This window comes from Homarus americanus, unplaced genomic scaffold (genome assembly GCF_018991925.1).
Source record: "Homarus americanus isolate GMGI-L3 unplaced genomic scaffold, GMGI_Hamer_2.0 scaffold32929, whole genome shotgun sequence".
NCBI classification, from domain to species: Eukaryota; Metazoa; Arthropoda; class Malacostraca; order Decapoda; family Nephropidae; genus Homarus; species Homarus americanus.
Window position 1 is genome coordinate 8607662 of NW_024737097.1, and position 144179 is coordinate 8751840.

The following is a 144179-nucleotide window of genomic DNA, read 5'->3' on the forward strand; positions in this document are numbered from 1 at the left end:
CTCTAACCTTGGTTTCTGAGGGTTAATATTCGTTGCTCACCGTTGCCGGTGATTGTTCTAAGTCACCGTGTGCGCGCTGCTTTCTGTCTGAGGCTCGAAAGTAAGTGTTTGGTGCTCATCCCTTCCTTCTGTTGTGCTAATTTTGTTGCTCTCCCTCGTACTAGGGGAGTCAAATAGTCTTGGTTGGGGTGCACTGTGGATTTCTGCCATAGCATTTAGTTGTTGATTCACCTTGTGCGGTTCTATTCCCTGAGGTGATTTAACTGGTCTGGGTGCGAAACAAGGTTTCCTCCAGCCGGATCGAATCCTTTAATGGTTTGATCGAGCCACTAAGTAGTTACTTTTGGCTAGTTTGCAGGGTTAAATTGTAAATTTGTCACTTTGTCTCTTGGTCTTTTGTGTCATTATGTCTAGTTTTGAGGAGTTGAAAGATCAAGCGGTGGCCCTGGGTCTGACAGGTGCGGAGGTTGGTCGGTACGTGATATCTCAAGAGAGAGAGAGAGAGAGAGAGAGAGAGAGAGAGAGAGAGTTGCAGGCAGAAAAGGACAAAAAACTTACTAGGATTAATGCTCAAAGTATACCAGAATCCTCTGGCCCAATGCAAGATGACGTTGTAAAACCTAGTCTGTCTGTTTATCATGAAGGAGAAGACATCGCCTCCTACCTTGTTAGGTTTGAACAGGTAGCTGAGCTGCTAAGTGTGAACAAGGATAGCTATGCTGTAAGATTAGGTAGCTTACTGAGTGGGAAATCAGTGCAGATTTATACTTCCCTGTGTGCCGACATCACTAGAGATTACTCTTTGTTGAAGCAAGCTCTCTTGCGAGGTTTTAACAAGTTTTCTGATGGTTATCGTGTTGATTTCCGCAGAGCAAAGATTAGGGCAGGGGAAACTTACCAGCAATTTTCAATTCACCTGGGTCGTTTGTTTCAACAATGGCTAGAGGCGTCAGAGGTTGATGAAACCTTTGTGTCCCTCACGAACTTATGATATTGGATCAGTTTCTGTCTTCTCTATAGCCGGACCTGAGAATATTCATCAAGGAATGCAGGCCAGAGACGCTAGGAGAAGCTGTACAACTTTTTGACAACTGGGCATCCGCTTGCATTGCTTACCCCAAGTCTCCCACTCCTCCAGTGAAGAACACGAAGTCTCCGGCCTCCAAGGAACCATTCCCAGCAGTAGAGAGGAGGTGTTCACTGGCCGTGCTGTGCCACAACTGCGGAAAAGAAGGGCACATTCGTTCTCGCTCTCTCAGGAATCCCCGCGCCTTCAAATCTACCGACATTCATCAGCCCCGTTACAAGGCCGGATTCTGTTTGGAAGACAGAAGCTGTCCCCGTTATTGTGTCAGCGGAGCAATAAATGGGTCTTGGGCATCTACTATCATCAGGGCACCAGTTGCTCGTGCATTATTGTCTCTGAGGAAGCCCTGCCTGACGCTGACGTCTCCAGGCTGCTCGAAGGTTAGTGTCGACGATTACTCAGGCCGTGTTGACCAGTTCCCTGTTGTTAGGTGCTACCTGTGTTGCCCCTATCTTATTGGTTGGTTCGCTAGTGTTATCATTAGTAATATTCTCGGAATTCGTGACCCAAACGACCCCGTACCCTTAAAACTCTCTTCGCCACCAGCGCAAGTCTCCTCCCCACCTAACATCGCCGCCTCGCCACCTGCCGACGTTGCCTCGCCACCTGCACACGCCATCTCACCTCCAGCAAAGGCCCAAGCTGTGGAGACACGGTCGGCGAGGGTGAAACGACTGCATCCCCTGTTTCTGCCGAAATTGCAGCCACTGACTGTGACACCCCAGGAGTTTGCCAAGCTTCAAGCCTCGTGTACCACTCTGACGAGGGTGACGGAGAAGGTGACTTCCGGGGAGAATGACGAGGCTAGAGATAGGTCTGTCTACAGGTTTGTTTGTATTGATGGTCTGTTAAATAGGTCTTGAGTGTCATCCAAGCAACCAGCCAAAGTAGGTCAGTTTTTACTGGTTGTCCCTGCTGATTGTCGTAGCATCATTCTCTCTGTAGCTCAAGAGATCCCACGAGCAGGACACTATTCTCATAAGAAGACTTATATGAAGGTTGCTCATCAATTTTGCTGGCCAGGTATGGGAGGGGATATTAGAGCCTTTTGTAGGAGGTGTGATCGGTGCCAGCATATGTCCACCAAGGGTAGAGTCCGTCCTGTTCCTCTTAAACCTTTACCCATCATTACAGAGCCATTTTCTCGGGTAGCCATAGATTTTGTTGGACCGCTCTCACCCCCTTCCTCTAAGAAGCCTAAATTATTTCAAGCTAATTTGTTAAATAAATATCATTGCAGGGCCCACATTAACTTTGCTCGTGTCCTTGACGACGCTCCCAAGCTGGAATCAGTCGATTTGATTTTTTGATTTTGCCGTTTACAGCGGCTACTTTATTGTGCACCCCACACTCATCGTGTGAGCGGTAGCGCAAAAGGATTACTGAGTAGAGTTTACAACGGGTCATAATAATTAACCCCCGTTGTCAGGATATTATGGCACTGAATGTTACACAGTATTTCAATTATATGATTTCTTTAGTTCTATACATAAAGGGTAACTTATTCACAAATGCGCGAGTACAGGCGTGTGAGGCAGTATGTCTGGCCGCACACTTTGTTATTCACATTTACGTGAGAAGTATTCAAGCACATTGCGTATCTGGTTCTGTACATGAGAACTGATATAGTTACTAAGTGCAAAAAAGTGGATACAATCTTAATATGTCGGCTATCTTGCCATTAGAGATGAAGTGTTGTGCCATTTCACACAGTATGCTTGGACCTGTCCCTAAGAGGTTCTATCTTCACACAGTCGAGGACGTAGTGTTCAAGTGTGTGGCCATATGTCTGGCCACACACTTTACATTTAGTTTTGTTTACATCTGCTTGAGGAACATACTGCCAAAGGTACTTATATCCTAACCTTAATCTAGCGGTTACAACATCTTGTAATCTAGTGATCTTGTTACTTGCTCCATATACATATTTCACTTGATACATCTCATCATGGTAAACTATAGATCGACTAGTGCCTGTTTGCACGAGTCTACTTGCGTCAAACTCATCAATAAGTTCTTTCCTAATTACAGTTTTAAGGGTTCTTTTTGACAGACCCAAATTGTATTCAACGGTGTCTTTGTTAGACGCGAGTTTGGCGAGGGCATCAACTCTGTCATGTTTTATGAGGCCTATGTGAGAGGGGATCCACAACAGTTTGACCTTAACACCCCGGTCAACAAGGCACGCATATTTGTGTCTGGCTTCAGAGACAAGAGCGTGACAACCTGATTCGAGGGTGTCAAGGGCAAGTAGTGAGGATAGAGGGTCAGTGATGATGAGGCTGTCAGTAATAGTGGTTTCAATGAATTTAATAGCTGTGAGAATGGCAACTAATTCAGTTTATAGAGTGGATGCCCAGTTGTTAATTCTAACTCCTTTCTCAATTATATTACCGTCAGGTTGAGTCACAACAATAGCACTTCCAGCCCTCCCACAGGCGGTGTTAAGAGATCCATCAGTGTAGATGGTCTGTGTGATATTATCATCAGTCTGTAGAGTGTGTATGTGTTCAAGAGCTCTCAATTTGGCAGTGTGTTGGAGATAAATACTTTGTAAAATTAATTTTTTAGGCGGATATGTCGGTATTGTGATATCGAAGGGAACAGTCCGCCAGGGTAGCAGGAAGCGCTGTTGTGTCTCAACTTTGTACAGGTGGTCTAGTCCAAACATCTTCATATGTGTAGCTGTAGTTAGGATCCATTTAGACTCAACAATCCCATGGTTCATACATTCTATCAATTTTAAGGAAACAATGTTATCAGGATCACCACGCAGAAGCCTCAGGGCTATCATGAGGTTGACTTCAATTATTCTATCTTTAACACTGGGTATACCTAGTTCTTTCCTCATATTAAGTACTTTAGTGCTTATGGGACATCCTAGGATAATTCTGAGGGCTTTATTTTGCATTTTCTCGAGCTTGTCAATGCCTTTCCCGTCACGAAGGACCAGGGCTGGTGCGTGGTAATCTATCAGAGATCTTATATAGCCTAGGTATATTGTTTTAATCTTTCTAATATTAGCACCATAGTGCGGGCTGTACCCCGCTACACTTCTAAGAGGTTTCAGTCTGTCAATACATTGGCGGGTTAGCTGTTGTATGGCAGGTAGTGTACAAGGGACGGAAACACCAAGATATTTAAACGAAGAAACATAGTCGAGAAACGCGCATGCGTGCGTAGTGTCAACAAAGGCTGTAAGAGACTGCTCCTTAAAATTCGTATTTCTGACGAATTCAGAGCGTCTACCAATCCCAGCCTGTGCAGACAACTATAGTAAGACCCAGATATCAGCACAGTGGCATATATTTTTTTGTTACTTTTGGACTTTGTCATTTTTTGGGGATAAAACATCTGGTCCTACCACCCGATCCCTCTGAGCAAAGTTTTTCAAGTTTGCGCATGCGCAGTGTGATAGTGTGACGTCATTACCACTCCACCTGACTGCAGTGTTGCCAACGTGCCCTATGCCCGCCGTTAAACGCTCCCGTTCGTTGGAAACGGCGGCAGTAGGTGACAGTGATGCTGACGACTTTCTTCTTGAAGACACGTCAAAGAAGAAGCAGAAACCTCAGAAGTCAGGGTCTCCAGCAGGGGCCACGGCTCCCCCTTGCACCCCTTCTGGGGCTGTAGAGGGTGGACTCCTGTCATCGGGGTCCCCAAGTGAGCCTACATGTGGCTCAATGACCGACCCTCCGCCGACGATGGACATAGGGGATTCCCTTTGTCTCCCTGCCCCGTCGCGCCTTCGTCGTCTCGCCTTCCCTCGGGACTTGCCTCTGAGCACACGGACGACCTGGTTCTTCCGTCACTGCTCTCCACTTCAGGACTCAACACTTCGCCTCCGCCGAGGTCCCACAGCCGTGATAGTCACCACACAAATGGACGAGACGGTACGCCTGCTCACTCAGGTGGGCTTTCCTGCTCCCCAGGGGGAGGTGATGCTGAAGTTCACCATCATCACCCCAGAAACTCGTCGTACCAAGGTAATGGTTCGCCACGTACCCTGGGAGATCCCTATCGACGATCTTCGCCCTCTTCTCCCACAACTACTGGACATGGAACGCCGCATCAACCCGGTCTCCAAACGTCCATCCAACGAACTCATCGGCTGGTGGGTGGGCCCCCTCCCCCCGAAGGTGAATGTAGGACCAATTCACAACTGTCCTCTCGACCGATTTATCGGAACCCCGAAAATCTGTGGTCGTTGCCAATCGTGGAAACACCGCACCTGGGAGTGCACGAGGATGGTCGCCTGAGGTTTCTGTGCAGGTCCTCACGACACAGTGGAATGCAAATCGAAAATTCAGAACAAAATCCCAGTTATTCCATGGTGTGTTAATTGCCATGGCAGTCACCACGCCTGGAATGCCAATTGCCCACAGCGTCCTGGCACTCGCCTGGGGAAAACTTACCTTGTACCACCGCCCTCGTCTCTGACGAAGCCCCTGTCAACCAAACCTCAATCCTATCCACCACCGCCTCTTCCATCCACCAAGGATTTCCCATTGATCTCCTCTCCTCTACCACCCCCTCCATCACCCCTACCACCCATCCTTTCTCCCCTCCCTCCCTCTCCCTACCGTTCTTGGAACAAGGTCGTTGCCGGCCCTGCCACACAGTCACCACCATCTCCTGCCCACCCGGACCCCCGCTGTCTCTCACCAGCACCACCACCTCTTACTCAACTGAACCCTCACCGTCCCTCTCCGTCGCTACCACCACCACATGCCCAGTCGGGCCCTCGGCAATCCTCGCCGCCACCTCCAGCTCATGCACAGGTACACCAAGTTGGTTCTATGGAAACAATCACTCTCCGTCTGGATCGCCACTCCAAGCAAATCAACCTTCTCTCAACCCAACTCGACTTGTTTGTGAAAACAATTGCGACATTGCAGAAGCAACAACAACTCATTCTGGACACCCTGACCCAACAGGGGCGCGCTTTGCAAGCCCTGATGACCCGCCTCCTTCCATCTCCCGAGATGGAGGATCCATCCCTCGCTCTCCCACTCCTCCCTCTCCATTTCTCTCAACAGAATTTGGTACCTCCTCTGGAGCCCTGTCTAGCCCCTCCGACTCATCTCACACCGGAGGCCGTTCCCTCCTCTTCTTACAATGGAACATCCAGGGACTTAGACCTCGCCGGACAGACCTCGCCCAGTTTGTGCTCTCCCATCAAGTAGATGTTGCTCTACTTCAGGAAACCATCACAGACGATGTTACTCCACTCCGCCTCTCTGGCTATTCTGTTTACACCCTGCCTCGGTACCGTGGGCAGGCTCGTGGCCTCCTCACCCTTGTGCGTAACACCATTCCATCTGTTCGTCTCCCTTCACCTGACTCACATGGACCCCCGTCTGAATTACTTTCTGTCTCCCTTACTCTTGGTGACCGGACCCTTCGTGTAGTCCATGTTCATTTCAAGAGTGATTCTCTGGACCCCCAGGTTCTTCACGACCTCCATGAGGGGGTTCCCACTATTGTTCTTGGCGACTTTAATGCCCGCCATCCCACTCTTACTCCGGATCATCCCACTCCATGTACCCTTAATGGATCACATCTCTCACAGTTTCTTAATGGGGATGATGATGTTCGCTTTCTTTGTCCTGACGATCCTACTCGCCTCCCCCATAGTTTCCTTGATGTTGGCTTACTATTGAACGGTCATACTTCCTTTCATCCTACCGTCTGCACCGAGCCTGCTCTGTATAGTGACCATCTTGCCGTTACTACCCATCTCAGGCTCTCTTTCTCTGCCCCGACATCAACTCCTTATCGATCCCCTCGCCTTCGTCTCACACAAGATGCTGTTCCTCCCTTTACCCAATACCTTTCTACCTGGGCGGATTCCTATGTTGTCCCTCAGTCCCTTGACTCTTACAGCGCTGATTTTGTTGATGCCGTGTATGACTCTGTCAATCGCGCTACCCCTCCACGCCCTCCCCGTCACCCCAGAAGTGCCACCAACTACTGGTATCGTATCCCTGCCATGAGACATCTCCGGCAGGTAACCCGTGATCTCCACTCTGCCATACGGAGGTCTCGGTCTCCAGAGGACTGGGAAGACTTCAAAAATTGGTGCTCCTTTGCAACTCAGGAGCGCCGTCGGATACGTGAGGCGGACTGGCTATCCTTCACGGGGTCTCTATCGTTCCAGTCGTCACCCTCTTATGTATGGAATCGGATTAATGCTATACGGGGTACTCGACGGAGGCCTCCTCCCCACCCTGACCCCGCCTCCCTTGCCTGCTCTTTAATGGAGGACTGGGCACGAGCTTCCTCCCCTGAGGCACTTCCAGATCCAATGCAGGAGGCAGTGCAGGCCCGCATCGATGCGTCTGAGCCTGTTGTTCGTGCTGCTCTTACCTCCCCTGCCCCCACTGATCATCCCATCACACAGTTCGAGCTTGACAGTGCTCGTCGCTCTAGAAAAGACACCTCTCCTGGGGATGATCAGATAACCTACTCCGTCCTCAACGCCTGTACTAATATTCCTAACGGCCCCTTGCTTGCTCTCTACAATATGTCTTATGAACATGGGGTTCTCCCGTCCAACTGGAAAAATGCCACTATTATCCCCATCCCTAAGCCGGGAGATCCTGGGAAATATCGACCCATTAGTCTTACCTCCTGTGTTTGCAAGATGATGGAGAGGATACTCCATCGTCGCCTTCTTCACACCATAGGCGGCTTCCACAACTCCCTCAATGGTTTCATTCAACATCGCAGCACAGCACACTCCATTGCTTCCTTTTATTGCAATCAGACTGCCCGCGTCTCCGTCTTCCTTGATATCAAGGGAGCCTTTGATACGGCTCAGCCTGCCCTCATTTTAGCTGAACTTGCACGGTTAGGGGTTAAAGGGAGACTTCTACAATGGATCGCCTCTTACCTCACTGGACGTCAGGCCCGGGTTCGCGTTGAAGGCTCTATGTCTCCTGTTCAAGAAATGAACCTCGGCACCCCTCAAGGTGGAGTCCTGAGTCCCACCTTGTTTAACACTCTCATGCACTCCATTGCATCACTCCCGTGGCCGACAGAAGTTGTCCACTCAGGATATGCCGACGATGTCCTCCTCCAAGCCCCTGACTACCTCAGCATGCAGGAAGCCCTTGATCTGGTCTCCAGAGAGTGTGATTCACTTGGTTTCCTTCTTTCAACTGCGAAAACAAAAGCCATGTGGCACGGTCGTGTTGTACCTCCACCCCTTTTCTTATCAGGAACGCCCTTGGACTGGGTTAATGAGACAAAATACCTGGGTGTGTATGTAACTCGCACACGTTGTCAGATCCCTGAAGTCCGCTATCTTCGAGACATATGTTTTCGGCGTCTCGCTCCCCTCTCTACCATGTGCAGGGGTTCCCTTGGTGCCAGCATCCCTGTACTTCTCACCATGTACAAGTCTTTTGTCCGTTCCTGTGTCGACTACGCCGCCCCTGCCCTCGTCAACATTAGTCGGACTGCTGTCAACCGTCTCGAAGTTATCCAGAGGAAAGCTGCTCGTATCATCCTTGGGGCTCCTCAGTGGACACGCTCTACTTCTCTATATACCGAACTTGGTCTTTCCCCCTTACAGGATCGTGTCCAGGAGTTTTACCTTAAAACTGCCGTTTCCATTCTACGGGATCCTAGGGGCAACTATGTCCAAACCAACTTGACTACTGCTGTCCGAGACCGACCTCCATCTAGAAGACAGTGGCGAGGGTCACTCATCCGAGCCCTTCAGGAACACGACCTCCTGCCTGATATTGTTGTCACCCCTGCTGTTGGTTCGTCTCCTTCTCCCTGGCTGGATTTTCAACCTGAAGTGATTGCCCTCGGTGGACCGCTCCCGAAATCCCAGGTGAACCCTGTTATTCTCTGCAAATACCACCTCTCCAGGATCGCTCACTGGTCCCCAGGTAGGGTCGTCCTCTACACTGATGGTTCTGTTGACCCCGCTACAGGTAGGGCCGGGGCTGGTGTCTACATCTCCCGTCCTCATGCCCCTGAGCCTATCAAACTGTCTCTCAGAGTTTCTGACGGGGCATCCTCCACTCAGGCTGAACTAATAGCCCTCCTTGCTGCCCTTCTCGCTGAGGAAGAAGCAGATGGTTTCTGCCCCTTGCTTGTCTGCTGCGATTCCAGGTCTGCTCTCGACGGGATCGCATTTGGATCTGGGGAAAATAAGGACCTCATCCTCCGAATACGAGGGTTAACATCCACACTTCAGGATGAAGGCCGTCCTGTGACATTCCTATGGATACCTAGTCATGTCGGTATCTTGGGGAATGAGGCAGCAGATGACCTTGCCAAGACTGGCTGCAACAAGGCCACACCTGACTACGTTGTTCCTCGAACACTCTTACAGATTAGGACCCAAATCCGCCGCAAACAGAGAGAAGCTCGGGAAGCAGCCATCCCCCTGGACTCCCCGCCCACATGGTACGATGTCCTCCGTAAACTTCCTGACTTCTCGTACGTCTACGGGAAAGGGTCGCGGAAGGGGGACGTGATTGCTGCCCGTATCATCATTGGGTATGACTTTGCTTGGGAGATTGGTATCCCCACATCCCCTGAGCAACGCTCTTGTGCGTTATGCAGAAGACCCGACAGCCGCACCCTTATTCACTACCTCCTAAGATGTCCCCACACACAACGCTTCCGTGACGCCTGCTGGACCACCACTCCACGACCCCCTGACGGAGACACGATGATCCTCCCAATACTGGCCAGATATTTTGTAAATAATATTAATTATGTGTTAAAGGAACATCCTTCCTTCCTTAGGCTTTAGTAAGCCCCTTTATAATATTTATACTGTATATACTTTTCACACTTGCCAGATGATTCTGGTGTCATTGTACAGGGGTACCTAGTGACAGCACTAGGATCCCGCTTCCTCTATCAAGGAATAAACAATTGAAATTGAAATTGAATTGAAACATAGTCAATAGTGTTGTTACCTATCTTGAACTGGCGGGGTCGCGTTTGCGGTTACCAGCTTGTTTGTTGAACACCTTAGTTTTCTCAGTGGAGATAATAAGACCGAGGTTCTCACAGGCTGCGTATACATGGTTCAGGGTGGTTTGCATTTCATGATGAGTTTTAGTATGTATAAGAATATCATCAGCATAGCTGATTGAGATATTGCTGGGGTTGTCTGGTATTAAATTTAATAATGCATTCATAAGAACATTGAACAAAGTGGGGCTAAGTATTCCACCTTGAGGGGTACCAAGTTGCATATCTTTAACTTAACTTTTGTAACCCTGAAACAGTGCAGCAGCCCTTCTGTTGGTTAGGTAACCACTTATCCAGTGTAACAGCCTACCTCCTATATCCATTTTGGCTAGTTCGTACAATATCAGTTACCTATTGGCAATATCAAATGCAGCTTTTAGGTCAAGAAATGTGGTGTATCTGTGCCTTTCATCACCATGCACAGTTAGGAATATGGTGATGCAATTATGTACAGCTTTACCATGGGTGAAGCCATTTATGTTAGGAGACATGTGTTCTGTGATTCTATACAAGAGTCTGCCAAGAACCATCCTCTCAAAGGTTTAATACAGGCAGCTGGTTAGTGATATGGGACGAAAAGCATCAGGCTGTCCTGGTTTCGGTATTGGTCCAACAATACTGCTGGTCCATGATGTGGGTAGTTGGCCCTCTTCATGACTCATATTGTACAATACCAACAATGGATTTCCTGGCACGCGCCTTAGTAGTCTAACGATGTTGTAGGTGACTCCGTCCTCTCCAGGGGAAGTAGGCCTACCAGTCGAGGCACTACCCTGCGAGAGTTCGCGTGAAGTTCAGGCGCCAGACTCGGATAATCTCGGTTGACAGTTACCAATAACACCAGATGGTATAGTAGAATCCTCTACGACTGGCAATAGGCCCAAACTTAAACCTGGACTGAAGTGGATCCCACGTGCAGTTCTTGGTACGGCCTTACGATATTTAGATATCATATTAACGCTTTTTTAATGTGACCTTTCTCCTTTTTTATTTTGCTCTGTATTTAACCATTTACTGCAGGATTATGTTTTGTTTTACTAATCTTAAGCTTTAATCCACCTTACAGTATATTTTTGTTGAGGGAGCTGTGTAAGGGCTGTAACGAGCGTGTAGGTTGTCCGCCACTCGTTTGCTTCTTCGCGGCCCACTAGGGTGGAGACGGAGGTGAGAAGATTGCTGCTGCCTCGTCGATCGCCAGACACAATCCAGCCTTCACCACAGCTGTTACTTCTCCCTGCTGTTCGATCCCAACTCTGGTTCTGTACACATCTGAGGTTCCCCGGGCTCGTGGGCTGATTCCCCAGTTCTTCATTTTTCGGCTGTCAACTCCGGTCACCTACTCCAGCTACTGCCACGGCTGCCACGTGATCGCCACTTCCTCCACGCCCTATCCACCGTCCCTGCCTGGCGTCTCTCTTGTGTGGCAAGACATCACCCACTAACGCCAGCTCCAAGTGAGGAGGATGCCCTGGACCTGCCCCCTGAGAGCGGATTACCGCGTTACCAGGACATTCTACAGGGTTGGTTAAAAGGAAGATTCTTCTGCAGCAGTAGGAAATGCTTGTTCTTTGTATTATTGTTTGTTTTGTTTTAGGTAAATGTTTGACTCCAGTGCTGTTTATTTAATATTTGTGTGAGTGGTGTCAGAGTTAACTTTTTGTGATTATTTTCTTAGTAAAGATATGTCAATCTCTAACGGTTGTTTATTGCCCCTAAACCCATGGTTCTTGACTTTCCTTTTTATAAGATCCTGATTAGGCTGGCAAGGGATTTATATCCTACAGGCCAGGCCTATACACAGAGGTCCCCCTGTATTATCCACCTCGGCTGGGATTCCATCAGGTCCTGAGGCTTTGTTATTTTTCATCTGTTTGATGGCAGTAGCTGAAGTGGGTTAGCTCTGGATGCTGAGGGACCTGCTGTGTAGTCAGGACATCCACATCTGTGTTTCAATTGAGTAGCAAATGGTAGTGCTCTTTGCAGCACTGGAGGATGCCTTTTTCGTCTTTAATTAGGGAGTTATTGGCGGGTGAGCGGAGAGGGGGGCGGATGGAGTCTGTGCCATAAATGATTGGCCCTTACAATTTTAGTGGAATTGAAAAATACGTGTATCTTGTGTTGATCTGCAAGTTTTTGTGCTTCACATGCTTTATTTTTAAACCAGTCGTTCTTTAGATAGCAAAGTTTGTGCTGGACTGCCTCTTTCTTCTTGTTGAGGGTATCAACTTTGGTTCTAGACTGAGGGTTGTCCTGCCAATCACTTAAAGCAACACGTTTATCATTGACGAGTACATTGATTTCGGGTAATTTCATCAAACAGTCCTGGTGTATTCTTTTGATTTGGCCGAGGGTCTCTGCAGGTTTTTGTCATGACAGTGTCGAGAATACCCCATTCGGCACTGCGATTTGGGTTGTTTATTGTCGGGTTGTTTATCAACGCATGTTCGAGCTGCTCTCTGAAGGCATGTGCTACCACTGGATCCTCCAGTCACTTAGAGTTAAAATCTCTTTTGGAGGCATGTTGAAGTGAGAGTTTGGTCTGAGCCACGCATGGCTCGGGTGATGAGGACATCTCTGCGATCTCTTTCTCTGACAGTGATGTAGTGAATGGGATGCCAGTGTTTGGATCGTGGGTGTTACCACGAACCCTTGAACTTGTTGGCCTACCTAAACAAGGTATTGGTGATAGTGAGGTTGTGTGCAGCACACTTGCTGAGGAGAAGTACTGTAGGTCGTTGGGATTACACTTGCCTAGTAAATTTCTCCCTATGATTTCCTGCCAAATGTCAGCATCTCTGTCAACTCTGGCATTGAAGTAACCTAGGAGCACAACCTTATCTTCACTGGGGATAGAGGTCGGCATAAGAAGCCTCCTTGATGTCATCCTCTGCATCCAGTGTTGGGGCGCTTGCACTGATGAAGAAGGCATGACATGAGTGATTCAGTGGGACTCGAAGCGTCATTTGGCGCTCGTTGATCCCAACAGGCATTTCAGTTAGCCTTTGTAGGATGCATTGGCGCATGGCAAATCTAACTCCATGAATGTGATTTGTCTTCGCAGCAGGCTAACCCTTCCAAAAGAAGGTATAGCCAGACCCCCTTTCTGTGAGTCGACCCTCGTCTGGGAACCGGGACTCACTGATGGCTGCTACAGTATATCGATGTTATACCTAGCCAGCTCTTTTGCCACAAGAGCAGTTCTTCTTTCAGGACACTCATTTGTGCCAGTATCCAGAACGGTCCTGACATTCCATGCAGCGACCATAAGAAGTCGTATAGTTTGTTTTTGTTTTGATCTGTGATTATGATTGTGTTTTCGACCGCATAAGGATGACCTTACTGGGTGCAGTTGCCCAGTCAGGCTGGTTATTTAGGTAGGCTATGTTTAGGGCACCTTTTCTTGCCCCCTCCCCATATGGAGTGAGCAGAGTGGGTCCTCGAGAGCGCTGCTCAGTCACATAGACAGGACCGGATTGCACTGCTGCCTAGATCCCAGTGCATAAACAACCAACTTTTCTATGACGCCCATGTGCAGAATTGTGATTTGAGACTCTTGGCAGGCATCTCTGCCTGTCCTCGTTGCCACTCGTCCGTCGCCATAGGACTTCTGGGGTGGTATATGGATTTCGATAATGATGAGAAGTATGATGAGCTGAATGATAGCTGCACATGAGTTGTTTTATGTGGTGAGGCAGGAGCGCAGGCTGCAACCACACATCTTGGCTCTCCCTTTTCCTGTAAATGTTGCAAAAACTGGGGAGAGAGAGAGTTGCAATGGACTGCCAATAGCCCAGTTTCTTAGGTTTCGCCTTAGTAGCCTGTTCATCATGCATTGCCTTCATCCGCCAGTGTAGTCGTTGGGTTCCCATGTTGGTCACCTCTTCCGCCTATACCGCTATTGGGGTCTTTTGGAGCTCTGGAAGCATGTCTGCCTGATACTGGGTTCCATAGCAGATTTTTCATTCGGGGTTTACTCCCGTAGTCTTTTACCTACCAAGGTCAATCCGCAAGGGAGCGGGGCAGTGGTTGGTAGGCGTCAGGACGTGTCCACATTCCAGTAGGCCAATGCGCTGTCCCTCTGGGGCCCACTGCTGCTCCGAGATCCCCTGCTGGTCTTGTCTGGACCCATGAAGCACTCAGTTACCGTGTGTTGCCACAAGGAGGTACAGCAGGAGCCTTGATGACGAAGAGGCTGTGTACTGGCAAGCAAGCTGCTTCCCTGTTCACCACGAGGGATAGCCAGCGGCGGTACCTAAAAGCAAAAGCGAACAAACAGTGCTTGCACCTTAACACTATCAAATACTGGCACAGTAGACACATTACACCACCCTGTGCACACACACACACACACACACACACACACACGCACACACACACACACACACACACGCACACACACACACACACGCACACACGCACACACACACATCTTAGACATGGTACCTTAAATAAATTCACACCAAGACACGATGATGGTTGTCACGGCTAATCATGATTAAGTATGATGGTTATAGCTTAGTTTGACTTATGACTGAGTGTGATATACTTGAATATGACATACTGAGTGTGTACTGTGCTGGAGTGTGAACTATAACTGAGTGTGACAGGCTAAGTATGAACATTTCTGAGTATGAGTACGTTTGCTGTAGGGAGTATGAACATGTTTAACATAACTGAGCGTGGATACTGTCCGAATTATGACTGGTGATGGGTGGCTGACAGATGATGGGTGGCTGACAAGTGATGAGTGGCTGGATGTAATGGCCCCTGTCTCATCAACAGAAGTATTATATAAATGGGTTATTTACATCTGATTTATATTCAGATTCATCCACTGTAATATTCCACTATCTGTGAGGACATGAACTGAACACGTGAACGGTAGCTTTCCCAAGAGGGAGAAGCCCATATGTCAGCATCTATGTAAGCGTGCACCAAGGCGACGCCTTCAGGCAGTCACTCACACCAACTAATATCGAACGGACGTTGATTCACGTTTATATACATAAACGCCGTCCCTTTCTCATCACACTCATAAATAGTGGAACTTACGGTTGATCTACACTCAGGAATTATATAAACATAATACTTTTCTAATAAAAACAAGAAACTTCAATTGGGTTTTGTTACTAAAGCCCAATATAGTATATGTGAACCAACCTGGTTAATTGGGAATTAATCAACCGGTTCATTGGTGGCATATGGAAGATGAGCAACGACGCGACCCATAATGGTCAGCAGTCATTTTTGCTCTCGAATCGGGAGAGGATGTTAAACTCCCCAAATTAATGCTTCCCTTAAGTCAGTTTGAATTACGACATAACATACTCCATAGGTCGAAAAAGACGCCAGAGGGTATAGTTTCTCAAATAGTCGCACCTGACACGTTGTGTGAAACTGTTATAACATTGTTCCATGATGGCCCACAGGCAGGTCACCAGGGTCGTGACAAATGCTTGGCGGAATTAAGAAAGAAGTATTTCTGGAACACAATGAAGAAAGACATAGAATTACATATTGCTAAATGTTTGGTATGTGCTCAACATAAAGGTTCTACAGGATCACCTGCCCCGATTCTACAATATCCTACACCAGACCGTCCGTTTGACACAGTCGCTATTGACTTGTTACAACTCCCGAGGAGTCATCAGGGATCAGCATACATCTTAGTGTGTGTGGATCATTTTTCTAGATTCGTGGTCTTGGTCCCACTAAAAGATAAAACAGCCGAGTCTGTGGCCTATGCATTAGTGATGAATCTTATATGTCCATATACTACGCCTAAAGTTCTTCTCTCTGACAATGGTACAGAGTTCAAGAATCAGCTAGTAGCACAAATATGTGGGCAATATGGAATACAGCAAAGTTTTGTGACAGCTCATCATCCACAGGCTAATGGCCTTGTTGAGAGAACCAATCGCAAGATCCTGGAGATACTTCGCCCGATTGTGAGTGATTTGCAATACACATGGGAAGATTGGTTACCGCAGGTTGTAGCGTCCATTAATGGGTCGATTAATAGCTCTACGGGCAAATCACCCTACTACATTGTATATGGTACAGATAAACGTCTACCTTATGATGTACTTACGGATACGCCCAACCCTGTTTATAATATGGATGATTTCGCGGCAAAACAAATTCGTGTTTTTACGGGTATTCATACCGAAGTACGATCACATTTAACAGCGTCCCGCGCTGAAATAAGAAAATAAGAACATAAGAAAATAAGGAGTCTGCAATAGGCCGATTGGCCTGTGCATGGTAGTTCCTGTCGAGAGTTACTACCACTCTCTATCATCCATGAATCTATCTAGCCTCCTTTTGAAACTTTCCAGAGTTCCTGCACTTACTACAAAGTTGCTAAGCTTGTTCCACTCGTCCACCATCCTATTTGTGAACCAGTTTCTTCCTATCTCCCTCCTAAACCTAAACTTATCCAACTTGAATCCGTTGCTCCGAGTCCTATCCTGCTCGGATATTATAAGAACTTTATCTATATCACCTTTATTGATGGTCAAGCAACATAAACATGCTAAACCTGACGTGTTAAACGTAGGTGACGCTGTTATGGTACGAGAACCTGAAAGGAACTCCAAGCTTTCGGCTAAATTTTCGGGTCCATTCCGCATTATTGGCAATAAAACAGGCAACAAATTTAAAATTTGGAAGTCTAACGCACAGATTGCAGATGTCGTGCATGCGGACCGTCTTAAGAAGACCCATGAGAATTTATTGCCCGTAGTTGATGATGATGTGATAGATACCTCTTTACAGACTGTACAGAAGCAGAGTGTGCCAAATGATTATTGTATGAAACTTCGTTCTGCAAGTAGATATTAACACGTATGTCATCTCTTACAGGATGGCTTGGATCATCAGTGTGTTGCTTCTACTGTGTTGTGACACCGTTGTGTTGACAGACATGTCCACATCAGTCCTCAAACCAGGTGCGCTTGTTGCACCCCATGGACGCGTTCTCATAGTTAAGGACGTGGTGAACATCAAATATGAGTTACATGGACTGCTCCAACTTCCCCGTCAGATGGAAAACGTCGACGCGCAACTACAATCAGCATTGGACATCCTACAGAGTCTCAGTTCAGCTACTAACGTATCGACGATGGCTTCACAAACTATTGAACTTCTACACTTTCGTCTCTTGAACCTTCGTAAGCTTCTCGTTGCTGTTGGAAAAAGCATACCAGCGTCTGAGGTTGATCCTGCAAAAGAAGTGCGTTCTCAGACACGACGAAAAAGGGGTTTATTTAATTTTGTGGGTCTTATCCAAAGCACTCTATTTGGCACGGCAACGGCCGAAGATGTAGTTAAATTGGGGGACCGAATGAACATTGGCGATCAAGCTGTATCTCAGCAGAATCGCGTAATCTCTCAAACATTTCATGCGATTACTGCTTTAGAGTCAAAAGTTAATGCGATAATATCGGAGTCTAATCATGTATTGAGGGTTGTTAATAAGTTACAGAAATCAATCCCGACGTTAGAGTGGCTCCTTTATTTCACAGAATATTTGCATGCTGTGGAAATTTCAGTTCAGAAGGTTGTTACCTGTAATACCGAACTAATTGACAGCATAGTAGATGCAGGGATAGGGCGTGTGGACGCAAAGCTTGTGCCTGTGCAGACGTTTCTTGATGCTTTACAGATTGCCAAGTTGCAGTATCACTTAACTCCTATTTTTAATGACAATGAGGTAGAATATTATTACTCTCTGTTGTCATGATCGTGATGACGGCTCACCTAAAAACCTTAAGGATTCATATTGCGCTCTAACGTCCACAAAACCTTCTGAGTCGCCCCAGTGGAAACGTCCTCAGTTTTCTCTGTTTCCTTGATGACGTCATCGAGAGGACGGTCTTTGTCTGAAGGGAACTTTGAATATAATCCGAGGATTTCGTAGCAAGACGCTGTATGTTGGGACCTGTTGCCATCCAACCCTTTGTAATCAATTAAATTTTGCTTTTGATAGCTTAGTCAGAGCATTGTTAGTGAAGATAATAGTAGGGAATGAAACTGAGTTCATAGTCTCAGTTTCAACGTCAGAGTGTACAGTAAAGTAATTCATCGAAATAGAAGTAGGTGGACTCCCTGACCTATTTTGAGTGAGGGTGCCGCGGGCATTTCAACCCTTAGTAAATGCTCGCCCCTTCACCCATACAGTTAGGTCATTCCACTCTGTGTTGTAATTCGCCCTTCTTTAAGTGATTTGACCCAATTAATAGTTGATTGTGCAAGTGTTACAGTAACGTAGTTGATATGCTTTGAGTGAAGTAATTTTTACGTCTTTAACGTCCCCTAAAACGTGATGTCGTTGTCACCGTTAGTAAGTGCTCGCCCCTTCACCCATACAGGTCCCTAACGCAGCCTAGGCCGTGTCTGTAGCGTGGATGTTGTCTCCACTATGTCTGGAGAGATGTCCGAGGTCCAGTAGGATCAGTTATCTTCGTGAGACCCGACCGTCAGACACTTCAGTACTACCTATGGCCCCCATAGCTGGCCCGTCTAACCCTAACGCTCGGCCCGCGAGGTGACCCCGGATCACCAAGCCACACACAACTACCAGCCCCATCATTGGTGGATGAGTGTCTAACTCAGTAGGGCTATTTGTGTGGTGGTGTTATTCCACTGGGATCTTCAGAGTTCATTGGAAAGTACCCCATGGTGGCAGAACACCATGGCGGAAGCTTGAGTATCACTCCTGACGACTGAGTGTTGTAGTGGCAGTTGCCCCTGGTCTTAATGGTGCTAAGTTACTATAAGAGTTTATGTGTTATTGAGTATGTCCACCCAGTAGTGGTGTGAGTGTTATTGAGTATGTCCACCCAGTAGTGGTGTGAGTATGTTGAGCCTGAGAGCATAGTATCAGGAGTTCGTCTGTTGGTGCATATAACTTTCCCCTTCCTCCATTTTAATGTTTAAATAAATATTGTATTTGTATATTGTGTCTGTTATTTACCTACAGTATCTACCGTTATTTCTTCCCTATTACTTGATACTATCATTATATATACCCACGAGCCTCCTCTCGTCACGCTACCAATGGTTGTAAGTATTAAGGTAAAGAAGAATGTTATAAGAGGCACAGGCCCTTATACTGTTGGAGTCGACTCTCACGCACAGTGCTATTCTCATCCACATCCCTATGCGAGGGCAACATCAGTTTAAAGCATGGCATTTAGAACCCTTCCCCTAGTTTGTTAACGACACACTGTATACTCTAGATAGGCCTCAAGAACTTTTCCCTTATAGATGAAGGTTATTCTTTATTGGCATTAGAGGTTCCTGAGGTACTGTCACGGTGTAAGTCGTCATATCTACACCTACACGTATGTCCAGCCTATATGTTCGCGTTTATTCCTGTTGCAGAGGGACTATGCGAATTGGCAGTCATACAAACAGATGTGTGCACAGCACTTGCGCAATGCAGCTATATGCCAGTTAGTGTCAAAACTGTGTTTCACTCTCATCTCCACAATGTGTTATTTTAAAATACCATGATGGTGTTAAGCAACTAGTTGTAAAAGGTCATTACAAGGCTCCGGATTATTGTGATATCACTTGTGGTTCATTACGGACCTTGCCTACTCATCAGCACTTTGCCTTAAATTTACAACTCAAGTCTGCTTTAATTCCACTTCCTGTCATGAATTTCACTGTAAAGGATATTCAGATTGTTTCAGAGAAATTAAAGGTCATTGCATTCTTGAAGGAGACAAAATTTGCTGATTTGAATAATAATTTGCCATTTTATTTATCACGGGAATTTGCTATACCTGGTCTCACAATTCCCACTAGTATGTTAATTTTGGCAATCATGTTTCTGTTTTGTTATTATAAGTCAGTGTCATCCAAAATGAAAGTTGTACATAACATTTTAACCAGTAAGACACTAAAGTATAGGGCCCCTGTAGTAGATAAGACCCCTACAGTCGTTGAATCCCCAGCTTAGTGTCTACACCTTTGTTTATAACATGGTTAGGGTTGTATAGGATGTACTGTACTCTGTGAGCATATTTAGGCCTCACTGAGTTTGGCCTGTGGCGACCGAGTAATGTAATGGCCCCTGTCTCATCAATAGAAGTATTATATAAATGGGTTATTTACATCTGATTTATATTCAGATTCATCCCCTGTAATTTTCCACTATTTGTGAGGACATGAACTGAACACGCGAACGGTAGCTTTCCCAAGAGGGAGAAGCCCATATGTCAGCATCTATGTAAGCGTGCACCAAGGCGACGCCTTCAGGCAGTCACTCACACCAACTAATATCGAACGGACGTTGATTCACGTTTATATACATAAACGCCATCCCTTTCTCATCACACTCATAAATAGTGGAACTTACAGTTGATCTACACTCAGGAATTATATAAACATAATACTTTTCTAATAAAAACAAGAAACTTCAATTGGGTTTCGTTACTAAAGCCCAATATAATATATGTGAACCAACCTGGTTAATTGGGAATTAACCAACCGGTTCGTGACAGATGATGGTTGGCTGACAGGTGATGGGTGGCTGATATGTGATGCGTGGGTGACAGGTGATTAGTGGCTGATAGGTGATGGGTGACTGACAGGTGGAAAGGTGGCTGACAGATGATGGGTGGCTGACAGGTGGAAAGGTGGCTGACAGATGATGGGTGGCTGATAGGTGATGGGTGGCTGATATGTGAATGGGTGTCTGACAGATGATAGGTGGCTGACAGGTGATTAGTGGCTGATAGGTGATGGGTGGCTGACAGGTGATTGGTGGCTGACAGGCGGTGGGTGGCTGACAGGTGACGAGTGGCTGATAGGTGATGGGTGGCTGACAGGTGATTGATGGCTGACAAGGTGATGGCTGGCTGACAAGTAATTAGTGGCTGACAGGTTGATGGGTGGCTGACAGGTTGATTGGTGGCTGACAGGTTGATGGGTGGTTGTCAGGTTGATGGGTGGCTGACGGGTGATTGGTGGCTGAAAGGTGATGGGTGGCTGACAGGTGATGAGTGACTGACAGGTGATGAGTGGCTGACAGGTGATGGTTGGCTGACATATTGATGGGTGGCTGACAGGTGATGGGTGGCTGACAGGTGATGGGTGGCTGACATGTTAATGGGTGGCTGACAAGTGATGGGTGGCTGACAGGTGATGGGTGGCTGACAGGTGATGGGTGGCTTACAGGTGATGGGTGGCTGACAAGTGATAGGTGGCTGACAGGTGTTGGGTGACAAAGGGAGGAAAACAACAGATGGACGAGGCGCTCTGAAAATTAAAAACCAAACGATAGCTTATGTATTGAAAAATAACAATATTTACATTCTTACTACACAATGAAAATAAAATAATTATTCTTTCTCTGTTGCCGTAGTGTACTGCAAGTTTGAAAACCCAAAGTGTATGTCACTTGGCGCTGTAAAGGGAACATCAGTAATTATTTAACCGGGGTACCAAACACACACACACACACACACACACACACGCACTTCTCTGACGACAAATAAACATCAACAATCAAATGAGGAAAACTCTTTTCGCATGATTAAAAACTTTCGTTACCCTTGATGTTAGATAACTATTCATTCATTAAAATCGTCATACAGGTTCTCACTGGATCAGATTTTACATGTATACAAACAAGGGTAAACTATAAGTTCATTAAACCAAGACAGCCGTTAAAAGGATTTTTTTTATTAGGGGGTCCCTAATTTGTCAATCCGTAATGTAATACCATGCAGATACCGACACCCGTTAACACAACGCCAAATATGAGCTTCAGGAGGGTTGGCTGGTGATATGGAGAGAAGAGAGCATTAGCTCTGAGGGTGCAAGAAGGGTACAGTACAAGGTCAAGTTCAGAAGTGGGATATTGGAGGAGGTTGACAGCAGGTGAGCTATCCACCTTGCTTCAGAAGACGAATTTAGCTACAGTATTTAATATGGCACCGGGGTGTTGTTGAGTTGCCATGTAGTGAGTTGGCCGTGAGTGTAGACTATTTTCTTTTTTCATCACCGTTACAAACTTTTCATCGAATATTTGTAAATACAGTTAACATCGCTAAAAAAATATTTCTTAAACAATCTTCATTTAGAAGTAGATGAATTGTTTATTATAAACAACTAATGAGAAAACAGTATATTGACGAAGTGGCATCTCACCAGGACGTGGATGCTACTCACACACACACTAACACAAAACAGTTGGCGTTTACTAACGCCAGTGTACCCTGTTAGGCGTGTAACCTACCTCGTATTTTCCACAACTTGCCTTTTATCTCTGTCTCTGTTTTTTATCTCTCTCTCGTGTGTTACGGTAGCAAGTACATGAACATTTTGTCATTATCGTGGAGTTTCAATAAGACAATACTCTGGAGGTAAGTGACCTTTTACAGTTACCAAGTAACAAGTGAACATTTTTGATATTGTAGATCCCTGCAATAGTGTTATTCTAGAGTGAGATAAATAGTTTATTCTTTGTTGAAAGTGTGTTTCTGGCAAGTAATTACTATAATATTTTGTTTGAAAATGGTCTATCATAGTGTGTTTGTAATTGAATTTGTATATACAGTAAATTGAGTGTTTCTTTACATGTTTGACAAGCGTCACGTAAGCAATTTGATAAGACCATATTAATATTATTGCATAAGACTTCCTGGCCTGTTATTCCTGGTTTCTGTATCATCGTATTTATTATTAGACTTCAGCCTCGGCATCAAGTAATATTTCAGTGTTATGTCATTGACCTAAAACCCTCGTCCACCAAAGAGCGATGCACTCTCCCTCCCACACGAACTTTCTAATATATTTTTTTTTCTATTGCTACAGAGTAATGGTTAATCTAAGAATTTTGCTGTGAAGGTTGCATCGTTATAACCTAGTGTTTGGGATCATAAAATGTCTCGAGTATCAAGTAACTATAGCTACAGATTGACTACAGCGGCATCATGATATTTCGTCGTATTCGGAATGTAGTTAAACTGTTCCTGTAAGAGAGAGAAAAGTAAAAGAAGCTGAACTTGGTAAACGAGAAAAGTTATCACCGTCATTTGAACCGAGCACATCCGGTAGCCTTGTCTTCCTACCAAACTCACCAACCACGATTCTTGTCATAGTATTTTACCGAAAGGGGCTGAGTCGTTTTTATATCATGACAAATAATGATAAAGTGCAGTATCATGGTGTTTGGACTGAACCATCGAGCTTACAGTAGTTGCCAACGCTTATTCATGTTGCCTTACCCTGTAGTGCTTGATCCCATATGCGGTATTCGGGTCAAGCTCGTGGTATAATTGCACTGGTTTTTTTTTGTAAAATATATTTTCGTTTGTGTGTGAAGTTACTTGTTTAAGTATGTGTATATGTATGCATTGCTCAAAATACAGCTGCATCTTTATTCAAGCAAGATTCGTACAACACTCGCTGGTGTCGAAATTCTATAAACTAGACATCAACACTTGTTCGAAAGATTTCATATGTTAATTCGCAAATAAAGATGTATTACAAGGAACAAATTAATTGAGGATCAAGTTACTAGCAACAAAATGTTTTCAGTAGTTGGGAGACTTTACAAGCCTGAGCTTGTGTCCCACGAGTCTGTGACGAGAATAATATTTAAATGTTGGTTACGTAAGACGATGTGCTTAGTGATGGTACAGTACATTAAATAGCAGGGTTAATGCTGAATAGCCAATCCTATCAAATTAACTGTTGGAAACCTGTCACTAAAACTATCTTTCTTTGCTTTGTGTATGGAAAGGTGGTACTGAAGATTGTTTAAATTCTTTAATAATAGAAAATGAAAATGTCCCCGTGTATGACTGTGTACCCGTCCTCTCCTAAGTGAAAGGTGAGCGGGAAGGTTCGTCAGGTTCAACACTTTCTCCTCTGGCCATTACTAACAAATTACAAATTACATAGGTTTTACCCCCCTCCCTCTCCCTCTCTTTCTATATATATATATATATATATATATATATATATATATATATATATATATATATATATATATATATATATCATGTAAATCCACAATGAAAACGTGGATAAGATAAATCTTGATAAAATCACACGGAAAATGGAAACAACGGAGTACCTTAGCTTGTCTTTATATATATATATATATATATATATATATATATATATATATATATATATATATATATATCTTGATAAATCACACTGGAAAAGAAACAACAGAGCACATTAACTTTCGTCTTGAATAAAGAAAGCTAAGGTGCTCCGTTTTTCCCGTGTGATTTTATCAAGATTTATCTTCCATATTCATTGTGAATCTACATGATATATATATATATATATATATATATATATATATATATATATATATATATATATATATATATATATATATATATAACAGAACCAACTATTAATAGAGAAAGAGATTTAACGCGTTTAATATAATAAAAAATTCCTATAAGCCTGACAACATGGTACCGTAACCAATCAAGTTTTACCCCGAGCTTCCCTAAGTTACATGGATGTTCATATTTAGTTTTATTTATGAAAACTCGAAGTTGTTAGGGAACTTGTTCGCTTTCATTATATTGGGAAAAAAATGTTGCTCTAAAAATATTGAGTTGACCGTCTGGGGAATAATCTCATTCAGTCTTCATCGATAGGAACAGTATTAGATATCGAAAAACTTGTTTAGGTTGAGAAAAAAAGTAGGACGTGTTGGTGGAGACACCGTCTGTAAGATGTCATACCACTTGGACGATGGTCTATTTTATGCGATTGTTACCATTTTAGTTAAATGATCAGGTTAGGTTTGATTAGGTTACGTTACGTTACGTTTCGTTAAATCACATAAGACAGACGATCGTCCAAGTGGGATGTAATCTTCTGTGCAGAATATTCTTGCCTCGTTAATAACAAAACTTACAAAATCATACCAACTCAGTTTCCCCATTCCTTGTCATGTTTTCCCTTATAAAATCAATAACGGTATTTATTTATCCGAAAAACTGAATTGGATGTACCAACATATTTTATGTATAAAAACCAGTCCTAAGTTCAACCATTGTTGCTAGGGTTCAGAGACGTCTTCCTTCACTAGTGGCCACGTGTCTGCTGTAGCTACTGTATAACCTATAATCATAATGAGTTATCACATATACTTTAAGTGTAATGTCGCCTATGTATCTCTTCATTAAAGGCGGCGTCACACGGGCACTTTTACCGGTAACTTTCGCTTTCGGCTAGCACTAGCGGCAGTGGTTATATCCGCAATTTATAAGTGTGTTCACATGGTGGGAGCACATTTCGACATGCGCACCGTGAAACGTCAACAAAGGCTGTGAGTGAGCTCTCCCTACAATTCCCAATTCTGATGAATTCAGTGAGACGACTACCTTCAGTCTGTTTAGAGAACTAAAGTGGAGACCAGTTGTAAGCACAGTGTCGCTTGTGAAATTAATAGTTGTTGGACTTAGACAATATTTTAGATAAAATATCTGGACTTCCTGCCTGGACCATCTGGTCGGTTATTTTCGTATCTGCGCATGCGCAGTGCGAAGAGCGTGACGTTGAATGACGTGGTAGTGACGTCGTTGCCTCTCCATCTCGCCTGTGACCGAACACAAGCATTGCACAATGCCTGGGGAGAGTGGTGGGCAGAAACCTATGAAGGCTTTGGCTAAAGTAGAAAAGATTGCCCTACTGAACAACTTAGAAGACGACCTGAGGCTTTCAAGTAGTGAATCAGAAGCAGACAATCCGCGGCCAACAACAATAGCAGTGATAGACAATTTTCAAGAAGTGATTAGTAAGAAAGAAAAGAAGAGGAGGCGAGAGGAGGCGAAGAAAAGTGAAAGAAGTGACAGTGATGAGATCATGAATGATAGGAAGAAAAGGACGACACACACAGAGGGAAGAAGAAAGAATTCAACTGGGAATAAAACACAGCAGGTCTTGACTGAATCCAACACCCTTCAAGAGTCAGACCCCAGTGATTATGACAGTGACGGTAATGTTTCTATGGGAAACACTAGCCACAGTGGAAACAGCAATGCCATGGACCCTATCACCCTGCCCTCTGCCAAACAAACAAGTAAGCTGAATCTCCACTTTCCCAAGGACTCATTAAAATCTGTCGAGGATCGGTTTAATTGGATGATGAAGTACTGCAGACAGCATGGTCCCAACATTCAATTCCGACAGGGTAAGAACCGGAACTTTATCAAGTGTCAGACTCCTGAAGTCTATAAAACCCTTAGTACTGTTGGCTTTGACGGGGTTGTCCTAGTGGCCCCTCCAGCAGACGCTGATGAATGTTGCCACATCCTAGTGAAACGATTCCCCCTATACGCTGACATCGAAGATGCACGTGACTTTAATTCTAATATACTCAGTATACGTCGACATTACCGGGAACACACTCCACAAGCTGCTGTTATTGTCAAGTGGAAGGGAAGGGTATGTCCAACCACTGTGGAAGCCCATCCATTCCTCCACCACTTTATGCAGAGCCCTATCATCCTGGGCCTGCATTTTGTGTTATCTGCTCTCATTGGGGTCACACCTTCACTGCCTGCTGCCGACGTGATCGTCCTAGATGTCGCTTCTGCTCACGTAACCACAACTCCGCCGCCTGTGCCCAGAAAATCAAAGACCACCTTAATAGGGGTGGTGTGGGCTATGTAGTTGAGCCCAGGTGCTGTAATTGTGGCGGCCGGCACAATGCTGACTCACGGCAGTGCCCCAGTCGCCCTTCTGTCCCAGGGGAGAGGCCTCCCCAAGGACTGCGTCTACCACAACGCCCCCCTCAGTCTACTGGGTCACCTGCCCCTGCCTGGCTTCACCAGGCTGCACCACAACAGCACCTACCATTCCCTAACTCAACCACTACTGACCCTCCTCCCCGTCTCTACTCTGACGCTATCAAGCCTCGTGTTCCCACCAGTTCCCCCCCACAACCCCGTCACTACTCTGACGCAGTCAAGCCTTGTGCCGCCACCAGTGCCCCCCCACAACCCCGTCTCTTCCCTGACGCTGTCAAGCCTTGTGCCGCCACCAGTGCCCCCCCACAACCCCGTCTCTACCCTGACGCTGTCAAGCCTTGTGCCGCCACCAGTGCACCCCCACAACCCCGTCTCTACCCTGACGCTGTCAAGCCTTGTGCCGCCACCAGTGCCCCCCCACAACCCGTCTCCAGTGACATGACACAGATCATGTCCCTCTTCCAAGAATTTACCAGTCATGTTGAGAAACTCTTGGTTACACTCTGTACCGCCATCTCCGACCTACACCGCCAACTCCTGCCCTTTGCTGCCACCCAGTCACTCCCCTCTTTTGGTTTGACACAAGCTGGTAGTCCCCCTGTGAGCCCCCCCTGCTCACAGGTTGTGTGTACTGGGGCCCCCGAGCCAAGCCCTGCCTCATCTTTACGTCACGTGGTGCCTCAACCTGTCTACCCACCTCAAGCCTCGCCTGCTCCTGTGTCTGTGCTGTCTCCACCAGGGCTACCTGTTGGACCTGAGGACCCCACCCCCGGCTACCCATACTCCACCGACATGCCGGCACCTAAGGCCCATCCGTCTACGTCAGGGGTAATCAGTCTAATACACCACAATGGATAGCAACGCTACAGGACTGCAGGTACTCACCTGGAACATAAACGGCTTGCAAAGCAAGTTTGGTGCCCTCAAAACCTACGTCTACACTGAAGATATCGACGTGCTGTGCCTCCAAGAAACGCAGTGTGCTGCTGGTACCTATGTGCTCAGTGGCTACACATGTGTTGAGAGCCCATCCACTCCTGTTCTCCGCATCGACGGACTACCACGAAGCCATGCACGTGGACTACGGATCTACGTCAAGAAGGATGTCCCCTACCAACCTCTCGACGTCCCCCTTGATGACGACACCACCGACGCACATGCCATCACAATCACACTAAAAGGTATGTCCCTCAATATTGTCAATGTCTATGTGCCTCCCTCCACCCCTACTGTACCTGTCCTACCACACCATATCACCTCCACCCCCACCCTCCTTGTGGGGGACCTCAATGCCCGTCACCCTAGTCTCGGCTCCCAGGGGCCCCTCTCAAACTCCCGGGGTAACTCCTGGCTCTCCTACCTACAAACCACCGATGACCCTGTACGTCTTCTCTGCCCTCCATCACCCACCCACATCGGGGGAGGGAAACTTGACTACATAGCTCTCTACTCTGACCCTCACCGCCCACACTCCACCCGCATCCTCCACTCCCCCCACAGTGACCATTTCCCTATCCACACTACCCTCCAGTATGTGAGAATACCCGTTCCACCCAAGGGCCCTAGGCTCAGGCTACCCCCTGCCAACATACCTGCCTTCATCACTTCCATTGCTGAATGGTCTCAGGGTTACACTGTCACCACCGCAGACCAGCTCTACCTTGATCTGTCCAAACAATGCACTGACCTCCTCCGCCCTGTCCCAAAACACCGCCGCCCTAACCGCCAGCCCAGGAGTCAGTGGAACGTTAACCGTGACCCTCATGTTAAGTCTATACGAGTATGGCACCGAATAGCAGTCGACCAGTGGAAGAAATCTCCCAGCTCCCCTGACTCTCTACGCTTCCTGATGCGCACAGATAAAGAGCTCCAATCTGCCATCACTCTCGCACGAGAGAAGCAGTGGTTTGATTTTGCTTCTTCTATTGACCAGTCTACATCTATAGGTGATATATGGCGCACCATTAACCGTGCCCGGGGCACCAACGCCAGACCCGCGCTCCACCCCAGACCAGCTGCCCGAGCTGAGGCGCTCTCCCAGATGTGGCAGGAGGCCGCCTCCATTGATGCGCTACCACCCGCTGTACGAGACCTCACCCTCGCACTGCAACCACAACGCCGACAGCGCATCTTCGAGTACCAAGACCTATTTGCAGACACTGACGTGCCTTTCACACAGTGTGAACTACTAAATGCTGTTAAGCGTGGTCGGTCCACCGCCCCTGGCGATGACGGCGTCACATATGAAGTGTTAAATGCCCTTATTGCCACCCCTGGTAACCCCCTCCTCTGTCTATTTAACCTCTCTTTTGATACTGGTCAGCTGCCTCACTCATGGAAGACTGCCACCACCATCCCAGTCCCTAAACCAGGCAGACAAGATGAATATCGTCCAATATCCCTCATCTCCTGCTTCTCAAAGATGATGGAGCGCATGATACTCCACCGCCTCCACTGGAAAATTGAAGCCTACCTGCACCCTGACCTCTATGGTTTTCGCCCCGGAAAGAGTACTGCTCACTGCATCGCTCACTACATGGCAAACACCTCCGCCAAAACCTCCCTCTTCGTCGACTTCAAGGGTGCTTTTGATAAAGCCAACAGTGAAGTGATCCTTGAGGGCCTCACTCACATGGATGTGAAGGGCAAACTCCTCACGTGGATTGCTGACTACCTCTCCCATCGACAGGCCCGTGTCCGTTTTCAGGGCCACTACTCTAAGATCAGGGACCTTGATCTTGGCACGCCTCAGGGAGGTGTACTCAGCCCTACACTCTTCAATGTTCTCATGAACTCCATCTGCCGTCTCAACGTCATCTTTGCTGAGCGAGCCCTAGACGGTCACATCATAAGCTACGCTGATGATATCCTCCTCCAAATTACTACAGTGCAACATGAACAACCTATACTCTCCACGTTCGCCCGGACCTGTCAAACACTCGGGCTAGTCATCTCACACACTAAAACCAAGTTCATCTCACGCTTCCGGCGTCAGACACCACTGATTCTGCAAGGACAAGACATCGATCAAGTACTCACCTACAGGTACCTTGGTCTACCTGTGCGAGCCACTACCAGAGCCACGACCTCCGCTGTCGCCGCCCACGTCATCTCCCAGTGCCGCCAACGAACGAGGCCCCTCCAGTCCCTCACTCACGGCCTCAAAGGAGCCTCTGTCAGGGTCCTACGTCTCATGTACATTGCCATCGTCAGAGCTGTCATAGATTATGCCTCTCCTGTCCTTGTAGTTGCCTCCCAGCACGAGAAACAAAGCATAGAGAAAATCCAAAACAGAGCGATGAGACTCATCCTCGGCTGCCCTATGACCACCAGAATAGAAGTCATGCAGCGCGAACTAATCCTGCTTCCCGTCTGCAATCGAATTACTGCTCTCAATGCCATCCTTGGTGTTAAACTTCTTCGCAGTGAGCAACCGACTCCCCTGTCGCGCTCACTGAACTCACATCTTAACACCCTCCTGCGCCGGCCTGTCCCCATTACTTTCCCCCCCTCCCTCTCAACTCTGGCCCGTCCACACTGCTGCTGACATCCTGCGTTATCACCTCTACACCCCCTCGACCTCTCTCCCTCCCGAGTACACTCATCCGCCTCTACCGCCGTGGACCTCCCCGTGTGTTGATGTTGTCGTCCACACCTTCCCTGGTCGTAAATCCACCCAACTGAGGTATATGTTCAAACTTAACTGCCTTGAGCAGATTAATGATGTCGCCTCCTCTCTAAAGACCTCCCACCCTCCTATCCTCGTCTACTGTGATGGGTCTGTTACCACGCTGGGCAGCGCTGGGGCAGCTGTGTGGATTCCTGAGCGCCAGGCCTGCAAGAAAATCAGGGTCCACGACTGGGCCTCCTCCACTGATGCTGAAAGCATAGCCATCCTCGCGGGCATTCATGAGGGGGCGACCTATGCTCGCACTGAACGCCGGAACCTCCTTATAATCAGTGACAGCACTTCTGCGCTAGCTAGGCTCAAATTACCCTCCCCCTCCTCCCCTGCCGCCCAACACACCCTAGCCGCCGTTGCCGGGCTAGAACAAACTGATGACATCCGTGTCAAGTTTCTTTGGATCCCGTCACATATAGGAATAACTGCCTGTGACACTGTTGATCAGCTTGCCAAAGAAGCTACACAAGAAGAAGATACTGAAGCCACTCTCGCCCTCTCCCTGAATCAGCTCAAATCTCGCATACACGCCACACAACGAGAGGCATTCAACGAAAATTGGACACACCTGAAACAACGGGGTAGCGTCACACTATGCCACTATGACGCTGTAACCGATGACGACAACCGCCACTACAAAGAATATCAATCCCTTACTCGATCTCAACAGCTTATATACATGAGACTGCGCCTAGGGTACAGGTACCTATGGGAGTACATTGGCAACCCTGAGCCTCACCGCACTGTTTGTAAACTTTGTGGCCAACCCGACTCTCACACCCTCTCTCACTACATCCTCACTTGCCCTATGACCTCCTCCTATAGGTCCCCAGCCGTTTCCAACACTTCGTCCCTCCCAGACCAGATATCCCTCCTCCTAGTCACAGGCCTGGCACTTGACATTATTAGGGACCTGCCACTCTTTGCCATAAACAGATAAAATGTACCGGGAACTTTCTCCCCACACACTCATCATTCTCTCACTTTATGTAACTTGACAGAACCTATGACCCTTCAGGCTTTTACGCCCTTAATGTACGAGTCATAAAGGCAAGTATGAACTTTTCATACTTCCCTGTTGGGCGCTGTAAACGCTTCTGCGCTTCACCTTGCACAGGATGTAAGGGGGTGCCCAATAAACTAGCCCCCTCGGGGGCAAATCTGAAATCTGAAAGGTGGGAGCACTATTACAGCCACTGGAACCGGAAGAGGAGCGGCTGGAGCCAAACCAAAACAATAACAAGACTTAGATGACGAACTGTTAGTTCTTACAACTCTTGCTTTGTGTTGTTAAATAAAAACGTGAGAAGAAATGCTTGTGGACCCGTTTCTGGCTTTCGAGAAGGAGGAAAGCTTGGTCCTGAACTACAGAAACAAATTAAGCGAACAGGAATATCCCTAATTAACACTAATTATTGTATTTTGAGAATAATTTCCTCCATGTGTATATTACTTAAAGTTTCATACGATTGTTTTTGTATTTTCATTGTGGAAATATTAAGAAAAATGCTACTAGGCGGACAAGGAAAGGCATTGTTGTTAGGCCCCTCATTTCGCCGCTTACACAGCTTCCACCGCTGGTTATCAGCGACCAGGTCTTATATACAGAAACAGTAGCTATATCAGAAGTGTCATCGAATTACCACTGGCTGTCCCGCCATTCTCCGGTAATTTCCACCAAGTCACAGAAACACACTTGTGAACTATAGTCTTATTTAATACTCACTAAGTCGTCACAAAACTGTTCACAGGGTATGTCTTCACAGTTGGGCTTCTCACTTCGTATATATACAGTCAGCATACTATCAGTGTACAATTCCTTAGTCTTTTCATATTATTTCACTCACAATAATTCCACAATACTTGAGAACAATTATCTTTAGCTGTCACTAGGCCTGTACTTCACACCCTGAACAGAAACGGACGACTGACCTCCCTTGATCATGATGATGATAATGAAGTAAAGTGGCAAATGACTTTGCCATGAGAGAGAAGAAAGAGAGAAGGGAATAATAGAAATGGGAAGTAAAGTAGTAGGTGTGGTGTGGTGGATGTAATCCTAGACAAGGTTCTTGAAACTCCAGGGCACGAGCAGTAGGTATATTCAATAAGTGTACAAGACTGGGCGTGATAGCCAACCGATACAGGAGCGATTACTAGGGACCCCGGACCGTAGGTAGGCCGAGGCCGATCTGAGGGAAATTAGCTAGCTAGGCAAGGGGAGTTGCTAGACATTCCTAGGACAATAAATGAGGTCTTCTAATTACTCGACTAGCGCGGTACAGACATAGTACATCGGGACATAGTAAATGAACATAGGCATTAGACATAAGCATAGACATCAGACATGCTATAATAATATGTAGTAATACAGACATGTGAATAAATGGTACAATGAATGGTAACAAGAGTCCTGGCGTCAGGCGTGTTCACATATCTTGGTATGTACATATCTATACACCTCCCTCCCCCTTTACGCTCGTAGTGCAATCTCGAGCGGCTACGGACTCTTTTTCCATGAGTCGGGGGGAGCGGCGAGGGACAATGGGAGGATCAACTGACGACCTTCGTTCCTGGTCTGGGCAAGGGGACACAGGGGACGGGGAGGAAGGTTCGTCACTAGAGGATGGCACTGGGCGGAGGTGGCGTCTGTTTCGCCACCACACACGACCACTGGGGAGGCGGACTTGGTACGAACGAGGCTCGCCACGGCCCATGACGACCCCAACCTTGTCCCAGCGGTGTGACGTCGGGTCCTGGATTCGTACTTGCTGGCCGACGGCCAACCTGGGAAGGGGGCGGGCTTGGGCGTCATAGTGGCTTGTCACTTGGGCCATCCGGGCAGCCTCACGGCGGTCACACTCGTCCGCCTTGATCTGCCATTCATCTAAGAAGGACTGGGGGTGGGCAGGCACACAAGTACGAAGGGGGCGGCCATACAACACCTGGGCAGGAGAGCGTCCGGCAGGGGTAGGGGTGTTACGGAGTTCCAGTAGGCCCCTGTCGAACTCCTCGCAGTCCAGGTTCCCCGTCGGTGCTGTCTTGAGGATGAGGTATTTTACGGACTTTACCGCTGCCTCGGCGTGGCCATTCGCCTGCGGGTAATGAGGGGAGGTGACGATGTGGTGGACGCCCCAGCGTTCGGCGAAGCTCTTGAACTCGTGGCTATTGAACGGGGGCCCACCGTCGGTTCGGAGGCGGAGAGGCACTCCGACTTCCCGGAAGAAGCAACAAAACATCCGGATGACCCTGGAAGAGGTGGTGTCCCGACCACAGGGAACTACCACGGGCCATCCAGAGAGCCTGTCGGCGACCACCAGGAAAGACTTTCCGGCCACATTAAAGAAGTCGGCGGACACGGACTCAAAGGGCTGCTTTGGGAGGTCATTGCACAGGTACGGCTCTTGTTGCTGGCTGGGTTGGAGTTGCTGGCAAGGCTCACAGGCCTCAACCGTGCTCTTAATATCGGCGTCAATACCAGGCCAGAAGACGGTCTGACGGGCTCTGCGCCTGGTGGCTTCAACGCCGCGGTGGCTGTCATGGAGGCGGGATAAGGTGCGCCGGCGGAGGGCAGCGGGAACGACGATCCTGGGGCCGTACAACACCAGCTCTCCGTCCGCATAGAGGCTATCCCTTAGCTTCCAGAAGGGGAGGGCGGAGGCGTGAATGTCGTAGCGGTTGGTGGGGAATCCAGCGGAGACGTAGTCGAGGAGTTGGACGTATGCCGGGTCTTGAGCGGCGGCGATGCGAAGCTCCTGGAGAGTCCTATCGTCTTCGATGGAGGGCGTCGTCGTCGTCTTGTCAGCAAGAGAAGTGGCTGTGTGTGTCACTAAAGACCGAACGTGAGCAGCGGCCGTGGTACAGTCGACTTCATCTTCAGGTGTGGGGCGACTAACAGGGGCTCGGGAGAGGGCGTCTGGTATGCACAGAAGCTTCCCGGCGCGCCACACAGCTGTAAAGACGTAAGGGGCGGTCTTCTCTTTGAGACGTTGGAGGCGAGGATTTTCGATGGCGTCCAACGTGTAGTGATTAAGAATGGGTATGAGCGGGCGATGGTCCGTCATGAGGGTGAAATGCCCAAGGCCGAACAGGTAAAGGCGGCACTTGGCCATAGCCCAGGCGACTGCCAGCATCTCTAGTTCAATGGTGGCGTATCTGGTCTCCGTGTCCGTCAAAAACCTGGAGCCACACTGAACTAAGCACAGTCTACCCTGGCCGTGGTCTTGAAGGAGGGCATATCCGAGGCCGTATAGACGGGAGGCGTCGGTCTGGAGGACCACTGGTAAGGACGGGTCGAAGGGTGCCAGGACTGGTGGTGACAGCAACGCCTTCTTAACATTCCTGAACGCTAGGTCGTGGTCAGGAGTCCAGAGGAAAGAGCGCTTGGGGCTCATGAGGGGGCGTAGAGGTTGGGCTGATGTGGCGATTTTAGGGGAGAAGTCGGCCAGCTGATTTACCAGGCCCATAAATGAGCGAAGGTCGGTCAGGTTCGCTGGAGTAGGGAAGTCCCTGATGGCCTTGACCTTCTCCTCATCAGCTGAGATCCCCTCTGGCGAGATGTTGTAGCCGCAGTAGTTAACTTGGGAGGCGGCGACCACAAATTTATCTTTGTTCAGGGTGATACCATGGGCACGACATCTTGTGAGCATCAGATGAACTCGGTTCAAGTGGGCCGGGAGATCATCGTCGAAGAGCAGGATGTCATCTACGACCTTCACGCAGTTGGTGACACCCTGCAGAGCCATATCCCCACGGAGGCAGTACGCATCCCCCGTTGCTGCGAAGCCCATGGGTCCGCGGCAGTGTTGGAAGCGGCCGTGGGGCGTGATGAATGTAGTGAGGTGGCGATCTTCTTCCGCCAGGTCGACTTGCCAGTACCCATGTAGTGCATCCGCCGTGGTAAAGAACTTTGCAGACGGGGTGACGCTGCGGACTGCTTGGATGGGCGTAGGCGATGGATGGGCGGGGCGGGACGGGAGACCTGCGAGTTGAGATGGGTGAGGTCCACTGTGATGCGAACACCTACAGGCTTGGGTGCCAAGACCATAGGGTGGCACCACTCGGAGGGCTCCTCGCCAGCGTGTCTGATGATCCCCTGCTGCACCAGAGAATCGAGCTCTGCCTTCACCTTGTCCCGTATGGCAAAGGGGATAGGCCTGGGTGTGTGGATGGCGAAAGGCGTCGCGCCAGGCTTGAGGTGGATTCTCATCGGGGGGCCTGTCATCTTCTTGAGCGGCGTCTTCTGGAGGTCGGGCTTGGAGACAAGGACGTCGCTGAACTGACGAAAAAAGAACTCCCGGGCGGCAGCAGGTGTGGTCATGGCTGAAACAGGTATCTCTGCACACCTGTTGAGGTGTGTCACAGCGAGGATGGGCTTTGGGAACTCGGATGAGACGATGGCCAAGTCCTGACAATGGCCACATGACAAGAGAGGGGTTTGGATGCCCTCATGGACGTGGACTGTGGCAAGGCAAGACTTGGGACCGAGCTGTAGTGTTGCCTTGAAGCAACCCAAAGGTGGAGACATCGGGGACCCGTCCGCTGTGAGCACGTCGTTCATGGCTGTGGGTGACAGGCTACTCCTGGGGATGTTGAGGGCGTCCAGGTGTGTTGGTCCAATCACCGTGATGTCCGCGCCCGTGTCAGGTATCATCAGGAGGTTGGAAGAGTTGGTACCGTAGGACAGACGAACATTGACGGGCTTGGGGGACCTGTCACTCGAGGTATCATCCACGCGTCGGCATCCTTTGTTATTCTTGGGAGACGGTGGTGTGGACGTTCTGTCGGGCTGTGAAGAGACGTTTTGACCTGGAGATGGAGGCTTCTTGGTGGACCTGCAACACTTGGCGAAGTGTCCTTGCTTGTTGCAAGCGTTGCATGAGGCCTTGTTGGCAGGACATCGAGGTGTGCGGGGCCAATGGCCTTGAAACCCACAGTTTCGACATGTACTATCAGCCGCAGGGCACTTTCCTGGACCATGCTGGTGCTGACAGTTTCTGCAGGATTCGGGAGAAGAAACTGGTGACTGTGACGGGGGCTGTGGAGAGGACGTCGTCTGCATCTGGCGTTGATTCCTCTTGTAGGTGGAGACGGCGTGGACTTGAGATGGCGATGAGTGTATAGCTGAGGCAGCCTCTCTTGTGGCCTCATACGACCTGCAACAGGTGACGAAGTCGGTGAGGGAAGAGGCGGCGTCGAGGGTGAGGAGTTTCTGAAGCAGGTCCTCGTCACGTACACCCATCAGCAAGATCATCTTGAGCTGGATCTCAGCACAGGTTACAGGATCGCCTGTACATAGGTCCACCTCGGTTGCTAGGTCCTTAAGTCGTGCATAGAAGTCTGAGAATGATTCCCCAGAAGCTTGTTTGCAGGATAGCAGTTCCCTACGACGCAAAGCTTCATTGCGGAGGCCACGGAAATGACTCTGCAAGGCGTTTAAAACCTCTGTCACTGACCTGGGGGAGTCAGGGGGGATGGCTAGCGTGTGCTCTAGGAGGCGTTGAACATCGAGGGAAATGCACGATCTTAATTGGATGAGTTGTTTATGAGGGGGCATTCGGTAGAGGTCAGACATAACAGCAAAGTCTTCGAAACGACGTCGCCATTGACGGTATACTTGATATGTTGCATCAGATTGAAGAGGTGGGGGACTGGGAACTGAAGACTTGCTGTGCAGGGGTGTACTCGAGACGGCAGGCGGTGGAGGAGGCACGGAGAGGTCGACGAGAGTTGAGACTGGAACGGGTGGTTGAGAAGACACTGAGGCATACCTAGGGGAGATAGGTGACGTGTGAGGAGGCGTTGTCTGAAGGATAGATGAAGAGGCTGAAGCTGGCGAGTTGGTTGTGGCAGCTGGTGAAGTCGTCCTCGTTGCCAGCAATTCCAATAGGTCCAGGAATTTGCGGTTATCAGCTTGGTGTTGTTGTTGAAGTTGAAGGCGGTAAGCTGATTCCTCTGACTGTCTTGACAATTCCTCTTGACGTCGTTTTTCCTCCTCTAATTGACGTCTTTGGGCTTCCTTCTCTTGAGAAACTTGTAGGAAGTGGATTAACTGACGTATATCCTGGCTCCCATCCTTTGAATTTGGCGCGCCCGGCGTGTGAGGCGTGAGGGGGGGTGGGAGGGTCTGTGAGGCGTCGTCTTCCTCATAATCCTCATATAAATTTCCCAGCAAATCGTCGTGGTCAGACATCTCGTGCTTGGTATTGTTGCGATGGGAAGGACAAGGAGAATAAGGTGAAGTGCTATATTTTCGCCAATGGATTTGCTTAAGTGCAGGAACTGGCTGGCAAGTAAAAGAGTACTGACTGTAATATTTGTGAAGTGAGAGGAGGCGGCTAGCGGCGGTGTATTCCTCCGCGCGCCCGGGCGAGATGCTGGTGATGACTCAGTGGAGGGGACGCGGGCAGTGGCTTGCGAGCCTCCGTGGATGGGGGGTGTATGCCGGAAGTGCTGTCTTGGAAACTGGGCTGGAGGCGTGTCTGCTACCTGTAGGGCCGCAGAAACATAGCAAAGAGACATGAAAGGCACTGCACTTCACTTAGGGCACTTCACAAGGTCACAAAGCACTTTAAATCCAGGGGCACTGTGGAGTATATCTTCTGGGCGGGAAACACGAGGCCGGGAAACAGACGGGGCCGGCTCTTGAGGCTTGTAAACTGTCGTGTTGGAGCTACTCAAACTGCGCCATGTGGTGGATGTAATCCTAGACAAGGTTCTTGAAACTCCAGGGCACGAGCAGTAGGTATATTCAATAAGTGTACAAGACTGGGCGTGATAGCCAACCGGTACAGGAACAGGAGCCAGCACAAGGAACTCCTCGTCGTAGGCAGGCCGAAGCCGATCTGAGGGAAATTAGCTAGCTAGGCAAGGGAGTTGCTAGACATTCCTAGGACAATAAATGGGGTCTTCTAATTACTCGACTAGCGCGGTACAGACATAGTACATCGGGACATAGTAAATGAACATAGGCATTAGACATAAGCATAGACATCAGACATGCTATAATAATATGTAGTAATACAGACATGTGAATAAATGGTACAATGAATGGTAACAAGAGTCCTGGTGTCAGGCGTGTTCACATATCTTGGTATGTACATATCTATACAGTAGGGAGTAATAGCAGGTAGGCTATCCACTTAGCTGAGTCGAGGTGAATGGTTGGGGTAGTGGCTAGGTTGAAGGTTGTTTGGGGATTACTGGCCACTTCGCCGTTAGGCTATTTCGGCCGAAGCTGTTTGTTTACCGAGTCATTTTCTTTGGACTTCTTCCTTTTGTTCTTTTTACTTTTCATTTGTCATTCTTCTTCTTGGTCTTGTTCTGGTATGTTATCGTAAACGTCTAAAAACAGTGTTAATGTTAAATCGTTTTCTTCGGTCTTGTTTAATTCTGGCTTCTTTTCTGTGGTCTTGTTGGGGTCTTGATTCTTCTTTTCTTCGGTCTTCACTACAAGAAGAGCCTCCTTGTGGCTCAGTTTTTTCTTGCTTCGCAGCTTAGCCACCCTACACTCCCCCCTCCAATTGGGACACTCCGGGTCGGAGGAGGAGTGAGGGCCACCACAAGCTGCGCATTTTTTGGCGGCCGCCGAGCAGTTGGTGCACTGGTGCCCGGGTGTCCCGCAACTGCAACAGACCTCCCGAGCACGACACTTCCCCGCCAGATGGTCTTACCTCTGGCATTTGTAACATCTTGTTGGTCTTCTTTCATACTGTCTTACTGGGATGTTCTCTCATCCCAGCAATACGGTGCTTGGTAGATTCTTCCGTACTATTGAGAGCTGGTCTCCGATCAGCTCAGCTCGGCCAGTTCTTCTTTTTCAAGGTGTTCTATCTCGGTGTGGGAGTTGACTCCCAACACCAAGTTGTCCTCTGTGCGAGCTTCCACTTGTATCTGGATCCGTTAATTTCTGTTATGTTGGCTATTTGCTGGGCCTGTCCCCATTCCGCGAAGGTGACAATAAGGCCACCACTCACTGGTCTGCGGACGACCCTTGTCACCCTCCTTAGGACAAGGAGGTTTAGTTGCTTGCGCGAAGGGCATGTGACTGGGTACAGTCTTACGACCTTTGCCTGGTCACAGGTCAGCATCGTCAGGTTTACGTAGTACCTCGGGAGCAGAGAAGATCTTGCCTCTCCGAGGTGCAGTTCTTGGTTGTGGCTAGGTAGCTCGCTGCCGCTTATATACCTTATCAGACGCCCCTTCGAACATCCAGGCACTGGAAGTCGGAACGAGACCCGCCTGGGAAGTTTTGGAACGTTTTACTCTGATCGAGACTTAAAATACACAAGTTAAATCATAAAAAAAATGATGCAATGTAAGCCAGAAAATTCTTACATATGTAATACATCAATATATACAAGAAAATCTCCCTAAACGTGCCAAAATAACTGCTGCATAGAATAAAAAATAATCAAAACACCTAGTCCATAAAAACTATAATACCAAATTATGCCTTGGCATAACAGTAAGTAAACTGATTCAAATGAGTCATTGCAGAACATCTTATTTCCTTTTAATATTTGTTCTGTATACAGTATATTATAACTAGCAGGGCGATAACTTCACATCACCAATACATAATACACAATATCTTTTAACTTTGAATATAATAAAATAGTGGTTCTATTTTGATTCCTGAGAAATCTGCTGCTGCCAGATGAAATTCCAGACGCTAGCTCCCGAAAACTAGCCGCTAATACTAGCCGAAACCAAAAATAGCTGGTAGAGTTGTGAAAATGTGTTCCTCCACCCCTGTGGTAACTCGTGTCTCCAAACGGCCAACCTATATGACCTATAGCAACCCTATCCACCAATCAATATCCGCCGTTACACATTTCCGCAACTGTACAAGTGCCCGTGTGACGCAGCCTCATATACTATATAATATACTATAAGTCATAGCCAGTTACTGACAAACGCTCCAAGTAGTGAAATATTTAGAGGTTATCTGCAACTCGGAGTATTTGGAGTAGAGCAAATTTGTTGAATATCCTGATAGTTAAGTTGTGTTAAAACAAAATCCATTTCATTATCTAAGTGAGATAATGGGTGGTTTTATTAAGTCTGGAATGTCTCTAGTCATAAGTAAAAATAAATAATAATCTACCTATTACTAGACTGATCTTGACGACGGAATGGATGACTTTCGTCAATTATAGAAAGGTAGGAATTTTTTGGTCCTAGAGTAACATAGGCAGATACGGGACGAGGGACGAGTACCCTCCGCCTCTTAGTTGCGACAGAAGTAGGAGAACGTCGTAGCCACAAGTCGTCCGTCGTATCACCACAGCACCACTTCACTAGTGATACGGGTTAAAACTATTAACACTTGACCTTCCTCCTGCTGGTCTCCAGGCACAGTATACTGTAGTCCCACAAACTTTGACTCTTAAACAAGACAAGTTGCATATATATATATATATATATATATATATATATATATATATATATATATATATATATATATATATATATATATATATATATATATATATATATATATATAATGTAAACACCTTGGTTAAAGACGCTCAGGTGACGGGCAAGTCGAAGGGAATGATTGAAACCCGCCTTTTGACATTCAATATTTATTGATGTGGTCAAAACCTGCAGAGAACAAGGCGTTCATTAGTATTACATGGTGATCTATCTGATACATAATTAGTTAATCTCAGACGATTTCATCTTAATTACAATTGATTATTAAGCATAGTGACATGGTACAAAGTTCATAACTCTATTAATATTAGTTACACTTCATTCCGCATTGTCCTATTTCTCCAGATAAGGCAGAAACGAGTAGGCATAATTAGTCCACATTATTTCAGTACTGAGGGGTATGTCATCACATTGGCTGTACTTACAAGTGCTGGTCAATGCGAACCAGTACGGTATTCCAAGGGACAATAGTACTGTAAATTGTTCCAGCACAAAAACTCGGCCAGAATTGGGAGTCGGTGTTTACCACAGAGGGCTGGTCCTCACAGCATCACTCGAGAGGACGATCTTCATCATGGAGGCCAGGCGGCCACGCCACCCTCTAAACCACACACAAAGCAGAATCAGGGCATCTTGTTTGTGTAGGTCGTGGGGGAGGCAGCACGTGGTCGCAGGCTGATAGATTTAATGTTTGTTAGGGTAAGGCAACGCTTTCACTGTAGTTGATAGCAGATATATATATATATATATATATATATATATATATATATATATATATATATATATATATATATATATATATATATATATATATATATATATTCTAGCTGTAAAATGCTAGGTATAACATGGTACTTGACATGCATCTAATCTGCGAAACTTATCACAAAATGATTTAGTTTTATCACCATGCTGTTGTTGGCCACGTAACACATAAGCTTTAAAATAGTTTTAAAGGTTATAAATAACCTGAAAGATATACGGTAAAATAAATGCTTGTATATATATATATATATATATATATATATATATATATATATATATATATATATATATATATATATATATATATATATATATATATCCCCACAATCTTCGTCTTTCTAGGGAATGCAAGTTTAGTTTCTTTTATCTTTTACCGACTCCAGTGATTTGATATCCATTCTATAATAAGGGCACCAGAACTGAACCGCATAATCGAGGTGCAGCCTGACTAACGCAAGATATAATTGCAATATGACCTCCACACTCTTATTACCTACACTTCTAGATATAAAACCTAATACTCTGTTTGCCTTATTTCTAACATTAACGCACTGTTTTCTAGGCAGTAGGTCCGGGCTTACGAGTACCCCTAAGTCTCTTTCACAAGTCGGCTTCTTTAGTTTGATGTTGTTAAGGCTGTATACATTAACAGTATTTGTTCTTCCAATATTAAGTCCGCTGCACTTGCTGGTGTTGAATTTCATTTGCCATTTTTCAGACCACCCCTGCAGTTTATTTAGATCCTCCTGTAATGCATTTGCATCCTGCCCTTAATTAATCTGCCGCCCTATTTTGGTGTCATCCGCAAACTTGCTGATGTCACTGCTAATCCCAGTATCTAGATCGCTTATGTAGATTATGAACAAGAGTCGGCCCAGTACTGACCCCTAGGGAACCCCACTGGTTACACTGCCCCACACAGATTTAAAACCATCTACGCTGACCCTCTGTGTTCTATCGATGAGCCATGATTTTATCCAATTTAAGACTTTCCCTCGATACCATGAGCCTTAACTTTTCTCAGAAGCCTCTGATGCAGCACTCTGTCAAATGATTTGCTAAAGTTTAAGTAAATAACATCGTAATTTTCGTCATTATCTACTACCTCATAGACTTTCCTAAAAAACGTCAGCAGATTTGTTAGACAAGATTTTCTGATTGTAAATCCATGTTGAGAGTCATAGATTAATTTGTTTTTCTCTAAATGCGATCGGATGCTATTTGCTATAATTGATTCAAGAAATATCCCCACTACTGATGTCAAACTAATCGGTCGGTAATTTGACGATGATGATCTATCCCTTTTTGGATATGGGTGCTACATTTGCCCGTCTCCTCAAGTCTGGCACAGATCCCTTGTCTAATGATTTTGTAAATAAATTTACGAGGGGTCCGCTAATCTGTTCCTTACACTCTTTCAAAACTCGAGGGAAAATTTCATCCGGCCCTGGGGATTTGGTCTTCTTTAATTTATATATCTTCTTAAGAACATCCTCTTTTCTGATAGTGATATCTTCTAGTTTCTCTTCTTCCTTTCCCCTAAACATTAGTTCCACCTCTGGTGTTTCCTCTTGATTTTTTTCCTGTGAAAACTGATAAGAAGTAGCTGTTTAATGCTTTGCTTATTTCCTCACTATCATCGATCACTTCCCCTCTCTCTGACTTTAAAGGCCCCACTTTGTCCTTGACCTTTGTCCTATATACCTGGAAAACTCCTTTGTGATTCACCTTGGATTCTCTTGCTATCCTGATTTCGTAGTCTCTCTTTGCCTTCTTTACATTTTTCTTAACATTCCTAGATAGTTCCTTCTACCTATCTCTGAGATGCTCCTCCCCTCCCTTTAATTTCTTATCAATTCCTTTCTTTATTCCTATGTCATGTTTAAGTTTTTTGGTCATCCACCTTGGCTCATTCTTATTTGACCTAATTTTTCTGTATGGTATATTTTGTTCCTGTGCTTTACGCAGTATACTAGTGAATTTAGCATAGTCGTCATCAGCTGTTGTGTCGCTGGTGACCTCACTTATTCCTACTGGAGACTGGCCTGACTGTTCCTAGGTGACCTAACCTAGGTAACTTCCTAATCCTTCATAATCCATCGATCGAAAATCTGGGTCTGACCATATTGTCACTATTTTTCGTTTCCCAATTTAGGGTAAACTTGATTTATCTTTGATCACTGTTTCCCAGCTCTTCCCCTATGTGATATCTCTGATAATATTTTCTTTATTTGTTAAGACTAGGTCTAATATATTGTCACCTCTAGTAGGTTCTGTAATTAGTTGAATTAAAAAATTGTCCTGTACTGCGTCTAGGAAGTCTTCAGATTCATAGTCACCTACAATGTTGTCCCAGTCAATATTTCTGAAATTGAAATCCCCCATAATGTTGTATTTTGCTGCCCTACTGATATCCTGCCTTATGGGCTGAGCTGTTTCTTTTCCCAGAATCGGGGGCCTGTAAATCACTTCCATAAATAGTTTTTCTCTTCCTTCTGCAATTTCTACCCATACAGACTCAGTTCCTATTTCACCCTGTATTGTATTATTAATACAACATTTTAATGTATCCCTGACGAAGAGTGCAACCTTTTCGTCAGGGATACTACAAGAAGATCTACAAAAAAAAATTCGAAGTCTGAAAAAAATGTCAGATGAAATTCAATGTGGACAAATGTAAAGTACTTAGTCTAGGAGATGTAAGCAGAGAAACCAGATACCAGATGAACAACGATGTTATAGAGAAATCCGACTGTGAGAAAGATTTAGGAGTAATGATAAGTAGGAATCTTAAGCCAAGTAAACAATGTATATTTGCTCGAAACAAGGCCAATAAAGTACTTGGGTTCCTACAAAGGAGTGTTAGTTACAAAACTAGCGAGGTCATCCTAAAACTATATCTTGGGCTTGTGAGACCTCACTTGGTTGCGCAGTTCAATTCTGGTCACGGTATTACAGAATGGATATTGAATCCTTAGAAAGAATTCAGAGGAGAATGACAAGATTATTCCCGGGCATTAGGAACCTTGAGTACAGAGACAGGTTAAAACATCTTAATTTGCACTCCCTCGAGAGACGTAGAGTGAGAGGCGATATGATAGAGGTGTATAAATGGAAGTCAGGGCTAAACAAAGCAGATTTCAGATTTCAGATTTGCCCCCGAGGGGACTAGTTATTGGGCACCCCCTTACATCCTGTGCAAGGTGAAGCGCAGAAGCGTTTACAGCGCCCAACAGGGAAGTATGAAAAGTTCATACTTGCCTTTATGACTCGTACATTAGGTGCGTAAAAGCCTGAAGGGTCATAGGTTCTGTCAAGTTACATAAAGTGAGAGAATGATGAGTGTGTGGGGGGAAAGTTCCCGGTACATTTTATCTGTTTATGGCAAAGAGTGGCAGGTCCCTAATAATGTCAAATGCCAGGCCTGTGACTAGGAGGAGGGCTAAACAAAGCAGACATTACAAAGGTACTCAAACTATCCAACCAGGAGCGAACTCTTAACAATGGTTTTAAATTAGGCAAATCTAGATTTAGGCGCGAAATAGGTAAACATTGGTTTGGAAATAGAGTAGTGGACGAATGGAACAAGTTACCAAACATCATCATTAACTCGTATTCGCTGGATAGCTTCAAACATAGGTTGGATGTATATATGAGCAATAGGGGTTGGGTGTAAATGGGACTGCCCAGTATGGGCCAATAGGCCCGCTGCAGTTTCCTCCATTCTCATGTTCTTATGTTCTTATGTTAATGTTCTTATGTTAACACCACAGCAATGAGGCTTGAGTGACCTTACCCTGGTAAATTGTATGCAGCTATGTGTGTGTGAAGATCACATTTCCAAAGTTGGTCTTCATCAGTCAGGGGCTGTATTTGCAGATTAATGAGATCCATCTCTTATCATTATTATCTGTTGGTGACTTGTGAATATATTAAGGCTCCGCGTGTAAAACCTTAATTGTTAAAACACAGAAATATATAACATCAACAATTTACAATCTTTAGATTTTAACTAAACACAAAGTTTGTGTAATTACATACATATTGCGCTACTCAAGAGTGCTAAACAAGTTCCCGTTGGCCAAATATATAGTTCTACCAATATCCATAAGATAAAGTGTGGAAAATTCCAGGAGTTTAAATCTTAAAAAAAAATAATTTCTTTAAAGTGAGTGTGTGTGTGTGTGTGCAATAATAATGATAATAATAGATAATAATAAACGGTTTATTGAAAAAGTTTAGCAGCCCGAAGGTTGAAAATATACATTGGATATAAATGACTTATTACATACATTAGCGATAGGTAAAGGAACTTACAGTGAACATACAAATTGAAGTTTATACAGTAGTGGAGATCACGTAGGTCATGTGGGTTGAGGTGTTGAACACTGTAGTAACTCCCTCACAGATGGTGTTATGAGGGGCCTGACGTGGCGGAGTAATTCCCTTACACATGGCCTTATGAGGGACCTCACGTAGTTCAATAATTCTCTCACAGAATGTGTGTGTGTGTGAAAATTTTGTACATACAAATGAATACTGACACACTGAACATCAGAGATTTTCTAAGATGCAGTTATCAAGCCTAGTGGATAGGAGTGTGTTGTGATAGAAGGGTAAGTGTGACCCTGGCAATTAGCATTGAGTAATAAAAACTAAACGCTTAGACTGATGCCTTATCCGAGGCTGCAAGTACAAACGCTGACTAATCTAATGTTGGAAGTGAATGGTTTCTCACACACACAACCATCCTACCCCTCACGCACATATACTTACACTTCACTGTTAGCCCAATGACTCTTAAACTGCCGACTGGTTCGACATTTAGATGACGTCACGCCTTAAGGGTGAGAGAAACCCGCAACGTGGACTCACTCAACGTTTATTGATTGATGTGGTCAAAACCTGTAAAAGTGAGACACTCGTTAACTACTGATTACATTCCATTACATGTATACATTATACGTCAGTTTGTAAATACACTATTCTGTATGGTTATTATCCAAATTGCCTTACATTATGCACATATGTAGTTCACGACATTTCACCGTAATACAAACAATCAGTGTGTTCTTTCACTCGTGTGTGCGGGCTTATAGCTCCACTTAACTCCTAGTAGTGCTCCAAGTAATTCCTGGTAGCTAGTGTGTGTACACTCAAAGGGGTTGGACGATACTGTCAGCCAGAGGCGTCCCGAGCCCCTATCTATGGTCATAACAACGATTTTTTTGGGGATTGCCCCCAAGGGGGCTAGTTTATTGGGCACCCCCTTACATGATGTGCAAGGTGAAGCGCAGAAGCGTTTACAGCGCCAATCTTGGAAACATGCGGAGTTCATGCTTGCCCTTATGACTCATGCATTAAGGGTGTAAAAGCCTGAAGGGTCATGGGTTTTGTCAGCAAGTTACATACAGTGACAGACTGATGAGTGTGTGGGGGGGAAATTCCCGGTACAATTTATCTGTTTATGGCAAAGCGTGGCAGGTCCCTAATAATGTCAAGTGCCAGGCTTGTCTCTAGGAGGAGGGATAGTTGGTCAGGGAGGGAAGAGGTGTTGGTAATGGCTGGGGACCTGTAGGAGGAGGTTCATAGGGCAAGTAAGGATGTAGTGAGAGAGGGTGTGAGAGTCGGGTTGACCACAAAGTTTACAAACAGTGCGGCCAGGCTCATGGTTGCCAATGTACTAGGCGTGGTGAAGTACAGTGGGGGTGGAGGTGATATGGTGTGGTGGGACAGGTACAGTAGGGGTGGAGGGAGGCACATAGGCATTGACAATATTGAGGGACATAATTTTAGTGTGATTGTGATGGCGTGTGCGTCGACATGCCGGTAGGGTACGGGTAGCTAGGGGTGGTGTCCTCAGGTCCAATAGGTAGCCCTGGTGGAGACAGCACAGACACAGGAGCGGGCGTGGCTTTTGGTGGGTGGACAGGTTGAGGCACCATGTGTCCTGAAGATGAGGTAGGACTTTGCTCGGGGGCAGCAGGACACACCAGGGCAGGCCTGGTAGGCGCTACACCAGTAGTAAAGGACGCCGGCGGTGGAGTAGGCCGTGAGCAGGGGGGGTTCACAGGGGGACGAGCTACTTGTGTCAAACCAAAAGAGAGGAGTGACTGGGTGGCAACAGAGGGCAGCAGTAGGTCGGAGATGGTGGTACAGAGTGTAGCGAAGAGTTTTCAATACGGTTGGTAAATTCTTGGAACAGGGATATGATCTGTGTCATGTCATTGGATGGGGTTGTGGGGGGCACCGGTGGGAGCACAAGGCCTGACAGCATCAGAGTAGAGACGGGGAGGAGGCCCAGTAGTAGGTGAGTTAGGAGACGGCCGGAACTGCTGTGTTGCAGCCAGAAGAGACCAGGCAGGGACAGATGTTGTTGAAGAAGGCGTTGCTGGAGACGGGGGACGCAGAGGGAGGCAGCCCGGTAGACTGTGGGGGGCGTTGTGGTAGACGCGACCTTCAGGGAGGCTTTTCCCCTGGGACAGACAGGCGATTGGGGCATTGCCATGAGTCAGCATTGTGCTAGCCACCACAGTTACAACACCTGGGATCAACTACATAGCCCACACCACCCCTATTTAGGTGGTCTTTGATTTTCTGGCCACAGACGGCAGAGTTATGGTTACGTGAACAGAAGCGACATCTGGGACGATCACGTCGGCAGCAGGCAGTGAAGGTGTGACCCCATTGAGAACAGATAACACAAAATGCAGGTCCTGCGTTATAGGGTTCTGCATAAAGTGGAGGGAGGAGTGGGTGGGCCTCCACAGTGGTTGAGCATTCCCTTCCCTTCCACTTGACAATGACAGCAGCTTGTGGGGCCTTCGCCCAGTAATGTCGACGTATACTGAGTATACTAGAATTAAAGTCACGCGCATCTTCGATGTCACCGTATAGGGGGAAACGTTTCACTAGGATGTGTCATCATTCATCAACGACTATTGGGGAGGGGGGGGGGGCACCAGGACAACCCTGTCAAAGCCAACAGTACTAAGTGTTTCATAGACCTCAGGAGTCTGACACTTGATAAAGTTCCGGTTCTTATCTTGTCGGAATTAAATGTTGAGATCGTGTTGTCTGCAGTACTTCATCATCCAATTAAAGCGTTCCTCTACAGTTTTCAGTGAGTCCTTGGGGAAGTGTAGATTCAGCTTACTTGGCTGGTTGGCAGAGGGCAGGGTGATAGGGTCCGTGGAATTAGTGTTTCCACTCCGGCTTTCATAATCACTTTCATAATCACTGGGGTCTGACTCTTGAAGGGTGTTGGATTCAGTATGACCAGGCGAGTTGGCGATGGCATCCATATCAGAGATGTCTGCGTCCATGAGAGAGCCTCTTTTGGGACGTTTATGTCGACCCCTCATGCTGGCAAAAACTTGCCGGCTGAGGGGACCTTTGTGGGACGATCGAGAAGTCAAGAGCACCTATGGGCACGTCTGTCCCCTTATGTGGTCACGCCATGACTGGGAAAAAATAAAGAAATTGTTGTGCATCCACAAACATCAGGCTAGGTCAGAGGTCGCGGCATATGAGGGTGACGATAACAGACTCAAAATCATTAACTCCTGTTACTTTGATAATTGATATGAGAATGATTATTAAACAAATATCCCAACCAACTCGTAGTGAATGAAGATGTTTAACTTTTATTAATGTATTATAAATATTGTGACAATCAGTGAGAACATTACGAGTACAATATCATCACTGTTATTAAGGCCTAAGACAGTGCTTGTCCATATCGTTTCATAGAGTTCATATTGGAGGTTGTGACAGTCTCTGAAATAACTGTTAAAGAAAATTGAAGAAAAACTTTAAATTTTCTGGTAGTAAGAACATAAGAACATAAGAATGGAGGAAACTGCAGCGGGCCTATTGACCCATACTGGGCAGTCCCGTTTACACCCAACCCCTATTGCTCATATGAGCATCCAACCTATGTTTGAAGCAATTCAGCGTATTCGAGTTAATGATGATATTTGGTAACTTGTTCCATTCATCCACTACTCTGTTTCCAAACCAGTGTTTACCTATTTCACGCCTAAATCTAAATTTGTCTAATTTAAAACCATTGTTACGAGTTCGCTGCTGGGTTGGATAGTTTGAGTACCTTTGTAATGTCCCTTTGTTTAGCCCTGCCTTCCACTTATACACCTCTATCAGGTCGCCCCTCGCTCTACGTCTCTCAAGGGAGTGCAAATTAAGATGCTTTAACCTGTCTCTATACTCAAGGTTCCTAATGCCCGGGATTAGTCTTGTCATTCTCCTCTGAATTCTTTCCAAGGATTCTATATCCATTCTGTAATACGGTGACCAGAACTGGACTGCGTAATCCAGGTGTGGTCTCACAAGAGCAAGATACAGTTTTAGGATGACCTCGCTAGTCTTGTAACTAACACTCCTTTGTATGAACCCAAGTACTTTATTAGCCTTGTTACAGCAAAAACACATTGCTTACTTGGCTTAAGGTTCCTACTTATCATTACTCCTAAATCTCTCTCGCAGTCGGATTTCTCTATGGCATCGTTGTTCATCTGGTATCTGGTTTCCCTGTTTACATCTCCTATACTGAGTACTTTACATTTGTCGACGTTGAATTTCATCTGCCATTTTTCAGACCATTCGAAAAATTTGTTTAGATCTTCCTGTAGTTTTGCAGAGTCCTCGTCAGATTTGATAACACGTCCTATTTTAGTGTCATCAGCAAATTTACTTATGTTGCTGTTGTTACGAACCCCTCCACCCAACACTACGAAGCACGCCATCTATTGTCCTGATCTACCTACCCAGCACCACGAGCAACGCCATCTAGGGACGAGACACGAGTATGACTCGTCTTAGTTAACACTCCGGGGTTTCCCTTCTCCATATCCTGGTTGTTGCGTCACTTCCTCCTAGTCTTCTTTGTGAGCTCCAATTCGAGGAGAGAGCACTTGGCTCTGGGAAGTGACCACAGGATCATCTATCCTCTAAACCTACGGACAGTGACTACCTACCGTCTTCTACAATACTCAGCCTTACTCGTCAGCCATCTCAGCTCCTCACTTAAGTACTTGTATCTTGTATTGCCTTCCCCACGTCCACTTGCTTCAAGATTGTTTTATGTTTTATTAATATGTATATACTGTTAATGTTTAGGTTAAGTTTGGTTAAGGGTAATTTATAAGCTGAATATTTTGTTTAGGGATTTATGGTACTTTATTATACACAACGAAAACTCTCATCCTTTGTCTACCCTTTTATAGTCCGATTGACTCTGTTTTTTTTTTTTTTTGTTATCTGTTGGGATCTGGGTAGACGTATAACTATATTCTAAATCCCCAACTCGTAACACTGTCTATGCCGATATCTATGTCGTTTATGTATATAATAAACAATAATGGTCCAAGTACTGAGCCTTGGGGAACTCCACTTGTGACGTTGCTCCAATGGGACTTAGTGCCGTTAATGCTCACTCGCTGTTTCCTGTCCTGTAACCACGCCCTAATCCATTTAAGGATGTCACCTTTGATGCCATGAGCTTCTACCTTTCTAATTAGTCTTTCGTGGGGGACTCTGTCGAAGGCTTTACTAAAGTCGAGATATACCACATCATAATTGTGCCCCTCGTCCACCGATTCGAAAACTGATGAAAAGAATGTTAATAGATTAGCTAGGCAAGAACGTCCGCTTGTGAAGCCATGCTGGGAATCATTGATCAATCGATGCTTTTCCAGGTGATTTCGAATAGAGTTTGAAATGATTGCTTCCAGTAATTTGCCTACTATTGATGTTAGACTGATTGGGCGGTAGTTAGAGGATAGTGATCTATCCCCCTTCTTGAAAATCGGTATTACATTTGCTATCCTCCAGGATTCTGGTACTACACCTGTTTTTAAGGACATGTTAAACAACTTTGCTAAGGGCATACTAAGCTCTTCCTTACATTCCTTTAGTACTCTGGCAAATATTTCATCGGGACCAGGTGACTTATTAGGCTTTAATTTCCTTGGTTTCTCTTAGTATAGTTGTGTCCTCGTCACCCTCCAGAATGCTAGTTTCTGTTAGTGGAGTAATAATGTTTGAATATATGACGATAATGATAATAAAGGAAGGTAAATATTTAGTAGTTGCCAACACCTAATTTACTTTTGAAAATGGGTTCTTATCGAGTAAATCATTGTTTTAAATACAAATATGACCTTCGTTGCCGTCGGAAATGAGCTGTAGTTGAGATATTGTAAAATAGTGGATGGTCAAAAAACGTAAAACCTCAAAAAAAAATAAAATAAAATAAACTAACCTAACGTACCCTAACCTAACTTAACTATGATGGAGTCTACAGATGCATGATAATATATCTACAGAGACAAGTATTTTAAAAGCAAACATTTTCTTTAAAAAGAAAACAGTACTATTAGTTTAGTTATATTTCATATTTTGTGTCATTCTCAACAACAAACACTTGGTGAGGAGCCAAGTAGGACATGCCAGTTGAAGCACTTCGCTACCCATTTTCTGACTAACATCATTAAATACCTATACAGTACACTTGCTCTGTTTCTCCTCCACTGCCAGCTAACCTTTTTTGGGACGCACGAGTCTGTACTCTCTATGCAGCTGAATATTTTGGTTCACTCCTTAACGACGTACTATACATCAGGCCCCAATATCTAAATAATAAGGTGTGTGTGTGTGTGTGTGTGTGTGTGTGAATAATAATAATATTAAATAACGGTTTATTGAAAGAGCATGGCAGCCGGAAGGCTGAAAATATACAGTTACATAATTGGGGAATGGGTCTCTTGATTTACAAATAATATATACAAGTATCATAAGTGATACAAATATGATATATAATAACTAGGTGGGGAGAAGGTTATACTACAGGGCATTTCAACATAGTGACAGTGCAAAAAGTAAGATTGACTGGGAGTGAATACACTGGTTGATTGCAAGTTATTGATAATTTTTACAATGGTTGGGACTGGGCTGTTCTTATAGCGATCAGTTCGTGCTCGTATGGGCTGTATGTTGTTGTGGTGTTGAACAGCAATTCTCGGACGAGGGATCTCGGGTAGTAGTACGAGCCGGTGTCAAGGATGGTGCAGCAGCTTCTCACTTGGAGGCATAGGTGAGCTTGAGAAGTATGAATGTTGTGTAAACACTGAGGAGCTCGGGTGCAGGAACTCCGAGGGACTTGACTCGGCGGAGGAGGTGGAGACGGAAACTGGAGGACTTGACAACTTCACTGACGTGTGGTCTCCAATTTAGTTTGTTGTCTATGGTGACGCTGAGGAGCTTAGTGGAATTTCAACCTGGAGTGTGTTGGTACCTAAAGTAATGGAGGGGGGTGGGACAACGTCGGAGGAGAGGTTGATGTGCATAACCATGGTCTTGGTATGGTTGATGGTGACGTGGTTGTTGGTGGCCCAGTTTAGGAGACTGTTCAACAAGTCATGAAGGGCGGTATAGTCGGGAACGTGTGTATGTGTGTGTGTGGAGAAAATGGCATATAGTATTAGATAGAGTGGCAATGGGGGGGTAAACTGTTTTAGCAAATGCTTTCAGTACAAAAATAAGATATAGGGTGAACATACAAGTTATCTATGAATCATTGATAATTTATTGTTGTAAAGGATGTCACGTGGTTGTGGTACTTCCCTCTCTGGTGGTGTTGTGAAGGATAACACGTGGTTGAAGTGCTTCCCTCTCTGGTGGTGTTGTGAAGGATAACACGTGGTTGCAGTGCTTCCCTCTCTGGTGGTGTTGTGAAGGATAACACGTGGTTGCAGTGCTTCCCTCTCTGGTGGTGTTGTGAAGGATAACACGTGGTTGCAGTGCTTCCCTCTCTGGTGGTGTTGTGAAGGATAACACGTGGTTGCAGTGCTTCCCTCTCTGGTGGTGTCGCGAAGGATAACACGTGGATGTAGTACTTCCCTCTCTGGCGGTGTTGTGAAGGCTAACAGGAGGATGTATCGCTTTCCTCGCTTGTATTCTGTGTGTGTGTGTGTGTGTGGGGGGGGGCTATACCTTCTTCTGAAAGGGTAAGCCTGCTGCGGAGAGAAACCGAATTTATGGAGTTGGCTTTGCCATCCGCCAATACAGCCTACAAAGGCTAACTGAAATGCCTGTTGGGATCAACGAGCGCCTCGTGATGCTACTATTCCCACTGAATCACTCAAGTAAGGCCTTCTTCATCAGTGCATATGCCCCAACACTGGATGCAGAGGATTAAATCAAAGAGGCCTTTTACGCCCACCTTGACGGAGTGCTAACCTCTATCCCCAGAGAAGATAAGGTTGTGCTCCTTGGTGACTTCAATAACAGAGTTGGCAGAGATGCTGACATTTGGCCGGTAATCATGGGGAGAAATTTACTAGGCAAATGTAATCGCAACGGACCAGATGTGTATCTCAAGCCTTTGGCAGACTCTGTACCCGTGTCTTCAGCTATAGGGAGCTGAAATTATCTACAAAGTTGCACATATGTCGAGCAGTGGCCCTCCCCACCATGTTATATGGCAGCGAGACATGGGTCACATCCAGGAGGCACCTCAAGCCACTTAAAATTTTCACCAACGTAGCCTACGTTCAATCCTCCGAGTTCGCTGGGAAGACTAGAGAGCAAATGCCAGTATTCTCGTTAACACCAATTGTAGAAGCATGTTCCAAGACTTTGACTTAGGCCAGAACGTTTATATTATATTGGGTTTTAGTAGCGAAACCCGATTGTCTGTTTAACCATTTATTTAGGAACTGCTATTGATACGATTCCAAAGTGGAAATCAACCTTAACTTATCACTGTAGTTATGAGTGTTAAGAGAAGGACGGAGGCTATGTAAATAGACCTGCTTAAATACATCCAACTTGTGTGAGTAGTTGAGGAACAATGCCCCCAGGGCGCCAGCTTCTCAATGCTGCCCTAAGCAGTCACTGGCCGCACCTCAAGGAAGCTACCAATCACGTGACATGAACATGACACCTCATAGCCAGTGGAAAGTTACAGGGGTGATATGGCATATAAATCAAATGTAATTAACCCATTTATATAATCTTTCTGTTTATGAGACAGGGGCTATTACAAGCATCGAGGCTACCATTATCCATGAACAACTACGCTGGACTGGCCATGTTACCCGCATGGACGATAGTAGAATGCCAAAGCAGCTACTTTACAGTCACCTAACGAACAGTAAACGTAACGCTGACGGGCAACTGAAAAAGGTACAAGGATAATCTTAAGACAAACCTGAAAAAGTGTCAAATCGACTCCCTCACCTGGGAGACGATTACTCCATATCGTAATGCTTGGAGGAGCACTACACAAGGTGTCAATACTTTCGAGTTCGCCCGACTGCATACGAGGCAGACAAGCGCCAACGCCGGAAAGGCGCTGCATCCGCCCTTCCTACACTAAATGCAGCCCTCCACACGTCCACCATATATGGACGACCCTGCCGGTCCCGTATCGGCCTCTCTAGTCACCTTAGAGTTCACCAACGAAGGTGACATCCTTAATAACTAATATCATTGTCACATAGCTGGATGATCGACATAATCGATTCCGAGTGACAGCAAAGTAGTAGTAGTAGTGTGTGTGTGTGTGTGTGTGCGTTCAGTTTTATTTTACTGTTTACATTTCTCGCGTTTTTCCTGTTTTCATTGTTCATATTGCCATAAGTTACTTTTTTTAATCAAGTCACTTTGTACAATGATTATCATGAGCTTTAATTAGAATAATTATGGGAGTTAAAATTTTTACCGATCTTTAGTACAGATTTATTCACGTTACTGATTATTTATTTTTATTTTACATTTTTGTTATGAACTGCTGTTGTCCCTTCGTATCCAGTCAGCGTTACATTGTGCTTGGGTGTATTGTTCCCTCAGGTGTGTTACATTGTACATAGGTGCTGGTCCTTCATGCTGAGTTATATTGTATATATAGGTGCTGTTTCATTCCCACATGCTGTGTAACATAGTGCGATGTTGTAACAATGACGATATTTTAACACCAAAATGAAACAAAAACATTCTACATCAAAACAAAATGAAATAAACCCCACGCAGTTCATAAATATTAATAGTGTGGTGTGGGAGTGTGAGAGTGAGCAAGGTGTGTGTGGGGGGGGGGGGTGAGCTAGTTGTGAAGGAGAGGAGCGCGTAGGGGTATAATGTGGAGGGAAATAGCGCATACTCAGACAAATATTAGCTCACTAGCTACAGGTGTGACAGAGTCCACCAGACAGAGACAACACCAACCCCTAACCAGCAAGTGGGAAATCTAGCCCTCCTTAGAATCTGTTTTAGTCTAGTAGCTACAGTATATCGTGAACTCGGAAATTGTTGGTAATGTAAGGTTTTTTGAAGGATTCATGAACCATAGGGGTCCTAGATGTGGACTTTTCAGATGACAACTTGGAAACTTTGGGCAACTCAGAATTTACATAAATCCAAGATGGTTGCCGCCCGATAAGGGTGAAATAATAAAATGGACATAACTTGATTGGAGCACGCTAGAAGGATGATTTTGGTGTCAAGGTCGATCTTTAGGTACTGTATGGCTGATTCATTTTTCATGTTAAAACAAAGTATTGATAATACTTAACAGTCTTTAGTGTGAATATGTTATAGACCACACGTTATAGTCGCAGCGAATATTCTACCTAAAGAATTTTATACATCTAACAAATGGGATATATGAGCGCGAAAGTGTCCCACAATATAAAATTTATATCTGCTGTTTTCACTCAGCGTTACGTCACACTGGCTCGAACCTCTACCCCATGGTCCATGATCAACTTGAACTCAAACCCTGCCTGAGGTTCTCGTGACGGCACCGCGCTGCTGGGAACAGGCTCAGTTTGGGTTGGTCAACCGTTGTGGTAGTGTAGGTCATCTACCACACTACTGTCATTTAGTGCGTGATCACGACCAGTGCCGGATTTAGACCTGTGGAGGCCCATGGGCAGCCTCTTTTTGGAGGCCCCCCTCTTTATAACTACCCATGAGGGTGGGATGGCGAGTGAAGCGAGCCTAAACATCTGGGAGTTCCGGGGGTGCTGTAAGCCCCCCGGAAAAATTTTGAAATTTGAACACTTCTTTGGAGAATTTTGAAGCCATATGCAGTTATATTGAGGAAATTAGAACATAGAACGCCCTGATGGCATGCGTAATGGAAGTGATAATGAATTTTTTTTTTTTTTAATCTCAATTTCGTTATTCCATGTAGTTCATGTTTAATCAATATATGTTTGTGGAATTCTAAATATATTATTAGCAACACAAACAATAGCATTCATTAAAAATATACGGTTCATAGGAAAACCAGGTATTCATGAATTTCCAGGAGTAGCTAGCCTAATTTCTGTCACGCATCTTGCTGAACATAGTTTTACGTGATGGAATAGATAAACATGAATTTTAAAGAATGAAAATAAAAATAATCCAAATGAATAAACAAATAAATAAAATATTGTAATATGTGGAGGCCCCCAGATTGTGGAGGCCCCTGGGCAGCTGCCCACTTTGCCCACTTCTGAATCCGGCCCTGATCACGATCCATGTTAAGTTAACGTAAGTGTTTTGTGAGACCAGATAGTATGTTGATTAATATTATTTTTTTTTTTGCAGGTTTGGTATTAAGTTGAGGGCGATTTTTGTTTTGTTGTAGTGTGATAATCATCGGCCAGAGAAGCTGAATAATTATTTACTCCACACTTTACTTAACTTTAATGTTACCTTCAATAAAGTTTTTCCATCTACCATGTACGGGCCTTGTTAGTGAACTTTGTTTCGCTGTTAACTTGGAGCTTGTCACCATGGTAAGGATAGTTTAACTAATTACAGTATATCTCAGTATACCTTGAAATCGTTTTCTTACTGTTGGTCTTTTCGTCGTGTTTTTTAACGATCGAAAATTCAGAAGTTAAAATTTAAGTTTAATAAAGACTTAATTTTGACAGGGCTATTACGACGAAGACTCAGTGTATCATCTAAGTCTTATGTCTGGAATCTTTACTAGTACATTTATTAAATGAACAGAATATAAATTACAAGTTAAAATTAAATACAATAAAAGTGATTTCTCGTAAGTGCTACGCTATGTGCTAACAAAGCGCATAGTGAGGGAGAGAGCTTTATGTTATTACAGTACATAGACAAGGCATCAACACTTGGAGATTAAAGACATAAAGCTGCATATCACTCGAAACTACCCATCCACACCTCAGCAAACTTTATTAACTCATATCACTGAAGGTGGTGATGTTGGGTTTGGTTGGACGTATTCATAAATAGAATTTTCGTCATACTAATTTGATTCTAACTGAAAATTGAATTATCCGTTTTATATGTTTTGCGTTGATTTGAGATGAGAATTTAACTTTTTTTTTTGTCGATAGTTCAGTAAAGTGATTCGGTGATGGCGCTTTGTTATATCAGGAGGATTAAACGTCCAAGATGGGAGTACTGTAGTTCAGTTTGTGATCATGTCACAGTGTGCTCATCAGGTAAGTTCCTCGGATGTTGAATGAATCTTTTACGTTTTCATGGACGATTACCGCCAGTATACAAATGCGGTCAAGATTCGCTTAATACTTCTGGTTGTTGAATTTTCTTACAAACTAAAATATGTAAATCTATATACTTTATTTCAAAGGAGACCTTCCTAGTGATTTAAAAAAAAGAAAAAAAAGTATTATTACTTAAAAATCCAGGACCCTTAGAGTGCACCCAGTTTAAAATAATAAGCTTAATAAGCCATCCCTGCAGTCTTTTTAAATAGTTTTTAGTGCATTAAAGTTTAGAATATGAAGCTTGTTATCTGAAGAGCTAAATAGACTTAGAAAGGGGAAAGGGAACTAGAGAAGCTATATTTGGTTTGAGAATGAAGAGGTAATAATATTTGCAAGAACTTCAAAATAAATACTTGAAATGAACAGAAAAAGAAAAATGAGAACTTTGGTCACATAATTAGGGATGACGGGATAATAAAAATAATTAATGGGCAAAGTTGAGGATAGAAGGACCAGGGGAAGGCAGGGATTGGGATGATTGAATTAAATTAAAAACTGAATTCCCAAAGAGATACAAAATCTTGGAGGGTTGGTAAAAATAGTCCGAGAGCGTTTAGAGTGGAGGACTGTGGTCGGCAACCCTCAGATTAGCCCACCAGGGCACAGATCACTGACCCACATCGGGGCCTGGGGGGCGAAAATGTAATAATAATAACAATAATAATAGTAATTAGTTCAACGTAAATAACATATATTATAAAAAATACAGAATTAGAAATAAAATAATAATAATAACAATAATAACAACAACACTGATGATAATAATAATAATAATAATAATGATAATAATAATAATAATAATAATAATAATAATAATAGTAGTAATAATAATAGTAATAAAAATAATAATAATAATAATAATAATAATAATAGTAATAATAATAGTAATAATAATAATAATAATAATAATAATAATAATAGTGCTTGCAATCTGTCTCAGTATCCGAGGTGCATGTCACGTCTGGTTGTGTAAGGATGGTGAACTGTAAATAATAATATGACTTTTTTCCAAGCACAATTAATTCCATATCTTTAAGTTATACATATATTTTTTTTGTGAAGGAATCAGGGCCAAGCAAGGGATGTGAATTGACTGATCATTGATAACACACCGTAATCAGAAATTTTCAGTCAGTTGTTATTTCAGAAACTTTTTTAAAACCAGTATGAAGATAACAATATGTGTAGAGTATGTTTTTAAATAAATTATGTGCGGTGGAGGAAACTTCAGACTTCTGTCCACCGCTTTTATTAAAATGGAAACATAGTGGTAACACGTGAGGTGCCAGTGCAACCTTTCATATTCATTCGTCACAGGCGACAATGGGAGTTTTCTTCTGATCTAGCATTTTGATGTAATCATTGTATCGTGGTGACGAATGACGTATATAACGAATTTTCAATGTAATACACAATGAACTATATAAGACAATAATCAATGACTACTGTACGACAATTTATGTTCCATATCGACCACACACACTCACTCACACACACACTACTATTACTACTACTACTACTACTACTACTTTGCTGTCACTCGGAATCGAGTATGACGATCATCCAGCTATGAGACAATATTAGTTATTAGGGATGTCACCTTCGCTGCTGAGCTCTGGGGTGACTAGAGAGGCCGATACGGGACCAGTAGGGTCGTCAACAGATGCTGTACGTGTAAGGGGCTACATCTGGTGCGGGAGGGGCGGAGGCAGTGTCTTTCCGGCGTTGGCGCTTCTCTGCCTCGTTGTGCAGTCGGGCTAACTCGAAAGTATTGACACTTTCTCGTGTGGTGCTCCTCCAAGCGTTAATATTTGAAGTAATCGTCTCCCAGGTGAGGGGGTCGATTTGGCACATTTTTCAGGTTTGTCTTAAGACTATCCTTATACCTTTTCAGTTGCCCGTCATCGTTACGTTTACTATTCGTTAGGTGACTGTGGAGTAGCTGCTTTGGCAGTCTACTGTCGTTCATGTGGGTAACATGGCCAGCCCAACGTAGTTGTTCATGAATAATGGGAAACTCGATGCTCCTACAGATGGTGTCAGCGAGAATACTGGCATTTGTTCTCTTGTCTTATCATCGAACTCGGAGGATGGAACGTACACTACGTTGGTGAAAGTTTTCAAGTGCTTTGAGGTGCCTCCTGTATGTGACCCATGTCTCGCTGCCATATAGCAGGGTTGGGAGGACCACTGCTCGATATATGTGCAACTTTCTAGATAATTTCAACTCCCTACAGCTGAAGACACGGGTACGAAGTCTGCCAAAGGCTTGAGGTACACAACTGATCCGATGCTGAATCTCTTCATCAATGTCTGCTGTGGTGGACAGGTGAGAGCCGAGATAGTGAAAGTGGGTAACATTAGAGACGGTAGTACCGTTAAGTTGGATGGATGGTGGAAGTGTGGCTGAACCAGGGGCAGGCTGAAAGAGAATCTGTGTCTTACGTACCTTCACCTCAAGGCCGAAGTGTGCATACGCATCTGTGTAGGTGTTCAGGATCTCCTGTAGGTTGCGTTCAGTGTGAGCGACAAGGATGAGGTCGTCTGCATACTGAAGTTCAATAATGGAAGCTGCCGACACCTTCGTTTCTGTTGAAAAGGCCCTTCATCCGGTACTGGATGTCCACCCCGCCAACTAAATTGACACTGGCACGATTGAGGAAGGCAGTCAAGAAAATGGAAAAGAAAGTTGGTGCCACTACGCATCCTTGTTTTACCTCCGTTTGGATGTGGAAGAACTCAGATTGGTTGCCATTGTGCAGGACACTGCCGTTCATGCCATCGTGGAGTTGCCTCACAATGGCGATGAAGTTTGGTGGGCAGCCAAAACGGCTGAGGGTCCGTCAGAGGGCATCCCTGTTGACTGAGTCAAATGCCTTGGTTAGGTCGATGAAGACCATGTACAGGTTACAACGCTGTTCTCTGCAATTTACCTATATCTGGCGGGCAGCAAAGATTATGTCAGTGGTGCCATGTGATGGTCTAAACCCACATAATGATTCTGAGAGAAAATTTTCCGCCTGAGGAAGAAATCTGTTTTGGAGGACTTAGGTGATACTCTTGCCAGTTACGGACAGCAGCGAGATCTCGTAGTAATTTGCATAGTCTAATTGGTCTCCCTTGTTCGTATAGATATTAACGATGGAGGCGTCTTTAAGAGCTTGAGGGATTTCCTCCTTTTTCCATAGGTTCTCCAAGAGACAGTGGAGATTGCTGGTAAGCAGATGTCCTCCTACTTTATACACCTCGGCTGGAATTCCATCAAACCCTGAGGCTTTGTTATTTTTCATCTGTTTGAAGGCAGTAAATACCTCATTCAGGGATGGAGAATACCTCAGGTGGGTCAGCTCTGGATGCTTAGGGACCTGCTGGGTAAGGAGATCCACATCGGTGTTTCGATTGAGTAGCGAATGGTAGTACCCTTTCCAGCGCTGAAGGATGTCTTCTTCATCTTTAATTAGGAACTTTTCCGTCGGATGAGTGGAGGGGCTGCACCATGAGTGATTAGCCAATATAATGTTTTAGTGGACCCGAAAAAATCGCGCATCTTGTGTTGATCTGCAAGTTTTTTGCGTTTCACCTGCTTTATTTTGAAACCTGTCGTTCTGTAGATTGCGAAATTCGTGCTGGGCCGCCGCTTTCTTCTTGCGGAAGGTATCAGCTTTGATCTGGCCGAGGATCTCCCTGCATTTTTTTGTCACGACAGTGTCGATAATACCCCATTCAGCATTGGGATTTGGGTTTGTTGCTGGGTTGTTCATCAGCCCATATTCGAGCTGCTCTCTGAAAGCATGTGCTATCGCTAGATCCTCCAGACGCCTAGTGTTAAAACCTCTTCTGGCAACTTGTTGCCTTCGCTGTTTTGGGGCGGCATGAAGTGAGAGCTTGGCTCTGATGAGCTGATGATCAGTGTCTCAGTGGTTTGACCCACGCATGGCTTGGGTGATGAAGACATCTCGGCGATCTCTTTCTCTGACAATAATGTAGTCAATGACATGACAATGTTTGGATCGTGGGTGTTTCCACGAACCCTTGAACTTGTAGGTCTTGCTAATCAAGGTATTGGTGATAGTGAGGTTGTGTGCAGCACACATGCTGAGGAGGAGTGGGCCGTTGGGAGCACACTTGCCGAGCCCATCTCTCCCTATGGTTCCTTGCCAAATGTCAGCATCTCTGCCAACTCTGTCATTAAAGACACCTCTTGTCTCAATAACCACAGCCGCTACAGGTTCCTTCGCAGCCAAGTCATCCGTGAAATATGCACTGCAAAAAATTCCCACTACCCAACCAAGTTGAAACACCTGAAGCAAACCAACAACATTCACTGGTATGGTAAGCTTAAAGAACTCTGTGGACTAAACAATAAGACACACCCCCTCCCCTTCCTCAGCCTTTATTTTGTATTTGTTTTGAGCTTGTCAATGCCTTTCCCTTCACGAAGGACAAGGACTGGTGCTTGGTAATCTATCAGAGATCTTATAAAGCCTAGGTACATTGTTTTGACAATTCTGATATTGGCACCATAATGTGGGTTGTACCCTGTTACATATTTGAGGGGTTTTAACCCATCGGTACATTGGCGGGTTAAGTATTGTATGGCAGGTGAGGTGCAGGCATAGGGACATCGAGATATTTAAAAGAAGATACATAGTCAATAGAGTTGTTACCTATCTTAAGCTTTGACGGTCCACGCTTGCGGTTACCAGCTTGTTTGTTGAACACATTAGTTTTCTGTGGAGATGATGAGACCAAGGTTTTCACTGGCTGACTGTACATGGTTCAGGGTGGTTTGCATTTTACGATGAGTTTTAGTATGTATAAGTGATTGCGGGCACGTTCGTGCCCAGTGAAAGTTTGAACGCTCGTGCTTGGCTAGCGTACAGCGAATGAGGGTGCACCAAGTCCGTAGACTTGTATGGTTAATTAGGGTGTGCCAAGTCCGTAGACTTGCATCGTTTTCCATCGTAAATGAAATGGTTAATTAATGCCTTCCTAAAGAAACCATCGACATGGGTCCAGGTTTGTTCCACTCTCCGAATTTTTTGCGATTTTTCCACCAAGTTTGATGAAAAATTGATTGTGTCGTTTCAGCTGCCCATAAGAGACAGACAGACAGACAGACACACGCCTAGTCCTATAATATATTAGACAAGTGATCGTGGGCCCTTCGTGCCCTGTGGCGAGTCCGGTGGTACAGTTTACCGAGGCGTGAAAGTTCAAACGCTCGTGCTTGGCTAGAGCGCAACCTTTGTCCTGTTGACAGCGTACAGCGACATCGTTTTTCAGATGATCGTGGTTGTTATAATCATGGTCGTGGTTGTTATAATCATGGTCGTGGTTGTTATAATCATGGTCGTGGTTGTTATAATCATGGTCGTGGTTGTTATAATCATGGTCGTAGTTGTTATAATCATGGTCGTGGTTGTTATAATCATGGTCGTGGTTGTTATAATCATAATCATGGTCGTTGTTGTAATCATGGTCGTGGTTAATAATCATGGTCGTGGTTGTAATCATGGTCGTGGTTGTTATAATCATGGTCGTGGTTGTTATAATCATGGTTGTGGGTGATATAATCATAGTCGTGGTTGTTATAATCATAGTCGTAGTTGTTATAATCATAGTCGTGGTCATTATAATCATGGTCGTGGTTGTTATAATCATGGTCGTGGTTGTTATAATAGTGGTCGTGGTTGCTATAATCATGGTCGTGGTTGATATAATCATGGTCGTGGTTGTTATAATCATGGTCGTGTTTGTTATAATTATGGTCGTGGTTGTAATAATCATGGTCGTAGTTGTTATAATCATGGTCGTGGTTGTTATAATCATGGTCGTGGTTGTTATAATCATGGTCCTGGGTGTTATAATCATGGTCGTGATTGTTACAATAAGAGTCATACCTGAGACTAACACCGGTAGAATAAACCCCACACCTAATCTTTAATCTCAATAAACCCAGATTAACCTCACCTAATCAGCAGGATTAGAGACCATTAGGATTGTACCACCAATACCGATATATTTCACACTGGATAAATAACAAAACATTTAATCACATTTCCAATAGCTAATGTCTTATGGATACTGTAAGTATCTCCCATCTCCTTTCCTTGCTCGCCTATTAAGGATAATAATTCTTCAGTCTCTTCTTCTCCCTTTCTATCTTCTCCATGCATTCCTGTTATTATCTTTTTGTCTCTTCTCCTTTCCCATGTACAGTCAGCCACGCGAATAAGTATACACTGCAGCCTTGTAAGGTCCGAAAATGCTCTGGTAACGTTGAAACTGCGCATCCAGATGCATGATGAAACTCAGCTCCCCCCACCTGTTATCTCTAACTATTTTCTGTTTCCCGTTCTTTTTTCTTCTATTTACTCATCTTCCTTCCTTTACTAATCCAAACAACATTAAAAAAAAAGTAGGCTAAGAGAAAAGGTGGGGGGAGGAGGAGGGAGCCGTACGATAACTGCAATCGTCCGGCCGGCAGACAGCGTACAGCGACAACTTTTGCCAGCGTAAATAAAATGGTTAATTAATGCCTTCCTAAAGAAACCATCGAACTGGGACCAGGTTTGTTCTACTCTACGAATTTGTTTGCGATTTTTCCACCAAGTTTGATGAAAAACGATTGTGCCGTTTCGGCTGCCCAGAACAGACACACAAACAGACACACGCCTAGTCCTATAGTATATTAGATAAGAATATCATCAGCATAGCTAACAATAATATTGCTGGGGCTGTTTGGGATTGACTTTAATAATGTGTCCATAAGAATATTGAACAAAGTAGGACTAAGTACTCCACCTTGGAGTGGGGGTGGGGGGGGTTGCCAAGCTGCATATCTTTAACTTCGCTTTTGTAACCCTGAAACAGTGCAGCAGCTCTTCTGTATCCATTTTGGCTAGTTCGTATAATATAAGTGGTGTATATATGCCTTTCATTCCCATGCTCAGTTAGGAATGTGGTGATTCAATTATGTACACCTTTACCATGAGTGAAGCCATATATGTTCTTTGATTCTGTATAAGAGTCTGCCAAGAACCATCCATTCAAAGGTTTTGCAAAGGTAGCTGGTTAGCCGTGCCGGATTTAGACCTGTGGAGGCCCATGGGCAGCCTCTTTGTGGAGGCCCCCCTCATTATAACTACGCAAGAGGGAGGGGTGGAGAGTGAAGCGAACCTAAACATCTGGGAGTTCTGGGGGGCGTTGTAAGCCCCCCCGGAAAATGTTGAAATTTGAACACTTGTTTGGAGAATTTTGAAGCCATATGCAGTTGTATTGAGGAAATTAGAACATTGAGAAATTTTTAATTAACTTTATATTTATAGATAAACATGAATTTTAAAGAATGAAAATAAAAATAATCCAAATGAATAAACAAATAAATAAAATATTGTAATATGTGGAGGCCCCCAGATTGTGGAGGCCCCTGGGCAGCTGCCCACCTTGCCCACTCCTGAATCTGGCCCTGCTGGTTAGTGATATGGTGTATTAGCCCCTTAACCATTGATTCTTGAGGGGTTAATGGGCTAGGACATGTAAAAGTATTTAGGGTTTTTAGTAGCGAAAACCCAACTGTCTCTTCTGTATTTATTTAGAAAATATATAGTTCCAAGTGTATATCACCGTAACTTAATCACTGTAGCTATGAGTGTTAAATGAGGACGGAGACTATATTAAATAGCACTTCTAAAATACGTCCTGTTGGTGTGAGGGGTTGAGTGAGAGTGCCTGCAGTAGCCGGCTTCTATGACCTGACCTAGCATTTTAGGGCCTCCTCTCAAGGGACTTACCCTTCAAGTGATGTGACCATGTCACCTCATAGCCAGTGGAAAGTCACAGGGGGTGATATGATTATATAAACTCAATGCACTGCCCAAAATCTATATAAAAACTAAGGGGCTAATACATCGCTCGGTCACCACCTTCCGAGCTTCCACGTGGGATTAACTAGTCTCGTAGAATACATCCTATACATAAACCTAACCATGTTACAAACATATGTGTAGACACTAAACTGGGGACTCTGGAACCACTGGTTCACTAATTATTGGGGTCCTAGGCTTAAGTGTCTTACGGGATAGCATATTATGTGCAATGCTCAACTTGGAAGATACTGAATTATAATAACGAAAGAAAAATATCACTGACGTAATTAACACAATAGCGGGAATGGTTAAACTTGGTATTGCAAATTCCCGTTGGAAAAGAAAATGGCACATGATCTTCTAAATTAGCAAACTGTGACTCTTTCAGGTAAGAAACAACTTTCAACTTCTCCGAGACAATATTGAGTTTACTAATAATTAAATTAGGAACTTGATGCAATGGAATTAAATCTGAAGTGAGATTTAATTTCAATGCAAAATGCTGATGAGAATGCAAGGTCTTCAATGAACTACAGGTGATTTCACAGTAATCCGGAGCCTTATAATAACCTTTCAAAACGAACTGTTTACCACCAACTTGGCACTTTAAAATGACGTTAGTTTCATCAGGAAAGAAAAAATATTGCACATTATGCAGATGCTCATGAAACACAGTTTTTCTAGAAACCGGTGTATAACTACAGGTACATTGTGTTAGCGCTGTGTGTACATTAGTTTGTATGACCGCCAATTCACATATCCCTTCTGCAGCAGGTATAAATGTGAATACATAGGCTGGACATACGTGTCCAGCCATGATAATACCCTAGGATCATCCCATGCTAGCAAGGTATAATCTTCATCAATTAGCAAAAATTACCATAGCTACTGTGTATCCTTCCTAAGCTAGGCAGAAATAGACTACTGTATGTTTAATATGACTATATATTTTGATCAATATATCTAATTCAGTTTAGGTGCATTCATTCAGTAACAATAACTTCATTGTTGCAATGTTCATCACAAGCATATGGGCCTATGCACTTTAATTTTGCCTTTGAACATTTATAATTCCCTCAACATGCCTTCTGGCAACTACAGTGAGTAAGTTCAGATATCAGTTCATGTGGCTGATCTAAATCTGTCTAGTGTGGAACCCATCCTGCTTTATCAGTGGGTTTTTTCCAACCCTATCTTCTTGGCTCGAGTAATCGAGGATCACCAATGAGTTACTGTGCCCATACATAGCTTGATACACAGCTCTCAAAATGTGCAGTTTAAGGGCAGCTGCTGAAGGAGACATCCCTTCTGATGTGCCTGAGTGTTTGGCAAACATTATTTTCCTTGCTGTATTGACATCCATCAAAGCTGAAGTTTGATCATACAATATAACTACATATCGTGTAAGTGTAGACAAACTCAGTTGCAACAAAATGTCTGGTTGAAAGGACAGTGAGATTAAAACATCGGTAAGATCTGGAAAAACTGACCAAGTGTCCAAACATGTCTTCTTGACCTTCTTTGCAAAGAATGAAGTTGTGCCACAGCCGAATAAAGCATGATAAAGACGTAGAGGCTTTGCCTTTTCACTCTCAAGGTTGTTGTTGACAATGTCTTGGATTGGAATATATTTAAAATGATTCCCACTTCCAAATGTTATCCACAGTTCTGAGATTTTAAGCTCTTCAAATAATGAAATTGCTATAACCACCACATCGGTGTCAACAGCTGTGATGGCTACTTTTTGATATCCACATGGAGCCAAGTTTTGTACATACAGCAACATTCTGGAATCAGTTTCTTCTGGTGTACAAATGCTAAATGTCCTTTATGTATTCAATACTGCATGGTGATACAACTGATTCATTAAAAGTGTTGCAAATTATGATTCCAATTTCAGTGTTTTTATTAAGATAGTTTGCTCTCAGAAAGTCATTCCAGTGTGATGTGTTTGACTCAAGGAAGAACTTTCCGAGTTCCACATCCTTGCTTACTCCTGGCACCCGTACACCTTTAGACTGTTAATAATGTAAACATCTCAAATAATAGCCACTGTTATCGCCGCTGGCTTATAAATGCTGGTGTCAGTTGTTGACAATCGCTGCCTTGATCGAACAAACATTGGATCTCTCAGCGCCCCCCACCACGAGGCCTGTTGCCTCGTGAGATGTGGCGACTGGGGAGGGGGGGTTTAAATTTCCCGCTGAAGGTAAGGGTGACGTGGCTCTCATGACACAGATCGCCCTCTCGAGTGATGCCCCCACGCGACCTGTGACCTCGGCAGATGCGGCAGGGAGGCGTTTAGCGCCAGCGTCAGTGTTGGCACCCGGGGAGTGTTATCACCGCTTGCGTCAGTACTGGCAAGTGAGTATTGGCGTGTGAGTGCTGGCGTTTGCTGCCCTACCCGAATAAAGATTGGGGGGCTGGGCGGTGTTTACGGAGAATGGTTTAAAAAGGTGGCGTGGCCGCCTGGACTCCAGGAGATCGCTCACTCGGGTGATGCTGTGAGGACCAGCCCTCGAGTTATGCTGTAAGGAGCAGCCCTTTGCTCGCACTGCTAACACCACACAATCCTGTCCAAGAATTTGTGCTGAGACAATTTACACAGTACTGTTGTCTCTTGGAACACCATACTGATCTGCATTGACCCGCACATGTAATGCAGCATAAGTGAAGACATACCCCTCGGTACTGAAACATTGTTGACTAATTACGTCTACTGTTTCTGCCTAACTTGGAGTAATAAGACAATGCAGAATGAAGCAAAGCTAAGATTAATAGAGTTATGAACTTTGTGTTATGTCACTATACTCAATAATCAATTATAATAAATTGTGTGAGGCTAACTAATTATGTATCAGATAGATCACCATATAATACTAATGAACGCCTTGTTCTCTGCAGGTTTTGACCACATCAATAAATATTGAATGCGTCAACAGGCGGGTTTCAATCATTCCCTTTGACTTGCCCGTCACCTGAACGTCCTTATTCCCAAGGCGTTTATAGCCACTCTTTTATTTTATTGTTATTTGAAGGTCTCTCACAACATACTGTATTGCCCAAATGCATTCTTTGCATAGTCGGAAAATGTCATGCCAGTTGCAGGAGTTATCAATGCAGTACCATCCATAAAATTGCCTGCACCACTGATACAACATTCACCTAGCTCATACTCAAGACATGAAATCAAATTGTCTTTGGTCCCACTTCTCAATGTGCAAGGATGGAAGCCATGGATGATTTTCATATTTTAAATAAAAAATAAAAATCTTCCAAATTGCCTTCATGGGTCTGGCATGCAATATACAACTGACAAAACAGTACACGATTCTTCTTGGGTGCCATGACATGGCCGTCAAGCTTTGATTTACATGTACATTGTACAGTAGGTGCAGTTATGAAGAGAGACAGCTTGTTCTTGTTAATTGGATCTGTAATGAGTTTTCTTCAGTTGATGAATATTTCCTTCACAAATTCATCATACTGTACGGTACCACCTGCCTCCACGTCCTTCACACATTCAACTGTTTCTTTGGTCATTACAGCTTTGGATTCAAGATCATACAACTCACCACTGTCTTCGTCAAAGGGATTACCAAGTACGTCGAAAATATCAACCAGTTTCAACGCTTGCTTTCGGAAGGTAACCTGTACATGTTTAACTTGTTCATGGTGTCTGCTTCCATAATTAAAATGTTCCCCTAGACCAGTAACTTCCTCATACTCTTGGACCATTCTTGCAATTTCTGGCCCAGCTATCATCCAGCGTCTGAGGGCTGCTGGGTTTTCTGTGAGATCTATTGGCCCTCCGTCTCCCTTTTCAGAAGCATTTAGCTGTTCACGAGCATGATCCAGTGCAATATTTGAAAATGTTTTTGTTTTTTTATTCACTGTAAATGCACCAGCTGAAAAAGCCTAAAAATGCCTGGGTGCATTTCAGTCAGTGAACTCATGTCTCGTTTATGAACAGATCGCCACTGAGAGTAATTTACAGTACGTGATTCAGTCCTATAACCAATTTAGGAAAGGAGATATGGCCACTTATAGGTGACAGTAGCAGCCATTTTGGATTTTCTTAACTGCTAGCCAAATAAGGAATTTCCTGGCTTGCATCCTTATCAGAAGTTGTTCTATTCAGAAAACTCTGCCAGATTTCATGCTTCTAAAAAAAGGTGAACATTTATCGTGCTTAACTACTAGACTAATTACATATAGCTTTACTAGGTATTGCCGGGTACAATTGTAAGTATAAGAGCCAGGGTGGAGTCGATGGAATTTGGGCTAACTGTACTGCACTGTGTACATGATCGTGAACATTTATGTCTGACTGCTCGTTTGTACATATTTTTTTTTACTAGCTTTAACAATATTTTAAATTAATAGGTACTGCTGTGGCAGGAGTGAGGCGTAATGGAGACTATGTACGAGTTGTTGAGGAACTACGTGGGTCCCCTGGTGATGGTAGTGACGACAACGGTGGGTGTGCAGTACCTGGCGGAAGTGGGAGGTGACAACGCTCCCACCTCCTGGAGCCTTGTGGGGAACCTACATTCCTGGACTGTGGTGTTTCTCACTCTCCTGTGGGCGCTGCTCTCACTCTTGGTACGTCCTTCTACTGTCACTAACCTGATGTTCCTTCCCTGTGTAGGTGTCGTCATTTCCACTACTTAGGTGACACTATACTTACCACGCGATGCTTGGCTCGTGGCTTAAATCCTTGAAATAAAAATCAAAGTTTATTTAGTCTGAATACAGATACACAGTGATCAACAACAACAGCAATATTTACATACCTGAACCTTTCGATTGATGTAACTGTTTTGTAAAGCACATGGTAAACATTCTACATTAATTTAAAGAAAATTATTAAATAACTAGTGGATTATATGTGAGTGTGTGCATGGCAAGTGAATGGTCTGTTGTCGTGAGAGTTGCATGTGTTTGTATCGTTGGTGTAATATTTTGTTTTGTTTTGTTTTCAGTATCTGTATTGCCATTTGCAGTTTCGTGGAATATGGAGTCTTTGAGCTAGTCTGTGGTAAAAGGAAGTATATTTTATATTATCATTAGAATACTTGTTTTGACTACAGGTGCTCTATATGAATTTGCTTCTAGTCTTGATTCATTTACGTTAACATCTTTCGGATCACCAGAAGATTAACCACCTTAACGCTACGCTCCTTGGGGGGTTAGGTTAAGTTAGGTTAGTTTAGCGTTACAGTGTTTAATTTAAGGGTGAAATAAATTGGGTTGCTAATCTTCAGGTACTCCAAATTTTTCTAGTTTTATATGTGGGTGAGGGGGGGGAGCTGTAATGTCGTAACGTATGGGTTGAAGGATCAATCTTATGTAGGAGACTTAGTCGAAGGGTGAAGGGAAGAGGGGAGAAATGTGGACTGAGGAGTGGCATGAGTCTGGAGAGACATGAGTGGGAGAGGAGTGGAGGTTAACAGGGTGAGGTTGATTAGTAGAGGAACTGTAAGAGAGGAGAGCTGGAGGTTGAGAAGTTGGCGATGGTGAGAATGATAGAGTCCAGTAGGGGAGGTCTGGGAGTAAATAGGGATCGACTGCACTGCGTTGGGTGATGATCTTTGTGTTGGGTGTCTGTATTAACGAGGTGGTAGGTAGAAAATACATATTGGCTACAGGTTGGCGTTCGGGATGAGGAGTAGTTATGTAAAGTATTGTGGAGACGGCTCTCTGGTGTGTTATGAATAAAAAGTATTGAAGGTATGTAAAGAGAGGTGTTGAAAATATTGAAAGGTTACGAATAACTTAACATCCACGACACAATGTTACTACCCATCTCATCGTATAGTAAGTCGGTGTGAAGGATTCTGTATTGTACAACTGACATAGAACAGAAAAACATGGGTCGAGTGTAGGGTAGGAGTGAGGGATGACAAAAGGACTCGAAACACCTCACACCATAAGAAGAAGTATGGTTTAGGATTTTCTGGTGTCCTGTCGTATATTGTGTTCTAAGCGACTGTACAGAGATATTGACCTATTGTACTGCTGTTATGATTGAGTGATTTTAGTGTCTCGTAAACTATTGTTTTGTGTGTATTCATGTGTGGTGTATGCTGGGCGGGATACTCAAAAGTGGTAGAAAGTTATGACCTGCAGGATGGGCGCTATTGATATTAGACTATGGAAACTGTGACCTGCCTACGATGTCCGTTATGACCGCATCCTCAAAAAGAAACTTATTACGTCATATGTTGTAAGTCACATCTTGACCACGAAGTACGATACAGTCAATGACGTCAAAGTCGACGATCTACTTCACGGTCTGTCGAACAATCCCAACACAGTTGTCATGGTTTTGGTTTTCGTGGTTGTGTAGGAGTGGATTATATTATAGAAAGATAATAATATGTCGTATTTCTTACCGTAGAGTTCGATACCTTCACACTGATTACTTACAGGAGATTATGGCGTATCTACGTAGAAGTTCACTCCACCACTCGACATTCCATGATTTATACTTGATAAATGATGATTTAATGAATTCCATTAATTTCCAACATCCATCTAAGTTATTGGTTATATTTTGTCATAACCAACCAGTCATTACCTTTAGTAATAATAAGATAGGATCGCAGATACGGGCAGATAATTGCACTTACATTTATTTGTCAAGCTTCCATACAATGATTTACAATTTGCATGGATATATGAGTCACTCACGTTCACGCTGTAATATAATTAATCTTCTAAAAGAGGGAATTTTCAACTTGGGAACACATGTGATTACTCTACTATGGGTATGACTTAACAGAGCCTTAATTCTTCAAGTGATACATTTACTGCCAGCCTGGATTGCTCTTGTTGCAACCAGGCTTCATCACAAGAACTTCTTCCCACGGCCATAACAACAAAAAGGTACTCTTGGGTTACCACACATAGTCTTGCGTCACTGACAGTCACTGTAGACGGTTGTCGCGGCAAGGAGAACGTGTAAGCATGACTTGAATTAACCATTTAGGTGCAATAGACCAGCCTGGATTGCTCTTGTTGCAACCAGGCATCCACACATGATATTTCCACGGGGATAATAACCTAGGTTAACACACTTAATCTCGTGTCGATGACGGTCCACAGGATGGAGTGGCGGTGGAGGACTCTGTGTGGTGTGGTGTCCTGCTCCCTTTCAGGAGGGAGAGGATGGGGACGACGTCTTAAATAACCCATGGCCGTCAGGATACTGGCTTAAAATAAGGTTTTTGACTGTGAAGCGATGAACAGTACAACTCTGTCTCACTGACCCCCCCTAAAGGTTGGCTAACATACCACTAATGGAAAATATATGTCCCAGTTATGCCTCGCCGGGTGCCTTATCTCTAGTAAAACAAACTTTGGAGTTGGTTGCGTGGGTAAACCTAACGCAACCCATGACAACAGTTAACTACTGGGGGCGGCTACTCAGCCAGTCGTTGTGCAAATTGAAGTTAAAACTACTCTTTCCCACATGGTATCTTCCGTTCTGGACTTAACAGCCTCGTTCTGATCTTTACAGGATTCCTTTCAGGACCTACAGTAGCTACATCTCTACGTACAATTTCCCGTGTGAGGCAGAGAATTAATCCTGAATAATCAGTGTATAGTAAAGTTGTCCACAAAAGTTATAACTCTCTCAGTCCCTGTAGATTCAGTTGCCTCTGAAGACGTCTTGAATAAAGACGTAAGCTAAGGTGCTCCATTGTTTCCCTTTTCCAATGTGGTTTGATCTATTTATATATATATATATATGTATATATATATATATATATATATATATATATATATATATATATATATATATATATATATATATACTATGCAAATAATTCACTGTAGGTGCGCGTGATCCATATATATGCTGATAACCACAAGGAAACAAGAAAACACGAAGTTCCCAAGTGCTTTAGTGTAATTCACATCTTCAGGGGTGAGTACAGACTAAGGAGTAATTATTGACAAGACTAATATATACAGTAAAGGAGGGTGAGATCAACAGGGACAGTAGGTGTCCACCATATTCAGGTAACAAACCCTGTAAATCACAAAATTGTTCAGTTTGTACATGCTATTACTCAAATTCATGTTGACAGATTCAGTATGTTTAATGACAATTGAATTACAAGGTAATATTGAGGAGGCATTATTCCAGTCAATGCAATGTTTATTATCTCTCATATCAATGAACAGAGCATTGGAGTCCTGGCCTGTCCTTTCACTATATTTATGTTGTTCAGGTCTAGTTATAAGATCTTTTCCCGTCTGGCCTATGTGGAACATATTACATTCCTTGCAAGGAACCTTGTAAATGAAGCCACCTGCATTGCTGAGGGAGTTCTTAATTAACATTTGTTTTACAGTGCATCAGTCACCAAATGTTACAATTACGTTCCATGTTTTCAGTTGTAGAGGAATTTGAGAGAAATTTTTGTTAAATGGTGAAACTAGGAGATTCTTACTGTCATGGGAAGGCTTAGGATCAGTTCTGTAAAAAGATTTCTTAGCGATGTTAAGACATTTGTCTAAAAAAGAACTAGAGTATTTTAAGTTCAAACCAATATTATAGATACATTTATATTCCTCATCAATGAATTCCAGACTGCCTATTCGTAGAGCAAAATAATAATGAATATATGAACACACATTAGTAGGTTTCCTATAAATACGGAACTTAAAGGTGTTACCTATTCTGTGGATCAGACAGTCTAGGAATGGTAATTTGCAGTCTCTCTAATTCCACAGTAAATTTGATCGCTGGGGCTAAATTGTTAAGTTGTGGTAGAAAGGCTTTTAAGTCCTCATTACATGGCCAAAGACATATTACATCACCTACATATCTAAACCAAACTGCTGAAGGCGTAAAATATTACTTTGTAGTTTCTTCCCCCAAAATTCCTTTATAAGTTGCTCAACACTGGTTAAAGCGGATTACCCATCGCCATTCCAAATATTTTAGCATAATATTCTCCATTGAATTCAAATTTACAATCCTCAATACACAGTTTGATAAGTTCGATGAAAACATTTTTTGAGACGGGTAAGGGAATATTCACCCTGGAATCTGTGAGGAACTCAAGCAAATCAACTACTGGGACCTTTGTAAAGAGTGATATTACATCAAAACTGACCAGTTTAAAATCATAATTAAATTGTAAGTTATTGAGTTTGTCAGCTAAATCCACAGTACTGTATTCTTGATATTAGAGTTGATCTGTTGCCAACTAGGGAGTTTAGTAAAGAAATTAACAATTTAGACAACTGAGCTAATAATGGGTCTTGCTGGGTTATTTGGCGAGTGAGTCTTGCTAAGACCGTACATGTATGGCAGTGAAGGGGACATTGAAGAAAAATGTTTAATAAGATTATCTTCACCTCTCAACGGAGACCTAAGTTTTTTGTTAAACTGAGTGTTGACTGTGTTGAGAGGATTGTGTATGAGCTGAGAATATGTTGCACCATCACAAAAAATGTCATTCATTTTAGATATATAATCATCTTTTTTTTATTACTACTGTGTTGGCTTTATCTGTTTTAGTAACATGTAAATCCTTATTTTTCTTAAGGGTTTGGATTGCTTTGGTAAATCTTTCCGGAATTTGGAAGACAAGGCTTAGACATAGATGCGTACACAATACCTTTACACATGTTCATTTCCTCATTTGTTAAATTACTGAATTTCTCCAAATTGCTCTGGCTATATCAACACTGCCGACTCCCTTGTTAGAGCAAGCAAAACTTAAACCATAACCAAAGGCACTCAAGGTAACTTTGTCAAGTTGTTTAGAGGAGAGATTCACTACAAAATTGTGATTGACATCCTTAGTGCAATCGTTATTTTTAGTAAGCTCTGCATGTTCTGACCTCACTCACAGTTGTGTTCTGACCTCACTCACAGTTGTGTTCTGACCTCACTAGGGGAAAGGTCACGGCAGGGTTAGCTCCCGAGGGATAATTATCAGATATGGCCAGCGCTATGTGTGGTCTGGGGTCTGCGAGTTTGTTGGCCAAGCTGGAATGGGCCATGGAAGAATTGGAGAAGGCCAAGGAAGAAATAGAGAGGGCCACGTTGGAGAACCTGAAATTAAAAGAAGAGATGGCGAGATTGAAGGGGGAGGCGGGACAGGGAAAGCCAGTGTCTGACGAAAATTCAAGAAAGCCAGTGTCTGACGAAAATTCAAGAAAGCCAGTGTCTGACGAAAATTCAAGCGAGTGGAAGATTGTAAGGAGAGGGAAGACCAAACTGGTAATGAAGAAACACACCAAGGATACGTCAACAACGACATCAGCAGCTAAGTGTACCAACTCGTTCAGTCCCTTGATAGACGAATTGGACGTTCAAGTACAGTCAGGGACAGGGCTGACAAGGAAGGTATAAAAACTTTAATTGTTGGTGACTCACAGGTAAGGTACTTGGACAGGGCCTTTTGTGGTAAAAAAATAAATAGGGTGAGGGTGTGTTTGCCAGGAGCTGGGGTGGGGGATATAATTGACAGGATGGACAATATCTTGTCTGGTAATGGGAACAAACCCATTATCTGCCTCAGTGCAGGAGGCAATGATATTGGCCGGTGTAGGAGCGAGGAGCTTCTTGATAAGTTCAAGGCAGCTATAGATCGTATTAGGACTAAGGGAGGGATCCCTATCATATGCTGTGTCCTGCCTAGGAGAGTTGGCAGTGAATGGTTGTCAAGGGCAGTTGGTGTCAACAACCGTCTTGACACATATTGCAAGTCAATATCAGTCCCATTCATTGACAACTGGGACAACTTCTACGGCAGAAGGGACCTTTATGCTAGGGAAGGGGTGCACCTGTCTAGGGATGGAGTAGTAACCCTGGCTGGGGCTCTAGAAGGGGCAGTTCAAAAGATATCGAAGTCTTTAAACTGTTAGGAGAACATATGAGCACGGGGGTGGAGGAGAATGCAGTGGGAGCGGGTAAACAAAGTGAAAGATTACAGGGAAATAGTGTTAGGAATGATGACAAAACTAAATTAGACAGGGAGTATAAAACTAAACGCGGTAAGGGGAGGACTCAGAACACGACTAACTTAAATGTATACTACGCGAACAGTAGAAGTATGAGAAACAAAATGGATGATATTAGAGCCTTGGTATGTACTGAAAAAATCGATATAATAGCATTTACTGAAACATGGATCAACCTACACTCACGTGAGTTACAGGTCGAATACCAAATTGCGGGTTACAAACTGTTCCATACCGACAGGCAGACCAGGAAAGGAGGCGGAGTAGCAATCTATGTTAGGGATAATCTGAAGTGTGAAATGAATAAGGAAATAAAAACGGAGCGGAATACAGAAACAATTTGGATAGAATTAATCGACGGTAGGGAAAAATTAATCACAGGAGTAATATATAGACCTCCCAATCTTGATAGAGTCAATGAGCGACTTATCTGGGATGAAATGCACAGGGCTTCCATACACAACAAAGTCTGTATAGTAGGCGACTTTAACCTTGGCCAAATAGATTGGACTGACCTTACAGGTAACTCAGAATCAGAAGATTTTCTCGAGACGATCCAAGACTGTTTTCTAAGTCAACATATAACCGAACCCACCCGGGGTAATAATATACTCGATTTAGTTCTGTCAAACAGAGGAAACCTCATTAGCAATGTCGAGGTAGGGAACAAACTTGCAAACAGCGATCACAAAGAAATTAGATTCCAGTTAGATTTTCAGGGCAGACGTAAGGAAAATTCCACGAAAGTACCAGATTTCAGAAGGGCAAATTTGACAGTTTAAAGAGGCAGCTGAGAGAGGGGGTGTCGCACTTGGCCGTGAACCTGACAGATGACACAGACCTGATAACGAGATCTGAGATTGCCGAGTTCCTCGACAATTTAAATAATGAGTTACTTAATGCAGAAAGGCAGAACATACCATACAAAAAACTCAGATCAGACAACAATGACCCTAAATGGATAAATAATTATTTAAAGAACATCATTGGCCAAAGGAAGGCTATAGGTAGAAGGATAAATCGTGGCGAAATTTACCTCTGGGATTATTATAGGGTATTGGCGAGTAGGGTTAAAACCGAGATAAGGAAAGCCAAGAGGAATAATGAGGTAAGGATAGCAAGGGAGGCGAAGACAAACCCCAAAGGATTCTACCAAATGTATCAAACTAAAACACGAGAAAAGATTGGACCAATACGGTCAGATACCGGCGAGCTCACTGATAACGACAGAGAAATGAGCAATAATTTGAATAAATATTTTTCAACAGTTTTCACCGCCGAAAATTTAAACATGATACCCGGGGCACCGACTCTATTCAGAGATAGTAAAGAAAACAAATTAAGCGAGATAGTAGTGACTAGTAACGATGTTAGTAAGCAAATAGACAAACTAAAGCCTAATAATTCACCTGGTCCCGATGAGATATTTGCCAGTGTATTAAAGGAATGTAAGGAAGAGCTTAGTATGCCCTTAGCAAAGTTCTTTAACATGTCCTTAAAAACAGGTGTAGTACCAGAATCCTGGAGGATAGCGAATGTAATACCAATTTTCAAGAAAGGAGATAAATCACTATCCTCTAACTACCGCCCAATCAGTCTAACATCAATAGTAGGCAAATTACTGGAAGCAATCATTTCAAACTCTATTCGAAATCACCTGGAGAAGCACCGATTGATCAATGATTCCCAGCATGGCTTCACAAGCGGACGTTCATGTCTAACTAATCTATTAACATTCTTTTCATCAGTTTTCGAATCGGTGGACGAGGGGCACAATTATGATGTGGTATATCTCGACTTTAGCAAAGCCTTCGACAGAGTCCTCCACGAAAGACTAATTAGAAAGGTAGAAGCACATGGCATCAAAGGTAATATCCTTAAATAGATTAGGGCGTGGTTACAGGACAGGAAACAGCGAGTGAGCATTAATGGCACTAAGTCCCATTGGAGCAACGTCACAAGTGGAGTTCCCCAAGGCTCAGTACTTGGACCATTATTATTTATTATATACATAAACGACATAGATATCGGTATAGACAGCAACATAAGTAAATTTGCTGATGACACTAAAATAGGACGTGTTATTAAATCTGACGAGGACTCCGCAAAACTACAGGAAGATCTAAACAAATTTTTCGAATGGTCTGAAAAATGGCAGATGGAATTTAACGTGGACAAATGTAAAGTACTCAGTATAGGAGATGTAAACAGGGAAACCAGATACCAGATGAACAACGATGCCATAGAGAAATCCGACTGTGAGAGAGATTTAGGAGTAATGATAAGTAGGAACCTTAAGCCAAGTAAACAATGTGTTTTTGCTCGTAACAAGGCTAATAAAGTACTTGGGTTCATACAAAGGCGTGTTTGTTACAAGACTAGCGAGGTCATCCTAAAACTGTATCTTGCTCTTGTGAGACCACACCTGGATTACAGAATGGATATAGAATCCTTGGAAAGAATTCACAGGAGAATGACAAGACTAATCCCGGGCATTAGGAACCTTGAGTATAGAGACAGGTTAAAGCATCTTAATTTGCACTCCCTCGAGACACTTAGAGCGAGGGGCGACCTGATAGAGGTGTATAAGTGGAAGCCAGGGCCAAACAAAGGGAATAATTGCAAAGGTACTCAAACTATCCAACCAGGAGCGAACTCGTAACAATGGTTTTAGATTAGACAAATTTAGATTTAGGGGTGAAATAGGTAAACACTGGTTTGGAAAGAGAGTAGTGGATGAATGGAACAAGTTACCAAATATCATCATTAACTCGAATACGCTGAATAGCTTCAAACATAGGTTGGATGCTTATATGAGCAATAGGGGTTGGGTGTAAACGGGACTGCCCAGTATGGGCCAATAGGCCCGCTGCAGTTTCCTCCATTCTTATGTTCTTATGTTCTAATCTGAATATGGTGGTCACCTGCTGTCCCGAGGCCGAGAGACTTGATCTCACTCTCCTTTACTATATAGATTAGTCTTGTCAATAATTACTCCTTAGTCTGTACTCAACCCCTAAGATGTGAATTAAACGAAAGCGCTTGGGAACTTCGTGTTTTTTTGTTTCCTATGTGGTTATCAGCATATACTCGTGTGTGTGTGTGTATATATATATATATATATATATATAGTGAGTTTTATCAAATGAAATCAAGCCATTAGAAAAACATACCTATCATTAACTATGAGTTAAGTGCTTCCAATAGGTGGCGGTTATTGTTTGTAAAATGTGAGGTTGCATTATCGCCTCAGGGACCATTATAGATACTGCACATAATATTACTGTCTATATGTGCCATCAGTTCTCTGGTATGGAAGCTTTGGTCGTGGCAGGAGGTGTAATGATTGTTTATCATACCATAGCTTACTGCCCAGAGAAGAACAACACATATAGCAGTAACTAGACGAGTAGGTGTACACCCACGTAAGTTGACCCACCCTACAGTATTTAGAGTGAGATTAAGACCTGCCCCAACAGAGGTCATGGTCACAAAGGAAAGAAGAGTTCTCACCGCCGTGTGATGAGGGAAACGGCAATATGACTTTGTTAATTAGGGAAGCTGCTCTCCAGCTAGTACGCCTATCGCCTGGCCAGACACACCCAGAGTAACAATTAAGAAGCATTGCCGACCGGCATACCATGATAAGTGGCATGACCGTGTTAACTCAAGAAACTACCCTCCAGCCCCCACCACACACCTGATCAAACACAGCTGTCTAGACACACCCAGATTGGTGTTAATTAAGAGAGGATATCTGCCAACCTTATATCTCCAATATAAGGGGCCTACAGCTCCTTCCGTCAGGGGTAGATAGGGAGAGACAAAATTCAGAGGCAGACGGAGTCACACTCGTCGCAAGTCGAGGTCAGGAAAGGGACTTCCCTTCCCAGCACCGAGTCCCCAGCTAGCTGAGTCTCCCACAAGAGACAGAGTCCAGCACCCGCCGGGACCATTTTCTTCAGCATTACCAGACCGTGCAGACAGTCCCCAGCTGCTGGGCCTTCCCCAGGTCCCACATGAGTCAGAGCGATCCATAGGGTGAGTTACTTACGGTGGGAAGCGCATCCATTTCATGTTTGGATCCGGGAGTCATTGTCTTGTAACGTCAATATAATGATTAATTAATGTGCCCATGCCATTCAGTTAACTAATAAACAGCTGTACTTAGAAGTGTTTAGCAGATTTCCTTATTAGAACGGTTAAATAACTAATCGGCATGCTATCAACTTTCTTCACTTTACAATCCTACAACTATAACTCTTAATTTACCTTCTACTCGAGATTTCCTCATTACATATATATACCATCTGCTCTGGTTTGATGATGTAATTTTGGAAATATTCTTATTAATGGAGTTTTGTGCGTATTATAAAACTGGGTAAATTTTGTTCAGGTGAGAAGAAATGTTTAGCAGACAGGTATGTTATGTTTTAGTATAACCAGAAGTCTGATACTCTAGGGTAAATCTGTTGTAGGTGCCGGGGAAGTTGTTCTCCGGGCCACAGACCAGCTTCGGCTACACGCCAGTCTACAAGGCTAACGGGTTCCAGTTCTTCGTGGTGTCTCTGGCGGCCTTCCTCACCCTCGTCCTCTACTACCCACACATCCCACTTGACCTGGTCGACAACTTCCAGAATGTGAGTAACAGTGACAATCTGCTCTGCTAGAACTATTTTTTCCAACTTCACTGTAAGTAGTCATACTTTACTGTTTCTGAAGGCCGAATAAAAATGAAAATGGCTATAGTATTAGCAACAGCAGCAACATATATTTTTGCATTTCAGTATTTATTTGGAATATTATATATACCTGTATGCTGTATCTGTGATTTTTGTCCGTTATCGATCTCGCTCTGTCTGCAGTTTTGAAGATTGAAATTTTTAATTTATCATGGCGATGCACATATACCCCAGAATTGTCTGGAAAATAGAAGTGTAAAAAACAGATGAAGTGTGTTATTACTGTAGTGTAAATGATAGTTCAGTTAATGTAGTGTTAATAATGTAGTGAAGATATTATTTTGGATGAAGTGTAGATGATAGCTGCCTCTCAAAAAAAAGGGGAATGTCGGGTTCCCCAGCCAGTAGTTTATAAAATGTACACACAATTGTGACAAAATGTAAAACTGTACAAATAAGAAGTAAAACTTGTTGTATGTAGCGTAATGTATAACAACCTTTCTCAGATACTTGCGTCATGCAACATCTTGGCGTTCGTGCTATGCATCTACTTGTTGCTGAAAGGGAAGCTGTGGCCGGAGGCAGTGGAGGTGTTGGAGCCAAAGCCAATAGTGTACGAGTTTTACCGGGGGATGGAGCTGCACCCTAGGATGCTGGGCGTCGACGTGAAGCAGCTTACCAACTGCAGATTCGGTCTCCTGGCCTGGGAGCTGCTGGTGGTGGCCTTCTTCCTGGCAGGGTGGGAGAGGAACGGCTTCAGCCTGGCTCACCTGGTGTGTGCCACCCTCCAAACCATCTACCTGGCCAAGTTTTACTGGTGGGAGACTGGCTACTTCAACACGCTGGACATCATCCTGGACCGTGCCGGCTACTACATCTGCTGGGGGTGTTTGGTATTCGTGCCCTCCCTCTACACCTATGCCTCCTTCTTTCTCGTGGCTCACCCTCCTCTCGTGTCCACCACCGCCGCCATCTTCTTTTTCATCCTGGGTTTATGTGCGATAATTGGCAATTACCGCATAGACTGGGAAAAGGAATACTTTCGCGCCATGGATGGAAAATGTGACTTATGGGGCCGACCCGCCACCTATATTGAAGCGGAATACACGAGCGCCTCGGGTCCTAAGCGTTCTAAACTGCTCACTTCCGGGTGTTGGGGCGTCGCCAGACACCTCAACTACACGTTCGAGCTGTTACTGGCCCTGTCCTGGTGTCTGCCGGGGCTGGGCTATGGCTTTTGGCCTTTTCTCTACGTAATCTTCCTGACGGTGCTGCTGGTACACAGGGTATTCAGGGACGAGGACAAGTGCCGGGATAAGTATGGAGCCAGCTGGGACAAATACTGCAGGGAAGTTCCCTACCGCATGATTCCCTGGGTATTCTAAGACCATCTTGTCACACCTCCAAGATTTATTATTGTGTTCCTGGGGAAAGCAGTATTAAGTAAACTTAAATGTATTTTTCGTTTTTAAGAAGTATATCTGGAAATGCGTGAAATCTTTGCTTTTCGTGTCGATGAGTTCGTATTTTTTAATACGAAAAATAAAAAGCTTTATTCATTTTATGTTTGTGAATACATCAGTTGATTAACAGAGTCATAAACCTGGACTTAAGTAACGGCCAGAATGTTGCCTTCATAACTTGAAGGTGCAGCGAGGAGTATTAAAACACACTAGTCAACACAAAATTATTTATTCTACTTGGCTTCCAACATCACAATGGTTATAATTGCGTTACACTGATGGTCGTTCCTTGAGCGCTACTGCTGGCAGACGGTAGAAGAACGTTTATCTGGTATTAGCTACGATAACCACACCACGACAGAGAAAATACTACCCAGTATACCCTCATTCATTCTTCACTACTTTACCTTTCATGGTGCAAGACTAGTTGGCGTTGAAGAACTAATAAATTTACTCTGAATTGGTACAAAATATATAGTGTTCAGAATGTTAAATATAATAATAAAAACGCGAGTGTGTGTGTGTGCATCAGCCCCGTAGCTTCAAGATCATGGAACCTACAGACCTGAAACTTTGCGTACGTACTTTAAGGACGGGGGAGGGGGGCACTTCGGTGTTACTTTTGTATAAATTGGCTAAAAAATCTAATAGAATATAAATAAATATTTAAATGAATATTGTAGATCAATTGGGACTCAAACAGTACAGCAGCTAAAACAACTATATGTGCAGGTGGGGGTCGATAGCCTCCGAAATTTTACGTGTGACTAGTTACAGTCCTCATATACCAAAATTTATCATTCATGGTTCATATTGTTTCCCACAAAGGATGCACAGATAGCTACTGTACGTACCTGAAAGGGTAAAAAAGGTTGTTTTGTAGGTATACTGTGTGAGTTTCACCCGGCTGGTGCAGGACATCAGGCGTTTATTGTAAGGCGTTTTAAGAAGCACGGAATAGCTAACGCGTTAGCTTTCCCGGAGTCATTAAAATATACGACATTGTACTGCGCTTTGGGAATAACTTGTACAGTACAGTCTTCAGAAAACAATGAAATTAGGAGAACTGTTATTTGGACACAATACGGAAAGAAATAGTAAAAAAAGGATAAAAGGCAATAAGTCAATAATAAATAAGAATAACAAAAAATAGGGCCCGTTGTTAAGGTGGGTGGTACTGAGTTGGAGCTTTAAACCACACTACGTACGCTCTCGTCTAGCTGCTACATTGTTTAAAGCTGTTCTCAATCGTAAACAAGCAATACAACGAATTTCAGGTTCGGTTTAAATATTATTTTTTGCATTTACAGAACTATAATCAACTTGTTCACCATTATTTAAAGTATCTTATGAGTAATGATGTTAAAGTTTTAATCATATTTGAGTAATTAGCAATATTTTACACAAAATTCACCAGCGACTAATGAAATCTGACAATGCCCACGTAAAAATGGGCGAAGCCAAAACTGGTTTCAACTAGGCGAAATCCTTTTCAATTCTTTCACCCCTGACGCTTTGCTTTAGGTACCTATCCAATATACAACCGTATATAGAATTATTTTTATTATTATATCACAGTTTTTCATTGTCTTACATGCCCACAACTCTTCAATAATAATCAAAATAATCTCCACAAGTGGCCATGATCCTCATATTTACACAGTTTGTACGTGGGAGGAACTCCCTGATTGGTTGTCAGCTAGCTGATCGAGGTGTTAGCTCTTCCCTCTGAATGTTCCATGAGCACAGCTCAAAAGCAGCGTCTGCGCATACAGAATAGCTAACGCGTTAGCTATTCCGTAAATCGAAAAAGCCTTACAATAAACGTCTATACTGCAGTGTACGACCATCTCCTTGGCCACCTTCCTACCAAATATAAGCTGTCTTCAAAACTGTAGAAATGCACAAAGAACATACAAGCACACAATCACACACGTATACATGTGTACGTGTGTGCACAATGTGTTTTGCATGTATATATATATATATATATATATATATATATATATATATATATATGTATATGTATATGTATATATGCAAGTAAATCACTGTAGGTGCGCGTGATCTAGGTATATGCTGATAACCACAAGGAAAGAAGAAAACACGAAGTTCCCAAGCGCTTTCGTGTAATTTACATCTTCAGGGGTGAGTACTGACTCACCCCTGAAGATGTGAATTACACGAAAGCGCTTGGGAACTTCGTGTTTTCCTCTTTCCTTGTGGTTATCAGCGTATATATGTATATATATATATAATACAATTTGGGAATAAAAGTTGTTTGTTTTAGTAGTTTATATAACACATCAGCGGTTCAGTTAGAAAAAGTGGAAATAAAGAAAAATACGAAATTATTTATTTTCATTGCGGCCATCATTAATTCGACTGTGACTGGTTCTAATTACTTATTTGACAAATCTATCCTTCATTTCCGCCATCCCCTAGACCTTAGGGCGTACTATCAAAAGAGAATAGGTTTAGATTGGTGCCCTCAGATGGTACCAACATCGCACTCGGCTCACGGACTACCAGATGAAGGAAATTACGAAGCTGGCAGAGAGCATCGTGTGACAGACCCACACCACGAAAACGGAAAAGAAAAAAAGGAAGATGAGGTGAAGAAAACAGGCAAATAATAAGCTTACGCGTTTTTCCCAGGTGAGAAAAGATGCCCCGCCCCCTTCTAAAGAGTTACAGCTGATTGGGATGACTGTTTCTGACGAGAAAGATATTTAGCTAAATTATATATATATATATATATATATATATATATATATATATATATATGGTTAGTCAGACGCCCAGAGCATTCTAGCGTTGTCCAGGCGTGGGAGGTCGGCTTGCGACACGCCTGGAGAATTCTAGATTGATATAAGCTTAAAATAAGAAGTAACTGATAAAAAATAGTGCAATACCTTCTTGAATATTCTTACATAACTACTAAATCAATATATACTCGAAAATTTCACTAAATTTGCCAAAATAATTGCTGCTGGGGACAGAAAACAATCAAAACACCTAGTTCCCAAAATTATGCCTCGGCATAACAACCCTCGGATGATATAAGCGGGGGTCCTTAAATCTTCATGTAATCCAAGAAAAGTTTTATATATGGTGAATTGGTGAATGTTAACCAAAGTTGACAGGCAAGATAGACAACAACAAGTAAGTAAAACCAATGGAACACCCCCCCCCCCCGGTCTCGTCGTGTGTTTCAATAGACGTCAATAACAGGTAATATTGTACTTTTTTAAACATCAAAAAATACACAAACAAAAAAATATGATCGTATTAAGTAAACATCAAGAGCACCTAAATACAGTAATGCACTAAAATCTTTTTGTGTTCATTATTTGGCAATTAATTCCTTTTTACCTCTGTTGCTAAATAACCTTTACGGTATGTACGTTATTATTCAACAGAAACTTACGTAAATTACCGAATGGTATAATTCACTCCTCAAATCGTCTTACTGGAGAAAGATTGCAGTCGCCCCGAGCGTCGCCTCACACCACAAAGAACAGTGAATTTTCATGAAAGACGACGAAGAGGTGTTTCATGTTGCATGAGGGAGGGAGGTCGATGGAGGAAGCTGCTACCGGGTGTTGTTATGGGATGTGTGAGAGGTGTCAGTCCTAGGGGTGTGTATATGTGAGAAGTGAGGAAGCAGTCTAAATAATAATAATAATAATAATTAACGGTATATTGAAAAGGTTTTGCAGCCCGAAGGCTGAAAATATACATTGGACAAAAATCACGTTTTACATACAAAGACACGGGGTGGCTGGGTCGCTTAACAAAAGCTTTCATTACTGAAAGAAGAAGGGACAATGATTGAACATACAAATTATGTAGTTTACGGTTGATGGCCCGGGCCTGGGCTGGTCATGGAGACACCAGGTGATGTGGTGTTCACGTGGTGTCGTAACTCGTCTTCGGGAGTTGATATGAAGGACCTCACGTGGTCATGGAGACACCAGGTGGTGTGGGATTCATGTGGTGCAGTAACTCGTCCTCGGGTGTTGATATGAAGGACCTCACGTGGTCATGGACACCGGGTGGTGTGGTGTTCACGTGGTGCAGTAACTCGTCCTCTGGTGTTGATATGAAGGACCTCACGTGGTCATGGAGACACCAGGTGGTGTGGTGTTCATGTGGTGCAGTATCTTAGAATGTGCGTGTGTCTGAGAGAGGTATCTCAGTCCTAGGGTGTGTGTGTGTGTGTGTATGTGTGTGTAACGCATCTCGTGTGCCAACATTATGTTAGTGTTACTGGCACTTCTTGCTTCCTCTCACTTTCAACTACCGTCGCTGGCTAGCCCTCATGGTGAACAGGGAAGCAACCTTGCGTTAGTCTTCCCCTGCCAGTATGCAGCCTCTTCACCAAAATGACTCCTGCTGTGCCTCCCCAGAGGAATGGTGCATAGGTCCAGTGGCATGTGGGCAGGCCCCGGCGCCTACTAACCACTGTCCCGCTGCCTTGTAAATTAACCTTGGTATGTATAAGGTTACGGGAGTAAACCCCAAACGAAAAATCTGCAGTGGAGCCCCGCATCATGCAAACGTGCTTACAAAGCTTCAGTAAAACCCAATGGCGGAATAGGCGGAAGAGGTGACCAACATGGGAACCCAACGACTACACCGGCGAATAAAGGCAATGCAAGATTGACAGGCTACTAAGGCGAAACCAACAGTCCATTGCAACTCTCCTCTTTCCCCAATCGTTGTAACTACTTGCATCACTGGATCAGGAAAAAGGAGAGCCAAGATGTATGGTTGCAGCCTGTGCTCCTGCCTCACTAAATAAATCAATTCACGTGCAGCCATCATCCAGCTCATCATACTTCTTATCATCATCAAAGTCCCTATCCCCCCAAAAGTCTTATGGCGACAGACGAGTGGCGACGGACTCAGGCAGAGATGGCTTCCTGGAGTCACTATTCACAACTCTGCACTTGGGTGTCACAGATTAGATGGTCGTTTATGCACTGGGATCTAGGCAGCAGCAAAATCCTGTCCTGTTCGTGCGACTGATCAGACCTGATCAAGAGCCACTCTGCTTACCCCACATGGGGATGGGGCTAGAAAAAAGTGCCTTATACATAGCCTGCATAAAGAACCAACCTGACTGGGCGACCGCACCCATTAAGCTCATCTTTATGCATTCGAAAACATAATTACAGTCACAAATCAACGCAAAAACCAAACTAAACAATCTCTTATGGTTACTGGCACAAATGAACGTCCTGAAAGAAGAACTGCCCTTGTGGCAAAAGAGCTGTCTAGGTATAACATCGACATAGTAGCCATTAATGAGTCCCGGCTCCCAGACGAGGGTCGACTCGCAGGACAGGGGTCTGGCTATACCTTCTTCTGGAAGGGTAAACCTGCTGCAGAAAGAAACCGCATTTACGGAGTTGGCTTTGCCATTTGGTAATGCATCCTACAGAGGCTAAATGAAATGCCTGTTGGGATCAACGAGCACCTCATGACGTTCCGAGTTCCACTGAATCACTCACGTCATAATATCTTCTTCCTCAGTGCATATGCCCCAACACTGGATGCAGAGGATGACATCAAGGAGGCTTTTTACACCGACCATGACAGAGTGCTAACCTCTATCCCTAGAAAAGATAAGGTTGTGCTCCTTGGTTAGTTCAATACCAGAGTTGGCAGAGATACTGGCATATGACAAGGAACCATAGGGAGAAACGGAATTGATAAATGTAATCCCAACAGCCTACTCCTCCACAGCAAATGTCCTGAACACAACCTCACTATCACCAACACCTTGTTTAGGCAGGCCGACAAGTTCAACGGTTCTTGGCAACACCCACGATCCAAATATTGGCACCTCATTGACTACACAAATGTCAGAGAAAGAGATCGCCTAGATGTCCTCATTACTCAAGACATGCGTGGCTCAGATCACTGTGACACAGATCATCGGCTCGTGAGAGCCAAACTCTCCCTTCACGTCTCTTCAAAACGGTGAAGGCAACAATCCTCTAGAAGAGGCTTTAACACTAAGCCACTGGAGGATCAAGAGGTAGCACATGCTTTCAGAGAGCAGCTCAACGATGGGCTGATAGACAACCCATCAACAAACAACCAAAATCCGAGTGCCGAATGAGGTACCATCAAAGCTGTCCTCACAAAAACCTGCAATGAGACCCTCGGCCAGATCAAAAGAAAACACAAGGATTGGTTTAATGAAAACGACCCGAAAATCGAAGGACTTGTCAATCGTAAATGTGCTGCTCTCACTGACTGGCAGAACAACCCTAAGTCTCGGACCAAAGCTGATACTTTCTACGAAAAGAAAGCTGCGGCCCAGCGCGAACTTCACAAACTAATGAACGAATAATGGAAAATATATAGCTTGTGAAATGCAAAATTTTTCGGATCAACACAAGATGTGTAAGTTTTCAATTCCGCTAAAACAATATATGGCCAAAGTACTCATGGCGTGGCCACCCTCTGCTCATCCGAGGTAACTCCCTAATTAAAGACAAGGAAGGCATCCATCAGCACTGGAAGGAGCACTACCATTCACTACTCAACCGAAAAACCAATGTGGATGTCCTGACTACCCAGCAGGTCACTCAGCACCCAGAGCTGAAACACCTCAGCTATCATCCATCCCTGGATCAGGTAGCGACTGCCATCAAGCAGATGAAAAATAAGAAAGCCTGATGGAATCCCAGCCGAGGTGTTTAAACCAGGAGTACCTCTGCTTATCAGCCGTCTCCACTCTCGCCTGGAGAATATTTTGGGAGAAAGAGGAAATCCCCCAAGATCTTAAATACGTCTCTATCATCAAGATTTATAAGAACAAGGGTCAGACTGTGACAACTGCTGTTCATAGCTGGCAACATTATCGCCCGAATCCTCCTAAACAGGCTTCTTCCTGAGGCGGCAAACTTCCTCCCAGAATCTCAATGAGACCTTAAACCATCACGTGGCATCACTGACATGATCTTCTGCCCACCAGATACAAGAAAAGTGCAGAGAACAGCGTCGTGACTTGTAAATGGCCTTCAATGTCCTTACTAAGACCTTCGACTTTGTCGTTTTGGATGCCCACCAAAATTCATTGCCATTGCTCCACAATGGCATGAACGGCAGCGTCCTGCACAATGGCACCCAGTCTGAGTCCTTCCCCATCCAATCGTGGGTAAAACAAGGATGTGTACTGGCACCAACTCTCTTTTTCCATTTTCTTGGCTGCCTTCTTTACACGTGTCAGTGCCAATTTATCCGTTGGGGTGGACATCCAGCACTGGATGAAGGGAATTTTCAACATAAGACGACTTCACCCTCGTCGCTCACACTGAATACGACTTGCAGAAGATGCTAAACACCTACACAGATGCGTAGGCACACTTCGGCATTGAGGTGAATACACCTAAGACTCAGATTTGCTTTCAGCCTGCCCCTGGTTCAATCACACCTCAACCATCCGGCCACCTTAACGGTACCCCTCTCTCTAATGTTACCCACTTCTATTACCTTGGCTCCCACCTGTCCACCACCGCGGGCATTGATGAAGAGAATCAACATCAGTTCAGATGCGCATCTCAGGCTTTCGGTAGACTTCGTACCCGTGACTTCAACTATAAGGAACTGAAATTATCTACAAAACTGCACGTGTATAGAGCAGTGGATCCTCCCCACTCTGCTGTATGGCAGCAAGTCATGAGTCACATACAGGAGGCACCTCAAGGCACTTGAAAACTTTAAAGCGTAGTCTATGTTGCATTCTCCGAGTTCGCTGGAAAGACAAGAGAACAAATGCCAGTATTCTCGCTGACACCAACTGTAGGAGCATATAGGCTACCATTATCTGTGAAACAACTACGTTGGAATGGCCATGTTACCCGCATGAACGACAGTACACTGCCAAAGCAACCACTTTACAGCCACCTAACGAATGGTAAACGTAACGCTGGCGGACAACGGAAAAGGTATAAGAATAGTCTTATGAGAAACTTGAAAACTGCCAAATCGACCATCTCATCTGGGAGACGATCACCCCACACCGTAACGCTTTGAGGAGCACCACACCGGAAGTGTCAATACTTTCGAGTTAGCTCAACTACATAACGAGGCAGACAAGCGCCAATGCTGCCGCCGCCCTTCCTGTACTAGATGTAGCGCTCCACACGTATAATCTGTGGACGACCCTGCCGGTCCTGTATCGGCTTCTGGAGTCACCCCAGAGCTCACCAACAAAGGTGATATCCTAAATAACTCATATCATAAATTAATTTTATTGGAATTAGTTAATTTTACCGCCACACCACCCGGTGTCCTTCACGACTCATTTAGTTTAAAACTCAGGTTGAAACACGACAACCCTCTTCAACGGAAGAGGATGTTTAAAACTCGGGGCTTAAGCCTCTTTGCCAGCTACCAAAATAATTTAATAGGTTTTAATGCTAAAGCCCAAATTTATGTTTTGCCAGAGTATTGATCACGTTAGATTTAATGATTCATATTACGTTCAATAGTCCATTATGTTGTATGTAAATTTAAGATTATTTTTGAACTCGTGTGTGTGTGTGTGTGTGTGTGTGTGTGTGTGTGTGTGTGGCATTATTATTATTATTATTATTATTATTATTATTTCATTTTATTTTTTACAGGGATTAGCCCACCCGGGCACAGGTTACTGACCCACATCGGGGCCTGGGGGGCGAAAAGGTAATAATAATAATAATAATAATAATGATAATAATAATAATAATAATAATAATAATAATAATAATATCATAAGAAAAATTTATAATAAAAAACAAACAAAATTGAAATTAAAAATAATAAAATGATAATGCCAACTATAATAATAATAACAACACTGTAATAATAATAATAATAATAATAATAATAATAATAATAATAATAATAATAATGAAAAAAAAGATCAAAAGTGAAAAACAATATATGTATGTTGTGTTGTCAATAGTAAGAGAAACAATTGAAACCCTGCAATTGAGTGTAAATGAGGCAGAAAGTCAGATCAGCAATTTGGGATTTGGTCACAATTTTTGTGATGCCATATGGCAGCAGGGTCTACCTAATATCTAATGGCCCCTGTCTCATCAACAGAAGTATTATATAAATGGGTTCATTACATTTGACTTATATACTGATTCATCCCCTGTAACCTTCCACTTGCCATGAGTTGTCATGATCATATCACGTGATTGGTAGCCTCCTTGGGGTGCGGCCCATTTGACTGCATGTCAGCACATAGGTCATCTCGGGTAAGCCGGCACCCACGGACAGTCACACTCATAATCTCACATCGAAAGGACGTGATTAACGGTCTATTTACATAGCCGCCGTCCTCTCCCTTCACACTCATAAATAGTGGAAGTTACGGTTGATTTACACTCAGGAATTATATAAACAATATTTTTTCAATAAAAGAAGAAACAGACAATTGGGTTTCGCTACTCTTACCCAATATAATATATGTCTAGTCCCATATACCTTATTACTAGAATATAGGTGGCAGCTAATGTGGTGAGGGATACTCTTCCTGTCTACATACCAAGGCGTCAGTGTTTTGAGAACCAAGAAAAACAAAAAACAGTGGCGTGTTACATGAAATATTCCCAGTGTATTGATATATCCTGTAGTGAGACGATTGTAGTTGAGTGTTTCTCATTCTGTCTCCCATAGTAGTGTACAGACTTATTCCAATAACAGATACTGAGTTATTGTAGACTTATTGTCATATGGGTAGTTAGTGATACCCCTGTTTAGCGACAAGTGGGGGTGGTCAGGAAAGCGTCTTGTCAGCAATCTTAACCTGTGCCTGCCGCTTGCAGTGTTGCAGACATACCCAACAACTTTCAGGGTTTACTAACAAAATACCTTTCACAAGTGTCTGGACGACTATTGTGGCTTCATGATCGTTGATTGCCCCAGAGAGTCCCTCATGTATACAGGGCTGCAGAAGGTTTGGCACACAGAAGCGGGGACATCGTATCGGTGAGCAGAAGACCTGATTCTTCACCATCAGCACCTGAACATACTGTGGAAGGTACTCCCTTGTCGTGAAGTGGATTCACCCGACGTTCGTCATTGCAGCGCGTCTGGTCGTTGCTAGGCGACGACACTCAGGAGCAGAGCGCGCCGACCGACCTTGAGAGGGTGCCAACACTCACCCACACCACCTCTGTCTACAGCTGTCCTCCTGGGAGGACCCTAGGTACCCACCCGACTAACCCCCCAACCTGGGACCAGCTGGACGGATCGCGTTTTCTATGCAGACGCCAAACTCCTGTATTAGGTATTTAAAGATTAACATACTTTATAGACACATTTACATAGTCAACGGAATGCCTCCACATTGATAGGACATCGGATAGGTTATGTCATTGTTGTAAGTGCCCTACTTATTTTAATATATACTGACGTAATATAATTCCCAGTATTTATTTCTTACCTGTTCAGTTATTGATTCTTTAATTATTTTACCTATAATTTTTATCATTTCCTGTACATGAGAGGCAAGTGTTTTGTTCTTACTGTCCCATTTGACACATCATGGAGAAATTTTCAAAGTTGTGGTCTGAGGACATAACTGATCTAGCGGAACTTTTTGCTGACGAATCACAAATAAAGGATAAACGTCATGTTTCTACTGCAAAGGTTAAATTAGGAGTTAAGCCTGAAACACAATTAGACGATTCTGTGAAGAGTAGTGAGGAGTTAATTAAGGAATCATTTGACGATTTAAACCGTCATATCTTACGATCGGCGAATCAATATAGTACTTCACCTGGACATTCACAGGTAGTTCCTAATCCTTTTCTGAGTGACAGTGTGTCGGATAACTTAGCATTACCCCATCCATTAACTGAGCCTTCTGTTAGGAGTAAGCGTAGTGGCCTGCATACATCTAACGCTAACATGGCTTTTCCTAACGCTCCTACGTCGACTAACCCAGAGAATGTGTTTCACATGATACCACGTGCTGACCAGGTCCGTGATTTTACTGGTCAGGATGATTATAGAGTAACATAATTCATCCGTGCGTGTGAGGACACAATGCGCAATGTGAAAATTACCTATGATTACAATAAGAAGGCGTTTGTGCATTCCCACATCCCGCAGGGTTCGTTTGCTAGTACGCACCTGAATGCATATGGTTTGACGGACCCCGACTATGAAAAGTTCAAGTGCACTCTCATTGGAATTTTCGAGTGTGGGCCCCACTTGGGCCACCTGCAGTGGGTATTTAGATGGCTGGATCGTCTGGCTCCGGTGGTTCACGCAGAATCACTTATGGGGGTTGTTTCAATTGCCGGAGAAGTACGACAAGACATGGAGGCGGCCTTCCGGGATTCGCGATGGTACGACAATGATGGCAAGATGTCACCGGAAAATGTGGAAACATTAATCGAGTTGATTAGTTTCCTGTTGGCCGTTCGTCGTCCCATCTATGGCCGGGCCCAGGAAGTAGAGTTTGTCCCGCCTACTGTTATGGTGGATTATGCTAACAAGCTTTCTCCGAAGGTGACAGGACCTTTGATGGCACATACTTCTCAGAATACGGCGCCTCCCCAGGTAGCGCAACTGCAGCCGTTGGCTCCGATCGCACCTCAGCACCGGAGTTACAAGAATCGTCGATCTTTGAGGTGTACCCATTGTAATAAGAGGGGCCATACGATCGATGATTGTTATCAGCTCCAGGGTGGTGGTGTTAAAGTACCGGAGAACACCCATCCCCCCACAGGTGCTAAGCAGAAGCCAAAGACGTACATGGAGGCAGTTAAGACTACGTCTCCACCTGAACCAAAAATCAGGATCGTGGTGTGCATTCCACTGGTCAGCATCTCACAGCACAGATGAGTGCGACATAATGATTAAGGCCAGGAGCGTGGACTCTGGTGTACCCCCGGGAACACAACAGCGTAAAGCGCGTCGTTACCAGGATAAAAAGTCGGGGTAAGGCCAGCACCTGTCAAAAGACGGGGAAGGATAGGTCCATTGGTGCCTCCTTCCCACAACACTTCTGTAGCAGCCTCATTAGTAGCGGCGCTAAGTAAAGTGTAAGTGTTGTCCGTACTGGTGAAAGTGAATGATATCAGATTGGCTCTGGATATTGATACGGGTGCATGCGCAAATGTTTTGGCCTTGACATCCTATAAGGAGTTACAACGTAAATTCCCTCACCGTGATTTCCTATGGAGACCTCTGACTCCGATCTTGAAGGAGTATCCGGCACGCAGCTGAGTATTGACGGAATGGTGACGTTACCACTTAGATTTTCAAGACGTGGTACTCCCTTCTATGTGGACTTTTATGTGGGCCAGCAATTTAATTTGCCAGCTGACGGATTAATTGGTCTCCCAACACTCAGAACGAATAGTATAGATGTTCGTCCATGTAATAATGCTATTACGTTTAAAGGTGTTTTTTACAACGCTATGCGTCATTCTGCACCATTGCTCTCCGCAAGGTCGAAAGTGTTGTCCACCAGTCCCACTCGGAGGAAGGCGGATAATGTGTCTGAGCAAGCCCAAGACCTCACACCCTCACTTTCCCAGCGTGATTATAGCAGCAAGAGTTGGAAAATTGTACCTGCAATTTTGAAGAATACTCCCCACTATCGGAATGAGGAATTCACCAAGGCCACTGTAGAATTACCTGACGTGTATACGGGGACCGATGTTGTATGTCTCCCGGAAACGTGCAAGGTAAAGGGTTTGTCGTGTGAGTCAACGTTAAGCACGATACGACCTGGTGGTTTGACAGACGTTCTAGTTCTGAATAGAACAGGCGTTCAGAAAATATTGAAGAAAGGATGTTTTTTGTGTGATTTTCTGGTATATCACAACAATGTCGAATTACAGCCTACGCAATTCCCAATTGGTAGTATTGTACCTCAATCCCAACAGACTAGGCAAGAGAGGATAGATCAAATAGCGCCACATGTTAAAGTGATGGATCATCCTCAGGGCAAGACACGCCTTTTGGAGCTGCTTGCTGACGACAGAAATATTGTAACCTTGAAAGGGGAAAAGCTAGGACAGACAGATTTAACATCCCATCACATATCATTAAAGGAGGGAACAAATCCTATCTATGTACCAGCTTACAGACTATCACATAGCCAGCGCGCTGTAGTTGAGGATATGGTGCAAGATATGTTGGATGAGAATGTTATTACGCATTCTAAGCCCCCTTTTAATAGCCCCTTATTCCTCGTCCCAAAGAAGGATGGTGGTTGGCGCCCTGTTATTGATTTCAGGCGCGTTAATGAATGTACGATCCCAGATAGGTACCCTATGCCTGTCTTGAGTGATATATTGCAGTCCTTAGGCAAGGATAATGCTGTATTTACCAACTTAGATTTGCTTAGTGGGTATTGACAGATACCACTCGATGAGAAATCACGGGAGGTCACGGCATTTAGTACCCCCCTGGGCCACTTTGAGTTCCTACGGATGCCTTTTGGTCTCAGGAATGCCCCACTGACATTTCAAAGAATGACCAACACCCTGTTTGCCGGATTGATTGGTACGACAGTCTGCGCTTATTTGGATGATCTAATAGAAGCCAGTAAGGATGTCGATACCCATCTGATTAAACTGCGTGAAGTGTTGGACAAACTTTCCACAGCAGATCTTAAGATTAAACTTTCAAAATGTGAGTTTTAGAATCCAGAATCCATTTCCTTGGTCATGTAGTTGACGGTGACGGCATTCATACAGTGGATGATAAAGTAAAAGCTGTATCTCAGTTCCCACGTCCTACATCGGTTGATCAAGTGCGTAGTTCTGGATATTATCATTCTTTTATTAAGAACTATGCAACATTGGCATCACCCCTAACAAGGTTGCTTAAGAAAGATGCAATGTTTGTGTGGGATGCTGAACACGAAAATAGTTTTGCGGCATTGAAGATAGCACTTACCAATGCCCCTGTTCTCGCATTCCCTGACTACACTCAAGCTTTGACGCTTCTGGATAAGGAATTCGAGCCGTACTCATGCAAGAGGATTCGCGAGGAAAGTTTCGAGTGATAGCTTTTGCAAGTCGTAAACTTAATGATGCTGAAACACGTTATTCAGTAACGCATAAAGAAACGTTAGCTGTTGTGTTGGCACTAAAGAAGTTTAAGGACATTATCTTTGGATATAAGATAACTATATTTACGGATCATGCGGCAGTGACTGAACTGTTCCATGGCAGAAACTTATCAGGCAGATTGGCAGGCTGGTATCTGACAATTCAGGAATTTGACCCCGAATTTAGGTATTTACCGGGAAGGGCGAATGTTGTCGCCGACGCTTTGTCAAGAAATATAGCACCAGTAATGCCTGTATCAACGTTCATTCTTTCACAACTGGAGGATGAGCAAAGACGCGACCCGTTATGGTCAGCAGTCATTTTTGCTCTAGAATCGGGAGAGGATGTTAAACTCCCCAAATTAATTCTTCCCTTAAGTCAATTTGAATTACGACATAACATACTCCATAGATCGAAAAACACTCCAGAGGGCATTGTTTCTCAAATAGTCGTACCTGACACGTTGTGTGAAACGATTATAACGCTGTTCCACGATGTTCCACAGGCAGGTCACCAGGGAAGTGACAAGTGCTTGGCGGAAGTAAGAAAGAAGTATTTCTGGAACACAATAAAGAAAGATATAGAATTACACATTGCTAAGTGTTTGGCATGTGCTCAACATAAGGGTACTACAAGATCACCGGCACCGATTCTACAATATCCTACACCAGACCGTCCGTTTGACACAGTCGCTATTGACTTGTTACAATTTCCGAGGAGTCATCAGGGATCCTCGTACGTCATAGTGTGTGTGGATCATTTTTCTAGATTCGTGGTTTTGGTCCCACTGAAGGATAAAACAGCCGAGTCTGTGGCCTATGCATTAGTGATGAATCTTATATGTCCATATACTACGCCTAAGGTTCTTCTCTCAGACAATGGTACAGAGTTCGAGAATCAGCTAGTAGCACAAATATGTGGGCAATATGGAATACAGCAAAGTTTTGTGACAGCCTATCATCCACAGGCTAATGGCCTTGTTGAGAGAACCAATCGCAAGATCCTGGAGATATTTCACCCGATTGTGTGTGATTTGCAATACGCATGGGAAGAATGGTTACCGCAGGTTGCAGCTTCTATTAATGGGTCGATTAATAGCTCTACAGGCAAATCACCCTACTACATTGTCTATGGTACAGACAAACGTCTACCTTATGATGTACTTACGGACACGACAAAACCTGTTTATAATATGAATGATTTCGCGGCAAAACAAATCCGTGTTTTTACGGATATTCATAGCCAAGTACGATCACATTTAGCAGCGTCACGAGCTGAAATGATGGTCAAGCAACATAAACAATCTAAGCCTGTCGTGTTAGAGGTAGGTGATGCTGTTATGGTAAGAGAACCTAAAAGGAACTCCAAGCTTTCGGCTAAGTTTTCGGGTCCATTTCGCATTATCGCAAAAGAAGAGGGCAACAAATTTAAAATTTGGAAGCCTAATGCACAGATCGCAGATGTCGTGCATGCGGACCGTCTTAAGAAGACCCATGAACATTTATTACCCACAGATGGTAATGATGTAATAGACACCTCTTTGCAGACTGTACAGGAGCAGAGTGTGCCTAATGATTATTGTATGAAACTTCGTTCTGCAAGCAGATATTAAGACAAATGTAATCTCTTACAGGATGGCTTGGATCATCAATGTGTTGCTCCTACTGTGTTGTGGCACCGTTGTGTTGACAGACATGTCCACATCCGTCCTCAAGCCTGATGCGCTGGTTGCGCCCCTTGGACGCGTTCTCATAGTAGAGGAAGTGGTGAACATCAAGTATGAGTTGCATGGACTGCTCAAGCTTCCCCGTCAGATGGAAACCGTCGACGCACAACTACAGCCAGCATTGGCAGTCCTAGATGATCTCCGTTCAGCTCCTAATGTATCGACAATGGTTGCACAAACTGTTAACCTTCAAAAACTTCGTCTCAGGACCCTTCACAAGCTTCTCCGCACTGTCGGAAAAAGAATACCAGCGTCTGAGGCTGATCTTGTAAAGGAAGTGCGTTCTCAAGCACGACGAAAGAGGGGTTTCTTTAATTTTGTGGGTCTTATCCAAAACACTCTGTTTGGCACGGCAACTGCCGACGATGTAGCTAAATTGGGGGACCGAATGAACATTGTCGATCAAGCTGTATCTCAGCAGAATCGTGTTATATCTCAGTCATTTCATGCGATTACTGCTTTAGAGTCAAAAGTTAATGCGATAATATCGGAGTCAAACCATATATCGAGGGTTGTTTATAAGTTGCAGAATTCAGTCCCTACGTTAGAGTGGCTCCTTTATTTCTCTAAATATTTGCATGCTGCTGAAGATTCAGTTCAGAATATTATTACTAATAAAAATGAACTAATTGACAGCATAGTAGATGCAGGGATAGGGCGTGTGGACGCAAAGCTTGTGCCTGTGCAGACGCTTCTTGATGCATTAGAGATTGCCAAGTTGACGTATCACTTAACTCCTATTTTTAATGATAATGAGGTGGAATATTATTACCCTCCATTGGAGTTGACTCTCACGTACAATGCTATTATCCACATACCTATGCAAGGGCAACATAAGTTTAATGCATGGCATTTAGAACCCTTCCCCTGGTTTGTTAAAGACACACTGTATGCTCTGGATAGGCCTAAAGAACTTTTACTTGTAGATGAGGAATATTCTTTATTGGCGTTGGATGATCCTAGGGTACTGTCGTAGTGTAAGTCGTCATATCTACACTTACACGTATGTCCAGCCTATATGTTCGCATTTATTCCTGCTGCAGAAGGGATATGTGAATTGGCAGTCATACAAACTATTGTACGCACAGCGCTTACGCAATGCAGCTAGTTAGTGTTAAAACTGTGTTTCACTCTCATCTCCATAATGTGCAGTACTTATTCTTTCCTAATGTCACTACTGTTATTTTAAAATGCCAGGATGGTGGTAAACAGTTAGTTGTGGAAGGTCATTACAAGGCTCCTGATTACTGTGAAGTCACTTGTAGTTCATTACGGACCTTGCCTACTCATCAGCATTTTGCCTTGAATTTAAATCTCAAGTCTGATTTAATTCCCATGTTTCCTGTTATGAACTTTACTGTAAAAGAACTTCAGATCGCTTCAGAGAAATTAAAGGTTGTTTCCTACTTGAAAGAGACCCAATTTCCTGATTTAAATAATAATTTGCCTTTTTACTTGTCATGGGAATTTGCAATACCCGGTCTCACAATTCCCACAATTATTTTAATTTTGGCAGTGATGTTTCTCTTTTGTTATTATAAATCAGTATCATCTAGGACCTCTGTAGTTGATGAAAACCCTATGGTTGTAGAGTCCCCAGCTTAGTGTTTACATATACTGTATGTTTATAACATGGTTAGGATTGTGTAGGATGTAGTCTGCGAGTTTATTTAGTCCTCTCAGAGCTCGGGCTGTAGGTGACCGAGCGATGTAATGGCCCCTGTCTCATCAACAGAAGTATTATATAAATGGGTTCATTACATTTGACTTATATACTGATTCATCCCCTGTAACTTTCCACTTGCCATGAGTTGTCATGCTCATATAATGTGATTGGTAGCCTCCTTGGGGTGCGGCCCATTTGACTGTATGTCAGCACATGGGTCAGCTCCGGTAAGCCGGCACCCACGGGCAGTCACACTCATAATCTCACATCGAAAGGACGTGATTAACGGTCTATTTACATAGCCGCCGTCCTCTCCCTTCACACTCATAAATAGTGGAAGTTACGGTTGATTTACACTCAGGAATTATATAAACAATATGTTTTCAATAAAAGAAGAAACAGACAATTGGGTTTCGCTACTTGCCCAATATAATATATGTCTAGTCCCATATACCTTATGACTAGAATAAATGTTTCCCGAAGCATTCAAGATCATTTGAGTACTATATTGAAAACCTCAACTGTACATAATTGTAGTGAAAACTGTAATATAAACTAATCATTCAGTGAGACAGTCAGAAGCAACATTTATTCTGTTTCGTCTTTGTGAAATTGTCAGCTTGTATTTAGAGTTGCATATCCTTGGACTGAAGAATTCAGAGAATATTATATATGTATTGAAATTTGTGATAAGTGGATATTATCCAATTTTAATTAACTGCTGAAGTGCCAAGTGTCTTAAGAATGCTGATACTGTTCACTGACAGCTGAACCGGGAAATTACGATGTCCAATCCGTATTTTTGTGACTGATTTGATTGATCCATTGAAAGGTCAAACACTAATTTGATTATATACATTAGCCTTAATAAATGGATGTAAATCTTTAGAGATGCTACTTGCATTACTACGATATGCACACGAATCAAATTAAAATCTCTGGAATCACCTAGCCTTAATTATTACCGTACAGACTTCGGGCTACAGTGGGTTTGAGCGCCCAGTCGAACCCATTGTATGTCTAAAGGTATGTAAAATCTCTGTCTATTTTGTACATTAATTAATGAAGCAAATAGTTCTATTAAGTTAGTTAAGAATCTTGTCATGCTATAAACATTCATACTTTAGTGTCGCTTGTTAAATGACCTGCTGTGTTGTTTGTTTATACTTACCTGTAGCTCAATTTTCTAACAGGCACTGTGTGGAGTTGACGCTACCTACTGTGGTAGCCAGGGTATAGACAGGATATCGTTTATCAGATTGGATCTGTAATGGAGGCCTGCTAAGATCAGGAAGTGTGCTACCCAGTGTGAACCTGTATGGGAGCTACTGAACCCGACCGGATCCATTGTGTGAACCTCAAAGCATTGTTTGGCTCCTGTGCTGTGAACCTAGCGCCCTGCTCTGTCCTGAGTGCTGGAGAATTACTCTCTGGTTTAATCCTCCTCCAATATGTGTCTTATTGACGGATTATAAGTACTGTTTCCGTACCAAGTATAGTACTAAGAGGGAGTAAACTAGTACAGATATTGCCTGTGTTTGTTATGGGTGTTAAGTAAGTAAATCCAAGCTGTGTCCTATGGCCTGGTGAATCTGTAGTAAAGTGCTACCATTAAGACTCCTAGTTGCTGGTCCTAGATAGTCTATTCTGTAGCCAAGGTGCTTAAGAGTGCTATGAGGTAAAGTACTAAGAAGTATACATTGATATTTTTATGAGTGCCAGCGAACTCGGTTTGGGTGTCAATGGCTCAGGTGCTGAAGTGGTACCCCCCTGTAGAATAGTACAGAGATTATCTTTGTTGAGTATGTTACTTGAAGGTGCTCATGGGTGCTTAAATAAGATAATAATACAACTATGAATGTTACTTGAAGGTGCTTGAAGTATTACTAGTATATTCAGAAAATTCTTAGAATTCATGTGTTTTGACCTCTCTGCCAGCTACCAAAGTTAATTCAGTTAAATTCAATTTCAATATTTATTCCTTGATAGAGGAAGCGGGATCCTAGTGCTGTCTCTAGGTACCCCTGTGCAATAACACCAGAAGCATCTGGCAAGTGTCACAAGTATATGTAAATATTATAAAGAGGCTAAATATCATAAAGGTGCTAAATATAGTGCTGAATATTATAAAGGTGCTAAAGATCATAAAGGTGCTAAATATTATAAAGGTGCTAAATATTATAAAGGTGCTAAATATTATAAGGGCGCTAAATATTATAAAGGTGCTAGATAGTATAAAGGTACTAAATATTATAAAGGTGCAAAGTTAATTAAGGGGTTTTAGTGTTGAAGCGATGTTTATGTTGTGTGAGTTATGTCTGGGTGGTAGCAGCAAGTACCAGTTGAGTAAGTAAAGAGATAGATAAAAAGTAAGTATAAATTCTCAGACATACCCTCATGACGGAAGTATAAAAATACAGAAATTTTTGAAATATAAGTAAAAAATTACATTAAATTAAAAATAACTTCAAAGTAAAGATCAAAAAGTGCAGACGAAACACCAACCTGTAGCAGCATAATCACCAGTTAATATAATTAATTAATGAGAAAGATGATAACAAGTAAATATTCTCAGGAATACCCAAATGAAATATAATTAAATTGAGAAATAATTATAGGTTAGTGAGCTTGACTAGCATAGTGTGTAAAGCACTAGACGCCATGATGGAACATCTGCAACGAAACAATCTACTATAGGACTGCCAACACGGTTTTATACCGGGACACTCATGCTTGACTTATGCAAGACCATTTAGCTTGAGATTTCCCGATGAGGATTACCCACGTTTTCCTTTCAAGAATCGAAGTGAATTCTCAAGGCGTGAGCAATGCTCAAGGGTATTACTGGAATTATCGTGAGAATGGGGTGGGCGGCGCCCTAAGCAAGCACTAAGGATAAATCAATGTTGACTATTAACATAATTGGAGTTACAAATTTGTTGCAATGCTTCTAGTGTAGTTGAAAAAAAAATCACCATACATATATAATGAGTTTCGCTGATGGACAAGGACGGATATGGCGTTGAGAAATTCATACTGTACCAACCCCCAAAAAATAAAAAAAATTATACTTCACGTTTTTTTTACCCAAAATCAGACGGATAAATTTGAAACGCCATCTGCAGACGACACCACAGCAAACCTCATTCAAGCCTCAAGGTACAGTATGTTTATCTCAATTTTATTTCCTATAGATAAATTAGTACAGTGTTTAATAAGGTTACTTCAAACAAAAATAGAACAGTAAATCGCTTGCTATTAGAATATTTTGTATATTCATGAATCTAGTGTGAATATAGAAGGTCTTACTATAAAAATAACCCTTCAGTTTTGTTGATGTTTTAGGCCTGCTCTAATCTAACACATGCATGTGTGAACTCACTTGCCACTAATATAGAAGATCCATTTGACAATTCTATTGATTTAGTATTTCTTAAGTATATCTTTATTGCCCATAACTAACATTATAGTATGGGTTGTTTGACACACTCTCTTTAGTTGTCAATATTTTACTTTATTTAGATAGTATATCCGAAATTAATGAAATATTTCAATACTTATAGCATATTTGCCTACGTTAGGGTTAAATTCTTATTGCATATTAGCTTAGGTCAGGGTTCAATACTTGTAGCATATTAACCTAGACCAGGGTTCGATACTTATAGCATATTAGCCTAGGTCAAAGTTCAATACTTGTAGCATATTAGCCTAGGTGAGGGTCAGTCATTACTGATGCTGAAGTCTTCACTCTACTGTACCGCGCACTCACAGGTGAACTCATTCATCACCAGTATACAAGACTTGTTTTTTGTACAATACAGTATGTATGATAATTCTTTTGATTCAATATACAGCACCTTTATTTGATTTCTAATGCCCACAACTAACAGTAACTGTGATCAGTTGTTCGCGTACGACATACCAACATTCCCTTTTTTCTTATGTTGGCAGACCTTCTGCAAGTCCCACTCAAACACCACGATTTGTACCACCTAGAAAGCGACATACGCCTATGGTTTGGGCAAACCTTACCGTGAAGATTACTCGAAGAGAGTCCACGTAAAACGGCCGAATTACTTAAGATGCTGGTTGTTTGGACCCAGATCATGGAGCGTGGTGGCAATATAGACAATATTTATCTTGACTTTGCCAAGGCTTTTGACAGCTTACCCCATGAGCTGCTCAAAATTAATCTGAAGGGGACACATGGCTCATTCAACACAGCAAGCATCTGGTTAAGTTATATCACTTGGCACATAAGGCGTTCAACTAATTTTAAAACATGAACACTGCTATATTTAACAAAGTTCAACTGAGGTAAATTTGCTTATTATGGCGGGTGTGAGGCACTATGTATCACTTGGCACATAAGACGTTTAACTACTTTTGAAACATGAACACTGATAGATTCAACAAAGTTCAATTGAGTTAAATTTACATAATATGGCAGGTGTGAGGCACAAATGTATACATATATGTTAGACGATGGAGACAAGTCACAAGTGGTGACAGCTCGTCTCGTGCACATGTAATGACCACGGTCATACATGTTAGTTAACGTAAAATCAGACGATTCATATTACGCTCAATAGCCCATAAAACGTGTAGCTTTAACTCCTTTATTGAGTCTCCCAGCTGAGACGCCCATTTTCTTATCGCTTCAGGACGTCTAAATCCTTCGTTTTCTCTAGCATGCCCCTCAGAGACTCAGATATTCCTTAGTATCTCATATCACGACATGAAATTTGAAATTGCAACTGTAGTCGTATATGTTAGATTAAGTTAGATATGTCTGATTACAGATGAAACATTCAAGATCCCCTGGGAGTGATGTTGAAAGCTTCAACTGTAGTTACTGTTTGTGAAATTGTCAAATCAGTTTGAATAAGAGCTTGCCGTAAATGTGACGAATCCCTGAACCCGTCAGTAGAGATGCCATGAATTACCAACTTTGAATTGTAACAGTTTATTTAGCCAGAAAAATACAGATACAGAGTGGATAATAATAACAATATTAACATGGCTGAGCCAGTTGAGAACCTGAGCTCTCTTTGAGGCACCTGATATATACTATACATTTATCTCAAGGAAGTATTATGTAACATTTAGTATCATCTGGAATAGTACAATAGCATGGTAGTAATAAGTACATCTCATAGTGTTACCACGGTTATCAGACATATCTAACTTAATCTAACATATACGACTACAGTTGCAATTTCAAATTTCATGTCGTGATATGAGATACTAAGGAATATCTGAGTCTCTGAGGGGCATGCTAGAGAAAACGAAGGATTTAGGCGTCCTGAAGCGATAAGAAAATGGGCGTCTCAGCTGAGAGACTCAATAAAGGAGTTAAAGCTACACGTTTTATGGGCTATTGAGCGTAATATGAATCGTCTGATTTTACGTTAACTAACATGTATGTCCGTGGTCATTACATGTGCACGAGACGAGCTGTCACCACTTGTGACTTGTCTCCATCGTCTAACATATATGTATACATTTGTGCCTCACACCTGCCATATTATGTAAATTTAACTCAATTGAACTTTGTTGAATCTATCAGTGTTCATGTTTCAAAAGTAGTTAAACGTCTTATGTGCCAAGTGATACATAGTGCCTCACACCCGCCATAATAAGCAAATTTACCTCAGTTGAACTTTGTTAAATATAGCAGTGTTCATGTTTTAAAATTAGTTGAACGCCTTATGTGCCAAGTGATATAACTTAACCAGATGCTTGCTGTGTTGAATGAGCCATGTGTCCCCTTGCCTGACATGTGTTGATATTTTGTAATTTGATTTTACACCCCTCCGTTGACTCGTCTCCATCCTTTAACAGGCACTGCGTGTGTGTTGCTACTATTGAGTATCAGTAGCTGCCTACAAGTAAGATGTCCGAGGCAGGATGTCTTTAATACATCCAGATTAATATTTAAGTACCACATGCGCCAGGGAGCTCGAGTGCGCGGTCGCACCACGTACAACCATGGCTCTGGAGTGTAGCCGCCTCTGCTGCCGACTGCCGACTCGGCAGTGCCGAGGTGCAGTTGTTTGTTTTGAACACAAGCGTTGTAAGCCTGGTGTACTCACTCGTCTTGATGTATGTGGGAATAATTATTCTTGTACAGTCTTGTGGATGGATTATCGGGAATATAAATATCCTAGGTTGGGTATTGAAACCATAAATACTAATACCACCAGTATTAGTGCTTGTTATAAATGTGAGTAACCCAGCTATACTCACAACCGATGTGCCGGTAAATGTTTCCTTATAATAGCATGTTGCTCTAAGCAATAACATCCCTGTGTGCTATTGCCAAGTGTGTAGAATGACCATCTTTATTGTCATTGATGTATAATAATACCCTTAAGGAGATATAAGTATTGAATATGTAATTGATAACTGAAGATTTACTTTTACTAGTTATAAAGTATGACCTATTGGCAAGTTTTGTTTAAGTGTTACAAAACCGTAATCAGTAACTGAACCTAATTTTTCTTGTTAGGAAAGGTGGTATTATTGCATTTCCGCACACAACATTACTACCCCTAATCTATTATCATATTCGAATAAGATGTCTAATTATAAGATCATTTTTTTCTATTACATTACCGTCGCAAATGTATAATAACGGACAGGGCCGGATTAACCTTAATTGGGGCCTGAGGCACAGATCAACTTGGGGCCCCCTACCCTCAAGGTATATATAAATAACAAGAACAAAATATACCCAAATTTATCAATGATTTCATCAATATTAAGGTTCTGCAAAATAACACATTTAATGTTCATAAGAGACAGAAAATTGAGACGTTGCTAGGACATCGTTGAACGAAGTCCATGTTTTATGCGCTTCAACTTCGAGAATGTTTGGGTTTGGGGGCCCTTAGAGTCGGGGGGCCTGAGGCCAGTGCCTCAAGTGCCTCATGGTTAATCCGGCACTTATAACGGAGATAGCGTATCCAAAATTTTCTCTATTTCTTCCATTAATCTTCCGCCATTATTGCCTGCCTTACCTTCCACACTGCGTGTCTCCTTCATAAATCATCACGCGCATGCGTTCCCATACACGTCATGCGGCCAATCAAAAGCGGTTTTTTTTTGTGGGGGGCAACCAATTAAAATGATTTGCTATTTAATTCGCGGTATTTCTGGCCCATTCAAATTCGATTTTTATTTGAGGTCTCTCATATTTCGAAATTCAAATTCATTTCCGACCGTGGAAGTCTGCGTTGGGTGTCACTTCAATTATATGGAGCTGATTTCGAGTTTTGGGGAAAAACGAAGAAACTTTAGCATTTGTTCGATCTCATGGTGTTCTCCCGACCTCAGTAAAGTGTCCTAAGTGCAAGAACGAATGTAAATATCGTCAAGACCAACATATGTGGCATTGTGGTAACTCCAACAACGAACGAGAACCAGGCCAATAAGGTAAGAAATAAGTGATTCCATCATATGGTGAGAGTCAGTTACGTTAGGTTACGTTAGATTAGGTCAGGTTTATGTTTTTGTAGTGTTTTTGTGTATTTTGTATTCGCTTAGCCATAATTATTGTCGGAAAACGCCCCACCCCCCAAAAAAAACGATAAAAAAACGGCCAATTTCTGACGGAAATGAAGGTCATAGCCGATCTAAACACACCTAAATACACGAGAAAAACATATTTCTTTTACTTTCTAACAGAGTTGTGTGCACTTATGCAAATTTATCGTAAAGATTCACATTATCATAATATTGAGTGTGATTGTAATATATTTTGATTAAGTAGACTGTGTGTATCACGCTCATTCCTTCTAACAATTGGCATCCCTGAAAATATAATAAATACTCATGTGCCTAACCTTTCGTGTCTGCCACGCTACCACTTTCAGTAAGAACTTCATTGTAGAAGTTATATTCTGAAGAAAGCCTGGGCGATGGCTGCATTTAGATGTAAGTATAATACTTATTGTACACAAATGTGTAAGAATGCAAAAGAATGTGGTTACGCTAGTTTAATCCACAGAATAGAATATAACTAAGAGAAGTTGAGAATAAACTGGAGTAAGAGGAAATAAACAAATAAGTAAGAGTATGGAAAGAAATATAACCAAAATGGTAAAAGAAAGAGAAATAAAGTGGCAATTCCCAACATAGAAAAGTTGCCCTCTTACAAATGGTAACAGTTGGTGGGATTATTTTCTCATGAGAAGCCAATTTGAAGGAATAAAATGTGATAATCAGTGTTAATTCTTTCAGCACGGTGTATTATATAATGTAATATTCAAGATGTATCAGAACTATTTCAGAATACATTTTTTTGTGATTTGAGTATCATACTGTATTTTAAAGTACACAGATTTTTTGAGAGTTATGTAAGAGCTAAGCAATGTTTCAGTTTTTCTATTTTTTTAAGCGAAGAAAGTGAGTATATTTTTTTTTTTGCGATAATAGTTAGTAAATATATATAAAAAAATGACTGTTTGAACTAATCTACCTAACCATATTTTGGGGGGCAAATTTTTTGTGAGATTTCAGACAAGATGTAATTGCATGCCATTGTAATTTCTATTTTGTACAATAGTAATTGTATCGACCACTTGTGTTGATGCCAGTGATACTTATCGACATTGAGTGTGGCAAGTGAACATCTGTCGTGTTAATGGTGTTGTGGGCAGTGGTTCACTTTTGAGTATCAGAGGAAGTGTCTTACTGTATAAAAGTTGTGTAACTAAATGTTTTATTTGTAACATTACCATTTATTTGTTCTTGTGAACTAAATAGAAAGCATTCAATTTCTCAGTTGACATCAGTTTCAGACTATTGAATTTATTGATACAGTATAACATGAGTTGAGTGTTAGATTTTCAGTGTTGTATTTTATTTCTTTGCCAATGATTTTAATGCATAGTATATTAATATTCCTTACAGTGTAGACTACATGCATTGTTAGTACATGTGCTGTATGTGATTTGAGAACTAATTTATGTATACTTTCACCATTGCATTGAATGAGTTGAAGACTTTATGGTGATATGGATGACTAGTGAATACATTTTTTGAAAATGGATTGCTGAATACAGTTCATGTAAAGACCACCAATTGTGAGTACAGTACAGTGTAATTTGTGAAGAGTTAACACAGCATTAAGATAATTGTGCCTACTACTAGAGAAAGTAAGAGTACAGAGAGTTGTGTGTTATTCACTTGTGAAATCTTAAGAGTAATATTGACTTTGAAATATTTTCGTCAAGTACTATCAATTATTTTTTTGTGATCAACCAGTTGAGCATTACTCTGAGTACCTTATGTGTATTGAAACTGTAAATTGTTCTTTCTGAAGATTAGAATAATTTTCCGTGTGTCCTTCTCCTACACTATTACCATTTATCTTTATGATTAATAATTTAAGCAGTATTCTAAGCATTTTTATGTGCCAGTGTTGTACCCCTGTGCTAGAGAAGAGTGTAGACTGAATTTCTTGCTTGTGAAGTTGTGTTGAAGCTTTGTCTGACATCAAGACATGATGATCACAGTCATTGATGATAAGTTGCAACCTGTGTGTGGGTTCCGAGGAGAGCTTACCGAAGCCATGCAGGCAGGCACTCGGCAGCAAAGACTGCTGGAGGCTAATAGGTGTGTGGGGAGAGTCTTGTTGGTAGAGATGAATAACATCCAAATTCCACCTAGGGATTTTCCATTAGGATCAAGGCCTGATAAAGGGAAGAGTGTCGGGGAGATTGAGGAAGTTAGTGGTTGGCATGGCTACTAGACTTCGGGTGTGTGAGAAGGGAGAAGCCAACAATTTGAATAGATCTTTATAAGAAGCATGCTTAGACTGTCAAGTCTCTTGGTTATTGTTGTGCAGTTGGGGTGTAAGGGCAGCGTTTTCTCTCTACTCACACTCTGCCCTTATCTTACTCATACTTCAACTGTCTTAGTTCTTTCAATTGTTCTTTCTACTTACTTCAGTTCAATGGTTACTACATAACCTCAGTTCTTTTTGGTAGCATGTCGAGGGTCTAGGCACTTGGGTATTGTAATTCTGATATCAAGTCACTTGGAGAGAAATAAAGATGAAATACTGCAGGGAAATGAATACTCCTAAAATACTCTAAGAACAGGTTTATTAATATGAAATCAAAGGGAAAAAGAGATATTATTAACATATAACTTCAAGGTGCAACTCCTCGCTTTACTCAACTGTAAATGACCCAGATATTACACTCTTACTGCACACAACCTTACTGGTGTTACATTACATTACATAGCAGGACCAGTTCCTTGGCCCTACTCACAATACATAGTTACATGACAACTCCTTGCAGATTACTTTACTTCTCACACCTACTGGTGGTACGTGGCATTACAGTACAGTTACAAGACAAACTTACCTATGATACTTCACAGACTGTTGGTAGTGCATATGAGATGCCCTCACAACATACACGTTAATAATGAAACCAGCAAATACATGGGTCCACTACCCAACATGGGATAATTATTTCCAACTAATTATCCCCAAACATATACAACAACACTGTGGGCCATATAACTCCAAGGCATGTCCCAGGGTATACACTGGCGCCTGCAACAACTGACGACTGCTGTTGTGGTCGGTGGAAGCCAGACACATGGCGAGTCTGGGGTCTGAGGCCCACGAGGCGGACCTGCCGTCTCAATCATGTTGAATCACCGACATCGGCCATATATTGATCACGCTAGACATCTACTGGCTCCGGGGCTATCGGTGAATGTTCAAATAAGCCCACCCTGGATCTGGGAAGCAAACGGGAGAGGACGTCTCGGGGGGAAACATGGACAACACAATCACAACAAATCCTTCGTCTCGCAACGTCAGACGACATTTACTTTACGTTACTTCTTACACTGGGTGAATGACAATTCCACTGTTAAAGCATGAACACTGATAATTCACTACAATGACTGAATCAAACTGAATGGCTACAACGGTGGGAACACATCTACATACCTGTAGGACAACGAAGTTGGAGAGCGTTACGGGAGGCTTGATCCTCCGTCTCGCCCGTGGTTATATACCCCTGAGTTGCCCGCAATCGCTACTCATGCAATGACAGAAATCACAAACAAACCAACTGTTACTCATTCAAGGATGACCCTCAGTTGACAAAGGTCTGGCGAATTACATGAGTTGATTTACATAGACTAATCCAAGATTGAGCTTGCCAGTAGAAAGTGGAATAACAACATATTGACAGCTGTGTTCGAAGGCGGGACTTACTGGGAGCGATCATGAGTATAAACATCGATGGGGAGAAACACGTCTCTTCTTAGGAATAGCTAACCAGCTACCCACTCATGTTTTGTGTTCATGGAGTATAATAAGAATCATTAGTGTTAAAACAGACTAGCAGTCAACGTGACCATGACAGGGGGGTGATGCGGTATTGTGTTGCCTTTGTGATTTGTCTTTTGGATTTGTTGATTGTGGAAGGTAATTATAGTGTCTTACGCTAGTGAGTGTGTAGGTGACTGACTTTTATTTTATTTTGGGGGGACGTCGTGAATTTTATTATACTTTGGGGGGAGATTGTGAAAGGGGATTGTAAGAATGTGGTAAGGACATGGAGGTTTGAGGATGTGTTTCACTTGAGTTGAGACCATCTGATGAGCTGAGTATTCAGGTTATATGGAGGTCCTATTCTAGTTAGACCACAGTTTTGATAGGATGTAGTTGTACTTAGTTGTACTGGACTTTAGTGACGTCCAGGCGTGTATGAATACATGGACGTGGTGTAACATGACGTCCAACAGACAATAATGCCGATGCAACAGTCCTCACAAGATACTGATCAATCACTACCCATTTGTTGCTCTGCAATAAATGCATTTAAACTATAGTTTAAATGCATCTATTGCAGAGGAGCATTTCCTACCATCCTTTCGTGAGAGTGTTTACCTGTTTCCACCTGGACCCATTTTATTTGTCCAAGACCATTGCCCCATACACACTGCCCTGACTACGACTTCCCTCGAGCTAGGAGTAGGGGTAGAGCAGGGGTGGGCAATTATTTTTGATGGAGGGCCATTTCATGAATGGTGGCACACTTCGCGGGCCACAGGTTAACAGCGACGAGCCAGTATTGCTGCTATGTCCACCCAACTTCCAAAATTGTCCTTTCTGTAATTAATAAGAATTTTTTTTCTGATTGCCAAATGCAGTGGCGGGCCACAGAAATAATTTGGCGGGCCAAATGTGGCCCGCGGGCCGCACTTTGCCCACCCTTGGGGTAGAGGGTGCAGCGAAACTGTGGCGCATGAGTGTACCCAGTGGAAGAATTATTGTAACTTAAATATCGTCTGTCAGGCACAGAGTGGGTGTTAGCTGAATACCCGGCAGTCACCGGGGGACCGGTAACGGCATACCACCTGGTTGTCTTGCAGGATGTCGTTAATTCGGCATGATTAAATTGTGCGATTCCGCAGCCTGGGAACTAAGCCCGCTGGACGAACTCCCTCACAGTGTATCGGACTGCAACCGACTCTAACAGCACGCTCCATTTGTTGGTGTAGCACCAGTGACTGGCCGTGGTGTGCTACTCACAGTTATATGTAACAAGCAGCATCGTTATACATGATTGGGAATAATTAACAGAAATATAGTTATCCCATGTTGAGTAGTGAACCCATAAATATTGATATTACCAGTAATAACGTGTATTATGTGGGATGTGAGTACATCATTCATATCATATGTACTACCAACTGAGTTCGAGTAAAAAGTGTCATGTTGTTCATTCCAAAATAACATGATGTTATAAATAATAAGTTAATTTGGGATATTGTCAAGTGTATCATAGAACCATCTGTATTGACAACGAAATAATATAATGATTGCTTTATGTTGTAACCAAGAATTGAAGATCTATTTTGTTACTTGTAAAAGTAAGACCAAAGGGTTCAGTCCTATCTGAGCGTGTAAAATAACCATCTTATTTGTCAAAGAAATAATATAACAGTTGTTTAATGATGTAATAAGTAATTGAAGATCTATTTTATGAATTGTAAAGTAAGACCTTAGGGTCTAGTCTTAGCTGAGTGTGTTAAATTGACATCTTGTCCACTCTTAATCGAATAAATATTGATTTAGTAAACGACGAGTATCACTGCTCTATTCCTTCTAACATATGGTTCTCTGAAAATTCTCCTTAGAACTCACATGCTAAAACCTCGAGTCTACCACGCTACCTAAAAGTTCAATGAGGTATGTTATATTCTAATAAAAGTCTGGGTGGTGGCAGGCTATCGTTGTAAGTATAATAAATGTTGTGGAAGAATGACATGGTTTTCCCAGACTAATCCATGGTAAAGAATATAACTAAGGCATGATAATAAATTGAGAGAAAGAAATAATCAGAATTTAAATCAATAAGCACACTGAAATAAAGACATGGAAAACTTAGAAAAGATATAAAATCTAGAAAATAAAATAATATATATGACAGAAAGAAAAGAGAAGAATAAAAAATATAAAGAAATTACACAGAAAATATAAATAAAAGCACTTGCACAGTTTGACCCTTACAAGGTATACTGCCAGATTCTGGGGTCACTAAGTCTAAGGGGATGACTTAACTCTAATCTAAATTTCTAAGGGTAGCTGCCACCAGACCCCCTCTGGACAGCATGTAGCTCGTTAGGTAGCGTGCAGAGTGGACTAGGCATTGGGTTAGGTTTTCCATTGACCAGATCGATAAGGGTAAAGAAGGGTGAAACCATAATATGTCTTAATTGATTTATTCCTTATAAAACATACTGGTAAAAAACATATACATGAATTGGCCTTCCTCAGAAGAACAACGGAAATGTGGTTACCCAGATGGGCCCCAGACTCTTACATTGATGGCGTGTCATCCACCTACTTATTGCATGACAATTTGTGACCACCTTACCTCGGTCATTCCTTCTTACACTATCCCTTAACACATCAGACTGCTCCACCTGTATGGAATATAGCACCGTCGGTTATCATACATAGTTGCACCATCTCAACACACATGTTACACTCCATACCTGCGAGTATGGGACTCCTTGTGACTTTTAGGTATACACAACAGGCACCTCGTTCGCACACCGCCCTCGGTGGGTAAAGATGAGGGCTTCACCTAGAGACATACCAGCACTATTTCTACGCCTGGTATTATAGGTCGCTCCAACTGACGACCGCAGAGTTTCTCACGGTCTCCTTATTTGTGACTATTCATTTGGAGTGGTGCGCTGGAAATCCACAGGTTCACAGTGGATTGGCATAGCGGGGAGTAGTCACCACCTGTTGTGACGCTCAAAGGGATAATGGCGGCCGGGCGGCAAGGTACTCCAACCGCATGGAACATGAGGTGATGGTAGAACGAGGAAGACTGAGAAATAATGCCTGACGGGCGGTTATCCCACCCCTTAACACATTCCTATTACACTTATATATCCGGCAAAGCCTTAAACTGTAATAACTTCTATTTATAAACCTTAATTATAGGGCGGGATATAACCCGCTAGGACACTGACCTGAGGTGACGGTAGAACGAGGAAGACTGAGGGCATTGCCCTGCCGCTCCTCATCACGTAGGCCTACAGTTTCCAATCCTTAATTTTCACTTTTGTTTCTTATGGTTCTCACCTGAACACTTTTCGGTATATTGTCAATCATGCCTTATAACCACATATTTTAATCCTAAATTACACACTAAGGTAAGGTCTTGGTTTGCTAGTTCGTGGGAAAATTCATGGGGTTATAATATCACGTGGCACCCAAGGCGGGTACATGACGCGCCTTGAAACAAAGGCTGAATGTTCATGGCGGGGGTGTATCAACTTCACTTAAAACTGTAATGAGGGATCCTCCTCTCACACCTGGCACTATTTGAATACAGACATGAGATTCTCTGATCACTGTACCTGTCGTGGGTATATGTCACGCGAGGATACGAGGTGTATTAAGTTCATACCGACGCATACAAGATATTTCCTTTCAAGTATAGTTTCTGGATCACTTCCAACACCTCACATAGTTCTGATACATTTATCCTTTTTCCAGATCATTGTTCTCATGTATTTTCATATGATATCTGTGGAAGTTATGTTCGCTACACACTCACAGACGTAAATAGTATGACCTTCAAACCCTGATCCACACTTAGTCTTACAGTACACTAGTCCGGCTCAACTGGACTATAACATTCATCTTATGCATACCCTGAGTTCTCCTTAATGCTATGAATACATACACTTAATATGATATAACTGTACCTGGGTACAATACAACACATGGTCTAGGAACATTGAGTAGGTGAGTTGTCCTTTATCAATGTTTCCCGTTTTCTGAGGTTCTACAAGCGGTGGATTTGAATGTTATATAGCGTAATATGAATTTAATGGGATTTTAGGAATGACAATGATGTGCGCAGTACAAAGGACACATTAGGTCAGGTTTTCAAAATTTACTTTCGTTTTCCATCTACTTCAATGGCCTGCCCACTTTGAACATGTAGTATTGGTGATAATTTTATCGGTTAAAATACTCTAAAAATATACACTTCCGACGGAATTGCTATAGAATAAATTTATACAGTAGGTAGAAGTTGGCAAAAATTTTACTTTAAAAGTTGCGATATTTTACAACCCTATCTCGTACTTTAATGAAAATTGTCTATAGAAGAAAATTTCTCTCTTACCTTTTGAATATTGTTACGAACCCCTCCACCCAGCACTACGAACCACGCCATCTATTGTCTTGATCTACCTACCCAGCACCACGAGCAACGCCATCTAGGGACGAGACACGAGTATGACTCCTCTTAGTTACCACTCCGGGGTTGCCCTTCTCCATATCCTGGTTGTTACGTCACTTCCTCCAAGTCTTCTTTGTGAGCTCCAATTCGAGGAGAGAGGACTTGGCTCTGGGAAGTGACCACAGGATCATCTATCCTCTAAACCTACGGCGCAGTGACTACCTACCGTCTTCTACAATACTCAGCCTTACTCGTCAGCCATCTCAGCTCCTCACTTAAGTATTTGTAATCTTGTATTGCCTCCCCCACGTCCACTTGCTTCAAGATTGTTTTATGTTTTATTAATATGTATATACTGTTAATGTTTAGGTTAAGTTTGGTTAAGGGTAATTTATAAGCTGAATATTTTGTTAAGGGATTTATGGTACTTTATTATACACAACGAAAACTCGCATCCTTTGTCTACCCTTTTATAGTCCGATTGTCTTTGTTGTTTTTTTTGTTACCTGTTGGGATCTGGGTAGACGTATAACTATATTCTAAATCCCCAACTCGTAACAATATCAATAAAATTATGGAGGAAGGACAAATTTCCTACGTTTTGGAGGTATTTTATTAAGAGTAAGTATGGTCGGTTCGCCCTAACCAACCCACCTAACCTGAACTAACCTAACCTATACTATTTCCACACTAACGTGACTAACCTGACCTGTAAGCCACACCCCTCGTCTATAGCTACAAATAGCTGATTGGTTCGTAGAAAATGTTCTTGTAGTTGTCCATTTATTCAAAGTAATTGGTAAGCAAGCCTGTTGTTCTTTAAAATAATGTTAAATATCTGGACTATCAAAATGCAAATTATTTCAAGGCATTAGCACTTCAGAGAGGAGGTTAGAAAATTTTATAATAAAAGGTCGAAGTCAAAGATGACATTCACTTATTAAATAATCTGCTCGTGGGTGTCCGAAATGCTTTTGTTGGTTAAGTACCACAGCGCTGACATCTGTTGACAGTTGACGTCTGCTGGCTGTTGTGCGTCGAGATGAGATAAATTCCCGCCAAGTCCAGTGGCTGTTCCCCTGAGTATTTTACCTCCCCCCCCCGAACTGCGCATGTTTATATCAGTTTTATTAGTTATATAAATGATCTGGGATATATCCAGCCATAAAACTCTAATTCATTACCTTTTGTACTGTATGTTTGGTATCATTGTTTCTGTTTGCTTTATGTTTAGTAAAAAACAAAGAAATAATGAAAAGACTTCATTCGAAAGCGAATTTCATCTTTGACTTCGACGTTTTATTACAAATATTTAAAATTTTCTAACATCCTCTCTGAAGTGTTAATGCCTTGAAATAATTTGCATTTTGATAGTCCAGATATTTAACATTATTTTAGAGAATAACAGGTCTGCTTACCAATTGCGGGCATATTTAGTTTGAATAAATTGACAGCTACACGAAAAAAATGTATGAACCAATCAGCTATTTTTATAGAAGAGGGGCGTGGCTCACGGGAAAGGTTGGCGTGGAAATACTATAGAACAATTCACTTTCATCTTAGGATAAGTAGGCTATTTACTTTATTTTCCTAATGGCCACCCACTACAAGCGGCCAAGACCGAGGGAAGAAGACCAGTGGTCTGTGTAGGATCCCTCTGTCATGATCGTAATGACGGCTAAGCTGATAAACTAATGATCCATATTACGCTTACATGCCACAAAACCTTCTGAGTCTCCCAGTGGAAATGTCCGCCGTTCTCTCTGTTTCCTTGATGACGTCATCGAGATGTCGTATGTTTGTTGACCGACATGTAAACTCTTTCGGCTACCGAGACCCTGTAAACCCTTTTTTTCACCTATGAATATCAGAGACTGATAATCATAGTGAAATTGTGGTAGGGAGGTTAACTGAGGAATTAGTTAATATTCTGAAGGGAACCTTTTGAATCTGTTCCTCGGGTTTGTAGCAAGGCGCTGCATGCTGGGACCTGTTGCCACCCAACCTTTTGGGATCAATTTAATTCTTGCTTTTGATAGCTCAGTCAGAGCATTGTTTGTGAAGATAATAGTAGGGAATGAAACTGAGTTCGTAGTCTCAGTTTCAAACGTCAGAGTGTTGCAGTAATGTAATTCAGTGAAATGGTTGAGTAGGTGGAATCCGTGACTTTAGCGTGGGTGGAAGGCGGCGGTTCGTTTTCAAACCAGTAAGCTCCACGCTCCTCCACCCACAGGTAGATCATTCCACCTTCTCCGTGCTGTAACTCGCCATTTTTAAGTGATTTGACCTAAGTAATAGTTTGATTGTGCAAGTGTTAAAGTAACATAGTTAATGTACTTTGAGTGAAGTATTTTATGTCCTTAATGTCCCTTTGAAACGTTGAGTTCGTTATACACCGTCAGTAAGCGCCACGCTCCTCCACCCACAGGTCCCTATTGCAGCCTAGGCCGTGTTTGTTGCGTGGATGACGCATCCACTAGTATGGGGAGATGTCTGAGGTCCAGTGGAGTCGGGTGTCCCCGTGAACCCCGACCGTCAGAGGCTCCACTACCACCTATGGGCCCCATAGCAGGCCAGGATTCCCCTGACGCCATGCCCCTGTGGTGAACCCGGATCATCAAGCCCCCAAACTACTGCCAGCCCCCATCATTGGTGGATGAGTACAGTACATAACTCGGTGGGGCTGTTGGTGTGGTGGTGTTAGTCCACCGGAATTATCCGAGTTTGTTGGAAGGTGTCACTTGGTGATGAGACTCCCATGGCGGCCGCTGGAGTGTTGCTCCTGGGGTATTGAGTGTTGTACTGGCAGGTGCCACTGGTTTTAATGGTACTAAGGTGCTGTAAGAGTTTATGTGTGTTTTGGTGTGTGTACACCCAGTAGTGGTGCAAGTAAATTGAGCCTGAGGGCATGGTACCAGGAGTTCCTATTTTGGGTGCATACAACATCTTTTTTGTAACCATTTTTGGGTTTAATAAACAGTGTATTTGTACTATGTGTGGGTCTATGATTCACCTATAGTATTCACCGTTGTTCCTTCCCTAATACCCAATACTATAATTACATGGGCCCATGGGCCTTCCTCTCGCGTCACGCTACCAGGTCAGAGTATTACGTAAGTTGTTGTAGGAGTGCCAAGCCTTTACAGGATGGCAGCTTGTGGTGCGCGCTCTTACAAATGGTGGCCTCGGTGGCTCAGCAGTAAGTAGTGGCAGCCCCCACTCTTACAAATGGTGATAGCGGTGATGTAATGTACATAGTATCGAGTTGGGAGGAATGACTGTGATAATGTGGGTAATTTTTTTTTAACTGTGATTTGTAATAACCATTTCTCTGTACAGGCACCTAACCATTTCACTGTAACTAATGACTATTTCAGATTGCTAATGATTTTGTTCCATAATTTTTCCAGTGTACAGTAGAGAATGTAATTCTGTGCAAAACTTTGTTTGTGGTTTTACGGAGAAGTTGAAAACTTCACGGCAAATACTTTACTTGGAGTTAGGTTACAACAATTGCCTCCAGAAAATTAGAAATCTGTTTTAAAGTAAAGTGTACAGTAAAATGTGGAAATTTGTAATGTTCAGAGTGTTGAAAAGGGTCTGAGAAACAGGTTAGCTACCTAATTTTTTTGCATTCTTTTTGTGAAGTCTCAGGAAAGTGATGTTGTATGCCACGGTAATATTTTTTTTTTTGGGGGGGGGGGTGCCTCTGCACTGGTAACCATAGCAATTGTTATGATCACTCGAGTTAATGCTTTGATATTTACAGACAATGAGCGAGCAGTGAACATATGCCGTGTTAAGAGTGTGGTGGGCAGTGTTGGTTAAGAGTGGCCCCGCAAGGCCATAATTGTACTAAGGTTATGTAACTGACTGTTATTTGAAATTGTTACATATTTTGGATGTATTTGTTTTGATTTCAATTGGAAGTGTTTTAGTTCTCAGTTGACGTCAGTTTTGACAAGTGAATTTATTTGTATAACGCGAGTTGTGTTATATTTCCGAGTATTGCATTTTTGTGTTGTTTCTATTAGAGCGTGATTTTAATGTCAAGGGCATTAGTTCTAGCAGTGTAGACTGACAGGCATGGTCAGTAAGTGTGTTTTATGTTTATTTGAGATCTAATACAGGTATAATTTCAGCCATTGCTTTGATAGATTGAGGACTCTGTGGTGATATGGACATCTGTGAAAGAACGCAATCTTTGAAAATTGATTGTTGAAAGTGCATGTAAGGACCCCCATTTGTGAGTACAACAGAGTACACTGTGAAGTGATAACAGTGTTAAATCATTGCAATTGAAAAGACAGTGAATACTTGTTGAGTACCAAGGGGACAGTCTCGTAAAGTATTACCACTTTATTTTTTTTTTGTGAGCAAGACTCAGTAAGGGAAATATCTTTGGTTCCCTTTGAAGTTGTTTGATTTTCTAGAGTACAGTGTAATTTAGGAAGAGTTAATACAGTGTTGCACCCTACAGAGATTGACAATAACAAGTACAATTGCCTTTGAGTGTGCACAGTAAGTTTGTCTTGGAAAGTGACAAAGAGTAGTGATGTTTTCCTCGTGTATTCATCAGTGAAGCAGTAAAGTAAAAGTTCACATTCCAGTATTATCACTAGGGGAGTGAGTAATAAGTTGAGCAATAAGTTGAGCAGTATTTGTGCAATAATTTTGAACAGTATTTCAAGTGTTTTTTGAGTATTAGAAGGACAGTTAAGCAGCAATCCGTTTGTTTTTGAAGGTGTGCACTGTGCCCATGTTGTGTAGTTACAGTGAGTTGTTGTGACCTCCAGGCATGATGGCAGTCACAAGAGAGCAGTTCAGGGCAGTCAGCTCAGAACCTGTGTTCAGTAAGTTGATGTGTAGAGTTGAGAAGGATGTGGGTAGAGACGTGTTCATTCACAGGAATGACACCCAGGTCTCACCACCAGGTGTTGCATTTGGGGGATGGCCTGATGGACAGGGAGGTGTAGAAGGGAAGAGTAACGAAGGCCTCTCTTGCTGGTTATGTGAGAGACTGGCATCAGTGTTGCCGAGATATCTTTAAAGGGCTGTAGACCTTTGACTGGAATGCATTGGTTGTTGATGTGCATGGTGAAGAGTGATGTTTTGCATATTTGTGCTGCAATTTGGAAGTGAGTATGTTGTTTGCCATGTGAGTGTGGAAAGTGGTGCAATGGGAATGTTTGTGAGTATGGAGGTGTTAGTGATTTTTTTTTTCTTATGAATTTTTTTTTCGGAGAGGGATTGTCAAGATGCAGTAAGACATGTAGATTGGAAGATGGATTGGCAGTTATGCAATCATCTGATGGGTATCTGTTACCAGTTGAGTAAAGATACCAGTTGTGAGTTCTCAAGTTTTGTGAGCTAAGTCCTGACCAGGCTTGTGGGTGTGTATAGGAGAAGTGTTCGTAACTTTTAGGTGGGGTCGGGCATGTTAAGCATGGCATTGATTTCTGCTAAATGGCAAATGCCAGAAGTACAGACAGTTTTTTGGTTTGGTTGTGTTCCCATAAGGACCGTTTCGTTTTGCATCATATTCTGGGATTATCGCCGTTCGTTCGGGATCCTTTGAAGTTTGATACGACTCGCGAGTGTGACAATGACTCTTTCGTTTAAAGTCATTCAATTCACTCCTTCGACTTGCTGGGGTCCGTTTATCTACGTCCTACCTTGAGAAGTCTAAGTTAAATCTCAGTGGTGTCGAGTAAGCATTTGATCAATCTCCTCTAAGTGAAACCTTTTTTGATATGAGAAGCAGTATCTCCAGAGAGTGTATTGTGTAACAAATTTTCTAGTTTATGTATGTAACCCCATTTTTATGCTTCTTCTATGTCATTACATTATTCTCTTATGTATGTATATTTACCTGTATTTGTTTCCCTATTTGAAGTGTCAGTGGTGATAGATTTTTTTTTACTACCGTTTATCCCATGTATGTAACCATTGTGTTCTTGTTTTGTATGCCTTTTTGTGCCAGATGCTTGAAATCGTCCTGAGATGTGTTGTTATGAGCGTATGTAGTGTGACACCATGAATCTTGGGGAAGGGGGAAGCTTTGTCATGATCGTAATGACGGCTAACCTGATAAACTAATGATCCATATTACGCTTACACATCCACAAAACCTTCCGAGTCTCCCAGTGGAAATGTCCGCCGTTCTCTCTGGTTCCTTGATGACGTCATCGAGATGTCGTATGTTTGTTGACCGACTTGTAAACTCTTTCGGCTACCGAGACCCCGTAAACCCTTTTTTTCACCTATGAATATCAGAGACTAAGATAATCATAGTGAAATTGTGGTAGGGAGGTTAACTAAGGAATTAGTTAATATTCTGAAGGGAACCTTTTGAATCTGCTCCTCGGGTTTGTAGCAAGGCGCTGCATGTTGGGACCTGTTGCCATCCAACCTTTTGGGATCAATTTAATTCTTGCTTTTGGTAGCTCAGTCAGAGCATTGTTTGTGAAGATAATAGTAGGAAATGAAACTGAGTTCGTAGTCTCAGTTTCAAACATCAGAGTGTTACAGTAACGTAATTCAGTGAAATGGTTGAGTAGGTGGAATCCGTGACTTTAGCGTGGGTGGAAGGCGGCGGTTCGTTTTCAAACCAGTAAGCGCCACGCTCCTCCACCCACAGGTAGGTCATTCCACCCTCGTGTTGTAATTCGCCATTTTTAAGTAGTTTGACCTAAGTAATAGTTTGATTGTGCAAGTGTTAAAGTAACGCAGTTAATGTGCTTTGAGTGAAGTATTTTATGTCCTTAATGTCCCTTTGAAACGTTGAGTTCGTTATACACCGTCAGTAAGCGCCATGCTCCTCCACCCATAGGTCCCTATCGCAGCCTAGGCCATGTCTGTAGCGTGGATGATGCATCCACTAGTCTGGGGAGATGTCTGAGGTCCAGTGGAGTCCGGTGTCCCCGTGAACCCCGACCGCCAGAGGCTCCACTACCACCTATGGGCCCCATAGCGGGCCAGGATTCCCCTGACGCCGTGCCCCTGTGGTGAACCCGGATCGCCAAGCCCCCAAACTACTGCCAGCCCTCGTCATTGGTGGATGAGTACAGTACATAACTCGGTGGGGCTATTGGTGTGGTGGTGTTACTCCACCGGAATTATCCGAGTTTGTTGGAAGGTGTCACTTGGTGATGAGACTCCCATGGCGGCCGCTGGAGTGTTGCTCCTGGGGTATTGAGTGTTGTACTGGCAGGTGCCACTGGTTTTAATGGTACTAAGGTGCTGTAAGAGTTTGTGTGTTTTGGTATGTATACACCCAGTAGTGGTGCAAGTAAATTGAGCATGAGGGCATGGTACCAGGAGTTCCTATTTTGGGTGCATACAACGTCTTTTCTGTAACCATTTTTGTGTTTAATAAACAGTGTATTTGTATGTGTGGGTCTATGATTCACCTATAGTATTCACCATTGTTCTTTCCCTAATACTCGATACTATAATAACATGGACCCATGGCCTTCCTCTTGCGTCATGCTACCAGGTCAGAGTATTACGTAAGTTGTAAGAGTGCCAAACCCTTACAGGGTGGCAGCTTGTGGTGTGCGCCCTTAAAATGGTGGCCTCGGTGGCTCAGTAGTAAGTAGTAGCAACCCCCGCTCTTACACCTCCATTGCTCTTGATAATTTTGTCGGTTATCCTGGAACCAATTACCTTTCTGTTTATGACTATTGTTTACCTGCACTGTCTCGGCACACAGGAAGCTGTATACTCCCAAGGCCTATGTGCACCATATACGTACAATATCTATATTCATGCTGAACTGTATAACTGCATAGAGTGCATGGTCTCTAAACATGATTATCCAGTTGTAAATCTATAATAGCTTTACTGAATAAAAATTATAGCTATTATTATTATTATTATTATGATTTTGATTATTATTATTATTATTATTATTATTATTATTAAATCCTCACCGTCGCTGAGGGATAAGCGCCTATACCCTGATTAGGTGTGTCACGCTACTAAGGCAAATTGCCGAACTAATGATACGAAAAGTACCATAAATCCTTCATTCGTTCGTACATTACTAACATTATTATTAATATTACTGTTATATTATTGATATAAGTTATTGCTTTTTTATTGAACAGGGGCGTTAATGTGTATGAAACGGTTGTCTCGTGGCTGCATCTCAGGTAGGAAATTTGCAGATCCTCCATGTTGTTTTTTTTATGCAATAATAAGATTTTTTTTCTTCAATCGAAATTTTCTTAAAGTTGTTCCTTTCCATGAGTAATTGCCGTAAAGTATTATGATGGACACGCTGATTTCTTCAAAAGTGAGAGGTGTAACCTACGGGGTAACACAACTGAAAGAAATTAATTCATGAGATATCGGCACATTGGAAACCTCTAGCGGGTCCTATAAATTTTACTGTCGTCCGATGATCCTACTGATGACAGTATTAAGTCTGATATAAGTTTCGTACGTTCAGCAGACAGAGGTGCACGTGCCCACCTGATAATGTACTTGACATTTCTTTGAAACTCTGAAGCAGCTCCGCCACCAAAAAAAAATGTACCAACATTTTCTCACATTAAATAATACGTCTTTTTTTAATATGCAATATCGAAAGTGTACGTAAGACTGATCAAGGATTATTTACTGTCGTCTCATACCTTGTGCTTATGAACAGTAAACACCAAGATGCCTGCCATCATAATTATATTTTGTCGACGAATCTCGGTTTCGGTAAGTGGACTTGATCAAGCTGCACTACCGGCCGTTAATGACCCAGGCGTTGACTGCCAGAAAAACCACCAGTTGCACCCAACTTGGTCGAGAATCACAGGATCAAGAGTTAATTTATTACTTAGTTGAATCGACATATCGGTGAGCCTCAGTAAACTGTATAAAGGTTGGCTAAGGACTACTTTCTTTTTTACTTCACTGAACGTTTGTCATGCGTCAGATTGTTTTATAGTGTAGTTTACCGCAGCCAGTAACCAGTATTTAGTCACCGTCGTTATTCCTCCAGTTATTATTTTCGCATCATCACCGAGGAAACAACGAAAAGGGAGATGGTAACTGCATTTAGGGCGAGTTTGAGCCTCCATGTGAGCTGGCCTGAGGAGTGGGGGAAGTTTCCTCTCAATCAGTCAGTCAGTCAGTCAAGAATGACGACCATAGAACTGTCTGATGCATCTAAATTAAGGAAAGAGGAACAGCGCTAACAGACGGCCGGTCATAAGAGAGGGCGGGGCCTTGCAGAAAACATGAGTGTGTCTAGGGATAGTGTGGATACAATGTACTGTATTCTAACCCTTCAGTACACAAGGATAATGAACATCAAATTATCGAAATACGTGCTTCTAAGCCTCACCTTGAGCTGTTTATAGTATATAACACACATTCTGCCTAACAAAAAAGTGCAGTGGCATAAAAAAGACATCCTGTTGAGATGATGAAAAATAATACTGATAAATGGTCTTTACAGGTCAGCATAACAATAATAATAATTGATGTAAGTTAAAGGAACAATAGTATAGTCAAATAACAACCGTCTGAACAAACGAAACTTATTCAGAAGAAACGTCAAATAAAAATTCTAATTGAAAATGACAAAATAATAAAAAAAAAAATCAAAACATGTTGACCCTAATCACAGAGCTAAATATGACAACAATTCATCCACATAAAATACTAAATTGCCAATCATTGAAACTAAAATAACCTGAAAAACAATTATAACATTAAATATTGGAAACATTTATGGTTATTAAGAAAAACGAAAATTGAATACAATGGTAACTAAAAGAAATAAAATTATCTGATGACACTGAACAAAGCTTTTAATTGTATTTTAAGGTGTTGAGTAAAAGTTCATATAGTTCGTGCATACTTATATAAAAACCTACCGAGAATTACATATAAAGTAAACATTGTCTTACAGTTCTGAAACATAAGAAGGATCTCAGGCGACGATGAATGTGACCAGCAGGAGAACGAATGTTTAAAGCCCCAACGACTGTGTGGCGGTCGTTATGTTGTTTATGTCAAAGTGAATGAATCAGAAGTGAGGAAGTTGAGCCAGTGAGGGACAGCAGTTCAGTGCCCCAAAATCTGCGCGAGTGAGTGAGTGGTATACTGCTGGTAAAGTTGACAGGGAAAGTGACTTGGACTCCTATTCCTAACAAAGCTTTTTCCATTAGTGGGCAGATCCAGTGTTTGAGGGAGTAGGATGTGCTTGCCACACACCAACCCACCTTACGCTGCCACCTGGTAGACGGATAAACAACAAAGGATTCGATAGCAGGAGGTAAGGGTTCTCCTGTGTAAGGGCCCGCTCACACTGAGGTCCTGAGGCCGGAACGGACATAATCTGACGCAAATTGCCCGAACGAGTTAGTCAAGTTAACTACATAAATCTCACACTATTCGAATCACATCTAATTCGAATCTTTCAAAATTTATCTTAGAGGGAAGACAGTTTCCTTCTCCCTAGAAAGGCGGTGAGTCGTGTGACAGGTATTAGCTAAGCTGAGAAAATCATAATACCCATCGCGGCGTCACAAATCATCTGTCTTCGGACAATTTGCGTCGGAATTTGTCCGCTTCCGGCCTCGGTGTGAGCGGCCGGGGACCCTTAGTCGTGCCAGCAGCTCTGTATAAGACTGTAACTGACTCACTCACTCTACTGAACACTCTTAATGTCATTTAGTAAATGTAACGTATAATTAAATTTGGTGTAAAATATCACTGACCGCCAAGTAAATTTACGGAAATGGGTTAATCAAGATACTTTGAGGTTATTTTTTGACTAGGAAAGTCGAAGCACTTAATGAGGTAAAATGTTGTTTTTCTTATCTTTTAACGCTGCGGTGACCTGTGGCGGCGATATGACCTAAATCTTAAATAAATTCTTCACTGCTCGATAGAATATTTATATCTTAAGAAATTATGATGTCATTATGTTCGACCTAGAATGAACACTCTACAGGTATAACTGGCTAAAATCATCGGCATAATTAGAGTTTAATTACGACTAAAAATCACAGTTTTGTAGTATCAAGTCAATATAATGTTTTATACCAGGAGTAACATAGTAAAGCTCTCAATGCACACCACAAGTAAACTTATTCCTTCACCTCCCCAGTAACATATATGGCGATACTAGCAGAATCGCCGCCCTCCGGGCGGCTCATCCGCTAAGCCACGGTAGGACGCCACCCTCCGGGAGGCTCATCCGCTAGGCCACGGTAGGACGCCACCCTCCGGGAGGCTCCACATTGTCTCACTGTTCAGTCCCCAAAACTTCTTCCATCAATAGTTCATTAACGGTGTACGTACGTTCCACCATGTTTTTCACTACAACAGTACAGCAAAGTAAATTTTTTTAGCATTAAACTGTTATTATTTTATTGTCTAATCATCACTACATATAACACCACCCATCATCACTACATATAACATCATCCATCATCACTACATATAACACCATCCATCATCACTACATATAACACCATCCATCATCACTACATATAACATCATCCATCATCACTACATATAACACCATCCATCATCACTACATATAACATCATCCATCATCACTACATATAACACCATCCATCATCACTACATATAACACCATCCCATCATCACTACATATAACATCATCCATCATCACTACATATAACACCATCCATCATCACTACATATAACACCATCCATCATCACTACATATAACACATCCATCATCACTACATATAACACCATCCATCATCATTACAGATCGGTAAAGTAGTTTCCGAGATTCTCGTGCGGACACACACACACACACACACACACACACAAACAAATACACAGACATATTTTCTTTGTTATATATATATATATATATATATATATATATATATATATATATATATATATATATATATATATATATATATATATATATATATATATATATATATATATATATATATATATATATATATATATATATATATATGTAAGATAGATATGGAGATACGAAGCAATGGGTTGTGGGTCGCCTGAGGAAAAAAAAATTCCTACTCAAATATTCAAAAATTTTCCTGCCAAAATATAGACGTCATCTGTCAGAAGAGATTTGAAGTCATTCCCTATAACTTAAACTTGTCACCTGACCGAAACTTTCGACCAAGTGTTTCAGAAAGAGGATCCGGGATCTCAAAGCTTCGTATCTGTGTGTGAAGTGTTTCTATGCAGAGGGGGCCACATGACAATTAGTTAGGATAATGTCTGTAATTTCAACGCCGTTTTTGCTACAATATTTTGAAGCTTAAACCAGTAAGTTAGATGTTGTTCTCCTCTCCAGTTGGAGAAGGAAGAGTTATTATTAATGCGTAAACCTTTGTCTGTCCGATTTCAGGTTTTAGGAGCAAAATTAATGTATAAAATCTTTAACCACATAAAACTAGAACTGAAATCCAACTCGCCCCACTGCAATGCATTTCACCAAAACCTAACCCAACCTTGCCTAAACTAGAACAACCAAACGAAGCTCATGTTTAATCCTATTCCTCTTAATTAATTAAACAATCTCTCGTAGGTCGGGTATGATGAGTTCCGATATCATGATGTTAACAGTGAGTGGCCTAGTGGCGAGTGATGTGCAGAAGCGTCCATGTGTGTGACAAAAGCGTCAATGTCTTCATCTGCCTCAGGTGTGTTGTGGTGTGTTTCCTTCAATTCTTGCTTTTGTGTCTCACTCTGGAGTCTGACTGCTCATAATCTTCTACTTCATCTAAGGAGGAGCCTCCAGCTTTCATTGGTGATATTACAACTCTTCTTGTTGGCTTTCAAAACATCTTTTCATTTTTTCTGGCTCAAACTTATCTTTTCTCGGAGCTCATCTGGAAGTAGAGTAGTTAGTTATCTGGAAACACCATGGTCGTCTCTCCTGTGCCTGTGGCCGATTCAGCTTTTTGAAAATGGTAAATTTATTTGCATATCTCAGTTTTTTAGCGGCATTTTCCTTCCGTATTAGTAAAGCAGAAATACCATCACTCGGTTCCAGCAAGCCTTGCTGTTCTTTGAGTGATAATTAGTGTCACTGTGAAGGTATTGGTTGGCACGCACCACCCTGATCCGTTGGTGAGGAGGTCCACTGCATGGCTTAACTATCAACATCTGCATCTCGGTTGAGCAGGTCACTGTTAAGTGTTACTATTCCGTCCTTAGAATAGAAAGAAACTGTTCTGTAGGAGGTACTTTTTTCTAACTTAACAACATTAATATAACAATATAACCTAAGTTAACGTACAGTAATCAAATCTAACGTAATCCATATCGAACTGTAACTTAAGGTACAGTAATCTAACAGTTCTAACCTAACCTAACCAAAACAGTCTCTAACCCTAACCAAACCCAACCAAACAATGTACATAAATATCTTACAATACAGTAATCTTAATCTAATGTAATACATCTTTAACCTAAGCTAAGATAACCTAATTTAGCCTAACCTAAGCTAAGATAACCTAATTTAACCTAACCTAAAATATCTTAACCAAACATAACGTTTCTTTAACCGAGTATGATTGGTTTTGGTATTTTGTACTGTGAGAAGTTATATGGTGGGATTTTATCTGTGCTGGTGTAGGGTGAGTGAGGGTAGGACGCCCTCCTTCCCTCCCTCCTCTCTGACACAAATGCTCCTTAACATAAAGAGAGAGAGAGAGAGGGGGGATAGCTGATGAACAAGAGGATAAAGAGATGTATACACACACACACACACACACACACACTACTTTGATGTCACTCGGAATCGAGTATGACGATCACCCAGCTATGATACAATGATATGAGTTACTAAGGATATCACCTAGGTTGGTGAGTTTTAAGGTGACTAAAGTGACCGATACGAGACCGGTAGAGTCGTTCACAGATGTTGCACATGTTGATGGCTCCATCTAGTGCGGGAGGGGCGGCGGCAGCGTCTTTCCGACGCTGGCGCTTGTCTGCCTCGGTTTGCAGTCGGGCTAATTCGAAAGTATTAACACCTTCTCGTGTGGTGATCCTCCAAGCGTTACGAAGTGGGGGGTCGATTTGACAGTTTTTTAGGTTTATCTTAAGACTATCCTTATACCTTTTCAGTTGCCCGTCAGCTTTACGTTTACTATTTGTTAGATGACTGTAAAGTAGCTGCTTTGGCAGTCTACTGTCGTCCATGTGGGAAACATGACCAGGTCAACGTAATTATTCGTTGGTAATGGTAGCCTCGATGCTCTTAAAGTTGGTGTCAGCGAGAATATTAGCATTTGTTCTCTTGCCTTCCCAGCGAACTCGAAGGATGGAACGTAAACTACGTTGGTGAAAGTTTTCAATGCCTTGAGGTGCCTCCTGCAGAGTGGGGAGGACCACTTCTCGATACACTGAAGTTCAGTAATGGAAACTGCCGACACCTTTATTCATGCTTGGAGTCGTCTTATTTCGAAAATATCCTTTATCCCGTGCTCTATGTCCACCCTGCCGGCTAAATTGGCACTAGCACGAGTAAGGAAGGCAGCCAAGAAAACGGAAAACCGAGTTGGCGCCAATACACATCCTTGTTTTACCCCCTTTTGGATGGGGAAAAACTCAGACTGGGTGCCATTGTGCAGGACACTACCGTTGAATGCTGTCTTGGAGTTGCCTCACAATGGAGATGAATTTTGGTGGGCAGCCAAACCGACTGAGGGTTCTCCAGAGGGCTTCTGTTGACCAAGTAGAAGGCCTTGGTTAGGTCGATGAAGGCCATGTACAGGTCACAATGCTGTTCTCTGCACTTTTCCTGTATCTGGCGGGTAGCAAAGATTATGTCAGTGGTGCCTCGTGATGGTCCAACTTTAAAGCCGCAATGAGATTCTGGGAGGAATTTTTCCTCCCCAAGAAGAAGTCTTTGTAGGAGGAATCGGGCGATAATCTTGCCAGCTATGGACAGTATCGAGATCCTGTTTTAGTTGCCACAGTCTGTCCGGTTTCCCTTGTTCTTATATATATTGACAATGGAGGTGTCTTTAAGAGTTTTTGGGATTTCCTCCTTTTCCCATATATTCTCCAGGAGAGAGTGATGACGGCTGGTAAGCAGAGGTCCTCCTTCTTTATACACCTCGGCTGGGATACCCTCAGGCCCTGAGGCTTTGTTATTTTTCATCTGTTTAATGGCAGTAGCTACCTCATCCAGGGATGGAGGATAGCTGAGGTGTGTCAGCTCTGGATGCTGAGTGACCTGCTGGGTAGTCAGGACATCTACATCGGTGTTTCGGTTTAGCAGCGAATGGTAGTGCTCTTTCCAACGCTGACGGATGCCTTCTTCGTCCTTAATTGGGGAGTTACAATCGGATGAACTGAGGGGGCTATGCTATGAGTGATTGGCCCATAAAATGTTTTAGTGGAATTGAAAAATTTGCGCAACTTGTGTTGATATGCAGGTTTTTGCATTTCACATGCTTTATTTTGAAACCAGTCGTTCTTGAGATTGCTAAGTTCGCACTGTACCGCCGCTTTCTTCTTGCAGAAGGTATCAATCAGCTTTGGTCCTCGACTGAGGGTTGATCCGCCAGACAGTAAAAGCAGCTCGTTTATCATCGACGATTACATTGATTTCAGGGTCATTTTCTTCAAACCAGTCCTGGTGTATTCTTTCGACCTGGCCGAGGATCTCTCTGCAGGTTATTGTCATGACAGTGTCGAGAATATTCCATTCGGCACTGTGATTTGGGTTGTTTGTTGTCGGGTTTTTATCAGCCCATTTTCGAGCTGCTCTCTAAAACCATTTGCTACTGCTGGATCCTCCAGACGCTTAGTGTTAAAACCTCTTCTGGAGGCTTGTTGCCTTTGCCGTTTTTGGGCGAGGTGAAGTGAGAGCTTAGCTCTGACGAGCCAATGATCAGTGTCGCAGTGGTCTGAGCCATGCATTGCTCGGTTGATGAGGGCATCGACGATCTCTTTCTCTGATAATGATGTAGTCAATAAGTTGCCAGTGTTTGGATTGTGGGTGTTGCCACGAACCCTTGAACTTGTCAGCCTGCCTAAACAAGATATTGGTGATAGAATGGTTGTGTGCAGCACGCTTGTTGAGGAGGAGTAGGCCGTTGGGACTACACTTGCCTAGTCCATTTCTCCCGTTGATTCCCTACCAAATGACAGCATCTCTACCAAATCTGTTATTGAAGCCACCAAGGAGCAAAACCTTATCTTCTCTGGGGATAGAGGTTAGCACTCAGTCAAGATCGGCGTAAAAGGCCTCCTTGATGTCATTCTCTGCATCCAGTTTTGGGGTGTACGCACTGATGAAAAAGGCATGACGTGAGTGATTTAGTGGGACTCTGAGCATCATGAGGCGCTCGTTGATCCCAACAGGCATTTCAATTAGCCTATATAGGATGCGTTGGCGGATGGCAAAGCCAACTCCATAAATGCGGTTTCTCTCCACAGCAGGCTTACCCTTCCAGAAGAAGGAATAGCCAGACCTCTGTTCTGTGAGTCTACCCTCGTCTGGGAGCCGGAACTCACTAATGGCTACTATGTCGATGTTATATCGAGCCAGCTCTTTTGCCACTAGGGCGGTTCTTCTTTCAAGACGTCCATTTGTGCCAGTACCCAGAAGGGTCCTGACATTCCATGCAGCGACCATAAGAGGTTGTATAGCTATTTTTATTTTTATGTGATTATGATTGTGTTTCCAACCGCATAAGGATGACCTTACTGAATGCAGTTGCTCAGTCAGGTTGGTTCTTTAGGCAGGCAATGTTTAGGGCACCTTTTCTGGCCCCCTCCGCATGTGGGGTGAGCAGACTGGCTCCTCGAAAGGGCTGCCGAGTCGCACAGACAGGATCGGATTGCACTGCTGCCTAGATCTCAGTGCATAAACGACAATCTTATCTGTGCCGCCCATGTGCAGAGTTGTGATTAGAGACTCCCATCAGTCATCTCTGCCTGTCCCCATCACCACTCGTCCGTCGTAATAGGACTTTTGGGGCATAAGGGTTTGATGATGATGGCTGGATGATGGCTGCGCTTGAGTTGATTTATGTGGTGAGGCAGGAGCGCAGACTGGAACCACACATCTTGGCTCTACCTTTTCCTGATCCAGTGGTGCAAGTGTTGCAATGACTGGGGAGAGGGATAGTTGAAATGGACTGCCGATAGCCCAGTTTGTTGGGTTTCGCCTTAGTAGCTTGTCCATTATGCATTGCCTTCTTCCGCCGGTGTAGTCGTTGGGTTCCCATGTTGGTCACCTCTACCATCTATACTGCCGTTGTGGTCTTGTTGGAGCTCTGTAAGCTTGTCTGCATTATGCTGGGCTCCACCGCAGATTTTTCGTTCAGGGTTTACTCTCGTATCCTTACAGTATATCTACCAAGGTTAATCCGCAAGGCAGCAGGGCAGTGGTTGGTAGGCACCAGAACATGTCCTCATGCCAGTGGGCCTATGCGCCATCCCTCTGGGGCCCACTGCTACACACACACACACACACACAACTACTATAACTACTTTGCTGTCATTCGGAATCGAGTATGACGATCATCCAGCTATGATACAATGATATGAGTTATTAAAGATGTCACCTTCGTATGTGAGCTCTGAGGTGACTCGAGAGGCCGGTACAGGGCCAGCAGGGCTGTCCACAGATGCTGCACGTGTGGAGGGCTACATTGAGTGTGGGACAGGCATTGCTGGTGCTTGTCTAACTCGGTATGGAGTCGGGCAAACTCGAAACTATTGACAGCTTCTCATGTGGTGCGCCTCCAAGCGTTACGGTGTGGAGTGATCGTCATCCAGGTGAAGTGGTGGATTTAGCACTTTTTCAGATTTGTCTTAAGACTATCCTTACTACCTTTTCCGTTGTCCGCCAACGTTGCGGCAACGTTTACCATTTGTTAGATGACTGTAAAATAATTGCTTTGCCAGTCTACTGTCGTCCATACGGGTAACATGGCCAATCCAACATAGTTGTTCATGGATAATGGTAGCCTCGATGCTCCTACAATTGGTGTCAGCGAGAATACTGGTATTTGCTCTCTCGTCTTCCCAGCGAACTCGGAGGATGGAACGTAGATTACGTTGGTGAAAGTTTTCAAGTGCCTTGAGGTGTCTCCTGAATGTCACCTATGTCCGGTTACCATACAACAGGGTGGGCAGGTCCACTGCTCTATATACGTGCAAATTTGTAGATAATTTCGGCTCCCTATAGTTGAAGTCATAGGTACAGAGTATGCCAAAGGCTTGAGATGCACATCTGATTCGATGATGAATATCTTCATTGATATCCACGGTGTTGTATAGGTGGGAGCCAAGATACTGAAAGTGGGTAACATTAGAGAGGGTAGTATTGGGTGGATGGTGGAGGTGTGGCTAAACCAGGGGCAGGCTGAAAGAGAATCTGAGTCTTCCGTACTGTACATTCACCTCAAGGCCGAAGTGTGCATATGCATTAGCGTAAGTGTTAAGTATCTCCTGTACATCACATTCAGTGTGAGTGACAAGGGTGAGGTCGTCTGCATACTGAAGTTCAGTAATGGACGTGGCCGACAACTTTGTTCCTACCTGGAGTCGTTTTATGTTGAAAAGTCCCTAAAGCTGGTAATGGATGTCCACCCCGCCAGCTAAATTGGCACCGGCACGAGTAAGGAAGGCAGCCAAAAAATTGGAGGAAAGAATTGGTGCCAGTACACATCCTCATTTTATGCCGCTTGGATGGGGAGGAACTCAGACTGGGTGCCATTGTTCAGAACACTGCCATTCATGCCATCGTGGAGTTACCTCACAATGGGAATGAATTTTGGTGGGCAGCCAAAACGACTGACAGCCCTGTTGACCGAGTCAAAGACCTTAGTAAGGTCGATGAGGGCCGTGTACAAGTCGCAACGCTGTTCTCTGAACTTTTCTTGTATCTGGCGGACAGCAAAGATCACGTCAGTGATGTCGTGTGATGGTCTAAAGCCACACTGAGATTCTGGGAGGAAGTTTTCCGCCTCGGGAAGAAGTCTGTTTAGGAGGACTCTGGCGATAATCATGAAAGCTATGGACAGCAGCGAGATACCATGGTAGTTGCCACAGTCTGGGCGGTATCCATAGATCTTGTTCTTAAGATCTAGGGGGGATTTCCTCCTTTTCTCATATATTCTCCATGAGAGAGTGCAGATGGCTGGTAAGCAGAGATCCTCCTGCTTTATACACCTCAGCTTAGATTTCATCAGGTCCTGTGGCTTTGTTATTTTCCATTTGCTTGATGGCAGTAGCTACCTCATTCCGGGATGGAGGATCGCTGAGGTGGGTCAGCTCTGGATGCTAAGGGACCTGCTGGGTAGTCAGGACATCCACATCAGTGTTTCGGTTGAGCAACGAATGGTAGTGCTCTTTCCAGTGCTGACGGATGCCTTCTTTGTCTTTAATTAGAGAGTTGCCATCGGATGAGCGGAAGGGGGCTGCGTCATGAGTAATTGGGCCATCCAATGTCCTAGTGATTTTTTTAATTCACGTCATCTTTTGCTGATCCACAAATTTTTGCACTTCACACGTTTTATTTTTCCACTATTTGTTCTGTAGATTGCGAAGTTCGCGCTGGGCAGCCACTTTCTTCTCGTGGGAGGTTTCGGCTTGGGTTTGAGACTGAAGATTGGTCTGCCAATCGGCAAAAGCCGCACGTTTACCATTGACGAATACATTGATTTCCGGGTCATTTTCATCAAACCATTCCTGGTATTTTCTTTCGATCTGGCCAAGGGCCTCACTGCAGATTTTTGTGATGACAGTGTCGAGGCTACCCCATTTGGCACTCGGATTTGGTTTGTTTGTTGTTGGGTTGTTTATCAGCCCATCCTCGAGCTGTTCTCTGTAAACATGTGCTACCACTTGATCCTCCAGTCACTTGGTGTTAAAACGTCTTCTGGGGGCTTGATGCCATCGCCGTTTTGGGGCGACATAAAAGGGGACAATGGCTTTGACTAGCCAAGGATCTGTGTCTCAGTGGTCTGAGCCACGCATGACTCGGGTGATGAGGACATTTCGGCGATCTCTTTCACTGACAATGATGTAGTCAATGAGAAGCCAATGTTTGGATCGTTGGTGTTGTCAAGATCTCTTGAAATTATCGGCCTACCTAAACAAGGTGTTGGTTATGTTCAGCACATTTTTTGAGTAGACGAAGTAGGCCGTTGGGATTACACTTCCCTACTCCGTTTCCCCCTATGGTTTCCTGCCTGAAGTCAGCATCCCTGCAACTCTGGCATTGAAGTCACTTAGGAGCACAACCTTATCTTCTCGTGGGATAGAGGATTGCACTCTGTCAAGGTCGGCATAAAAGGCCTCCTTGATGTCATCCTCTGCATCCAGTGTTGGGGCGTGTGCACTGGTGAAGAAGGCATGACATGAGTAAATCATTGGTACTCGAAGCATCATGACGTGCACCTTGACCCCAAAAGGCATTTCAGTTAGCTTATGTAGAATGGATTGGCGAATGGCAGAGGTAACTTCGTTAATGCAGTTTCTCTCTGCAGAAGGCTTACCTTATTCAGAAGAATGTATAGCTGGACCCCCGTTCTGTGAGTCGACCGTCATCTGGAAACCGGAACTCCGTAGTGGCTGCTATGTCGATGTTATGCCTAGACAGCTCTTTTGCGACAGGGGTGGTTCTTCTTTCCGGACGCTCATTTGTGCCAGTATCCAGAAGGGTCCTGACATCCCATGCAGCGATCATAAGAGGTTGAATAATTTTTTCTTCTCTCGAGCTGTGATTATGATTGTTTTCGACTGCATTGGATGACCTTACTGGGTGGGCGGAATGGCTCCTGGAAAGTACTGCTCAGTCGCACTGCTGCCTAGATCCCAGTGCATAAACGACCATCTTGCAGTATCTATACCGCCCAGGTGCAGAATTGTGACTAGAGACTCCCGGCAGTTATTTCCGCCTGTACCCGACGCCACTCGTCTGTCGCGATAGGACTTTGGGGTTTAAGGGGATTGATGATTTTGAAAAGTATGATGAGCTGGATGATGGCTGTATCTGAGTTGATTTATGTGATGAGGCAAGAGCTCAAGCTGCAACCACACATCTTGGCTCTCCCTTTTCAGGGTCCAGTGGTGCAGGTAGCTGCAATGACTGGGGAGAAGGAGAGTTGCAATTGACTGCCGATAGCCAAGTTATTTGGGTTTCACCTTACTAGCCTGTCTATCTTGCATTGCCTTCATCCGCCGGTGTAGTCGTTGGGTTCCCTTAATGGTCGCCTCTTACACCTATTCCGCCGTTGGGGTCTTACTGCAGCACTGTAAGCATGTCTGCCTGATGCAAGGCTCCAATGCAGATTTTTCGTTCGGGGTTTATTCCCCACTGCAATGCAGTGGGGCAGAGGTTGGTAGACGCCAGGGCGTGTCCACATGCGTCGTCCCTCTGGGGCCCAATGTTGCTCTAAGATCCTTGTTGATCTAGTCTGGGTCCGTAAGGCACCCAGTTACCATGTGTTGACACGAGGAGGCACAACAAGATTCTTTATGGTGAAGAGGCTGAATACTGGCGGGGGAAGTCTTACACAAGGTTGCTTCCCCGTTCGCCACGAGGGCTAGCCAGCCGCGGTATGTGAAAGCGAGAGGAAGCAAGAAGTGCTTCTAACATTAACATAATACTGTCACACTAATGGTTGCTCCTCATGTAACGAGGATCGCCTGCCCAAGGGCCACCTAGGAGTGAATTTGGTTAAGGTGTAGAAGCTGTCCCCATCACACCAACCACACCCTAAGTTGACGAGTTGCATGACCCAGTGTCAAGGAATATTCCGAGAAGACCGGACAATTCACCAACTGCACTGGCTAACCATTACCCCGGAATACGATCCGCAAATCGATTAACATCCAGGTTCCCAATTACTGCTGGGTAGACAGAGGCAAATGGCGTAAAGAAACTTGCTCATAGTTTCACCCTACCCGGGAATCGAACCCGAGTCCGCTCGCTTGCTAGGCGAGAATGCTGACCATTACACACACACAAATAAAGCAAGATACAAGTAAATAGAAAAGGACGACAGGATCATCCCCAGTTCTGAACCCCTCGTAGTGAGGTTCCTGGGGGTTTTTCTAACGCATTCCGGGGGTGTAGGCTGGAGGGCGGCTCCCCTTCATACGGTCACATCCGGCCACAACACCTTGCGGTATTCTTCTCTCACTCCTCCTGCTCACACAATATCTGAATGTGAAAAATTCTATTCAAAATCGCCGGCATAAACTCTCCTGGCTAGTGTTGTTGATAAATATTCATGCGTTTACTCATGTTTTTCTGTATGTTCGTTTGTTTGTAGCTATGTGTCTATCGACCTGGTTGTCAGACTGTGAGTCTTGGTTTGTGTGTCTTTCTAACCCTTTCTCTCTCTTTCTATGTCTGATATTTTAAAATATCGTTGGGTTAAATATGGAAGGAAATACACGTATAGCATTTATTCAGACGCATATTAGGGAGGAGTGTTGTGGAGGCTGCCGGTTCGCCCAGCATGTTACAGTGAGGTAGGTTTGTATTGATTCACTGCTACCCTAACCGCCCAGCCAATCACACTCCCGTCCTCGCGCTCCCCTAGTGTGACGTCATACTTCTCTGACCAATAGTAGTTCGCTAAAGTTTTCGCGGGAAACTCAATGGTGAGCTGATTGGTTATGTACTTGTCGCCGGTGACGTCACTGTTGGCAAGGTTGACGGAATGAACGGGCTGTAGCCTGAGAATGCTATGTCGGCCATTCTTTATTGAGATAAGCTAGCGCCAAATCCCTCATAAGCCCCTGCTCTAAATTGTACGGTCTGGCTGTCGTCCCTGTTGTTAACGGAAAATTTGGACGAGGCAGGGAATTTAGAGTATGATAGAAGCTGTGAGCTGAGTGACACTCGTTCTGTTATCTGTAGTTTTTCTGATACTTTTTGTAAACTGTTAATTAACTGGAGGCAATTTCCGGTGCAGGTTCTCTTTCTTTTCACCATAGATGTCTATCAGTTGGCAAATAAATTTAATTTTTCGCAATGTATCCTTGATGTCAACCAAAATTTTCCTACATGACGGACGTGTTCTGGGGACAAACGCGGCTTATTTCCTCCACCCATGTGATGTTGTGGCCAGCCTCCAGTGATACCTACACCAACCGTACCTTGATAATGTGTTTCACTCACTTACCCACACCCCTGGCCAGGACCCCCACAACCCCAGACCAGGTCTCTTAGAGACCAACAACTACAACCTCAACCCCCCATGAGATTAAGATGAAACTTCCCTGTAGGTACACCACCTGAAGTCAAATATCGATGGTTGGACGACGCGGAAGATAAACACCCAGACGCTGAGTTTCAGTTCAGAGTCAGTGCACAATATCATGTTCTGATTAGAAGCGACCCAACAGTCATACAGGATCTCCTCAACAATAGCATAGGGGGAATAACCATGGAACAATCATCTCAACCATCGAGCAAGAAAACCATCTTAATCAAAGGGCTCGACCAGTACCAGACACCTACACTACTAGAAGCTCATCCCTACACCAGAAGGACGAAGCGACTCAGGGGCAAGAACGCAGTCATTGCAGACTGGGTTGGCTCGGAAGACCCACCCAAGACCATTCAAGTCCGTGGTGCCTATCGGACTCTGAAGGTAAACTCTCTATCAGCCCTCTACCCGGAGGTGTTACTTTTGTCAACACTGGGGCCATGTGGCCCGATTATGCCCCTCTACCAAGCCGTGGTGTGGTCTCTGCTGAAAACAACTTGCAACACAGGCTTGCAGAGATACAATTGATCAAGGGGGAGCCATTCAACAGAGGTGTATTAACTGCAAAACAGATGGAGTTTCTGTATGCCACCCTGTCTGTCCTCGAACTCCTACACCCTTCAGCTCCTCGACCCACCTAGGGTGGCCATTTCCAAAAAGGGGGAAATTTTTTTAATTTTTACTCCACTTATTTTTAACCTAATTTAAACACGTTGTATAAAATATACAAAATATACTTAGAAGTGTTGATTTGTCAAATATCACTATAATGTAATGAAGGCTATTTTGTGGTTTTTCTAAAATTTCATTTTTTTTAAACGCACTGTATATGTTACATACATGTTACATGCATTCATACAGTATAAATAAAGAACTGAAAGAAAAGAATATTAATTTTTACTCCTGCTGCAACAACATAGTGTATGGCCTTCAGTTCCCACTGTTTTAGTATACGTAAGGTAATTTATATAATTCTTTTTAGACAGGCCCAAAAGAGGAGGACAAATTAATGTCCTGCTTGAGGTGGCGCAGGACGGAGGACAGAGTGCTCAAAAGCAGGACGTCTGGCCAGCCTACCCGCCACCCAGGCAGGTCTCAAGAAACACTACAGCTGCTAGGGTACTCCCTACGGCCAACCCCTGGCCCACCCTCCTCACCAAAGCTCCAGGATCATCACCAGCAGTCATCGAAAGATCATCATGGGGCAACACAGACGTACTGACACAACAGGTAGCTGCCAACACACTCCATGAACACGCACAAAGTGAAGAGATAAGTGATTTGAAAAATTAAATTAAAGAATTCAAAGCTCAATTTGCAGCTCAAACTGATAGGTTAAAGATCCTCTTTTTTTTTTTTTTTTTTTTTTACGGGAATTTGCCCACCCGCATAAATGTCCACTCACAACGGCCGGGGGCGAAAGAAAAGAACAGCAGATAGAGAACAAAAAGGTTATATTATGTTAATCTACACCACGAAGATGCCGGAAAACCAGCTTTTTAAAGCGAGACAGATTGTATAAGTATGGAAACACGGAAGAAGGCAGAGCATTCCACAGTTTGGCTGTGTGAGGAAAGAAGGAGGTACTATAACGGGTTATTCTCGTGTGTCTGACATCCACAGAGAAACGGTGGGCACCGCGGGCAAGACGTGTGTTACGAGCCCATGGCCTTGCCGGCGGTACACAGGATGCCAAATCCACCGAACATTGCCCCTTAAAGTACCGTAAAAGAGAGAGAGTGAAGGAACATTGCGGCGAAGAGAAAGGAAAGAAAGATTATCAACTAAAGGAGGAGAGTTAATAAGACGAAATGCCTTTGATTCCACCCTATCAAATATTTGGACAGAAGAAGAGACGCCCAGATATGAGAGCAGTACTCCAAGTTTGGACGAATGAATCCCTTATACACTTGGAGCAACTGCTCAGGAGTGAAGTGGCTACGGCATCTGTACAGCATTCCCAACTTTCGGGAGGCAGCTTTAGCTATACTAAGGATGTGTGATTTCCAGGACATATTGGAGGAAATGGTGAGGCCTAACATATTTATTTTGGAATTTGGCAGGATGATAGTGTGCTGAAATGTAATTGGTGGGAGATCGTCTAATTTACAAAGTGTATTTGGTAAATATTGAATTTTATTACTATTGAACTTAACCAAGTTTTTACCTCCCTATTCAAAGATGCTGCACAGATCCGCAGAAAAAGAACACCACCAACACAGAGCAGCAGCTATGGAAAGACTATAATCAAACCGAAGACACTTAAATGTCAGTACCAGATGTGGAAACTTAAGATCCACCAGGAACCAGTGTCCACACAGAGGAAAACAGTGATATTGGTAACAGTTCTACTGGTGCCTCTGTGGACATGGTCAGTGAAGATGAACAAACACAAACAGAAAATGGTGGTGATGTTGAGTGTAACCAAAGTTTGGTGATGTCTGCCATTGAAATACAACATCTGTTGAGCAGTACATGCTCCAGAAATGTTTCAAAAAGATTTAAAAGCCTACTGCCTGCCGAAGGGACAGGCAGCATGGACACGGAAAAAACAATATCATACAGTGCCTTCTGCTTCTTTCCAAATATAGTACACAATAGCCAGTGTTAATACCAGACAAAGATACAAAGAGGTGAAGGTGATGAGTTGGAACATCTCATCCCTCAGAAAACGATACCCTGACCTACACCACAAAGTTGTGACTGAGGACATCGATATTGTGTGTCTGCAGGAGTGTCTCACACCTAATGGTAAGCCCCCACCCAGTCTGCCCAATTATGTGTATTATGATCCTAGTTCTACTCACACATGTTTGATCTATGTTAAGAAGTCACTACCGCATTAGGGTGTGTCATAGGAGGGAAGATCAGCTAAAACTAATGGCCCATCACTTTTTTGGTAGATTTTAGTGTATATAAACAGAAAATAATTTCAGTTTCAATATTTTGCAACCTTTTGCTCGGTAAATTTTAGCGTGAAATTTATCGAAAATCTAACGTACAGCTGCATTAGTGCATTACAATTAAATAGTGAACATTGCTTTCTGACTTCATTCTTTAACAACCCAACTAACAATATTTTTTTTTTTTTTCAGATTCTGATGCATTTATAAGTTGATAATATTTGCGATGGCTGCTTGTGTCAGGACGAGGAACCAAAAATCAAGCCATCTCAGTCACTATCTTGGGTCTGGGAGAGAGCTCCTGAAGTCGGAATTGCCTACATTGAGAGATGCTTTGAGATACGGTGTTTTAATCAGGCAAATCAGTGAAAAGAACCAAAGAACTTACACAAACAAAGATATTGCCAGTGATATGACCAAAGCTGTCTTGGCACAGTACACTCTGGCTAACGCTCAGTTCAAGCCTCCAGTCATAACAAGTCAGAAGAAGATTAGTGAGAGACTGCTAGCCAGTTGGGAAAAGGCAAGAGATATCTCTCTTGGGAGAGGAAAACTTGCAGTTAAGGACAAGCTTTGCCAGAAAGCAACTGGACCAGTTATTTGTTATAATTACTTGCAAGTGCCCAATTGTTCTCTGTCCTGAGTTTGGATGCGATCGTGACTGTAAATCCGAGGCCCACATCTCCTGTATTTGCAAGCGTGAACTGAAGATTCCTGTGATCGAACTGGCATTTGTCAAAGCACAGAGAGAGAAGACTGGCAGTATAGGGGCTCTCATGATTTCTAGCCAAGATATTCCGGAGTCCAAGACAGGAGGCTGCTACAGAGAGACAGAAGAGGAGAAGAGTTGCCGAGGAAAAGAGACTTGAGAAGGCCCAGGGTGAGGTAAAAAAGGCCGATGATTGGAGTCAAGCTGATTCAGAGTTTAATGACTTCCCCATGGCTGATTCAGAGTGCTGACCAGGAGAATGGTGACTTTGTCCCTAACCCAGAAAATAATGATCCCAAACCTTCCAGGCATAAGATTCGAAATAGGAAAGATATCCCGAGCATAGCTCTGGCCAGCATGCGACTTCACACTGGTCTCAAGAAGAAACTGCAGAGATAGCAACAGCTGCCTGGATTGACGGTGGTTTGATAACGCACCTGATGATGTTCACCTGGTGTTGAATCATAACAAAGCGGGAGAGCTCCAGGAAAACTTGTCAGTAACCTAGAAGAGGAGTTTGATAAGGGGATAAGAAAAAATGGAATCAATTGTTTTGTTCTTTGATGGGAAGGATATTATAAAGTGTTCATGAAAGTTGGAGATTCTGACAAGTTGTTCCCTGCCATGGTGAAGGAGGAACACTACTCCTGCTGCAGTGAACCAGGAGAGAAGTATTTGTGGCATTTCACTCCAGAGAAAGATGACATCAGGAAACCAGCTGAGATAGTGGCAGATAACATTGTGAACTGGCTCAGAGAGAGGAACGTAGACCAGACCCTGCAGGCCATTGGAGGGGACATCACCAACACGAACACA

General features: G+C 43.3%; 1 protein-coding gene across 3 annotated transcripts; it reads left to right on the forward strand.

Annotated features, from left to right (window-relative positions):
* The first annotated feature begins 22310 nt into the window (after positions 1-22310).
* LOC121873193 (7-dehydrocholesterol reductase-like) lies at positions 22311-83388 on the forward strand. 3 transcript variants are annotated; one of them, XM_042376540.1, is made up of 5 exons: positions 22311-22473; positions 69704-69801; positions 70542-70760; positions 81626-81787; positions 82336-83388. In XM_042376540.1, exons 3-5 carry the CDS (start codon positions 70569-70571, stop codon positions 83212-83214), a joined length of 1233 nt encoding a protein of 410 aa, XP_042232474.1. In that variant the 5' UTR covers positions 22311-22473; positions 69704-69801; positions 70542-70568; the 3' UTR covers positions 83215-83388. The 3 variants fall into 3 exon arrangements, with proteins under 3 accessions (XP_042232474.1, XP_042232476.1, XP_042232475.1); XM_042376542.1 differs by having other exon boundaries at positions 69704-69757; XM_042376541.1 differs by lacking the exon at positions 69704-69801.
* The last annotated feature ends 60791 nt before the right edge of the window (positions 83389-144179 follow it).

What these genes read in the sequence shown, in the direction of transcription:
- LOC121873193 (XM_042376540.1), top strand. Translation starts at nt 70,569, where the DNA reads ATGGAGACTATGTACGAGTTGTTGAGGAACTACGTGGGTCCCCTGGTG. An exon ending in GGGCGCTGCTCTCACTCTTG is followed by an intron (nt 70,761 to 81,625) that starts GTACGTCCTTCT and finishes AATCTGTTGTAG; the next exon opens with GTGCCGGGGAAGTTGTTCTC. An exon ending in TGGTCGACAACTTCCAGAAT is followed by an intron (nt 81,788 to 82,335) that starts GTGAGTAACAGT and finishes AACCTTTCTCAG; the next exon opens with ATACTTGCGTCATGCAACAT.